Below are 144179 nucleotides of genomic sequence, written 5' to 3'. Positions count from 1 at the left end.
AGAAATATGTTTTCTCTCAATAGTGAGAACACAAATGTCTGTAGGTTGGACCAAATGTCAGTGAAACCATATTAAGTGTTTGATTGTATGAATGAATCTAGGTGAGAAGAGAAAACAGAAGACAGACAGTCAACACATACTGTCATTTTCAGCCAGAAGTTCTGAATCAAAGGTCTCTAAGCTCATGATCAATCTCAATGGCACAGTCTTCATGCCCTCGGTGCTGACACTGATCGGGATCCCTGGATTGGAGTCTGTGCAGTTCTGGATTGGAATTCCTTTCTGTGCCATGTACATCACTGCTCTATTTGGAAATTCCCTGCTCCTGGTCATCATCAGATCTGAACGCAGCCTCCATGAGCCCATGTATCTCTTCCTGGCAATGCTTGGAGCAATGGACATTGCTCTCAGTACCTGCATCCTACCCAAAATGCTTGGAATATTCTGGTTTCATCTGCCAAAAATATACTTTGATGCTTGTCTCTTTCAGATGTGGCTCATCCATACCTTCCAGTGCATCGAATCAGGAATTCTGCTGGCCATGGCCCTAGATCGCTATGTGGCCATCTGTGATCCCCTGAGACATGCAACCATCTTTACCCACCAACTTCTCACTCAGATTGGGGTTGGAGTGACGCTCAGAGCAGCCCTCTTTGCAGCTCCGTGTCTCATCCTCATCAAATGTCGGCTGAAACACTACCGGACCACTGTGGTCTCCCATTCATACTGTGAGCACATGGCCATCGTGAAGTTGGCAGCAGAAGACATTCGAATCAACAAGATCTATGGTCTCTTTGTGGCTTTCATTATACTTGGATTAGACATAGTTTTTATCACACTCTCTTATATCCGAATATTTCTTACTGTCTTCAGTCTTCCTCAGAGGGAAGCTAGGCTCAAAGCCTTCAATACCTGCATTGCCCATATTTGTGTCTTCCTCGAGTTCTATCTCCTCGGTTTCTTCTCCTTCTTTACACACAGGTTTGGATTCCATATTCCACCCTACATTCATATTCTTCTGTCCAACCTTTATCTGCTTGTCCTTCCTTTGCTCAATCCTATTGTGTATGGGGTGAAGACCAAACAGATTCGAGATCGAGTGCCCAAGATTTTTTACTCTAAAGATCCATCTTGATTTCTCATTTAACTCTTTTTAAATAATAAAATTTCACTTTGAGAAATACTAGTTTGGGGTCAGATTTTGTGCTTTCTCAAGTTCATTTGTGCTGCTGTAATACACAGTTCTAGATTTTACATTCAAGACAAGTTCTAATTCCTATTTAAATAATATCAACATTTATGCATACAGAATTGTTTAGAAAACACATTTAGTCAATAGGTGACATAAAAGGAAGAAATTATGAAGATTTGTTTGAAGTTCCATTAGTTTTAGTAAAGGGCATTTCTTTTCTTTTTGTTAGTATTTTTTATTTAGAGAGAAAGACTGGGTGCATACAAGCATTAGTGGGGGAGGGACAGAATCTCCAGCAGAATTCCTGCTGAACACAGAGATTGCCCAGGATTTAATACCCAAACCCTGAGATCATCACCTGAGCAGAAACCAAGAATCTGATGCTCAACCAACTGCACCACCCAGAAGCCTCAGTAAAGGGCATTTCTTTTTCTTTCTTTCTTTCTTTTTTAAGATTTTATTTTTTTATTTGACAGGGAGAGACACAGCAAGAGGGGAAACACAAGAAGGAGGAGTGGAAGAGGGAGAAGCAGGCTTCCTGTGAAGGAGGGAGCCCCATGCGGGGCTCGATCCCAGGACCCTGGGATCATGAGCTGAGCCAAAGGCAGACAGGGATCATGAGCTGAGCCAAAGGCAGATGCCTAAAGACTGAGCCACCCAGATGCCTCTGTAAAGGGCATTTCTTAAAAGCACAACTGTTAATATCTTAATCTCTGCTTAAAAATACCAAGTGGCATTGATGTTACTGCATAAGAAATGTCAGTGTAACGTATTATAACATTGTATATAGAACAAAATCAACTGTGTTAATGTTTATGATCACAGTCAGTATCCTCTTTGTCATTATTATCATATAATTGAAGTAGAAATGGAAATTCAGATTAAAGACAGTGAGGTAAATATGAAATTAGCATTTAAAAAACAGTCTTCTGCTAAGATCTGAAATATAAGTAAAAGAATTTTTAAATAAAAGTAAGCAAGTTCTAGACTCTTATCTGTAAAGAACAAACTGATCATCATCCAAAGGGAAGCTTATGGTGGGGGATGGGTGAAATAGTTGATGGGGACTAATGAGGGCACTTGTGATGAGAACGGAGTGTTATACATAAGTGTTGAATTGCTAAACTCAAAACTGAAACAAATATTACACTGTATGTTAACTAACTGGAATTTAAATTAAAAAAAAAATTAAGATATTTATTTATTTATTTATTTGACAGACAGTGATCACAAGTGGGCAGAGAGGCAGTCAGAGAAGCAGGCTCCCACTGAAAAAGGAGTCTGATGCGGGGCTCAATTCCAGAACCCTGAGATCATGACCTGAGATGAAGGCCAAGGCTTTAACCCACTGAGACACACAGGCGCTTCTAAATAAAAATTTTTAAAATCAAGTTCCATTACTATAGCTGAAGGAAAAATACTTTCTTCTATAAGAATATGTGTGTGTGTGTGTGTGTGTGTGTGTGTGTGTCTGTAGTTATAAATACCTAATGTAATATTTTCTCTTGAAGGCCTCTTCTCATTTTTTATTTTAGGACATCATTCTTTTATGGTGGTGCTTCCACTTCAGCTTATTTTTCTCACATTGTGATATTTCCTCTACAGAGAATGCCTTCTGATTTTTATGACGATGGTCAAATCATATTTATCCTTCAAGACTAAACTCAGGTTTTCTTGACATCTCTTTTAGAAGGCCTTCATTAAAGTTTCCTTTTGGGGTCAAAGTAATCTGCACAGTTTTCAAGTTGTATTATATTATTATGTATCTTTAGAATTAGGGCTTTATGACAGACAGATATATAGTAATTTAATATTTTATCACTCAGTGTCTCCTAATATTTTAGCATACAGGTGACAATAAATATGACTTGGACTTCCTTTTTACTGGTCTCAGTGACTTGGTGTGTTACTCCACGAGACAATAAATTTATATTAAAAGGTAATCTCAGTGTGGAAGTAAGTGCAAAGAAAAAAAAAAAAACCCTTCCACTTATGGAAATATTTAATAAAGAACAGAGAACTCCCTAGTATAGATACCTAGCTCACAACTATAAGTAGGGATCAGAAAAGGTACTTTGGTTAATATCTCCTATTCCTAATATGGTACTGACAGAGATATATTTAGAATAAGATTTTGTTGAATAAATGCATTGATAAAAATCTGTTCATTAATCCTTATACCAACCCTATAAAGTCTTGTATGTACATTAAAGACATGGAATCTGGAGACTTAGATTAATGGGAAGTCTGTTCCTTACCTTGGGGTATAAATTACAAATCTCAAAATGGAATAAAGTAGAATGATACTTGCAGTTGGGGGTTGGAGTTAAAATTGTCAGTGAACACTTCAGGTTTTCATTATATGTTTGTTACTGGACCCCCAAGACCAGTGTGTTGCTGGATCCCCAAGACCTGAGCCTCAATGTCATAAAAATGAATGCTAAAAAGAAGAGAGAGAGAAAAATGAAACCAAAATAAATCAGGTGGAACTGGTTAGAGATAATTTGCACACAAGGGTACTAACAAGAAAGAAATGTTGCTCTTGAAGACGTAGCTCGCACAGCTTATAAAGGCACTCCTCCAAGGTTTGAAGGTCTAGGAATGGGGGAGTACCCATCAGTCCCACAATCATCAGCTTATGGATTTACTATAATGATCCCCATGCAATCACAGGATGCCCTTCTTCACAGTGGACCTTTTTTAGGGTGCCTAAAAGCAAAAATACTTGCACATGCAGGCTTGAAATTGTTACTTCTGTGTAAACCATTTCTCTTGTTTTTGTTCAGATGATTTTATGCCTCAATGGCTGTTATGTCTGGTTTCTCTCTCCCATAAGTAAGTATCTGTGTCTAAGCATATGGAAACTTTTAACACTTCCCTTGAACCAGGGGCTTTATAGGAATTAGGTCACTCATGTTTGCCCTATATTGTCTCATGTTGATAGATAAATAAGTATAGATGTAATGTATGTGATGTGTGTGAAATATATGGGTAAGTGTGGATGTGTGTCATGTGGGTATGGATGTGGGTGTATATCCCCTCATTCCTTTAAGAGGTACTTTTCTTTTTCAAAGATTTATGTACTTATTTGGGGTGGAAAGGCAGAGGGGAGAGGGGGAAAGAGAATCCCAAGCAGAGTCCCCCCTGAGCATGGAGCCAGAAACAGGGCTAGATCTCAGGACCCTGAGATCATGACCTGAGCTGAAATAAAGAACTGTTCCCCTAACCAACTGAGCCACCCAAGCGCCCCCTCTGAGAGGTACTTTGAGTAGTGATTTGCCTATACCAATGAGCCTAAACGGTGCTTTCACTGTCTCTCTGTCAAGCAAATCCTAATCATCACAGGGTAGGAAAGACTTTGGGTCAATAAAAACTTAATTCTAAGTTAGAGAGGAGAAGGGAGTTGGGGGAAATTGGAAGGGGAGATGAACCATGAGAGACTATGGGCTTTGAAAAACAATCTGAGGGTTTTGAAGGGATGGAAGGTGGGAGGTTGGGGTACCAGGTGGTGGGTATTATAGAGGGCACGGATTGCATGGAACACTGGGTGTGGTGAAAAAATAATGAATACTGTTATGCTGAAAATAAAAAATAAATTTAAAAAAAATTCTACAAAATTACAGGGCTTTCAAATCCCATGCTGTAGAAAAAATAATAAATAAATAAATAAATAAATAAATAAATAAAAATGAGGCTGTAAAGCCCCAGCCTCATGCACAGTGTGCCCTCTGATCCTGCCATACACCACCAAGATTTGCTGCAAGGTCTTCAAGGCCCTAGTCCTCCGAACTCCACAGTGTTTTTGCTGATAATACAAATTCTAGGACAATAATATTGCCAGTCCTGAAAATGTGCCTACTGCCTCAACTGGGTTTTCATATGTATCTTAAGGAACTTGAAGATGATATCATTCTGAAAAGTTTGGATTAAATGAATTTTCATTTAGTGCTCTCAGTTTTACTCATCCATCTTTAAATATTGTCTCATCTAAGGGTTAGTACAGAGTTATCATTTATTTTTCACTTATATAAAATCTGCTTAAATAGAATGATCAACCCAAAACATGACCCAATTTTCCATTTTCCCAAATCTCCAGCATGGTACCTCTATAACATTCTGAGAGAGTATGGATTATATAGTTAAATAATATGCAAACTGTTCAAATATGTAAAAATAATAGAACTATATAAAATTAAACTTAATTAATTAATTAATTAAATTGGAGGTGGAAGACCTCCAATATAACACAACATTAATTCGGTTTTTACTTTGCAGTTCCTGTTTTCTGTGTAAAAAAACAAGGTTATATTAATCACTCAATAATGTGGATATTATAGGTAAAATACTCTTAGACACATTTATTGAGGCAGTATAAAGATTGTGAATCAGTGTACTTATTTTGCCTCTGTGATCCAGCTTATCATAAAAAACTAAGTAGTTGGCTCTCTATTTGGTGATTTGGCTGGCTAGCATCAATTGGTTAAAACTGACCACTGAGATGATTTCTAGAAGAGATCAATCTGGTCTCTATGATTCAGCTTATTATGAAAGACTAGGTAGTTGACTCTGTATTTGGTGAGTTGGCTAGCATCTATTGGTTAAAACTGACCACTGAGGTGATTTCTAGAAGAGATTAATCAAAGTGAAAAAAATCTGTAAGATTTTATCTTAGTGATGTAGACTTAAAAGTGTTTAGATTAGCTGTAGCTAGGGACACCTCTTAATTTCCACTTCTTCCTTTCAGCTTCATGAAATTAAATTATGAGTCCCTGGGGCACCTGGGTGGCTCAGTGGGTTAAAGCCTCTGCCTTCGGCTCACTTCATGATCCTAGGGTCCTGGGATCGAGCCCCTCATCGGGCTTTCTGCTGGGCAGCGAGTCTGCCTCCCTCTCTCTCTGTGCCTGACTCTCTGCCTACTTGTGATTTCTGTCTGTCAAATCAATAAATAAAATCTTTTTAAAAAAATTAGGAGTCCCTGGGTATATTTGAAATGGAACGTTGGAATTAATGCTACTTCTTTCCAATGTTCATGTACTCAATTTTAGAAGCCATTGAATGATGAAAAAATATTTAATAGTGTATGAAAGCATCTCTCGACACTTTTATTATTAACTACATTCCTCAAGAGAATTACATCACAGTCTTGCCTACATCTGGTATTATATTTGCCCTGTATTAGTCTCTTTGGGAACAGGTTTTTTTTTTTTTTTTTTTTAATAACTGCATGCTTGACTACATTAGCATGTCTGTGTATGCACATAAAATATTGGAGAGCTGGGCTTAAGGGTATCCTCTCTTCTAGGTGCTTCTGAGATCTACACAGAGAAATGTTAGAAAGTATCTAAGAGGACTGTGGGAAAGTGCACCTTGTAATTATGCACAGCGACTGCCTTGTATGAAATCCCAAAAGGAGAACAATTGTCAGAATTTCACGAAGGACATGAGGCGTATAAACAAATGGTACTGAGTTCATCTTGGTCTAGTTAGTGGTTTTGACCATTATTTTCCCCCTCTTATCCATGGTAAATATCTTCATATCTTTAAACAAAACAAATATTTATCTTGATTTATGTATTTGAAGATAATGCTGAAATAAAAACAGAAGATGTTTATATTCCTTCTAGGTAAGATCCTTAGCATTTTTCTTAGACTGATTCTTCACTTTTCCTCTTTTCTCTTCTCCATGCAGAGATACATCTGAAAATAGGGCCAGTGGATTTTCATCTGCATTAAGTCTTATGTGTTTTTTAAAATATTAAACAGGTATTAATAAATAGTATTAAATGAAGTACTAATTAATTTCTACCATAATATATTTAATAAATACCATATGTCAAGGATATAAAAGAAGAATTTTGAATCTTGCTTCTATCATCATGCAATCCTTCACAGATATCTTGAAGATATTTACCATGGATAAGAGGGGGAAAATAATGTTTGAGTTGACAGCTTAATAATGAATAAGTATTTTGGAGATCGGAAAGACAAGGAGGGGCAGGAGGAGAGCTAGAGGAAAGGATACAAACAAAAGAAAATATAAGAAAAATAGTTGCAGACTTCTGAATTAGTTTACAGAATTCTAGCATGTGTTTCAATATGACTGATAAGTTTTCAAGGGTGATTCAGTGAAAGTTAGCAATAATATGAATAGCATATATAAAAATTGTATCTCCTATTCCAAAACATTTAATTACCGAATGTACAATTTGAAATAATTTGAAAGAATAGCTGGTTATTTAATTTTCTTCTAGAGAAATTTAGGATTTTTTCCCCCTATACAGCTACACACAATAAGGACCTTCTTTATGGAGTCCTGAACTTATTAAAGTGTATTGGCTGGGTGACTGACAAGTCAGGATTAAATACAGATACTTAACTCTAAAACCTAAATCAGATTTTTCACTAATTCTCCCTGCTTCCTGAGAGAGAGGACCTTTACCAAGCCGGGACTGTTTAACAAGCAGTTTTAACAAGTGTGTCTTGTTTTCAGGTTAGATTTATGGAGAGGGGATATTTATGTATTTTTAACTAGTGTTTATTAAAACTATGGACTTGGCAATATTTCTGGACAGGACAAATAAATAGAATGAGGAGAAAGAGAGCCATGGAAAGGAATACAGTTAATAATGGAAGTCTTGGCATTAACAATATAAAGGGAGTCAAACAAAGCAACAAAGGGAGGGTATTTTGAGACAGGAGAAAACAGGATAAAGTGTAACAACAGAAGTGAAATATACATTTTTTTTTTTTTTTAAGAAGAGAGAATCTTTTTTTTTTTTTTTTAAGATTTTATTTATTTTATTTGTAAGAGAGAGAGAGAGTGAGAGCGAGCACAGGCAGACAGAGTGGAAGGCAGAGTCAGAGGGAGAAGCAGGCTCCCCGCAGAGCAAGGAGCCCGATGTGGGACTCGATCCCAGGATGCCGGGATCATGACCTGAGCCGAAGGCAGCTGCTTAACCAACTGAGCCACCCAGGCGTCCCTGAAATATACATTTAAAAGAGAAAATATATTGACTACAAAGAGTCTTCTAAAAAGTCTATCATGTCTAATTAGAGTGTCATTTAAACTTTTTCCAGAAAAATAAACTTCAGAGTTATGGATGTAAAGGTTTATGAGAGTGGTTTGAAAAATTACTGAATTTGACTTTTAAAATAAGGCAAGTCATAGTGATTCATGTCAGGATCATAGTGACAATTAAGATAGAGATTGTTAGTAGAAAAACATGACACCTATTATAAAAATATGTGCTTGAAATTGTAACGTAAAAAAGCCCACCAGAAACAAATGTTATCAGAAAAGAAATAACAATAAATGAATGTAAGATAAAAATACAAGGTTTTAGGAGAAAGCTAATGAAAAAACAAAAAGCTAATTTTTGAAAGAGAACATCATTAGGAAAAGCAGCTGGCAGAAAAGAGATTTCCTTGCTGTGGGAGTAGGGGATGGCAGAGAGAAGGAAGTGAGAATTTGTAATATTGTACCCAACACCTTAGGATCAAGAGAGGCGTTATTATAGAGATGAAGAAAGGTGAAATTAATGAATAGAAATGGCCAGAAATTAGTCAGGAAATTAAGAGCTGCAAAATTTTAATGGGAATCCTTCTAGAATGGTGATCTTTCTCTAATATCATTAAGCTTTTCTTTTGGAAAAACAGGATGTATAGATTATAACATGAGATATTCAAGCACAGAGGGGTAGATAATTAAAAAAGCAAGGATATGGTATCAGGTGGCCTCCTGAAGTCAAAGTCCCCACTGTAGGGCTTATTTGCCCAAGACCAAGAAGAGCTCCTAAAGAGTGAGGATTTCATTATTAATGTTGCTTTTATTATTATTATTTTAACTTCTGCCTGTCTGACTGACTAAACTAAAAGTTTTTTGGTAAGGAAACAAGAAAGAGGTGATACATAGCACATCAGTTAAGTTCCACAGTCCTATTAATTTAGAAGTTCAAAGTATAATGGAAGACATTAGGAGAAGAAAAGGCAAAGTGAATTGGGATAAATCAGAAGGGGAGACAAACCATGAAAAACTGTGGACTCTGAGAAACAAACTGAGGGTTTTGGAGGGGAGGGGAGTTGGGGGGATGGGTGAGTCTGGTGATGGGTATTAAGGAGGGTACGTATTGCATGGAGCACTGGCTGTGATGCATAAATAATGAATCTTGGAACACTGAAAAAAAATAAAATTAAATTTTAAAAAAGCTCAAACTATAGTCAATGAGATATCCTTTAACTAATTATGCAAATAAGCCACTAAAATTTACACACACTAGAATAAGCATTTCTTTTTTTTCTATACTGAGCGTTTGTATGAATATGTAAGTATGTGTTTGTATCTGTATGAATGCATGACAGAGAGAGAGACAGAGACAGAGAAACTGGGAGACAAAACAGAAGACAAAACCAATATCCAAGTAAGTTATTGAAGGGGCCTATTTCTGGGTTCCTGGTCCCATTTAAATATCTCAGAAAAAAATGAGTATGCCCGACAAAATGCCAGTGAAATCATATTCAGCCTCTGTTTGTATGAATCTAGGTGAGAAGAGAAAACAGAAGACAGACGCTAAACATATACTGCCACTTTGAACCAGAAGCTCTGAACCAGGGTTCTCTAAGCCAGCATGATCAATCTCAATGGCACAGTCTTCATGCCCTCGGTGCTGACACTGATCGGGATCCCTGGATTGGAGTCTGTGCAGTTCTGGATTGGAATTCCTTTCTGTGCCATGTACATCACTGCTCTATTTGGAAATTCCCTGCTCCTGGTCATCATCAGATCTGAACGCAGCCTCCATGAGCCCATGTATCTCTTCCTGGCAATGCTTGGAGCAACGGACATTGCTCTCAGTACCTGCATCCTACCCAAAATGCTTGGAATATTCTGGTTTCATCTGCCAAAAATATACTTTGATGCTTGTCTCTTTCAGATGTGGCTCATCCATACCTTCCAGTGCATCGAATCAGGAATTCTGCTGGCCATGGCCCTAGATCGCTATGTGGCCATCTGTGATCCCCTGAGACATGCAACCATCTTTACCCACCAACTTCTCACTCAGATTGGGGTTGGAGTGACGCTCAGAGCAGCCCTCTTTGCAGCTCCGTGTCTCATCCTCATCAAATGTCGGCTGAAACACTACCGGACCACTGTGGTCTCCCATTCATACTGTGAGCACATGGCCATCGTGAAGTTGGCAGCAGAAGACATTCGAATTAACAAGATCTATGGTCTCTTTGTGGCTTTCATTATACTTGGATTAGACATAGTTTTTATCACACTCTCTTATATCCAAATATTTCTTACTGTCTTCAGTCTTCCTCAAAGGGAAGCTAGGCTCAAAGCCTTCAATACCTGCATTGCCCATATTTGTGTCTTCCTCGAGTTCTATCTCCTCGGTTTCTTCTCCTTCTTTACACACAGGTTTGGATTCCATATTCCACCCTACATTCATATTCTTCTGTCCAACCTTTATCTGCTTGTCCCTCCTTTGCTCAATCCTATTGTGTATGGGGTGAAGACCAAACAGATTCGAGATCGGATGTCCAAGATTTTCTACTCTAAGGATCCATCTTGATTTTTCACTATGTCATTTTATATCAAATAACAGCAACAACCATAAAATAGTGAAAAAAAATGTTCTTGGTGGAAGTTTAGGCCTTCTCAAGTTCATTGTGTAAAAGAATATGTAGTTATAGTTTTGCATTCAAGACAGTAAAGCTCTGACTCTTATTTTTAAATTTTCACTTGTTTTGGAACAAAGTTAGTTGAAACAGGCAGAGCTCATCATATCTAGTTCACACATGACATAGATGACAAAAATCATGAATAAATTTTTGAAGCTCAATCAGCTCTTTGTCACTAAGACAAATATTTCTTAAATCAAATTAAATGTTAATATTTTGGCCTCTGTTTAAAAACATCAAGTGACATTTTTTTCTTACTATGCAAGAAATTCAATATAATTCTAGTGTATATGAAACTAATTCTGTCATTTATCTACTACCATTTATGATCACACTTCATCATCCCAAAATTCTTTACTAAGTGATCATGAATTAAGCATTAAGTGGAGATTGAGATTTTTAATTTGTGCATCAAAATGTAATCATAGTTTCTTCTTTCCCCACAAAATATTTCACACAGACTATTATAGGGGTATATATATTAGATTTCTTAATGTAAATTAAATTCTAATAGAGAAATTTGAATGGAGGATAAATGAAATAAATATGGAATAATTAGCAGTGAGCATACTCACTTATTTTGTTGTAAGACCGTACAAAGAAGTAAAATAATATTTTAAATAGCAAGTTTTATAACTTTATAGATACATCAAATAAAAAATTTAAATGTAAAAGTCAGGTTCAGGCTAATAACAACTACTATGTAGGGAGATTCAAAACTATGGCTTAATGATAAAACAATATGGAACATGGGTTTGGACCTTCTCTCTTTCTATCTACTACCTCCTGGTTAGTGTATTTTAGTATCGTGTTTTTTTATGTAAACCTGACATTCACATTTTGTGTGGTTGATGAAGTATAGTGTCAGATTCTATGAGGGCAAAAAGTAACAGTTTCATTATATTTATGTGTTTGGACTTTGGAGTAAATTTTTCACATGGAGAACTAGTCATCTGCTGCACACCAAATTGTGTGGGATTTTTACCATTAACATTACACTTCTCTTTAATTGCCAGATGATCAGTAATCTGTATAGTGCCAAAGTCAGAATTTTTCCAATTGGACATTTATTTTCTTCCTTTTTTTTTTTTAAGATTTTATTTATTTATTTGACAGACAGAGATCACAAGTAGGCAGAGAAGCAGGCAGAGAGAGAGAGAGAGGAGGAAGCAGGCTCCCTGCTGAGCAGAGAGCCTGATGCGGGGCTTGATCCCAGGACCCTGTGATCATGACCTGAGCTGAAGGCAGAGGCTTTAACCCACTGAGCCACCCAGGGGCCCCTATTTTCTTCCTTTTAAGACAATATTCTCTTCAAGAGATACATCCATTTCTGTTACTTTTACCCTTCACACTCATTGTGGTATATCCTCTCCCTGGAGCCTCTGTCTCTGATTCCTATATTAGCAGAATCTTCCCTCTGTAGGATTTAGTCCAACATTTTTGATATCTTTCTCAGGATGACTTAATTGAGATTTCCTTTTGGGTTCAGTGTTATTCTTTGTAATCCATAGCAGTCTGTGCAGTTCAAACCATACTATATAAAAATGTATCTATCGTTTTGGGTATTACACTGGATGTCTAATAACAATATTGATCATGTAGCATCAATTAACCTTTTGTCATATATGTGACACTTAATTAATACTCAATGACTTGGACAGACTTTCATTGATTTCATTGACTTAGTGTGGTATTCACTGCCATAAGGAATTTTGAAGGATTGTTTAGGAGGAGAAACACAATCATAAAATCTCCTTATGTTACTGTTTAATTTACAGGATGAATCTCCCTAGTTCAGATATCTACTTGGCAGCTATTAATACAATCTAGAAAAAACTGGTGTAATTTATCTTCATATCTCCAATGCCTACTATGGTGCTGACATGATACATACAAAATAAAATTTTACTGAATAAATGTAATAATAAAATTCCATTCAAAATCTAGTTGCATTCTTATATGAATCCCATAAACTGTTTAATCCATGTTAGAGATGATGGGCATGAAAGCTGAGATTCATAGGAGGCCCGTCCCTCACCTTGGGTGGAAATTACAATATCAAAAAAGAAAAAGGGGCACTTGGGTGGCTCAGTCAGTTATGTGTCTCATTCGATCTCAGCTCAGGTCTTGACCTCAGGGTCATGAGTTCAAGCCTGCATGGGGTCCACACTGGACATGGAGCCTACTTAAAAGGAAAAAAAAAAAACAACTATAAAAAATGGTAGAATTAAATCTATCGTTTGGAATTTCTATTGAAAACCTCAGTGAACCTCGGGGTCCCTGGGTGGCTCAGTTACTTAAGCATCTACCTTCTGCTCAGGTTATGATCTCGGGGTCTTGGGATCGAGCCCTACATTGTGCTCCTTGCTCAGTGGGGAGTCTGCTTCTCCCTCTCCCTCTGCCCTTCATCCCCAGCTCATGCTCTCTCTTGCTCTTTCTCAAATGGATAATAAAAATAAAAAGTAAAGGAAACATGAGTGAATCTCAAGGGAAGTCAGTATGGGTTGATATATATAGAAAAATAAATGTAGATACAATTTTTGTAATGTGGATGTGGCTGTTTATATGTGCATTAATGTTCTGGTGCATGTGGTTGTATGCTCTAGCACTTTGTCTTTTGAGATGGCCTTTGAGCAGTGATTCATCAAAATCAGTGAGCCTAAAAGATACCTTCATCACAAGGAAGAACACTCAATCTGTTTGTCGAATTCCATTCTAGTGATCTTGAGTCCAGAATATGAACTAATTTTATTTTTTTTAGATTTAAAGCCTTAATGTAATAAACCTTCATTGTGTCTATTACATTTCTGCTCCAACTAAATGTAAATGCTTTAAAAGTAGAAAAATATTTGATTTGTCTATGGTTCATCAATGTTGTAGAACTTGACGTTGTAGGTTTCATACAAACACCCTACCTCTCTGATCATGAGTTCTGTTGATGTTGCACATCACTAGAGTTTGCTCCAAAATCTTAACTCTCATCTCCCAAACCTCACGGTGTATTCAAACAATATAACAAATCCTCTAGGACTATTCTTTTTATTCCTGACAACTGCACCCCATTCTTCAGCTAAATTTTATATCTTTCTCTGAGAACTTTAGGAAGACACCCACCTGCAAATTCTAGATTACATTTAGAATCTTTTTATTAATGCACTGTTATTTATGTCATTTAAATATATTTACAAAGTTTTTACTTTTTATATTTTTTAGTATTATGTTCAGTTAGCCAACATGCAGTACAGCATTAATTTTTGACGTAGTGTTCAATAATTCATTAGTTGCATATAACACCCAGTAAGTATTCATCACAACACATGCCCTCTTTAATACCCATCACTCAGTTACTCCATCCCCTTAGCCCTCTCCCTTCTGTGATCCACAGTTTGTTTACAAGTCCTGAGTCTCTCATGGTTTGTCTCCATCTCTGATTTCTTCCCATCCAGATTTCCATCTCTTCCCCTATGGTCCTCCATGCTATTCCTTATGTTCTACATATGAATAAAACCATATGATAATTGTCTTTCTCTGTTAATTGTATTTCTCTCTTATTTCACTTAGCATAATCCCCTTCAATTCCATCCACGTCAAAGCAAATGATAGGTATTCATCCCTTCTGAAGGCTAAGTAATATCCCATTGCATATATGAACCACATATTCTTTATCCGTTCATCTGGTGAAGGACATCTCAGCTCCTTCCACAAAGTTTTCTTTTTATATTATTTTTCACTTACAGAAAATTATGTCTGAATGCAATGATTAACCAAACACATTGCCTAAACTTTTATTTCCTCAAATGTCTGGCGTTATACTCTGAGTAGGTTATTGATTATAGGTTCAATGGGTCTTTACTAAGTAGTACATTGGTGGATTTACAATGATATTGATTACCTGCAGGATACATAATTTTAATAGAGAAATTTAATAAACTGAAGTTTTCATATTTTACTAATTAATAGTTTAGTATGATGGCAAAGGAAAGAAATAAATATATTAAGGGGTATTCTGCTACAGTGTTAAGTCTAAGGTGAAGTATAGTTGTTATATAATATAGAAATGTCATTCTAGTTAAATAAACCATCCCAAATAAAAATATGGCAGTATTTAACAGCATATTTACTTTGGGGGGAAAGCTAGTACAAAGGATACCCTTTTAACCAACATACATTTAACGGATAAAGTAGATTCCTAGATGTCCATGTTATACTAATGACATATATCTTATAGTCTGTTTTTTACAATACCAAAACATTTTATTTTTTTCAGCTGAATTCTATGCTCATCAAGAGTTATAGAATACATACTTTTGACAATTTATGAGTTAATTTTTGTTTTTGTAACATCATTTAGGCAAATAGAATGTAGAGTGTTGAAATAATGTAAAAATAAAAGGGACTGCATTATAAGTATCAATTTTAGATCCATGAAAACATGATATTCAATATTTTAAAAGCCTTAAGTACAGCATAATGTTAGTTTTAATATTTTCAATTGAATGTACTTACAATATATTAATGTAAGTGATTAGGGAGAATTTAATACTCTCCAAAAGTATTCTCCTTAACTACATCTTTAATTTCTTATTGCACCATAAGGAAGGTAAGATAAAGGTTTTTGGAAAGTGCTTTTCTTGGTATGGTTAATGAGAGAAAAACATACCTAGAAATATAAAAGAATTTTAGGAATAGGTTTTGACTGGTCTTATATTTAAAAATGGCAAATCATTATAATTTTGTCTGAAATTAAAATAAATTTTAAGAGTTCATATATGACTTTTTGATGATTCATGGATTTTATAAATCCAGAGATTTATAAAAGCTTATCATAATCTAGAAATTGCTGGAACCTTTGTGGAAATGTTAAATTAGAGTATTAAATACACATCCAAAGATGAGGAGTGTCCACTGATTAAAGATGTTGAGTTCCATACACATAAAAGCTATCATTTATTTAGTGCTTTATGTTCCACATATAATCCCATATGTCCTTTCATATACACTTGGCATCGTTTTAATAATTCCCAAAATTATCATTTCCATAAAGGAGAGAAATGTCACCAGAGATTTAAGTAATGTGTTAAATGTCATGCAAAATGAGGAAAGACTTAAACAAGTTTGACTGATTAAAAGTTTGTAATTTTTGTTTTATCAAATATTCTCTTTAATAAATAAAATGGGTATGTTTATATCATTAAAGGAGCAATTCCAGTCTTAGACTATTCTTGTATTCATCCTCCAATCACCTCACTCCATTCAGATAATTAAACGTAAGTGTGTGGTCCACACATTTGGAGCACTGTCTTCAGTTTACATTAATAATTATAGACACTAGGAAAAAGTAAACTAAATGTAAATGTAAACTAAATGAAATATATAGATAGATACACATACATACGCCATATTTTGTATATATGTATACATGACATAATTCATAAAGCATATACATATAAGTCATACATATAAAATCTATTTAATCAAACTTATGCAGAAATGTTCCAGACCCTCTCATGAAGACTTCGACCACACTTCCTGAACCAAAGGTCTTCTTTTGGTTCTGTGTATATGAAATTCTCTGGTGAGTACATATAGCTGTGGAAAGTTAAGGCAAGGCAGACTAAGGGCTTCAAGATTATGGAGGCCTATGCTATCACTTTATAAATATCAGAAGTAACACTCAACGAAATCACAAAAAAAATGGTCACGAGTAATAGGAAGTATAGGTATCTTAAGTCTGTACTGGAAATGGCTGTGAAAATTTTCAATACCATGTCCTCTCTCACACTGGGAAGGCTGAAAGAGAATTGCAAGTTCATTATGTGTTCAGTAAGATTATTTCTAGTGAGAAAGAGTTATAACAGCAGAGTACCTAACTTTATGGCTTGGTTGATTTTATAATAACAACCATGACAACAACAATAATAATTATACATTTATAAAGAAACCTTCTTCAGAAACCACAAAGTACTCTCTTTAAGTCAATAACTCTTTTCTTGTTTAAAACAGCAAATCTATATCAACCACATTTTAATACTGGAGGATATTCTAGGTAAAATAGTAAACACATGGGGTGTCTGGGTGGCTTAGTCACTTAAGTGGCCTAATCTAGATTTAGGTTCAGGTAAGATCTTAGTTGTGATTCGAGGCCCATGTTGCGCTCCACACTCAGCGCAGAGTCTCCTTAAAATTCTCTCTCTCTCTCTTTTCCTCTAACCCAGTACCCACTTGTGCATGGTCTCTCTCTCTCTCTCAAATATTAAATAAATAAATGGCTTTAAAACATAAAATAGTAAGTACATGTATTGGAGAGAGTGTAAGAATCAGGAACCAGTTTAATTCATTTTTTGTCTAAATAGTTTTCTGATAAAATAATACTAAGATTTTTGTTGTTGTTGTTTTGTTTTGGTTTTGTTTTTGTTTTTTTTTAACAGTAAGAAGCTTCTATAAGCCAACTCAAGTGAAAGTCTGAGTTGCTGATTCTAGATATTCAGAGTTGCCTACTGGTCACGACCACGGTGGTTTCTCAAATAAAAGGACAATTACATGTAAAAAAAAAATCAAAGTGTTCAAATGGATAGTTCAACATGATCAGCTATTATTGGAAAAACTATTTCTACTTGTCTTTAGACAAGTAGAATATTAATAAGTAGAATATTAATAACTTTTTAAAAATGTATAAGGTATATCAAAATGCAAAAAGTACAACTTGGAGAGTACAACTTTATGAATGGATATGAATGAATGACTATACCAGAAATGTCCTGGAATTGTCTCTGACTTATTCCCATCATTGGTATATTCAATTTTAGAATCCATTTAAAGCCTTTATGTCATTGATGGATTTCTTGCCCTGTTTGTTATTAACCTCAAGGACTACCAAAGACTGAGATTTCTTCTGTAAAAATATTGTGGGATAAGAACAGAAATCACTAAGATTCATGGACTAGAGGCAAAGGAGTTTGGGATTTTTTTTTCAAAGATTTTATTTTATTTATTTGACAGAGATTCCAAACAGGCAGAGAGACAGGCAGAGGGGGGAAGTAGGCTCCCAGCTGAGTAGAGAGCCCAACGTGGGGCCCAATCCCAGGACCCCAGGACCATGACCCAAGCCGGAGGCAGATGCCCCAACCCACTGAGCCACCCACGCACCCCTGGGATATTTTTTTAATATCCCATCTTTATACTAATATGTGTGTGCATGTGTGTGTGTGTGTGTGTATAAAATCTCCATAGTTGTGTGTGTGTGTATGTGTATAAAATCTCCATAGTTGACCACAGGGAATATAGCTAATCACTTCCTCACATTCCTCAGGAGAATTGCATCATAGTATAATATTATATTTCACTGGAAGTGATCTTTTAAATAACTGCTCTATTTATAACTATGCCTTATAACTAGGTGAGTGCACATAAGAAGGCTGAAGAATTAAACTCGTGAGTAAATGTTCTCATAGGTGCCTCTGAGATCTAAATAGACAAATATTTAGAAAGGACCCAAAGGGAGCATGGGGGAATTACACCTTGTTATTGTGCATAAGAAGACACTCTGAATGGAAATTGTTGAAGGAAAATAAGTAATTCAGTTGTCAGATTTGACCCAAGATATAGAGTGTCAGAACATTTTTCACCTTTCTTTTCTTCACTTATCCAAAGTGAATATTTCTAGATCTTTCATTAAGGAGGTATGCATCCTGCCTCAGGTATTTAGGTAAAGATAATGCAGAAGTACAAAGAAAGCTTACATATCAAGAAACTAAAATTCCTAATATTTTCCCTAAACTGTTTCTTTGTGTTTTCTAATCTTTCTCCATGCAGATATACTCCTGGAAATAGAACACATAGATTTGCACCCACATTAAATGTGATGTGTTCTTTGATATTAAGTCGATCCAGGGAAAGTAAACTGCTAAATTAATTTATTCTTCCAAGGGTATGCTCAGTAACTAGTAAGTAATTGTCTTGCATCCAGGATGTAAAGGAAGAATTTGGAATTCTGCTTAAAAATAGGAGATACACGGAGGACATTGGGAGAAGGAGAGGAGAAGGGAGTTGGGGAAATCAGAGGGCGAAATGAACCATGAGAGACTGTGGACTCTGAGAAACAAAGTGAGGGTTTGGAAGGGGAGGAGAGTGGGGGGATGGGTGAGCCTGGTGGTGGGTATGAAGGGGGTATGTATTGCATGGAGCACTGGGTGTGGTGCATGAACAATGAATCTTGGAAGGCTGAAAAAATAAAATAAAGTTTTTTAAAAATTAAATAAATAAAAAATAAACAGGAGATGGAACTAGGGGAGCTGATTCTTGAGCTCAGACTTGAATAATAAACAATTATTTGCTAGGTAACAAACATATTGGGTACAGGAGAAAATCTAAGGGAAAATAGATTATAATGAAAGAAAAGTATAATAAAATTGTAGAACCTAAAGTGGTTTTTTATAGATCTAATATACATTTTCTTATGACAATAAATTTGCAGTTGGATTAAGTTAAAGGTAGCGAAAACACTTCAATAGTATGTACTAAAGTTCATCTCTTATATGTTAAGAATTTAGTCACAAAATGTATGACCGAGTTTGAAAGAATGGTAAGTTAGCTATTTTTTTTGGCAGGGGGAGAAAATGAAATATTTTTATTGCATATACAATTACAGACAATAATATCTCCTTATAGGTGTCTTTTTCTTTTAAGATTTTATTTATTTATTTGAGAGAGAGAGAGAGAGAGACAGAGAGAGCACAAGCAGGGGGAAAGGCAAGGGGAGAGGGAGAAGCGGACTGAGCTGGGAACCCCATATAGGACTCGACCCCAGAACCCGGAGATCATGACCTGAGCCAAAGGCAGGCACTTAATTATCTGAGCCACCCAGATGCCCCTTGAGATTTGTATAATAAAAATCTCTCGTGTCTTGCGCGAATGAGATATATGGTTTTCATGGTTGGTGAAGCTAGATTAAATCAGAATACAAGAATATCAGGCAAAAAGTAAGTGTTTTTCTCCTTATTTATAAATGAAGTAGAGGGACTTTCCCATCCAGCCACAGCCAGTCACCAACGAGGTTAACCACTATGTGGCGTTAGAAGTACGAAGAGTAATCTGCTGCTCCTGACTGTACTGGAGAGATCAAAATGAAAATGAGAGGAAGAAAGAGACAAAGTCAGACAGACAAAGTCTTAGAGAAAACAAGAGACTTAGAGAAAGATCACCAAAGGTAAAAGAAAGAAAGAGAGAGAAAGAGAGAGAGAGAGAGGGAGAGAGAGAGAGACAGAAAGAAAGAAAGAAAGAAAGAAAGAAAATAAATGACACCTAACATGTTTTCTAATCTCAACAATTTTATGAGTCACTTTTCATCTTCACCTGTTGGCAAAGTGAGTGACAAATTGGAGTTAAAGGTAGGAATCACCTTTCCAAACATTTTAAGGTCAGTATTTCCTAGTTTATGGGTCAACAGGAATCAGGGGTATTGGGGGGAAGGTCCTGTCAACAACAATGAGAAAGGTGAATTTAATTCAAAGACGCTTTCAATTTGTTTTATTTATTTTCCACCATGGTTGAACTATTTAAAAGGCAGTTCGATATTTGCCTTCTGTGTTCAAAATTAGATTTATGGAAAAGCAATATGTAATTCTTCTATTTTCAGTGATCCATATAGCTGTGGGACTGGGTAATATTGCCAGGAGAGGACACGTAGTATAAGGAGAACCATGAAGATGAACATAGTTGTCAGTGGAATTTCTGGTATCAACAGTATAGTCAGACAAAGGAACATAGGAAGGGTATTTTTGAAATGGAAGAAAAGAAATTAAGATAAACAATATAGAAACAAAATATGTATTTTAAGGAGAAAATAATGTCAAGCACTGCACAAGTATCAATTCAGAGTCTTTACCAAGTTTATTATGTTTGGTTAATAGAGGATCATTTTTATTTTTTTTTCCAGAAAAGTGAAGTTAGAGTTGTACATGTAAGCGTTATTACAGTGGTTTGAAATGCACTTTGATTGATTAGAAAACCAGAAGTCATAGTGACTAATGTGACGGTTAGGAATATAAACAAAATGAGAGAGGGAATATTAGCAGGAGGAGGTCCCCGCTTCTGGTATAACAAAATGTATTGATACTTGAATAGTTTGTCAGTAGGCAAAGAACAAGAATATTGCAAATGCTTACAATACAAGATTTTAGGAGAAAAGTAATAAGCAACAACAAAAAATCAAAATGTATCTGGGGAAATTTGACCAGAAGAAAAAGAGAAGTTCTCTTCCTGCTGGGATAAGAAATGGGAGAAAAAGGAAGGTGAGAATTGTATATGTATATTATAAATACATTTAATGGCAGAGAGAAAAAGAGAGAGAGGTGGAAATTGAATAGAAAGGTTTAATTTAGACGTAGAAATCAGTCAGGGAATTCAGAGCTGCATAAATGTTGTGACAACTCTTTTTAAGATTTTCTCTAGTATTATTGAGTTTCTCTGTTAAAATAACAGAAGAGACTGATCAAAATTTGAGATTTTCAGACACAGACTGATGGGTAATTAAATGAGCAAAGATATTTCATTACATGATCAAGGTGTAGCTAATATGTCATACGATAAATAAAAAGCAAGAGAAGAATTTGAGTTAGGAAGAGGGGATAGTGGCCCTGAATTAGAGAGAAAAATAAACAACATGGATCACAATATACTGAAAATAAAAAAGAGGTATTTATTAGAATACAAAGTTTTGATGAGTAACTTGTACATGAATAGTGTCTGTTGTACACATTTTCAGGATGATTCCAAGTTTATGTTATGGTTCTTTGAAGTTCTATGAATATGAAACATGACTAAAAGCTTTTACTCATGGAGATTTAAAAATAAAAGAGCAAAACAAAATAAAATACCTTATTTTCTTCATTCACAATTATTAAAACATAATAAGTATTCAGTGTTTCTGCCAGGACAGAAAAATAAAATCCAGGTACAGGAACACTTGTCTCATTTAATCTGTTATTTTTATAATCTAAATATAAGAATTCTGTGCCTTTTAGTGATTTACTTTTTTAAAATTTGGAACATTTAGATGAATGTTATTTTGAAGCCAATAATTTCATGCAACAAGTTGCATTCAATACATTGCCAAGAGAAAAGAATTCGGAAAGAAATTGTTGGCTGATACATCAGCACAGATATAAAGGAAAGAAAATGTGTAAAGAATGAGGTGGATAGAGAGAAAACAAATTTGTATTGATCAACAAATTTTTCTGAGGGAATACAGAATGGATTGAGGCATTGAAGGGTGGAAGACTTACATGGATTTTTTTTTTTAATTTTATTTGTTTATTTGACAGACAGAGATCACAAGCAGGCAAAGAAGCAGGCAGAGAGAGAAAGGGAGGGAAGCAGGCTCCCTACTGAGCAGAGAGCCCGATGTGGGGCTCAATCCCCAGACTCTGGGATCATGACCTGAGCCGAAGGCAGAGGCTTTAGTCCACTGAGCAACCCAGGTGCCCCACATGGATAGTATTATATAAAGCAGGCTCTGCATGATCAAAGATATAATGATAGTAAACTAAGAATACTGGCTTCACACTAAGGACTTTCATGAGAGTATGGGGAATTAATGGGAATTAAGGATAGAGAGATACTTATGGAGGTTGGCATGTTCCTTAGTCAGCCACGATGAGTGGTGAATTAAGCAACAAATCAAACAAACAAACAAACAAAAAGCAAACAAGAAGCCCAACAAACAAAATCTTCGGATTTATAGCTCTTAAAATCCCTTCAAGAACTAGGGGAATTAGACTGCACTTTTTTTTTTTTTAATCTTATCTATAGTCAGAACTTCATGATGTCTCTGAAATGAAACTTATGCAACATACTTATAAAACCTACCAAAGAATCATCATCCAACACAAGTGAGAAGAACATTGTCATCCAACACAAGTGAGAAGTAGAAGTCCACATTGGGTGGAATTAGCATTCTAATGTCTGTTTCTAAAGCATTCATTTTATAGATCTAAGTCTTTAAATTATTTTGTAAAAATTTAAACTGACTTCATAGATGTTTTCCTGCTGATGAATTAATAGCACAAAAGGTAGCAGAGAGGCAAAAACCAAAGGTTCTAATAATGAATCATATAAGAAATGCGAGGTGTTTGAGTCCTTTTTTGGGGGGGCGTATAATTAAAAAAAATTTTTTTTGTATTAACATATAATGTATTATTTGTTTCAGGGGTACAGGTCTGTGATTCATCAGTTTTACACAATTCACAGAGTTCACCATAGCACACACCCTCTCCATCGTCTACCACCCAACCACTCCATCTCTCCCACGCCACTCCACTCCAGCAACCCTGAGTTTGCTTTTTAATTTGATAATTTTTTTATTGTTGGGTTTTAAGAGTCCTTTGTATATTTTGAAGTAAAAAGTAATTTTATCAAATATATGCTTTGCAAATATTTTCTACCTGTCTGTGCTTTGTCTTTTCATTCTCTTAACAATGTCTTTCACAGAACTGATGCTTTCCAATTTTAATTAGGTCAACTTATCAGTTTCTTTATTCATGGATCAAACTTTTAATGTTAATAAAAAGATTACTGTCAGAGACAAGGTCTCCCAGATTTTACTCCATTCTCCCTTTTAGAATTTGTAGAGTTTCAAAATTTCAATCTAGAAATACTGTGATCCATTCTGAGTTAATTTCTGTGAAAGGTGTAAGGTCTGTTTTCTATTTCCATTTATATTTGCATGTGGATGTGCAGTTGTTCTGGCACCATTAGTTGAAAAGACCCTTCTTTCTCCATTAAATTGCCTTTGTTCCTGTGTTAACTACTTACATATGTGTATCTAGTTGTGGGCTTTCAGTTCTGTTCCACTGAAAGATTTGTTTATTCTGCATTACAACACTGTTTTGATCACTGCCATGCTAAATTCTAGAGTAAATAGTGTCATTGTTCCAACTTTGTTCATCTTCAGTGTGTGTTGCTATTCTGGGTATTTTGCCTTTGCATATTAACTGAAGAACAGTTTGTACATATATACAAGTTTTGAATGGAATGTTGATTGGGATTACATTGTATATATGCATCAAGTGGACAATAAATTACATTTTAATAATACTAAGTTTTGGGGAGGAGTCAAGATGGCGGAGAAGTAGCAAGCTGAGACTGCTTCAGCTAGCCGGAGATCAGCTAGATAGCTTATCTAAAGATTGCAAACACCTGAAAATCCATCGGCAGATCGAAGAGAAGAAGAACAGCAATTCTGGAAACAGAAAATCAACCACTTTCTGAAAGGTAGGACCGGCGGAGAAGTGAATCCAAAGCGACGGGAAGATAGACCCCGGGGGGAGGGGCCGGCTCCCGGCAAGCGGCGGAGCAACCGCGCACAAAATCAGGACTTTTAAAAGTCTGTTCCGCTGAGGGACATCGCTCCAGAGGCTAAACCGGGGCGAAGCCCACGCGGGGTCAGCGTGGCCTCAGGTCCCGCAGGGTCACAGAAGGATCGGGGGTGTCTGAGTGTCGCAGAGCTTGCGGGTATTGGAACGGGAAAGCTGGCTACAGAGACAGAGCCGACAGTAAGCTCGCAGCTCCCTGTTACCTTGAACCGGTCGCAGGCTCGGTGAGCTCGGAGCGCGGCCGGAGGTCAGGCCGACGGGAGTAACTGGGCGCTGTTCTCTGAGCGCGCACTGAGGAGTGCGGCCCTGGGCTCTCGGCTCCTCCGGGCCGGAGACCAGGAGGCCGCCATTTGTATTCCCGTCCTCTGGAACTCTACGGAAAGCGCTCAGGGAACAAAAGCTCCTGAAAGCAAACCCGAGCGGATTACTCACCCCGGCCCCGGGTAAGGGCGGTGTAATTCCGCCTGGGGCAAAGACACATGAGAATCACTACAACAGGCCCCTCCCCCAGAAGATCAACAAGAAATCCAGCCGAGACCAACTTCACCTACCAAGGAGTGCGGTTTCAATACCAAGGAGAGCAGCAGAATTCCAGAGGAGGAGAAAGCCAAGCACGGAACTCATGGCTTTTTTCCTGTGATTTTTTTTAGTCTTGCAGTTAATTTAATCTTTTCTTTTTCATTTTTTTTTTCTTTTTTTTTTTTTTTCTTTTTTTTCTTTTTTCTTTTTTTCTCGCCTTCGGGTAAAATTTTTTTATTTTTTTAACTGTTACCTTTTTCTTTTTTAACGATTTTTTACTAGTTTATCTAATATATATATAAATTTTTTTTTTTTTACATTTTTCTTAGGTGTTTTCTTTTTTTAAAATTCTTTTCTTTTCTTTTTTTTTTTTTCTTTTTCTTTTTTCTCTCTTCCTTTTTGAACCTCTTTTTATCCCCTTTCTCCCCACTCACGATTTTGGATCTCTTCTAATTTGGTTAAAGCATATTTTCCTGGGGTTGTTGCCACCCTTTTAGTATTTTACTTGCCCCTTCATTTACTCTTATCTGGACAAAATGACAAGACGTAAAAATTCAACACAAAAAAAAGAACAAGAGGCAGTACCGAAGGCTAGGGACCTAATCAATACAGACATCGGTAATATGTCAGATCTAGAGTTCAGAATGACAATACTCAAGGTTCTAGCCGGGCTCGAAAAAGGCATGGAAGATATTAGAGAAACCCTCTCGAGAGATATAAAAGCCCTTTCTGGAGAAATAAAAGAACTAAAATCTAACCAAGGTGAAATCAAAAAAGCTATTAATGAGGTGCAATCAAAAATGGAGGCTCTAACTGCTAGGATAAATGAGGCAGAAGAAAGAATTAGTGATATAGAAGACCAAATGACAGAGAATAAAGAAGCTGAGCAAAAGAGGGACAAACAGCTACTGGACCACGAGGGGAGAATTCGAGAGATAAGTGACACCATAAGACGAAACAACATTAGAATAATTGGGATTCCAGAAGAAGAAGAAAGTGAGAGGGGAGCAGAAGGTATCCTGGAGAGAATTATTGGGGAGAATTTCCCCAATATGGCAAAGGGAACGAGCATCAAAATTCAGGAGGTTCAGAGAATGCCCCTCAAAATCAATAAGAATAGGCCCACACCCCCCCCGTCACCTAATAGTAAAATTTACAAGTCTCAATGACAAAGAGAAAATCCTGAAAGCAGCCCGGGAAAAGAAGTCTGTAACATACAATGGTAAAAATATTAGATTGGCAGCTGACTTATCCACAGAGACCTGGCAGGCCAGAAAGAGCTGGCATGATATTTTCAGAGCACTAAACGAGAAAAACATGCAGCCAAGAATACTATATCCAGCTAGGCTATCATTGAAAATAGAAGGAGAGATTAAAAGCTTCCAGGACAAACAACAACTGAAAGAATTAGCAAATACCAAACCAGCTCTACAGGAAATCTTGAAAGGGGTCCTCTAAGCAAAGAGAGAGCCTACAAGTGGTAGATCAGAAAGGAACAGAGACCATATACAGTAACAGTCACCTTACAGGCAATACAATGGCACTAAATTCATATCTCTCAATAGTTACCCTGAATGTGAATGGGCTAAATGCCCCTGTCAAAAGACACAGGGTATCAGAATGGATAAAAAAACAAAACCCATCTATATGTTGCCTCCAAGAAACACATTTTAAGCCCGAAGACACCTCCCGATTTAAAGTGAGGGGGTGGAAAAGAATTTACCATGCTAATGGACATCAGAAAAAAGCAGGAGTGGCAATCCTTATATCAGATCAATTAGATTTTAAGCCAAAGACTATAATAAGAGATGAGGAAGGACACTATATCATACTCAAAGGGTCTGTCCAACAAGAAGATTTAACAATTTTAAATATCTATGCCCCCAATGTGGGAGCAGCCAACTATATAAACCAATTAATAACAAAATCAAAGAAACACATCAACAATAATACAATGATAGTAGGGGACTTTAACACTCCCCTCACTGAAATGGACAGGTCATCCAAGCAAAAGATCAGCAAGGATATAAAGGCCTTAAATGACACACTGGACCAGATGGACATCACAGATATATTCAGAATATTCCATCCCAAAGCAACAGAATACACATTCTTCTCTAGTGCACATGGAACATTCTCCAGAATAGATCACATCCTCGGTCCTAAATCAGGACTCAACCGGTATCAAAAGATTGGGATCATTCCCTGCATATTTTCAGACCACAATGCTCTAAAGCTAGAACTCAACCACAAAAGGAAGTTTGGAAAGAACCCAAATACATGGAGACTAAACAGTATCCTTCTAAAGAATGAATGGGTCAACCGGGAAATTAAAGAAGAATTGAAAAAAATCATGGAAACAAATGATAATGAAAACACAACGGTTCAAAATCTGTGGGACACAACAAAGGCAGTCCTGAGAGGAAAATATATAGCGGTACAAGCCTTTCTCAAGAAACAAGAAAGGTCTCAGGTACACAACCTAACCCTACACCTAAAGGAGCTGGAGAAAGAACAAGAAAGAAACCCTAAGCCCAGCAGGAGAAGAGAAATCATAAAGATCAGAGCAGAAATCAATGAAATAGAAACCAAAAAAACAATAGAACAAATCAACGAAACTAGGAGCTGGTTCTTTGAAAGAATTAATAAAATTGATAAACCCCTGGCCCGACTTATCAAAAAGAAAAGAGAAAGGACCCAAATAAATAAAATCATGAATGAAAGAGGAGAGATCACAACTAACACCAAAGAAATACAAACTATTATAAGAACATACTATGAGCAACTCTACGGCAATAAATTTGACAATCTGGAAGAAATGGATGCATTCCTAGAAACATATAAACTACCACAACTGAACCAGGAAGAAATAGAAAGCCTGAACAGACCCATAACCAGTAAGGAGATTGAAACAGTCATTAAAAATCTCCAAACAAACAAAAGCCCAGGGCCAGACGGCTTCCCGGGGGAATTCTACCAAACATTTAAAGAAGAACTAATTCCTATTCTCCTGAAACTGTTCCAAAAAATAGAAATGGAAGGAAAACTTCCAAACTCATTTTATGAGGCCAGCATCACCTTGATCCCAAAACCAGACAAGGATCCCACCAAAAAAGAGAGCTATAGACCGATATCCTTGATGAACACAGATGCGAAAATACTCAACAAAATACTAGCCAATAGGATTCAACAGTACATTAAAAAGATTATTCACCACGACCAAGTGGGATTTATTCCAGGGCTGCAAGGTTGGTTCAACATCCGCAAATCAGTCAATGTGATACAACACATCAATAAAAGTAAGAACAAGAACCATATGATACTCTCAATAGATGCTGAAAAAGCATTTGACAAAGTACAACATCCCTTCCTGATCAAAACTCTTCAAAGTGTAGGGATAGAGGGCACATACCTCAATATCATCAAAGCCATCTATGAAAAACCCACCGCAAATATCATTCTCAATGGAGAAAAACTGAAAGCTTTTCCGCTAAGGTCAGGAACACGGCAGGGATGTCCATTATCACCACTGCTATTCAACATCGTACTAGAGGTCCTAGCCTCAGCAATCAGACAACAAAAGGAAATTAAAGGCATCCAAATCGGCAAAGAAGAAGTCAAATTATCACTCTTCGCAGATGATATGATACTATATGTGGAAAACCCAAAAGACTGCACTCCAAAACTGCTAGAACTTATACAGGAATTCAGTAAAGTGTCAGGATATAAAATCAATGCACAGAAATCAGTTGCATTTCTCTACACCAACAGCAAGACAGAAGAAAGAGATATTAAGGAGTCAATCCCATTTACAATTGCATCCAAAACCATAAGATACCTAGGAATAAACCTAACCAAAGAGACACAGAATCTATACTCAGAAAACTATAAAGTACTCATGAAAGAAATTGAGGAAGACACAAAGAAATGGAAAAATGTTCCATGCTCCTGGATTGGAAGAATAAATATTGTGAAAATGTCTATGCTACCTAAAGCAATCTACACATTTAATGCAATTCCTATCAAAGTACCATCCATCTTTTTCAAAGAAATGGAACAAATAATTCTAAAATTTATATGGAACCAGAAAAGACCTCGAATAGCCAAAGGGATATTGAAAAAGAAAGCCAACGTTGGTGGCATCACAATTCCGGACTTCAAGCTCTATTACAAAGCTGTCATCATCAAGACAGCATGGTACTGGCACAAAAACAGACACATAGATCAATGGAACAGAATAGAGAGCCCAGAAATAGACCCTCAAATCTATGGTCAACTAATCTTCGACAAAGCAGGAAAGAATGTCCAATGGAAAAAAGACAGCCTTTTCAATAAATGGTGCTGGGAAAATTGGACAGCCACATGCAGAAAAATGAAATTGGACCATTTCCTTACACCACACACAAAAATAGACTCAAAATGGATGAAGGACCTCAATGTACGAAAGGAATCCATCAAAATCCTTGAGGAGAACACGGGCAGCAACCTCTTCGACCTCTGCCGCAGCAACATCTTCCTAGGAACAACGCAAAAGGCAAGGGAAGCAAGGGAAAAAATGAACTACTGGGATTTCATCAAGATCAAAAGCTTTTGCACAGCAAAGGAAACAGTTAACAAAATCAAAAGACAACTGACAGAATGGGAGAAGATATTTGCAAACGACATATCAGATAAAGGACTAGTGTCCAGAATCTATAAAGAACTTAGCAAACTCAACACCCAAAGAACAAATAATCCAATCAAGAAATGGGCAGAAGACATGAACAGACATTTCTGCAAAGAAGACATCCAGATGGCGAACAGACACATGAAAAAGTGCTCCATATCACTCGGCATCAGGGAAATACAAATCAAAACCACAATGAGATATCACCTCACACCAGTCAGAATGGCTAAAATGAACAAGTCAGGAAATGACAGATGCTGGCGAGGATGCGGAGAAAGGGGAACCCTCCTACACTGTTGGTGGGAATGCAAGCTGGTGCAGCCACTCTGGAAAACAGCATGGAGGTTCCTCAAAATGTTGAAAATAGAACTGCCCTATGACCCAGCAATTGCACTATTGGGTATTTACCCTAAAGATACAAATGTAGTGATCCAAAGGGACACATGCACCCGAATGTTTATAGCAGCAATGTCCACAATAGCCAAACTATGGAAAGAACCTAGATGTCCATCAACAGATGAATGGATCAAGAAGATGTGGTATATATACACAATGGAATACTATGCAGCCATCAAAAGAAATGAAATCTTGCCATTTGCAACAACATGGATGGAACTAGAGCGTATCATGCTTAGCGAAATAAGTCAAGCAGAGAAAGACAACTATCATATGATCTCCCTGATATGAGGAAGTGGTGATGCAACATGGAGGCTTAAGTGGGTAGAAGAATAAATGAAACAAGATGGGATTGGGAGGGAGACAAACCATAAGTGACTCTTAATCTCACAAAACAAACTGAGGGTTGCCGGGGGGAGGGGGTTTGGGAGAAGGGGGTGGGATTATGGACATTGGGGAGGGTATGTGATTTGGTGAGTGCTGTGAAGTGTGTAAACCTGGTGATTCACAGACCTGTACCCCTGGGGATAAAAATATATGTTTATAAAAAATAAAAAATATAAAAAAAAAAAAAAATAATAATACTAAGTTTTCCTTTTAAGCACAGAGACACTTAACTTTTTATTATAGCAATGCATCTTCACAAACAGATTATTGTCTTTAAAGTCAAGATCACAACTTTGTAACTTCCTATTTTCCCATAGTATAGAATACTTCTTGGAATGGAGAATGTTCCTTTTTTTTTCCTCTTTGTATTGACAGCAGACTAAATGCCTATGAATTCCTCTTGGGTAAAAACAGAATTGATATATATAATATCTTAAATTTCTGAACATATTATTAATCCAAACTAATATTTTGTAACTGATAAATGTGCACAAATGCACATACAATATCAGGTGTGACTGAGTCTGCTTTGCATACTGAATTGTCCTGTGTATTTGTTTGCCTTCATAGAGAGAGCCAGAGAAAGAGACAAAGAATTTTGGGAGCCTGTATATGCATTCTAGACTTACATCATCAATGAATACATATGATTGACAAAATGCCTTTTAAAAACACATTCAATTTCTGTTTCTAGAAATTTCAATAACTCTAGATGAGAACAAATAAAGAAGAGAGAAACCAATATAAAACTTGAAGCACTAATCAGGCAGCTCTAAGCCAAAATGTTCAATCTCAATGGCACAGTCTTCATGCCCTCCGTGCTGACACTGATCGGGATCCCTGGATTGGAGTCTGTGCAGTTCTGGATTGGAATTCCTTTCTGTGCCATGTACATCACTGCTCTATTTGGAAATATCCTGCTCCTGGTCATCATCAGATCTGAACGCAGCCTCCACGAGCCCATGTATCTCTTCCTGGCAATGCTTGGAGCAACGGACATTGCTCTCAGTACCTGCATCCTACCCAAAATGCTTGGAATATTCTGGTTTCATCTGCCAAAAATATACTTTGATGCTTGTCTCTTTCAGATGTGGCTCATCCATACCTTCCAGTGCATCGAATCAGGAATTCTGCTGGCCATGGCCCTAGATCGCTATGTGGCCATCTGTGATCCCCTGAGACATGCAACCATCTTTACCCACCAACTTCTCACTCAGATTGGGGTTGGAGTGACGCTCAGAGCAGCCCTCCTTGTAGCTCCATGTCTCATCCTCATCAAATGTCGGCTGAAACACTACCGGACCACTGTGGTCTCCCATTCATACTGTGAGCACATGGCCATCGTGAAGTTGGCAGCAGAAGACATTCGAATCAACAAGATCTATGGTCTCTTTGTGGCTTTCACTATACTTGGATTTGACATAGTCTTCATCACAGTCTCTTACATCCAAATATTTCTTACTGTCTTCAGTCTTCCTCAAAGGGAAGCTAGGCTCAAAGCCTTCAATACCTGCATTGCCCATATTTGTGTCTTCCTCGAGTTCTATCTCCTCGGTTTCTTCTCCTTCTTTACACACAGGTTTGGATTCCATATTCCACCCTACATTCATATTCTTCTGTCCAACCTTTATCTGCTTGTCCCTCCTTTGCTCAATCCTATTGTGTATGGGGTGAAGACCAAACAGATTCGAGATCGAGTGTCCAAGATTTTCTACTCTAAAGATCCATCTTGATTTCTCATTTAACTCCTTTTAAATAATAAAATTTCACTTTGAAAAATACTAGTTTGGGGTCAGATTTTGTGCTTTCTCAAGGTCATTTGTGCTGCTGAAATATACAGTTCTAGATTTTACTTTGGAGACAAGATCTGTCTCCTATGTAAACAATTTTAGCTTTTATGAATATATTATCAACTCATCAGTAGATGGTATAAAAGTCAGAAAACATGAAGACTTTTTCTGACTTAGTCAATGAAAATTTTTAATTTTTCAGTGAGGACGTTTCTTAAAGACACAAATAAATTTAAGTGGTTAATCTCAATTAAAAATATTAAGTTCATGGGGTTCTTCAAAAACAATAAATTCATTCTAAAGTTGATAATTCTGATGACCATGTACTAATTTGTCTTCTAATTTTGATTTCAGTAGTCTTTCTCCTCAACTTTATCATCTTCATCATTTTAATTATCATCACCATTCAAGTCTTAATTATTTTCTGACTTACATTAATCTGAGCATTAAGAAGTTTTGGATGCTTAATTTTTATTGAAATGAAAATTAATACATTTTTAAAATCTAAAAGATTTGGATTTGTAGAAACTTGAATATGTAGTTACTAAGAGTTCCCATAGACCCCCTACCTAGTATTCCTTATTGTCATCTTTCATTAATATATGTTACAGTTAGTGTATCAATATTGATAAACTGATTTACTAAATTCCATATTTTATTCATATTTCTTAATTTTTACCTAACTTCCTTTTTTTCCTTCCAAGATCCCATCCTGGATGCCACATTGCATTTGATTGTCAGGTCTCTATACGATGCTCTTGGCTATACCTTTCTGAGACTTTACTTGTTTCTAATGACTTTCAAAACATTGAAGAGTACTGTCCAGGTATTTCATAGGAATCTTTTCCATTGGAATTTATCTGATGTCATTGTATTGATTAGATTGGAATTATGTGCTTTGGGGAGGAAAATCATAGCTGTTAAAGTCCCATGTTGATGACATACCAAAGGTACAAATTATCAACATAATTTATCCATTGTGTATATTGACCTTAATTGTCAGGTTTCTCCATTTTAATTCCGTTTTCCATTCCATTTAATTTCATTTTCATGCTGAACTTTTGGAACTTTTGTACTTTTTGCTTAACCAATGAAGCCATCCAGCTCCCCATCATCTACACATTATTAACTATATTATACTTAATTTTTTTGTTTATATTATCTGGGGTGGCTGGTGGATTTTATTTTCTGTTTCTTAATTAATTTTTTATCATTTAATTTCTCATGTATCTTTGGCCTATATTTGACACTTAAACACTTGCTGACATTAACTGTTCTGTGTCACTTGACATGTTTTTCACTGAGATAAGAAATTTTTTTAGAAAAAAATAATTTTTTTAAAGATAGTTTGTGTGAGGTAATAAGTGCAAAATGCCCACTTTGGGGTATGTTGATTGAATAAGTAGGACCTTCTAGGAGATATACCCATTTGGGAACTCTATTTAAACATTTGAAAAGATACCTTTATTAGTTGATCTTAATATTTTCAATGGCTATCATGGCAGTGAGCATTGGTGTGTATGGAAGATTGTGTTGAATATTGTGATAATTATGTTTCATCCATTGTTTCATTGAATTCTGACTTTAGCACTATAAAGTATAAAAATTATTTCCCGTGTTTCCCAATGATGAAGTTAGGATTTATAATGTTAAAAATGACACTCACCCAGCTATTAGTGATGGGTGAGAAGCAGTATTTAAATGACCTTTCCCCCAAAAACCCAGTCTAAAATATCTGATCAACCCACTCAATATAGACTCATTGAAGAAATGGAAGAACTATATGATAATTATAAGGAAACACGATTATTTTCAACATAAAACAAAGATGTTGATAAGATACATGCACAGTCATTAACAAATAAGAATGTGGCTGTAGATGAATCACCTAAAAATGTAAAGTTTTTGAGGAATTAATTTGAGAGCATAGAATGTTCATGTAATGTCCACAAAATAAATACTAGTCCTGATCAAAAACTAACAGTTTCCAATTCAATGAACCTTTCATTCCATGGTGATGTAAAGTAAAGCAATATTTTGAACAGAGCATTTTATAGATAGGCCCGATGTAATTTCTTCTGTGTTCCCTGCATAATAAAATTAACATTAGATAAAGAAGTGAATCATTTTCAACTTTAGCACTAAATGAATGTGACCGAAACAAACTGATATTCACTAAAGCAAAAGAAGGAAGGAAGGAAGGAAGGAAGGAAGGAAGGAAGGAAGGAAGGAAGGAAAAAGAGGGGGGAATAGCATGTGGATAAAGTAGTATTTTCAGAGATTTTCTTAGCATTTTACTTAAGTCTGGAAAGCATGGTTATAATGTTACCAGGCTATACTGATTGGACATTCCTCTGATAAAATAGAAGCAATTCTTGCTTGGGGTCTTGTCAAAATATTATAGTAGATTTATCATTTATAAGGAGTTTTAAGGAAACTGAAAAAATCTACCACAATATCTAAAAGAAAGGAAGATATGAGGGATAAAAAAAAAAGTATTTAGAGGAATAAGCTCCCATAATCATAAAGCAAGTAATTGTAAGCACATTGGTGGATAATATTGCACTATAAGGAGCATATCTTTTGAAAGCCATAGTCCCTGGGTTCAATTCTGCATTGCTTTGTGCTAGGCGCATTACCTTTATGCCATTTACTTAACCTTTCTGTGCCTCAGTTTCCTACTTGGTACAGTGAGAAAAATAATACCATCTATATCACAGTATAGTTTTGTGGACGAAAGGAGTAAATATATATAAAGAGATTAGTAAACAGCCAAGCCCACAGTGATCATTATTTGGGTGTTAAGCAATTATTATAACTATTACAATAAGAAAAATGAAACTTGAAAATAATGACTTTTACTCAGGAATTTTTAATCAGTGTAGGTAACAATTGAATTGGGAAAAAATCATGTTTGTAAATTACATTGTCCAATGTACTGAGAATTTTAAAATTATTACAATAATTATCTTAGTTATTTCACATTTGTGAATATTATAAAATATTATCCACAAATATAGAATACAAAGTAATGTCAATAATAAATAAATAACAATTATTGCAAATATTTATTGAAAGCTTCCCATGAAGCTTATTTCAAGAGAAAGAAAAGGAAATATTAAAAGATGAAAATAGAGAGAAAAATGTACAGCATCACATATCCCTGCTGAGAGGTATAAATGAATTGAGAAATATCAAGTTGAGACAAAGCTGCAACTATTGTAAATGTACCGTAATTGTATTAAACAGATTCTGCCAATATGGGTTTTTATTTACATATTTTAGTTTTCAGAAATCTTCTTGTTTGGAAAGAAGAGACTAACCACTCGGTCACGAATCTGCTTGGTCTTGACACCATACACCAGAGGATTGACTGTGGGAGGCACCAAAAGATACAAACTTGCAAAAATTATATGAATGCTTGGAGGTACCTTCTTGCCAATGCGGTGAGTTAGGAAACTAAACAGCGCAGGTGTGTAGGACACAAGTATAGTGCAGACATGTGCAGCACAGGTGCCCAGTGCCTTCGAGCGGGCGTTCTGGGAAGACAGCCGGAAGACTGCCTGGAGGATTTTGATATAGGATGTGGCTATGAGCCCGAGGTCCAACACCATCACTGAAAGGGCCACAGAGATTCCATATGCTCTGTTAATGAGGGTGTTGGCACTGGCCAACTTCACCACAGCCATGTGCTCACAGTAGGCATGGTTGATGACATATTTAGTGTAATATGGTAGCCTTTTAATAAGAAGAGGACAGGGCAAAACCATAAAGGCAGCTCGGGTCATACCAGCAAGACCCATTTTAATGACCATTGGTGGTGTCAGGATGGTTGTATAACGCAGTGGGATACAAATAGCTACATAGCGGTCAAAGGCCATGGCAACCAAGAGGGCTGACTCCATTATGCAGAATGTGTGGATAAAATACATTTGAGCTAGGCAGATACTAAAATCAAACCTGTGAGCATCCAACCAGAAGATATCAAGCATCTTGGGGGTTGTGGAAGAGGCAAGAGCCATGTCATTCACTGCCAGCATGCAAAGGAAGAAATACATAGGCTGGTGGAGGCTTGGTTCTAGTTTGATGGTGATGATGATTACGCTGTTCCCCAGCAGGGCCAGGGCAAACAGGAGGAAGACAGGGATGCCAATCCAGCGATGAAAAGCTTGCAAACCAGGAATACCAACCAGGAAAAAAGATGAGATGTAGTGATGTGTAGCATTGTCTGCCATGTTAAAACTGGAAAGTTTGCAAACTTGGATATAAAGTAACCAGGCTAATCCCCTCTGGGCAGAAAACAGGATGGCAGAGTAATACTGCTAGCACCTGAAACGTTAAAGCTTGAAATCATCAGTAAACCACTTCATTCTGAATCTCAAATCTTCATCTGCAAATGAGAAAATTGTGTTCATATTTCAGAAAATTTTTCCTGAATTTTGGAATTTTATTTAATTCTACTCTATTTTTTAATTTCCTACTAGAGGATCAGTTAGTAATAAAATGACCTCATGGTTTGTCAAAGTCAGTGTTGGATTCTGTGATACAAACATTAAAAAAAAAAAGTCAAGTCTTGTCAAGGACGTTGAGTTCAAGTATAGATACACATGAATAAACATACATACACACAATAATTAACAAATATTTCAAAGTGCAATCATTATTTTAATAATACAGTTATTCATAAAGAACATAACTAATCAGGAATTCAGAATAAGATCTTATCCCCTAGGGAAGAACAAGGCTTATAAAAATTAAATACAATAAGTGCCTTATTATCAAAGACAAATTTATTCCTATTTTAGAAGAATTGCTCGAGATGATCTGAAAGTGGAAGAAAGAACAGACGATCTGAAGGTGGACAGCATAGCATAATCATATAAACAGGGAAAAGGAGGAAAATTTTAATTTCTTTATGCTGGTAAATGATTTAAAGTTGCTACAAATAAGCATATTAGTGGTTAATAAGCTCAGTATATATTCTGCAAAGCCATCACTCTCAGCTATAAACCTAGCCCTACCCCTGGCTTGCACCCAGACCTGCCTAATGACATTGAAGAGCAAATCAGGTAGAATTCAGCCTGACTCAGCTGCAAAAATATTTTCGTATGACTTTTGTTCTGACCATATCCTTTAGTTTTGATAACTCATCTCGGTTTTTCTTCCTACCATCCAGTTTCTACCTAATATTTTAATTCTGGAACATGCACTCTACTCTTCTTAATCTGCTTCTTAAATTTATCTCAATTTCTGTTCACTAACTCCACTGATGTGAGAGCTCATGATCTAATGAGAAATACTCTGAATGGCAAAGCTTCCTTTTATAGAGGTCTAAATACTACTTGTGTAGGGAAAAAAACTTTCTGGTTATGGAATCTGCATTCCAGTATTAAGCATACTACACTGGGACTATATGAATATCTGAGGTATTTTGTAAGGAATTGAAAAATGTCAAATGAGTTGTAAAATGTTTCAGAAAAAAGCCAGAGCTTGGGGCGCCTGGGTGGCTCAGTGGGTTAAAGCCTCTGCCTTCGGCTCAGGTCATGGTCCCAGGGTTCTGGGATGGAGCCCAGCATCCGTGTCTCTGCTCAGCAGGGAGCCTGCTTCCCCTGCTCTCTCTGCCTGCCTCTCTGCCTCCTTGTGATCTCTGTCTGTCGAATAAATAAAATCTTTAAAAAAAAAAAAAAAAAGCCAGAGCTTAAACCTAGAGTTGTAGAAATTACTAGATATGGATGAAGCCTGTAAGTCCAGGCAGAGAACTTCAGACAAAATATACAGGATATAAAAAATTCAAAGTATGAAAGTCTTTTAAGTGTGTATTAAACTTTTGCTCTTGGAGATCCTCACATAATTGTTTTCCACTTGGAAACTTGTTCTGCCAAGTTTCATTCTTGTATCTTCTTCTGAGAGTCCCAAACATGCAAGAGACTAGTTTGCCTAGAAATATAGGCATATACATTTTAACTAGGAAACATTACTTATGACTGCAAACAAGAGTAATTACTTTTGGTAATGCTCTTGGTATATGCAAATACTTTAAAATCATCTTTTAGTTTTCAGTAAATTAATTCATAAAACAACAACATATTTAATCTATACCAAGAGAAAATAAGAGCAGTGACTTCCCATTAAACAAAAGTTTTCTGTGAGACCTCTAGGGTAGGGCACATAAGAAATTACAGAGGATGCCCCCCACATGGCAGTCTGCCTGTTGCCATTTCCACTTCTACCTAGAAGGTCTTCTCTGTCTTCTCTCAGGCTTAGTTTGAAAGAGATATTGAAAAAATCCATTTGTTTCTATCAGACTATTCTTTATATTATGTTCAGCAGACAGTCTGGGAGGACATTCAGAGTATCTATTAGCACAACCGTCCCTGGTGTTTCTGAATCATGTTAAGTACCATATGCCTTCTGACTCCCTGGGCTTTGCCATTTTGCCTGTTTCTGGGTCAAGCCATTTTGCCTGTTTCTGAATCTGCCACATGAGAGTAGAGGACTCTATACCTTGGCAAATACCATGGCACATACCACGGCATTTTTTATACAGTGCTTCTGCATGCATTATCTACTTCATATTAATGTATTATAATAATAACACAAATATACCCCACACTAAAATCAGTAAGTTCTCCCATCCTTCCCCCATGTGATTGTATCTTACATGCTGGCCACAATGGCCACCCAGAAATTAAATTAGGAAATCACAGAATTTTCCTTACCTCCTCAATCTGTTTATATCTAATACTTCAGTCAACAACCATGAAGTCCTTGTTTCTGTTAGAGCTCTTACTGTACGCTTTGTAAGCAATTATTCATGTCAACCATGTTCATCAGTGTGAACTCCCAAAGGAAGTTTCTGAATCTTAACTTTCAGTAGATTCTGAGAGAAAGATGGGATGTCTCTGTACTTCCTCTTCAGTTTCTTAAGAACTTCACAGATTTTTATCTTGCTTCCAAGGCTACTGATCTCCCAGAGAAAGGTTACAGAACCAGAAACTTCCCAATAGCAGAAATTTCCAAGGTTCTTCCATAAACAGGGTCTCAGAGTGTGTGTGCGTGTGTGTGTGCGTGTGCGTGTGTGTGTGTGTGTGTGTTTAAGTTTTTGTTTGGTTCCTCTTCTACTACCACATCATATTACTCAATATCCATCATGTCTCATAAAAGTGGATCATCCTTTATGTTTACAGATCATGCCTTCCCATTTTACTTTCACCTGCTTTATCTTAAATTCCATCTCACAAACCACAATATATTGCAGATGATAATAAAAGCAACTATTATTCTCTGATAATCTTCAAATGTTCATTTTCCATTGGAGCATCTAGGTCAATATGCTATGTGGGGCTGGTTAAAAAGTATGTCTGTGGTTGCCATTGGAGTCTGTGAGGACTGTAGTTGATTCATAGCTGCTGTTGATTTATAATGGGCTATCTAGATGCTCAGAAGGCCCCTCTATATGGAAGACGGATAGGTCCTTTAGGAGAGAAGAGGACAAAGGAAAAAAGTACTGGGCCAGGACTGAGCACAAAGCAGTAACAATGTCTCTCTAGAACAGCTATGTAAACTCCCCCGGAGCTTGTATGTGGGTAGTACTCTCCTGTTTCGCCTTTGGAGGATACAGTCTTTAGAGACTCTCTCACAATGCCCAGTTGAATGAGATGGCTGAGATGTCCATCAAATATGCAATTCACAGAAGTAATCTGAGAGAAGGGTTAGAGAAAATCAATTTAGTGTGGGCAAACTATTTGAAAATTAAGAGAAGCAAATTGTTAACCTTAATTCCAGTATGATTATCATTGAATTTGCACCTATGTCTTAGGAAAAGATCAATAGTCTGAAAGTATAAAGGTAGCTCAGGGCATTGCATGATCTCTGATGTGTTTTCCTTTTCCTTTGTACGATTTTACTGACACAATTCTCATACATTGGTCACCTTGCATTTCTCCTCTTCTATTAACCCATGCTCACATGCATGTATTGCCTTGTGTATTCAGTCCTTCAGAGATGATGAGTCAGGATTGCTCTCTGCTGTGACTAAGCTTGTCTATCATCCCTCCAGCTGTGCAATAAATGATCATACTTATTTCCTTATGTTTCTGGTAATTTCAAGCTTTCCATGTTCTTCTGATCTGATATACAGGCATAAAGAGGGTTTCAGGGTCCTTTTTTTTTTTTTAAAGATTTTATTTATTTCCTGGTTTTGATGTATATTTGTCTGCATTAATATATCAATTCTACTTTTTTTTATGAAGATCCCTGTCGTGTTTTATTTTTCCTATTTTTTTTTTACTTTTAACCTACTTACAACTACCTACAAATTTTTAATTAAACTAATTATCATAAGGAAGAGTTCACTTTTTTCTTTCACCATACAATATGATAGGATTTTACATATGTATAGAGACATTTAACCTCCATTGTAATCATGATGTTAGAAAACATCCAACTATATTACATTGTATGGATTTAGTACAATGTGTTTATCCATTCACTCATTGAAGAACATTTGCGTTATTTCCATTACTAGGCAATTATTCATACAGCTACTATATTCATCTAGGTGTAGCTTTTGAATGAGCATAACATTTAAATTTTTCTAGTGTTACCCATTACTGAAAAAGGAATTGATAAATCAAGCAAGCATAAAATCGGGCAGGACCTTGGGATACAGTCTGTTAAGTGTCTGCCTTTGGCTCAGGTCATGATACCAGGGTACTCAGATCTAGTCCCTCATCAGCCTCCCAGCTCAGCAGGAAGCATGCTTCTCCCTCTGCCTGCTGCTCCTCCCCTGCTGCTTGGGCTCTCTCTCTCTCTCTCTCTCTCTCTATCTGAAAATAAATAAATAAAATCTTTTTGAAAAATCAAGTAGGACCAGAATATAAATACAAATCAATATGATCTATTAAACAAGATCAAATTATGGAACATAAGGCAAACTTTAATTTAAAATAACAGAAATCATACAAAGTGTGTTCTCGGACAATAATGGAATTAAACTTGATACCAGTAATAGAATGATACCTAGCAAATCCCCAAAGTATTTGGAAATTAAGCAATATACCTCTAAATAACATACATCGAGGATGAGTTCTCAAGAGAAATTTATATGATATGCCCATGCCTTCTGCTGTCCATAGCTTCTGATGAGAGCTACAAATTTTATTGGGAATCCTATGAATGCAATGAGTCATTCTCCCCCTTTCAGCCTCAAGATTCTTTTTATCTTCGATTGAGTTTTGTCAATTTAACTATGATGTGTCTTTTTTTTTTAAGATTTTATTTATTTATTTGACAGAGAGAGATCACAAGTAGGCAGAGAGGCAGGCAGAGAGAGAGAGAGAGGAGGAATCAGGCTCCCTGCTAAGCAGAGAGCCTGATGCAGGGCTCGATCCCAGGACCCCAAGATCATGACCTGAGCCAAAGGCAGTGGCTTAACCCACTGAGCCACCCAGGCACCCATGATGTGTCTATATATTAATATTTTTGAGTTTATCTCACTTCTTGGTGTTTTGTTTTGTTTTGTTTTTTAATACTTAGTAGCATTTGTCAAGGTCTTGGATATAGAGATTAATGCTTTTCATTAAATTTGGGATATTTTCTGCTATTATTTTTTCAAGACCCCCCCCCCACTCCCAATTTTCTTTCTCTCCTCTTCTCTTACAACTCCCATCAGTATATGTCAGTATACTTTTGGGTATCCTATAGGTCCTTAAGGCTTTGTTAATTGTCTTCATTCTTTTCTATTTCTGTTCCTCAAAGAGGATCATCTCAATTGGCCTCTCTTCATGTGATTAATTCTCTCTTCTGCCACCTCAGTTCTGCTGCTTATGTAGTCATTTTCAACTTTCAGTTATTGTTCTTTGCAACTGCAGGAATTAAATACTCGAATTCAGTAATTGTCAGCTTTGAATTCTGGTTAGGACCCTGGACAGAATGGAGGGATAGACTGCAAAATATGAAAATTTGTTTCAAATACCCTATCCTTGTCATTGATCTAGGCTTGTCGTATTCTCTGTTCAGACTTAAAATTTTGTTTTCAGGCTTTTAATACTTTTCTTCATTTTTATTTTACCTGTTTTAAAGTATTCCTCATCTTACATACACATAGACTTATGTGTATTAGTGGTTTCCCATATTTAATAATTGACAACGATATCTGGAAAATAATCTCTCATCATCAGCAGTTTAAAATGAACACTTAAACGGTTTACAATGTATACTAAGTTTTAAAAACTAGCCTGAGTACATTTTATGATGATTCATTTAATCTTTTATTACTCATCTGAATTAAATTCTCATAATGTCTTATTTTATAAATGAGACAGTTGAAGCTTGTACCAGCCAAAGAACATACCCAAAGACGCACAATGAAAAAGCAGTGGTGCCAGATTTTAAACCCAAACATCCAGATGAAAGACCATACTCTTAACCACAACAGAATGTTGTTCAATCAGGTGAGGTTATCCCACCCAGGAATAATTGCAAATGTCCTGTGTGATGAAAGAGGCCAAAAGCCCTGTTAATTTTTACTTTTTAAGCCCACTGAGTTAGTGTTAAATTGAATACATGTATGGACAAATTGGGGATTAATAAGAATCACAGTGTTTTGTCCAATTATTAGTTTGTTAAAAGAAATTTATCTTGGTTATGATTATGACAAGTCATCATGTAATTATTCCAGAATATGTTGTGAGCCATAAAAGGTCATTATTTCCCTTATCAGAAGTCTAGGTTGCAGGCAGCTTGCTGCTGTTATGGCTCATATATACATACTTTAGGTAATGAATCCTAGAATTAAAGTTTGTTTAAAGACATATTAGTTAATAAAAACAAAACTTCTGGTTATCATCAATTGGTAAATGTATTTTTGGGAATCAAAGTGACCAGACTGAGAAAGACAAATACCGTATGATTTCACTCACATGTAAATCTAAAAAACAAAACAAATGAATGAACAAAAGACAGAATCAGACCTATAAATAGAGAACAAATCCGTGGTTGCCAGTGGAAAGGAGGATGAGACAATGGGCAAAAGGGGTGAAGGACAGTGGGAGATACAGGCTTCCAGGTGTGGAATGAACGCAGCATGGGAATAGAAGCTTCTGCCCAGGAAATACGGTCAAGGATGATGTAATAGCATTGTATGGTGACAGATGGTATCTGTGCAGCAGATGCTACACTTGAGAGCAAACCATAATGTAGAGGGATGTTGGATATTTATGTCGCTCACCTGAAACTAATGTAACTAGTATGTTGACTATGCTGAAAGAAAGAGACTAATTCCCACCCCCCTGACCAAATTAACTGAGAGTTTTATATTTTGACAATACTTGTTTGGTTATTTCACATTTGGAGATGTGATATAAATAACTTTGAAATAATTCCATATTAAAATATATTGGGGTGCCTGGGTAGCACAGTCAATTAAGTGTCCAACTCTTGGTTGCAGCTCAGGTCATGATCTCAGGGTCATGAGATCAGGGTCCCTCTCAGGCTCCACATTCACACAAAGTCTGCTTGAGATTCTCTTCCCCCTCCCTCTGCCCTCCAGTTTGTAGGCACTCTCTCAAAAATAAATAAATAAATATTTTTAAAAATGAGATAAAATACATAGAAAATAATAAAATTGTTGAAAATATTAAATGTTTTCCATATGACATATTATGATTTGATTTGAGTTTATTTCAGTCAACTGAAAACAGAAGTTTATATAATCCAACTTTTTATGTAACTGGACAGCATCAACTCTTCCTGCTGCAAGGCATAAGGAGAACCCAGAAAGAACAGATGGAGACTACTTTCTGTTACTCATCAGGGTAGCCATAACTTTCAATAATCATGTTTTACTAATTTGGACTGAAATTTACGTATTTTAGTTTTCAGAAATCTTCTTGTTTGGAAGAAGAGATTAACCACTCGGTCACGAATTTGCTTGGTCTTGACACCATACACCAGAGGATTGACTGTGGGAGGCACCAAAAGATACAAACTTGCAAAAATTATATGAATGCTTGGAGGTACCTTCTTGCCAATGCGGTGAGTTAGGAAACTAAACAGCGCAGGTGTGTAGGACACAAGTATAGTGCAGACATGTGCAGCACAGGTGCCCAGTGCCTTCGAGCGGGCGTTCTGGGAAGACAGCCGGAAGACTGCCTGGAGGATTTTGATATAGGATGTGGCTATGAGCCCGAGGTCCAACACCATCACTGAAAGGGCCACAGAGATTCCATATGCTCTGTTAATGAGGGTGTTGGCACTGGCCAACTTCACCACAGCCATGTGCTCACAGTAGGCATGGTTGATGACATATTTAGTGTAATATGGTAGCCTTTTAATAAGAAGAGGACAGGGCAAAACCATAAAGGCAGCTCGGGTCATACCAGCAAGACCCATTTTAATGACCATTGGTGGTGTCAGGATGGTTGTATAACGCAGTGGGATACAAATAGCTACATAGCGGTCAAAGGCCATGGCAACCAAGAGGGCTGACTCCATTATGCAGAATGTGTGGATAAAATACATTTGAGCTAGGCAGATACTAAAATCAAACCTGTGAGCATCCAACCAGAAGATATCAAGCATCTTGGGGGTTGTGGAAGAGGCAAGAGCCATGTCATTCACTGCCAGCATGCAAAGGAAGAAATACATAGGCTGGTGGAGGCTTGGTTCTAGTTTGATGGTGATGATGATTACGCTGTTCCCCAGCAGGGCCAGGGCAAACAGGAGGAAGACAGGGATGCCAATCCAGCGATGAAAAGCTTGCAAACCAGGAATACCAACCAGGAAAAAAGATGAGATGTAGTGATGTGTAGCATTGTCTGCCATGTTAAAACTGGAAAGTTTGCAAACTTGGATGCAAAGTAGACAGGCTAGTTCCCTATGGGCAAAAATCAGGTTGACAGAAAGATTGATTCACTATATGGAGACTCCAGGCACACTAAGATAGCCTATCTAAAGGGCTGACTCTTCCCTGAAACTTCTGGAAGCTGCTGGGTCAATCACTTCACTATTATGAACCTCAGGATCTTCATTTAAAAATAAAAAGTTTGAATCAAGTTCTTTTTAAATTTTCCCTTCTCTGTTCAATCTTATTCTTGTCTACACTTTCATTTTTATTATCTACCAATTATACAGGTCATGATAAAATTTCTGCTTCTTTGTGCCTAGGAGTTTTCTGAATTGTGTGACATCAACTTTGCTTTAAAAAAGGTAAAAGCCACTCCTTTCAAAAAATTCTTGATCAAGTATGCAAATACATGCAGGCATACACAAACACACAGGTGCCATGCATGCATATATATAATAATTCGTAGGTTATGTAAAAGGCAATTATAATCTTAACAACATGGTAGTCTACAAATAGTCAGGAATGCAGAATAAGAGAATAAGAAATCCAAGCAGCTTAAATATAGCCAAAATTCTTGTGAACATTACAAATAATAAACACATGGAAAATGCTTTCTTATCTCAGAAAAGATCTTAAAGATAATCAGAAGGATAGGTTGTTAGAAGCATGTATCAAAAGTGAGGAATATCAACTGAAAACAGTAGAAAAACATGAATCTGCCATAGAGTTTTAAATTAACATTCTCCAGAAAACAGGTTTTTTTTTTTTTCCAATGGCTATATCTCCACAACTTTTTATTTAATTCAAAAGCAAGTACCTATATGAGTACATTTTTCAGTCCATCCAATTTTAATAAGTGTATACTATGTTTCAAGTAATAAGGAAAAACTGTTTTTTTTGGGGGGGAGCGCCATCCAAGGAAAGTTAACTTTATTCAACATCTCATCAAGTTACCATACACCACTTTTTAAAAGATTTTATTTATTTATTTGAGAGAGAAAGCACAAGAAGGGGAGGTCAGAGAGAGGAGCAGACTCCCTTCTGCACAGGGAGCCCAATGCAGGACTCAATCCCAGGACTCCAGGATCATGACCTGAGCTGAAGGCAGTTCATTAACAAACTGAGTCACCCACACATCCACCATACACAATTTTAAAAAAGATTTACATGAAAGTTAATTTAACGTTTTAAATGATAGGGGAAAGATGTAAAGTAAAGAAGTTACTTGCCCTCAGATTTTCTTTCTTTCTTTTTTTTTTTTTTTTTTGGAAAATTTTATTTCTTCATCCTTTCAGATAATTGAAACAATGTTATCAACACACATTTTCCGCTAATGGGAATAATGCAAGTTCATTTGGTATTCTGCCTCCTCTGACTCCTGGCCTTGATCCTAGCTTTGCAACCACCATTGCCTAATGGTAAGGAAGAACAAAACAACTTCCATCCAGTCTCCCAGGTCTGAGTGCCACAAGCATCTTCTCATGATCTTTCACTGATCTGGTCCTTTTGGTCTAGTAGTGGCCCTCAAACCTTCTTCTGAGGATCAAACTTCCTCCTAATATCATAATTCTGGAATGCACACTCCAGTCTTCATAACATGCCTTTTTAAAATTTGTAATTGTCCCCAATATCTGCTCCTAAACTCAACTGATATGAAAGTTCAATAAATATTAATAAATATTCCTACTGACAATACCTCTTTGTTTGAATGTCCATATAATATCTGTGAGGGAAGAACTTTCTGTTTGTAATATGCATATTGTCCTTTTAAGCATATGCTACTCTGGACCTATGTGAATAAATATCTGAGATATTTCCTTATAAGAAAGTGAGAATTCAAATTTGAGTTAATCATTATAAATATTTCAGGAGAATTCAGAATTTAAACATTATCCCAAATACAAAGGGCCAGAGTTAGGTTAGGGATTGCCACATTGGATGTGAGCCCCATAACCTCAGGTAGAATGGTATATAGATATAGATACAGATATAGATATGGATCATACTTGATGAAAGATATCAAACAAGCAGCAATTTTAGCAAACCCCAAAGTGGGGAAAATATGAAGAAAGCCACACTTAGGCATATCATAATCAAAGTACTGAAAATCAATGATAAATGTGATTGGAACATTCATTTTAAGGAACAGCAATAAAAATGATGGCTATTTTCTCATCAGAATCAATAAACTTCAGAAGATAACAAAACCATATATTTGAAGAAAAAAATTGACAATCTGAGATTCTACATGCAGAGAAAATATCTTTCAAAAACGGGAGCATAAGAACTTGGGGCAAGAAACTTCTAGTATTGAACATGTAAACTATAAAAGATTTTTAAGGGGCGCCTGGGTGGCTCAGTGGTTTAGGCCGCTGCCTTCGGCTCAGGTCATGATCTCAGGGTGCTGGGATCGAGTCCCACATCGGGCTCTCTGCTCAGCAGGGAGCCTGCTTCCCTCTGTCTCTCTGTCTGCCTCTCCATCTACTTGTGATTTCTCTCTGTCAAATAAATAAATAAATAAAATCTTTAAAAAAAAAAAAAAGATTTTTAAGTTTAATATAAAGAGTACTTGATACCTTTACAGGTTTTTTCCATGTTTCATGATTTTTTCTCATTTTGGGATAACCAAAAATTCAAGAGGATATTGTCAGAGAACTAGGTATGCCGCAAGTAAATAATACACCTAGAAACATAAACATGATTTCTAGGTAGAAAAAAATTACATAGAACAAAATGTAAGTGTAAGGGCCTGGTTGGCCAGAAGGAGCCATTTCATTGTGAGCTTGGGTTGACCCTGCCCTTCCTTGAGGAACTTGTCTGCAGGCCCCTGATATGGGGGGCAGGCCAGCTGGATGGAGACATCCAATCAGTGGGGTGCGCATATATTTGCTATGGTGAATTGAAATTCAATTGGCCACCCGTATTGCTGACCGAGCCTGACTGTGCAGTTCTCCCTGTGTGTTGCAATCTCATCGGCCACCTGTATGTGAGCCGGACTCAACCACCTCTATAAAGGTTAGTCTATGAGGCAGGGGAGGAGTAGTGATAGTGTCGGGGACGTGGGGAGCGTCAGGGTCATCAGGAGCAGAGCAGCATCGTGGGAGCATCCGGAGCTGCATCTTCAGGAGCGTGGGGATCGTGGGGAGCATCGTGGTCATGGGGAGCGTCATGGGCCTCACTGTGGAGCAGCCTTGCCAGGGAGCAGCACGGCTGGGAGCGTTGTCGTTGGGCAGTGGCCTTGTGGGGTAGCAGCACAGAGGAGAGCGTCGTTGTAGGGTAAGGGGAGTCATCGGGGTCGGTGTCCTGGTCATCGTCGCCTCTTTGTAAGAGACAGCCCCGACTGGTCGGTTTGATTTTTGATGCTTGGCATGAAATAAAGCTTTGCTTGACTTTCGCTTTGTGTCAGTCTCATTCCTTTGATCACGGACCCAAACCAGTAAGCTTAATTGCTTTGTGATACATAATACTAACAAAAGTAGGTCTATAGACATCAGTAAATGTACTTTATAAGATATTACTAAAAGGCGCCTGGGTGGTTCAATCAGTTAAATGTCTGCCTTTGGCTTGGGTTATGATCCCAGGGTCCTGAGATTGAGCCTCAAGTAGGGTTCCTTGCTCACCAGGGAGCCTGCTTCTCCCTTTTCCTCTGCCCCTGCCCCCACCCCCCGCTCTGCACTCTCTCTCTCTCTCTCTCTCTGTCAAGTAAGTACGTAAAATCTTTAAAAAAAAAAAAAAAAAAGAGGAAATACTAAGAGAAAGATTTTAAGTAGCTTCAGTTTATAGAGGGACCAGGCTCTCTTAAGGGCATTAGAATGTGTAACAAAAGGAGCTATAAGTGAAACAACGCAAAGAGCAGAGCAGCCTATTTTGAATGAAGTCAATAAGGTCATTCATTACCTTATATTTAGCAGACAGATTGCCCTGGAAGTCAGAAAGCCTGCTCACACCCTCTGGCTTCCTGATAGTTCTGTTTTTCCATCTGTTTCTGAAACATACAGATACAATGTTCCTTCTGCCACCTGGACTTTAACAATTTTACCTGCATCTGGGTTAGTTAGCAGAATCCCTTGCTGGCAATCTGCCACTCGAGAGAGCATTGTTCAAGGAGAGAATGCAATGTTTTCTATGTGATCTGTTTTATTATATATAACATGTTTATACCATGTCTTAAATAATATCACTTCAAGATATCCCACGCAATATTTGCTATTTGCCTCAAAGCTCCCCTACCATCTGCCTGTATCTCATTTGCTGGCAATAGCAGTCAGTCACACAGACATTTAAACTAAAAATCTCAGAGTTATCCTTGACCCTTATGTTCTATGTTGGCAAATGGGGAAGGTGGTGGTTCCACCACTCCCTAAATATCCCATCATCAACAAAGACATTCCTCCTCCAGTTTAATCAAAGATTACATTCTCTTAATTTTCATCAATACTGTGCTTCCTTTCAAAAAGCAGTACAGTGTAGAAGTATAACATTATGTCCAGAGGACAGCTATGTGCTGAATTCTAAATGGGTACACAGGGAATTATTTTAAGACATGGAAAACAGCATTTTATGACTATGTTTTTGAGTGACAGACATAAGTCCAAACCATCCTTATTTCTGTTCATAAAGGAATGTGGTAATACATAATATGTTATTCTATATTTGGCTTTCTATTTTTCCAGAAGCTATTATTACTCCAAATTTTTCTACCATTCAAGGAAGAAGTCAAGTATATTAAAATAGTAGAAAGCAACAATATATGTGTGCCAAATATATATATTTTCAGCCCCTTAAACTTTCTGGGATTGGGCGGAGGGCTTGAGGGAAAGACTTCTGTGTATTTTGAAAGATAAAGCCAATTTATTTTTCCCAAAAAGAAAAAAAGACATAGAAAAGACAGAAAACTTAACTCATATCTGCAGCTGCAGCTTCATCCCATAAAATTTACCCCATTTTCCATCTTAAAAAAAAAAAAAAAAAAAAAAGACGGGCAAAGAAGCAAGGAAAAAGGAAAAGCGCTTTCTTACATAGATGCTTCTCTTAAATTGTCATAATCTGGAGTTCAGGAGCCTCTCCCCTTGGGCTGGTAATTTTCATTTCACTGCACTTTCATACCTCCCACTTCAAACACTCTTCATCCGCAGCTTTGACATCTACAAATAACTAGTAGATCTCACACATATTCATTGAAAACTTTGCCATATGGCTTGTACTTTACATTTCCACCTGCATTGCTATTATATTAATAGATGACTTTGAAATATTTATATTTAGATCCTTTCTAACCCACTGGCCTCTAAAGATGAATTCACTACATTATACATGACCCCGCACACATCTATCATCATCTATAACTGTTGCTTCTTTGAAAACCTAAATTCCAAAAAATGCATCACGGGAATAGCATTTCACATTCTTTTCCCATACTCTAACACCTAGCATTATTAATCCCTTCTCTCTAGATGAACAGATTTTGTGGAACATCACTTCAAACTTTTACTAATTAGCATATCTAAGTATCTTATTCCACTGTTTTTGTAGGGACCAAGGATAGGCTGCCCCATTTTAACATGAAGGTTACTCTGAGCTGAAGGCTATCAAGACCCTACTGGCTTGGGGTGCCTGCGTGGCTCAGTGTGTTAAAGCCTCTGCCTTCAGCTCAGGTCATGATCCCAGGGTCTTGGGATCAAGCTCTGCATCGGGCTTTCTGCTCAGCAGGGAGCCTGCTTCCCTCTCTCTCTCTGCCTGCTTGTGATCTCTGTCTGTCAAATGAATAAATAAAATATTTTTTAAAAAAGAAAAAATAAAAAACCCTACTGGCTCAAGAGAAACTTTTGTCCCTCTCTTAAGTACATTGAATAATCCAAATTGGGAGTCTTTCCCAGAATAATTAGCAGAGATAATCTCAGTGACCCATCTATACGGTTGGGCAAACATCTGCTCTTCTTTCCACCCTCTGAACTGCATTTTTTCCCTCTGCAGTCCACCTTCTCTTTTAGTTCAGGATGCCATATAGACCTCATTTTATGTCACTAGATCTGGAACTCCCATGTCTGTGCAGATTCTCTATATGCACACTATAACATTTTTTTTTTCTTGTTATTCTGTCTCAGGTCAATTTTATACTTGGTCCAGCTAGAAGGACTTTTGAAAGGAGACAGGAAACCTTCCTCTAGGACACTTTCTTTTTCTTCTATTTTTCAGCTCTTCCACATTCCTATGTGTTGAGCACTCCTGGGGGAAATCATAGCTACAGGGATTAGCCTTACTTCAACCCTTTCTGTTTTTCAAACTCTAAGATTCTGGTAATAAAAATATATTTCATTTTATTGTGCAGTTTTTAACCTCTACGAATATTTCTTTCCTTCTCTAGTACCAAGTCACATTACTCAAATATCATGTCTCTTATAAACATGCATTGTCATTTCTCTACCTAGAGATAATCTTTTCTAACTTGACTGCCATCTGATTGATCTATAATAATACCTCATATAATAACATGAATTGTTTTTTTCTGCAAATCTTCAGATGATGGTTTTCCATTGCAGTTTCCAGATAAAGTCACTTATTCAGGAATCCTTAAAATGTATGACACAGTGACTCCGGGGACATTGTGGCCTCTGTGGACCGAGATGGTAGCCATGCCTGCCTTGTAATGTAATATTATGATGTTCAAGGGTCTCATCAGGTTTAGGAAAGCCCAGAAGTCCTTTGATTATATCCACAAGAGATATGGAGATGGAAGGTAAACAAGAAAGGCCAGAATTACGCAGAGACATAACACTGGGGCATCCATAGAACACCGTCACTCCCCAGAGTTTGTGGATAAAGCTCATCTGTTTCTATTTGGGGAAATAGTTTTTAGAGACAGACCTATAGTACTCAATGTCACTGGACTGTTAATCTTCCCACAGAGAATGTTGTAAGAAGATAAATGAGAAAGACTTTAGTGTAGACAGTCTGGTGATTCCTATTGAGCTCAAGAAATCATAAGGCCTGAATAAATAGTAATTCATGCTATTTCCAGATCCCCATTTTATTATTCTTTTCCCTTGTGCCATTTTACTGTGACCCAATGTGCATACGTGGTTACTTTGTATTTCTTCTCACCAGGCTCATGGGGGTTCATATGTACTCACAGATTCATGTGTATTCTCTATCCTCCTGTCAGTAATTCATACGTTATATTTCTTACTTCTCTGGATTTTAAATCTTTGATATTTTCTAAAATGTTAAATAAGTGATGCTGCAAGTTTTCATATATTTCAGACACTGCATTTCTTTTATTGCTAATGTGTCTGAGTGTCCTAACATATGCTGGAGAGACACTTGTGCCTTTTCACTCACATAAAGTAGTTGATTTAACTGATTGATTATTTTTATTTAGTATGGTTTTATTCATACAGTACAGAGGTTCTTCATAAAGTTAAAAACTTGAATTTGGGTTTTTCTTGTTGACTTGAAGGTGCTTCTTGCATATTCCAACCTAAAACTAATGCTAAATTCTGCCAATGGCTTCTGCCTTGGTCTTACCTGTTAATATTCTCCATGAAGAAAAAAAAAAATCCTCCATATTGATGTAAAGTCATCCAAATTTTGCCCATTTTTGTAATTGTTGCTTTTAACATTTTTAATATTTTTTAACATTTTAAACATTTTTCCCACCTTTTCCCTTGGATTTTAATCCCACAGATCTATTTTCTGGACTCATTTCCTGCCTAAGCTCTGAAAATCTAGAATAATGACCCTGTACGTATGTGTTGGCCACTCACCTTCCTTCCTTTCCCCCTTGGTTTCTGAGTGATGTCTAACTCTTGGCTTTTTCCAGCCTGGTCCATCTCAACCTCTAAACACTAGTTTTATAATTTTCCTTAAAAATGAACACAGTTCATTCTTTCTTTCCCTTTCTTCTTATTTCTCTTTTCTATTAGAGAGCCAGTGCCATTAACTTCAAAATGACCTTGAAATTGCATAGAAGTAATCTTCTTTCATATTTTCCACAACATTCGTTTCCATATCATCTTGTCCATCTTGGAATAGTATGAATGTTCCCTGAAATGAAAAATTATGGGTCTTGGGCCATGTTAGTAAATTTTAGTGCAAGAAAATAATCAACAAAACTAAAAGACAACGTATGGAATGGAAAAAGATCTTTGTAAATGGCGTATCTGATAAAGGGTTAATATCCAAAATATATAAATAACATATCACACACAACACCCTAAAAACAAATAATCCGGTTAAAAAATGAGCAGAAGACATGAATAGGCATTTTTCCAAAGAAAACATACAGATGGTTAACAGATGCATGGGGAGATGCTCATCACTCATCATCAGGGAAATACAAATCAAAACCATGATGAGATACCTCACACCAGTTGGAAAGTGTAGAAGTAACAACACAGGAAACACAAGAATGTCAAGAAAAGGGAACACTCTTATACTACTGGTGAGAATGCAATCTGGTACAGCCACTCTGAAAGACAGTATGGAGGTTCGTCATGAAGTTAAAAATAGAGCTACCCTACAACCTAGCAATTGCACTACTAGATATTTACCCAAAGGATACAAAAATACGATTTAAGGGGGCACATGCATCCTGGTGTTTATAGCAGCATCATCAACAATAGCCATACTATGGAAAGAGCCCAAATGCCCATCAACTGATGAATGGGTAAAGAAGAATAATTTACAGAGAGAGAGAGAGAGAAATATTACTCAGACATCAAAAAGAATGAAATTTTGCCATTTTTGCAATGACTTAGATGTAACTAGAGTGTATTATGCTAAGTAAAACAAGTTAGTCAAAGAAAGATAAATACTATATGATTTCACTCATATATAGAATTTAAGAAACAAAAGAAGTGGACATGAAGGAAGGGGGCAAAAGAGAGGTAGGCAAAGCATAAGAGACTCTTAACTATAGAGAACAAACTGAAGATTGATGGAGGGGTGGGGGGGGATTGGGTAACAGGGTGATGGGTATTAAAAAGGACATTTATTGTCATGAGCACTGTAAGTAATGAGTACTAAATTCTACTCTTGAAACCAATATTATACTACATATTAATTAACTAGAATTTAAATAAGAACTTGAAGGAAAAAAAAAGAAAACATGCCATATGTACTTAGTTGCATAAAGTAGTAATTTCTAGCTTATTTAAGGAAAAGGACGTGTTTTGGACAAGCTTTTTATCTACTTGTATAAGGATAATTTTGCTTTTAGCAATTGTATATTGAAAAAAATGCATGATGAAAAGTATAGTTGTCACAAAGTAATATTGAATTAATTGCACATTATTAATCATAGAATTTATATACTCTGAAAAACACATATACACATGTAAAATTTTATTTGAGTAATCTATAAAAGATGCTTGGTAAATGCTTGAAACTTATATACTGTTTACAGTGAGTCCATGGCTCTCCAGGAATCAGAACCCCACAGGTTGGGAACCACTGACATAATGGATTTTTTTTTTTTATCTTCTTGATCTCTGCTTTCATCATCCTCCAAATATTCCTTTTCTACTTCTATTTGATTATTAATAAATCTGTTTTGGCAATATAATAGATAGATAAAGAATTTTTATTATGAAATAAAAGTGATAGCCTAATTTTATGCCCATAGCACTAACATTATTTTGAATAAATAATAAGTGGTTTTAGGAAATTAGGATGTTCTGTGACAATTATGACTCTAACTGAAAAAAGTTGGTCTTGATCATAATACTAAATCTGAGTTTGGTTTCACATAAGTTACTATGTAATTCTACGAGGTTATGTTGTCAGCCTCAAGGAGTTAGAATTTTTCCTTATACTAATTTAGACCACAACCACCTTGCTCCAAAGAGTTCCCATGGAGACATAACTTTAGCTAATGAAAACAGGGATTAAAGTTTGCCTCAAAAGGCCTGTGAGCTAATCTAAATACTCTGTGGCGTTTGCCATGACAGAAAATCTTGTCTCTATTTTTAAAGCTATTCCTTTCACCAGTGTTCATTTGCCAAGGTTATGGTGTTAGATACTTTAGAGCTCAGAGAGAAAAGTTTGGTCATCTCTCCACAAATTATTTCCTAAACTTAAAGTTAAGCTCACTTTCTTGAGTTATCCTATGGAAAATGTTTCATCTTAAATTCATTCAGCCAAGATTTAGTGATGTTTAAAAGTGTTTCTGTAATGTCCCTAAAGACTTATTCTGATTTTTTTTTCTGTTCTTCCATTTTGTCATCATGGAAATATTGAAGGACTCCAAGAAAAAAAAAAAAAAAAAAGTGAGCTTTCGAGTTTATTTAATTCAAATATTTAGTTAAACTTTTGGGAAATATTTAATATGCAACTTTTAAGATAAAGAGTACATCATGATGATTTATAACATTAATAAATATTAGCTAATGACTTCCAAAGGTATGTAAATTACAGGACAGTAAACATTTTAACAACTCCCCATCTAACCTAAATAAGAGATTTCACTGTTCATATGTGTAATATTTATCCCCAAAAATCTTTTGCTAACTTACATTCATATTAAAGCATATGCAAGTCTCTGTATCTTAACAACCTCAGTAGCACTGGATTCTGGTAACCATGTTTTATGTTTCCAGTTGTATACCAAATACAAAGTTGTATTTGACCTACTATTCTAAATTTTGTGATTATTTAATTTTAAATGAAATTGAACATATTTTAATATTTATTGACTATTTTAATTTCTTTTTTAAAATTTTATTTATTTATCTGATAGAGAAAGACACGGCAAGAGAGGGAACACAAGCAGGGGAAGTGTGAGAGCGAGAAGCAGACTCCCCACCAAGCAGGGAGCCTAATGCAGGGCTTAATCCCAGCACCCCAGGATCATGACCTGAATCTAAGGCAGATGCTTAACAACTAAGCAACCCAGACATACTGACGATTTAAATTCTGTATTGTTTTTATTGCTTTATATTGTTTTTTTTTTATCATATTGATTTGCAATGTATTTTGCTTGAGTAAACTAATTTTGTCATGTGTTGAATTACAAATGCTTAAGAGTTGGATATTTCTTACTGTTTTTATGTATCTCTATATGTGTATGTGTGTTTGTATCAAATTACTGATTTTCATTTTATGAACTCATTTTCTGTCCATATCTGGAACCAATAGCTTATTTAAAAATGTTTTTTAAAAGAACAGTTTTTCCTTAAGTTTACATTTTTAGTTTTATATGTATGATATTGGTATAAATATAAATAATTTTGGAATATTGTAACAACTGTGTTTGTGTTAAGAAATTAGGTATAGGGCAGGGGAATGAGGTCAATAGGTGATGGACATAGTGTGGTGAGCACCTAGTTTGTATGTGGGTAGTGAATCACTAAATCCTACACCTGAAATTCAAGTTGCACTATATGTTAGCTAACTGAAATTTAAATAAAAACTTGAAATAAAAAGAAATTAGGCATATATTTATCTCTAAAATTGCTAAATGATTATTAAATAATCTCTATTTTCTGAAAGAATTTAAATGGCCCTAAAATTCATTAAATGTATTCATTTTTTCTATATATCTACTGTTAGTTCTGTACTTAAGATTCTATTATACTCAGATGTGTGGGTGTGGGTGTTCCTTTTTCTTATATCTTATTGTACAAAATATTGTTGGTTTATATGTATTTTATTAATTTTAGAAACTACTCCCAAGCTTTCCTTGAAATGTATTTTTTTAAAGATTTATTTATTTATTTATTTATTTATTTTAGAGCATCTCTCTCTAAAGCTGGCAAAGGGGCAGAGGAAGAGAAAGAGAAAGAGAAAGAGAAAGAGAAAGAATCTTCAAGCAGACTCTCCGCTTAGAGGGGAGTCTAACGTAGGCCTCAATCCAGGACCCTGAGATCATGACCTGGGCTAAAATGATGAGTTGGAGATTTAACCAACTGAGCCACTCAAACACCCTTGGAAATGTAGTTTTTAAATTCTTTTATTTCTCTTTTAATCTTCTCTAAGAAAGTATAAAAAATTTGTGAAGTTAAATATATTGTTGTTTAGTCAGTGAAACTATGGAAATGTTTTAGGAGAACAGATACAGTTATGTACAGTAGGAACATATTTCTATTTCAGGTGTATGCCCTTACAACCACTACCTGAGTTTTAATGATTTTTTTTTTCCTTTGTTTTTTTAGGGAGAGAGTGAGTGAGAACAGTGAGAAGGGACACCCACTTGCGCCCTGGGTGGGGGAGGGACAGAGAGCAGAAGAGAGAATCTCGAGCAGGGAGCCTGACCCTAAAACCCAAAGATCATGACCTGAGTGGAAAGAGAGGCAAACACTCAACTGCCTGAGACACGGAGACACCCAGACACCCCTAACGCTTATAATTTTAACAAATTGTTAGAAAAGAAATTACTGAATATAACATTTAGAGTCAGTTTGAAGTCACTATGAACATTATTTTCTTCCATCTCATATGAACATTTTAATTAATTTTTAAATTCATCTCATTGACTAATTAAGAAATAACATTAAATTATTAACATATAATGAAAGTTCTTGACTTTTTCCATACTTTAAAGAAAATTAGGACAAAACCCTATGAAAAATCTTTTTTTTACATAATCATTGCTGTTTTAAACTCCATCTCTTTGATTATAAGTTGAATGGGAAAAAATTACTTCTTAAATAGATTCAGACTGGTGATTCTTTTCAGTTCACAAAGAGGCACGAATAATCCATTATATGTTTTAAACCAGATTTGTTTACAATGTAGCCTCATTTACATTATGGAAATTACTTACAAGCTTTTAATCATTTAACAATTTTTCCTTATTTTTGAGTTGTTGTGAAATCTACATTTGATACACATTTAGATGTATTTTATAGATGTATTTTAATGGGAAGTAGGAAAAAGGGCAAATGTAATATTGTAAACCCAATGCCATATTACCTTTGAAGATTGCAAGTTATTTTTATTTTCAATCCACTGCACCATTCATGATTTGTTCAAATCTTGAGTTCCCAAAATATAAAGACTCCAAAGGAATCTTATAAGGAGATGAACTACTTACCAAGTTTGCTCTCAGAAGCTTATGGACAGAGTTCCACAAAGTAGTAAAGATCAGCTCTATCTAGCCCATATGCAGGAGTATTTTTCCTAATTTGGTGAATAGGATGAGAATGATGAAGAAAAGTTGTTGCTACAGATTAAAAAAGATAACAGTATCCTCTCTCTTAAAGATCCTCAAGAATGACAATTTTACATAGCTACCAGTATAGACTAGGTTACTTTCCCAAGTGGCTAGTTATCTGACCTCACATTAATTATTAAGTAAACATGGTTTGCCATCAGTAGGAAAGCCCCTACAAAAAAAGAAAAGTTTTTGCCTTGCTGATATTTATCAAATCTAGAAAAGATAAAAGAAATTCCTATAAAGCAGATCAGTGAAACATTTATTCTACACAGTAAAGGATATGAATTTCTGTAAGACTCAAATAAGATTGTCAGGTTGGTAGTTATTTAGAGATATGTTAAAAAAAAAAGTGATAGAAATTCTTCTGAGAAGCAGGAAACAGAGTTGTCTGTTGACAAATTAATGTGAAGACAAGGATGATGATGCCTTGGAATGACTCTACATCAAACTACAAACCAGTCTGAAAACATCACTTAACGTTGGAAACCAACTGTAATGTCTACATTGATCAAGGCAACCATAGAAAGTGGTGATAAAATTGTACCTCCGGGGATGAATGTACACTGTGTGTTTGGATGGCTTTTTTGTAGGTATTCTTTTCAAGTTAAACTTTTCTGGACAATTGTGAATATTACTTTTTATAGGCAGAAATGATAATGAAATGTGACAAATGACTCTACTATCAGAGCTTCAAACTTGGGTTTGATTACTATTGATTACCATTTTTTTAAAAGATTTTATTTATTTATTTGACAGATAGAGATCACAAGCAGGCAGAGAGGCAGGCAGAGAGATACAGGAAGGGAAGCATGCTCCCTGCTGAGCAGGGAGCTGGATGGGGAGCTTGATCCCAGGACCCAGGGACCATGACCTGAGCCAAAGGCAGAGGCTTTAACCCACTGAGCCACCCAAGTGCCCCTTGATTACCATTTTTGATACTTACAAATCCTTCAAGTCATGGCATATCCTATAAGTCTCAGTTTTCAATTGCCTTATTTTTAACTTTATTAATAAAATATATTCCTCCCCTCTCCCCGCCTGAAATTTTCTACATGTAAACCACTTGCGTCTCTGTAATCTAAAGTGCTTCACTCCCTCTTCATGGAGAACCACTTCTGAATTCTGCCATGGATCTGTTGGGTCTTCACACTGTAGATGATAGGGTTCATCAGCGGTGGGAAGATGATGTAGGTGTTGCCCATGAGGACATGGACCGCAGGAGACAGGTGTTTACCAAAACGGTGCACCATAGTCAGACCAATGATTGGGATATAGAAAACTAGAACTGCACAGATGTGGGAGACACAGGTCTGTAAGGACTTGAATCGCTCCTCCCGGGATGCAATAGTCAATACTGAGTGCAGGATCAAGATGTAGGAGACCAGAATGAGCACTGCATCCAAAAACAGTGTGCAGATCACCAGAGCCAAGGCATAGAAGCTGTTGAAGCGGATATCCGAGCAGGCGAGCCGAAGTAGGTCCTGGTGCAGGCAGAGAGAGTGGGAGAGGATGTGGGAATGGCAATAGTGAAAAACTTGAGGCGGATTATGAGAGCAAGGATGAATGCAAAACTCCTAACCCAAATTCCCAGCCCAATTATTATTATTATTATTATTATTATTATTTTTGACAGAGAGAGAGAGGTCACAAGTAGGCAGAGAGGCAGGCAGAGAGAGGAGGAAGCAGGCTCCCGGCTGAGCAGAGAGCCCGATGCGGGGCTTGATCCCAGGACCCCAGGATCATGACCTGAGCCGAAGGCAGAGGCCTTAACCCAATGAGCCACCCAGGTGTCCCCCGAGCCCAATCTTAATGATTCCGGCACTGGTTAGTATGGACGTATACCTCAGAGGATTATAGACTGCTGTAAAGCGATCAAAAGCCATGGCCAGAAGAACTCCAGACTCTGAGAGACAGATGGATGAAATAAGTTTGGGCAATGCAGGCATCCAGGCTGACTTCCTGACTGAGTTCCCACAAGATCCCTAGCACTGTCCGTACTGTGGACAGCCCCATGCACAGGTCAGTGAAGGCCAGCATGACCAGGAAGTAGAACATGGGCTGATGCAGGCTCGGCTCTGTCTGAATCACATGCAGCACCACGCAGTTCCCTGAGAGTACCATAGCATAGATACAGGAGGAAAGGATGGAGAGCCAAGGGTATTCATTCCCGTTCCGGGCCAGGGAAGCCTGTTAGGAGAAATGTTGAGGAATTGGTGCTGTAAGGTGGAAAAGCAAGCATGGATGATGTGAGGTATTTTCTCTATGAGTCAATGTTGGTGTCCATTTGCTAGGTAACTTTCATACAACTTGTATTCTCATATAGGATCAATCCGAGCAAAAGTGGTGTATGTATGTATTACAGAATTCTTTAAATTAAAAAGTCACATTTATTGTTGTTCACATCTGTTATCCAAGTACCCCTCGACATTTAGGAATCTTGTTTTATTTCTACCTAGAAAAATACGGAGCGTAGATGAAGGAAAAAGTGATCCTAAATAGATTTTGTCTTTTCTCAAGCAACTAGCAATTATGATAAATTTTGACTTTCCAGATGTCTACTAATCTTTCAGAGTATTTGTAAAAAGTTATTCTTCATCTTTTGAATGCTGTTCAGTCTGTCTCTTCATACAACCAGTGATTCCAGCTTTCTCTTCTATCTGCCAATTACTGCTCAAGTCTCAACTCAATTGCAAAAACTCCAAGATACATTTGTTTCTCTGCTCTGAAGAAAGTAGATTGTATCTTTGTAAGTGCTTATACCAAGAGAGAGCTGGAGGGCCGTAGTATATAACATCAGGAAAGATATGGATATAAATGGACCGCATGTCCCTAGAGATATTCTGTTCACATTTCAAAGGGAATGTTCAAAATAGTCATCATCTGCCTGCAATCTGGAATTAGCCATGGGGAATGCACTTGTTTTATTTAACAGACACATACTCCATTTAAAGTTCAAACACTGTTTTAAAACTATTAAAAACTATTACAGAAACTAATATAACACTGTACGTTAGTTATACTTCAGTTGTGAAGTAGATAATACCACACAAACCCTACGTAGTGGGCACTATTGTGAGCCCTCGTTATAGATGACTACATTGAGTTCAAGAGAGATTAAGCAGCTTGCTAAAGTCACACTGTAGTGAAGATTTGAAATCCTTGCCGGCTGACTCCAAGGCACATGCTTTGAACTACTCATCTCTCTGTCTTCAATTTCATTGGGATCACTTCAATGCCTGTTGCTTTCATAAAGCATGAGGTTTAAAGGTTTCAGGAGTTCTCTCTAATCTTTAAATTTACACTAAGAGTATCTCATTTATCAGTTCTATTTGCTTTCTGCAAGATCATCAGTGAGTTTAAGATCCTCTATCATACTGCCTTCCTTCACAAACCAGGCTTTCAACTCTCACCAGCTACCACAAGGTAGATACTCTGTTTCTTCTGTTGCTCTGGAGACTTTCCAGTCTTTGTGAGCAACTGATTCTCAGCAATCACTAATTTTCTCAATAGAGCTTCTCTCCAGCTCCTGTCGGCTTTACTGAGGTAGAGTGGACTCATAGCATTGTGTAAATTTGAGGTGCACAACATGTTGTCTTGATATTTTACATATTTCAAAATGATTACCGCCATAACATTAGCTAACGCACAGTTAAATTTATTTTTAAGTATTTTATTGTTTCTATGCTAATGTAAATGGATTGATGTCCTTATTTCTTTTTCAGATGTTTTGCTATGTCCTGTAACTTAACTGAATTTATTGATTAATTCTAGCTGTTTTTTTTCTGTTTGTTTGCTTCTTTTGTTTCTGTGTCATCATCAGGATATTCTCTATATAACATAATATCTGCCAACAAAGACAATTTTACTTCATCATTTCTTATTGGGATGCCTTTTCTGCCTTTTCTTGTCTGATTGCTCTGTCTAGGATTTCCAATTATGTAGAATAGAAGTAGGGAGAATGGGCACAATTGTCTTATTTCTGATCTTAGAAGAAAATCTCAAACTTTTTGCTGTTGAATATAATATTGGCCATGGGTTTGTCGTATATGGCCTTTATTATGTTGAGGTATGTTTCTTTTATACTCAATATATGGAGAGTTCTTATCATGAAAGGATGATATATTTTGTCAAATGCTTTTTCTGCCTCTACTGAGATGATTATATGATTTTGTCCTTTATTATATTAATGTGTTGTATCACAGTTATTAATTTGCATATGTTGACTTATTCTTTCATCCCAGGGATAAATGCCACTGAATCTTGATGTATGCTTTTTTAATATACTCTTCCTGCTTTGTGTGTTCAGAGTGCTAATATTTTATCAAGAATTTTTTCAAATGTATTCATCAGAACTATTGGTCTATAGTTTCTTTTCTTGTAGTGTATTAATCTAGGTTTGGTATTAGGATTATGTTGGCCTTGTAAAATGAGTCTGGAGGTGTTCCTTCCTCTTCAAGCTTTTGAAAGAGTTTGAGAGGGTTGGCATTAATTCTTTTTTAAATATTTAGTAGAGTTCACCATCACATCTGATCCTGGGCTTTTCTGTGTGCAATGATGGATTACTGATTCAACCTCTTTATTCATCATTGGTCTGTTCAAATTTTCTATTTCTTCATGATTCAGTCTTTGTAAGTTTTATGTTTTAGGGAATTTATCCTTTTCTTCTACGTTATCCAGCTTGTTGGTGTATAATGTCTGTAGAAGTCTCTCATTATTTTTTGTGTTTCTCTGGTATCAGTGGTAATGTCTCATCTATTTATGATTTTATTCACTTGAGTCTCCTCTTATGTTCTTCATAGTCTAGCTAAAAGTTTGTAAATTTTGTTTATCTTTTACAAAAATTGCTTAGTTTAATTGCTCATTTCTACATATTTTTCATCTCCATTTCATTTCTTTCTGCTATGATTTTTGCTCATTCTTCCTTCTTTCTTTCTTCCTTCCTGTCAGCTTGGGCTTAGTTTGTTCAGTTTCTAGTTTCTTTTTTTTTTCCAATGGTATTAAATTTTATTTGAGAAACATGATTTCTTTTTTTTTTAATATTTTATTTTTTTATAAACATGTATTTTTATCCCCAGGGATACAGGTCTGTGAATCGCCAGGTTTACACACTTCACAGCACTCAGCAAAGCACATACCCTCCCCAATGTCCATAAACCCACCCCCCCTATTCCCAACTCCCATTCCCCCAGCAACCCTCAGTTTGTTTTGTAAGATTAAGAGTCACTTATGGTTTGTCTCCCTCCCAATCCCATCTTGTTTCATTGATTCTTCTCCTACCCACTTAAGCCCCCATGTTGCATCACCACTTCCTCATATCAGGGAGATCATATGATAGTTGTCTTTCTCTGCTTGACTTATTTCGCTAAGCATGATACGTTCTAGTTCCATCCATGTTGTCGCAAATGGCAAGATTTCATTTCTTTTGATGGCTGCATAGTATTCCATTGTGTATATATACCACATCTTCTTGATCCATTCATCTGTTGATGGACATCTAGGTTCTTTCCATAGTTTGGCTATTGTGGACATTGCTGCTATAGACATTCAGGTGCACGTGCCCCTTTGGAATACTACGTTTGTATCTTTAGGGTAAATACCCAGTAGTGCAATTGCTGGGCCATAGGGCAGTTCTATTTTCAACATTTTGAAGAACCTCCATGCTGTTTTCCAGAGTGGCCGCACCAGCTTGCATTCCCACCAACAGTGTAGGAGGGTTCCCCTTTCTCCGCATCCTCGCCAGCATCTGTCATTTCCTGACTTGTTGATTTTAGCCATTCTGACTGGTGTGAGGTGATATCTCATTGTGGTTTTGACTTGTATTTCCCTGATGCCGAGTGATATGGAGCACTTTTTCATGTGTCTAGCCTCAGCAATCAGACAACAAAAGGAAATTAAAGGCATCCAAATCGGCAAAGAAGAAGTCAAATTATCACTCTTCGCAGATGATATGATACTATATGTGGAAAACCCAAAAGAATCCACTCCAAAATTGCTAGAACTTATACAGGAATTCAGTAAAGTGTCAGGATATAAAATCAATACACAGAAATCAGTTGCATTTCTCTACACCAACAACAAGACAGAAGAAAGAGAAATTAAGGAGTCCATCCCATTTACAATTACACCCCAAACCATAAGATACCTAGGAATAAACCTAACCAAAGAGGCACAGAATCTATACTCAGAAAACTATAAAGTATTCATGAAAGAAATTGAGGAAGACACAATGAAATGGAAAAATGTTCCATGCTCCTGGATTGGAAGAATAAATATTGTGAAAATGTCTATGCTACTTAAAGCAATCTACACATTTAATGCAATTCCTATCAAAGTACCATCCATCTTTTTCAAAGAAATGGAACAGATAATTCTAAAATTTATATGGAACCAGAAAAGACCTCGAATAGCCAAAGGGATATTGAGAAAGAAAGCCAAAGTTGGTGGCATCACAATTCCGGACTTCAAGCTCTATTACAAAGCTGTCATCATCAAGACAGCATGGTACTGGCACAAAAACAGACACATAGATCAATGGAACAGAATAGAGAGCCCAGAAATAGACCCTCAACTCTATGGTCAACTAATCTTTGACAAAGCAGGAAAGAATGTCCAATGGAAAAAAGACAGCCTCTTCAATAAATGGTGCTGGGAAAATTGGACAGCCACATGCAGAAAAATGAAATTGGACCATTTCCTTACACCACACACGAAAATAGACTCAAAATGGATGAAGGACCTCAATGTGCGAAAGGAATCCATCAAAATCCTTGAGGAGAACACGGCAGCAACCTCTTCCACCTCAGCCGCAGCAACATCTTCCTAGGAACATCGCCAAAGGCAAGGGAAGCAAGGGCAAAAATGAACTATTGGGATTTCATCAAGATCAAAAGCTTTTGCACAGCAAAGGAAACAGTTAACAAAATCGAAAGACAACTGACAGAATGGGAGAAGATATTTGCAAACGACATATCAGATATTTGGACTAGTGTCCAAAATCTATAAAGAACTTAGCAAACTCAACACCCAAAGAACAAATAATCCAATCAAGAAATGGGCAGAGGACATGAACAGACATTTCTGCAAAGAAGACATCCAGATGGCCAACAGACACATGTTTCTAGTTTCTTGAGGCAAAAAGTGAAATTGTTTATTAGAAATACTAGTTTCTTAATGCTGGTGTTTATGGCTATAGAATTCCGTCTTAGAACTGATTTTTTTAATTGCATAGGTTTTAATTATAGCATGTTTTACTACCAAATATGAAGTCTATTTGAGTCTTATTCCAAAACTTTTAAATATGTAGGGAAGAAACCCTCTCTATTCAGTGTTTAAACTGTACTTTGCTTTGCCCCTGTGGGTCTCTTTTTTCTCACAGGTTATATATTATTTCAAAATTGCCAGAAAACAGAAGAAATGAAGATGAAAGAAGGATGAAAAAAGTTAAGAATGATTTCTGGGTATATTGTTAACAAAACCTTTGTCATTTTTTCCTGAGAAAAAGATAACTTTTCTTCCCTTAATTTTTCTGAATTGTATCTGTTCAGTATTTTGGTTCTACATGGGAGCTCAGTTCTAATATCTTCAACATCTTTCCTATATTTCTGAAATGAGTGTGGGGACATGAGTCTTGTGTAGTTAATATGAATCACAGTTTCTGCATTGCTAATATTGTTAGTATAAGCAAACAATGTGATTTGTGGCATATATTCTTGTGGATTTCATTTACCTTTTAAATCTTGGCTTCTGGAAATTAAAAAAGGTTTTACTTAAATGTGTATCCAGTATTTCTAAGTGTTTATCCCAGAGGGAAGTTCAAATATTTATTCCGCAACATTAAAGGAAATCAAAGTCTCTCCACAGTTTCTGTAGTGTAGTGTTCCTAAACTAGAGATTTTTTTTTTTCTGTTTTAAAAATTAACATATAATGTATTATTTACCCCAGGGGTACAGATCTGTGCATAGTCAGACTTACACACTTCACAGCACTCACCATAGCACATACCCTCCCCAATGTCCATAACCCCACCACCCTCTCCCAAGTCCCCTCCCTCCAGCAACCCTCATTTTGTTTTGTGAGATTAAGAGTCTCTTATGGTTTGTTTCCTTCCCAATCCCATCTTGTTTCATTTTTTCCTTCACTACTGCTCAAACTCCCCACTTTGCCTCTCAAATTATTCATATCAGGGAGATCATTGATAACTGTCTTTCTCTGATTGACTTATTTTGCTCAGCATAATACCCTCTAGCTCCACCCACATTGTTACAAATGGCAAGATTTCATTTCTTTTGATGGCTGCATAGTATTTCATTGTGTATATATACCACATTTTCTGTATCCATTCATCTGTTGATGGACATCTAGGTTCTTTCCAAAGTTTGGCAGTTGTGGACATTGCTGCTATAAACATTCGGGTGCACATGCCCCTTCAGACCATTACATTTGCTTCTAGTCCTTTTGGCTAAGATCAAGTGTAGTATCAAAACCAGAGTTTTTTAATACATTGAAAATGATCAGGTTGGATGAATTAAACATTTTCAACAATAAATATTTTAAAATTGTTTTCTAAGGTAGAAAGATTATGCAGTTAGGTCCAAAGACTCACATTTAAGTAATTGGAACATTATTAAATGCCATAGCTATGTGATCTTCAGGAAGTTTCCAGTATATATCTCTAACCACGTGTCATTATGTAGTTTTAGATTCTAAGTAAAACTGAGTGGTAAAACCCATGTTAAGTTTTATTTAGCCTACTATATCTAAAATATTATGTCAATATGTAGTCAATATAAACATTTTTGAAGAGACATTTTAAACCATTCTTTCCCAACTAAGTCTTTCATCTGGTCTGTAATTTGTACTTACTTAACATCTCAATTTGGCTTGCCACATTCCAAGTACAAAATAGGCCCTGGTGGCTCATGGATAACATATTAAAGAATGCCACTCTAACCTCAGTTTCTTCATCTCTGAAATGGAAACAATTACAATTTACTTGTATTAAGTGTTTGCTTTATGTCTTTCGTGATTCTAAATGTTTTACAATTTCATCTAACTTAATTGTCAGGACAATCCTATGAAGTAATGTCATCATCCCCACTTTAGATGAAGCTAAGTATCCTGCCCAGGGACAGAGTACTCACAGGTGTTGGAGAAGGGCTTCCAAACCAGAAAGCCTGGTTTATAAGCACATTTTTTATCTACTGACATTAAAATAAAAGATATGTGTGTTCAGTAATTCTAGAAATTTAAATAGATAACAGACATACTCTAATTCTGAGAATTAAATAATGCTAAAATTCCTACTGCAATTTAAATGCTAAAAAAAAGTGCTTGGTGTAATTGCTATTATCAAAGTAGAGACTCAGATTTCAAGCAGCTTATAATAATTATCAACCTTAAACAAAACTATTGACTTTGAAGAATGTTTTATTTGCTAGCACATGAAGTCTTTGAATAGTGAAGTCATGTTATCAAAAAAAGAAGGAAAAGTTGTAACTGTTGTAACTGTTAATAACAATAGGCTGTTTTCTATAGAATATATCTGCTGCCCTTCAAAAAACATGTAAGGACTCATTAGGGAGGGAGCAAGCTACCAAGACATTTCTTGATCTCTCTGTCTGACATTTACTCCAAATCTCCCTGGACAGGAGAATTGTAATTGCAAACATGCACTCGTGAGACTATTCAGAATTTGGTGGAGTGGAGAGTCTGCCCTGCAAACACTGCCTCGGGGTTTGCCTTCATTACCCCAAAGGAACACAGCCCTGTAATTCACTCACTCTCAGCCCCTCCTGGGGTTCAGGCTTTACTCTAGTGATTCCCAGACCTGCATAAATTTTGCTTCTCCTAGAATGGCCCTGCCACTGGGACAAAAGGAGGAAGAACAAGATCCATTTTCAAGATTGGCGCGACCATCTCTACTGTGAGTGACAGTTGTTCTTTTTTAAGGCAGCAAAAACAACATTTCAGAATGGACAACATGACTGAGAAATGAATTCTCCAAGTGACTGAGTGTTTTATGTAACAGGCAGAGGTTAATCTTATAGCCCGTGGCAGTGATTTGCAATTTAATTCACCAGGTTTTATTTTTTTTTTATTTATTTTTTTTTAATTCACCAGGTTTCAAATGCAAAAACTCAAATGTGTTTTCTTTTTCTACTTGGTGTACTTAAACTTCATTATTATACCTTCACATGCCAGAAATCATTTTTTTCTCTGTTATTTTTAGTATATAGCATTGAAATAGAAGGTGACAGTGAGATTGTGTATATGGACATGGATTCCTCTGATAGGGTAATGATCTAATAACAAGGAGGTTTCACATGTAGGCATAATGTAGTTTGTTTCAGAGTAAATGCAGTTTCGGTAAAAAAGCATTGGTCTTATATAAAATGAGTTGTAGTGCCAAATCCAGTCATTCTTTCTATGGCTTTTCCCTCTAAGTTTATATTAAGGGATGGAAAGTTTATATTAAGGATTCTTAATAAGCTATTCCCTTAAATATATATGTGTATACACATACACACAAAGACACACAAACACACACTTTTTTTTTTTTTTTCTGAGAGGTTTCTGTTTTTATAGATTAATGTCTGTTCAAGCTGGTTCCAAAGTCAGTAACTCCACCTTTCTCCTTGCGGGTTTTCCTGGCCTGGAACGGGAATACCCTTGGCTCTCCATCCCTTTCTCCTGTATCTATGCTATGGTACTCTCAGGGAACTGCCTGGTGCTGCACGTGATTCGGACAGAGCCAAGCCTGCATCAGCCCATGTTCTACTTCCTGGCCATGCTGGCCCTCACTGACCTATGCATGGGGCTGTCCACAGTACACACAGTCCTGGGCATCCTGTGGGGGCTCAACCAGGAGATTGGTCTGGATGCGTGCATTGCTCAAGCTTTCTTTGTTCATGGTCTATCATGCATGGAGTCTGGCGTCCTACTGGCCATGGCCTTTGATCGCTTCACTGCAATCTCCAAACCTCTGAGATATACATCCATTCTCACCAATACAAGAATCATCAGCATTGGTGTGGCCATTTTAGGGAGGATTTTCCTCACTGCTCCCATTGTCCGCCTAAAGTTCTTTGATTACTGCCGCCCCCACATCCTCTCCCACTCTTTCTGCCTGCACCAGGACCTACTTCGGCTCGCCTGCTCTGACATCCGCTTCAACAGCTTCTATGCCTTGGCTCTGGTGATCTGCACACTGTTTTTGGATGCAGTGCTCATTCTGGTCTCCTACATCTTGATCCTGCACTCAGTATTGACTATTGCATCCCGGGAGGAGCGATTCAAGTCCTTGCAGACCTGTGTCTCCCACATCTGTGCAGTTCTAGTTTTCTATATCCCAATCATTGGTCTGACTATGGTGCACCGTTTTGGAAAGCACCTCTCTCCTGTGGTCCACGTCCTCATGGGCAACATCTATATCCTTTTCCCACCCTTGATGAACCCCATCATCTACAGTGTCAAAACCCAACAAATACGTATTAGGATCCAGAGATGGTTCACTAAACCAAACTGAGTACTGGAGGTTAATGTGTTCTAAGGAAAGGAAGGGAGTGTTTGCAATAGGAATGACGTATTATAACATGTGGCAGAAATAATACATTTATATGGAATATTTAACAGATTAAAAGCATACTTTAGAAAATAGTCATTTTCTAACTTAGTTTTCACAAAGCTAGAGAAATATGCAGAGGATATGTTACTGATCTCATTCCCAAATTTTAAAATTCAGTATGATGTTAATTACTACAGTGAGTTATATTCCGTAGTGTGTCAATGAGCACTTGCCTGGGTAATTCCCAAGTTTACAGTACCATTCATGCTTCTTGACTTCTAATTCAGAGTGTGATTTTATTTTCTCATGTAACTGGTATATTTGTACATTTACTATGTATGAAATGAATAGCCTTTACATATTATTTTCAGTTATTGCAAGTTTTGTCTGTTAAGGTTGTTGAGAGGAAAATTTTACTCTATCCTTCAAGGTTCTCTTAAACTGGTCTAAAAATTAAATTGGCATGAGACAGATTAACAGGAAAAAAACAATATTTAACCCCATGCACGTAGAGGCCCAGTAGTAAATTTCATACCCTAAGAAATGACCAACGCATGAAGTGGGGGTTTTTTCTTTGTTTTGTTTTGGGTTTTTTTGTGTGTTAAGATGTTATTTATTTGAGAGAGAGAAAGAGAGCAGGAGGAGAAGGAGAGAGAATCTGAAGCAGACTCCATGCTGAGCACAGAACCCCAGCAGGGATCCCATGACTGAGAGATCATGACCTGAGCTGATACCAACAGTGGAACACTTAAGCGACTGAGCCACTGAGGCTCCCCAGCATGAAGTGTTTGTTCATTTTAGACAAAGAATAATTTATCTTTGAGGAATGGATGGGACAAAGAAAATTTATGCTCAGGAGCTTCAACTAGTAAGGAATTGTAATTTGGACTAGAATCTGGGCTGAGATAATGTGTTAGTAGTAGTTACAAGCGTTATTTATTTATTTATTCACTTATTTGACAGACAGAGATCACAAGCAGGTAGACAGGAGGGCAGACAGAGAGGAGAAAGCAGGCTTCTGACGGAGCAGAGAGCCCAATGCCAGGCTCCATCCCAGGACCCTGAGATCATGACATGAGTTGAAAGCAGAGACTTTAACCCACTGAGCCACCCAGGAGCCCCTGTATTTATTTTATCTTTCTATTTTTTTACAAGGTTTATTCATATAGGCTGCTTTGGCCTTATATGCCCTACATTCCCTACCTCGGATGATAAGGATCTCTCATTACCTCTTGGTGCAGACAGGGTACCTTTCCCCAGGGAGATGGACCTCCAGCTTTCTGGAGACAAAGAAGAGTCAGTATTCTTGTACTGGCTGTTTCTTAAATTACTTCAATTCATAATAATCCTTATTGTCATATGTTGGGGCTGCCTTCCTAGGGCCACCACAAAGTCACTCACACCTCACCTCTTCTGCCTGTAATTAAGCCAATGTGCCAAGAAAGCCCATTCTGACTCCCTAATAGAATACTGGATGGGTAGGGTAGATTATAGTTGAGTACAAAAGACTTGGTGAACACTGACAGAATTGACTATCACATCTCTACATATGCTACCATGTGCCCTGAATCTGTATAGTTTACAGTGCTCATGAGAGCTCTCAGTTGATTTCAGTCTTAGTGTCAGCATATGTGAAATTTTAAAGACCGTTTCAGTAACCTCTTTATTTTTAAGGGAGGTTGCTAAGGCCCAGAGATAGAAGTAAAACATCGGTAGCTAGGTTGGGGATAGAATTGTGGTTTTGAGAATCCTTTCAATGTATATTTCACTCCTAAGTCTCATCCTCTTCATAGATAAAAATAGGAAATTCAATTTAATCATAAAAAGCAAATGTAGTTTTTTGGGTACTTGCTTTTGAAAAATATTGACCTCCCAAAATAAAAAATAAAACACATAGTAGCAATCTCAAGATGTTTTTATTTCTTTAAATTTCGTCTCCTAATGACAGCTGTGTACTAGCCATGACTGGGCAGCAGAGGTACCAGCAGAGACAAAGTACAGTTAAGCCGTGGAGATGGGAGGAAGCAAATTGTTGCACATGTACCTTCAGGTAATGACGTTCCACCATCAATATCTGAACAAACAGGGAAAACTTCAATTTTGGAAATTATTGTTTGGCTTGTTAAATTTATTTTTTTAAATATTTTATTAGAAAATTAGTGTGACTCTTTTTAGCTTTTATTTATTTATTTGAGTAAGCAAGAGAGAATGTGAGAGTATGAGTTTACAGATTTGTACTTTATTTTAAATAAATTGTTACTAAATTGAAAGTAGCTATTAAGGCATTATATATGTGTATATGGATATATATCTACATATGCATATTTGTGTGCATATGTATATATGTGTGTGTGTGTATATATATATATATGTGTTTGTATATATATATATACACACATGTAGTCGATCCTTATTGCTTATAGATTCTGTGTTTGTGAATTCGCCTACTGGTTAAAATGTATTTGAAACCTCATAAGCAATGATTCGGTGCTGTCACCATCAGTGGACATTTAAGTTTTTGCAGAGCACCAAAAACTTTCAGTTTCCTAGCACACCTGTTCCCAGCTGTGGTTGGACAAGGCAAAGCTCTGCCTTCTGGTTTATATCTAATAGGAGTAAATGAGTATCCCTTTCTGTGTCTATTTAACATTCTGTTCCTGTCATTTGTTGGTGGTGGTGGTGACGGGAACCATTGAAGATGGCCCCACGCATGTTGTGGAAGTGCTGTCCAGGCTCATATACACAGGCTGTAGTCCATCTCACAGAGGAAATAAGCGTGTCAGATAAGCTGCCTTTAGATCATAGCTTTGTTGTCCGTGAGTTCAATATTAATGCACCAAAAATGCTGTACATTCAGAAAAAGCATGAGGAGGTTTACGCATCTGTGTATGAGGCTGTGCCTCAAGTGCTAAGGTAGCATCGAGAGTATGTGATGAAACTATGGCAAAGCGGGGAAAGTGGCTAAATTTGTGAATCCATGAGGTAATGACAGATTAAATAAAATGTAGTGGATGGCACCATTGTAGGGTGAAATCCAAAGGAATCTATAGACACACGACCCAGGGCCAGGAAAATGGGAAATGCTGCTCAGCTACTGTCTTACTACAATGAAATGGTGCATGAAATTCATTATTTCTAGGAAATACATATTGAAATGTACCCTTACACAGAAGCATACAGAGAATATGTAAAACTGGTTATAGAAAATGTGATCAGAGGCTCAAAAGCAAAAGCAACGATATGCTGTGTTTCAGAGTTCATTAATGCTGTGTTTTCAGCAACTTAACAGAATAAAACTGCAGCAAATAACACAATAGTCTGTATATGGGGAGGCTGGGTGGCTCAGATGGGTAAGCATCTGCCTTAGGCCCAGGTCATGATCTCAGGGTCCTGGGGTGGAGCCCTGCATTGGGCTCCCTGCTCAGCGGGAAGCCTGTTTGCTCCTTTCTCTGCCTGCCTCTGCCTACTTGTGATCTCTCTCACTGCCAAATAAAATCTTTTAAAAAATAGGTGTGGTATTTATACTTGTACTGTAATTCTATTTTTATTAATGCATAGAACAAAATTACTTAGAGCTATGAAAAGACGTAATTGGCCATAAACATTTATTACATCATGAATGTGTTTCCAAAACTCTTTATTGAGAGAAAAAGTTAACTGAATTATGGTACTTCTATAATATTCATTGTCATGGGCATATTGAAAGTGAAAAATCCCAAAAGCGGTACGTTACAAACTTGCCTATATTATTACAATAGTAGCTAAAAACTGTGTAGAACAACATTTGTGAGATGATCTAGTAGTACTTAAAATAATTCTACATGTACTCAAGTATAAAAAAACCTGAATATCAGAGCACCTGGGTGGGTCATTGTGTTAAGCCTCTGCTTTCAGCTCAGGTCATGATCTCAGGGTCCTGGGATTCAGCCTGGCATCAGGCTCATTGCTCAGAAGGAACCTGCTTCCCCCTCTCTCTCTGCCTACTGCTCTGCCTACTTGTGATTTCTCTCTCTGTCAAATAAATAAATAAAATCTTTAAAAAAAATATCCCAAATATCATACTCATTAGGGAGAAGTATTTTATATTTAAACAGAAGGATTTTTCACAGGATATGGTATTATTTTAACTGACCCATGGAGTTTTCACATACATAGACATCATAAACTATTTCACATATATTTCAGACTATACATAAATATTGTGATTGGCACAGTTTTCTAAGCATACCCAAAACGGTATTAAAAAGGGAAAAATGAGGAAAATTCAAATGCTTTGTGTATAAAATCCAATTTATAATTAGCCCAAAAGGAGCAAGAAGGAGAAACTAGAGGCAAAAGCTTACCCGATGAACAAGAAAAGAAGAAATTAAAGTGCCCTCAGAGTCCTAAGAATCTGAATTCCTACCTAAGATTCCAGAGAGGAGTATTACGGATGTTGGAGAAAACTGACTTTCTGAAGCTCTCTTTGACAAGAAGTTGAGCTTAATATAGAGCATGAACTCAGCCATTAATACCTAGCTTGCAAAAATGTTACACAGAGGCTGTTATGGGAGGCAGGGAAGGTTTCACAGAAGGGAATAGGCCTTGGGAATTCTGAGGTCTGCACGACCACTTTGCCATTGGAATGCCCAGGGAAGCTGCCTTCCTGGAAGCTTGCTTAGCCCAAACAGAGGCCCTGTGATCTAAGAGAGGTAGGCATTGTCCCTTAGGCCATGTTTAGCAGGACTCCTAGAACAAGCAGATTAGCAAATCTTTCCCCAAAACAGATCCTCCTAGTTCCAGTAAGACCCCTGGTCAAACATCACTGCCTGAGAAACAGTGATAAGCATTTGTGAGTATCCTGAAGGACCTACAAAAGTTCCAGAGCAAAGAAAAGCCAAGGGTTGTGTCCCTGAGCATTGGTCCCCACACCCCTTGCCTTCTCCTCTCTTTCACAGAAAAGTCTGGAGTCATCCTTCATCTGCCAGTACAGGGGTTGCTGGCCATTCCTGACACCAAGAGCCATCTGCTATTTCTGACCCCAAAGGAAGATTTCTCCCAGCAGAAAGCTCATTTTGAGAGTCAGAAAACAAAGATTTGGGACCTCTAGTAGAGCATAAAAGACCAAAGTGGACAACAAAAACATCTCATTCCAGTTGAGAAAGGAGGAACAGAGACCTGACACTGACCACGTGTGTTAGTTTCCAGAGGAAACATTTGCTAACCTCTGAAACTGCATGGAATGGGAAGTCAAAGAGTATGCAGAGAGGATTTGAAAAATAAAGAAGGAGTTTGGGGCAGTCCTTTTTTTTTTTTTTTTTTTTTTTTATTTCCCTTGGCAAACAGAGAGTATAGCCCACACTGTGGATTATACCCTTTCTCACAGCTGAAAGCCTGAGCAGGTTAAGCCTTAGATGCAAAAGGGCCACTAGCCAATAAAGTGGTAGAATAAGCTTCAACTCAGTCATATTTTGATCAGATCAAGGTAGAAGTCCTATATGGAGTTCATCACAGATCAATGGCTGAATTATTACTGGAGGACAATATAACTTCATCTGGTCTTCATCATTTTCATATACAAAGTCTAACACCCAATAAGAAATTAGTAGGTACAGCAAGAGACAGAAACATGAGTTCAGAAACAAGGGGGAAAACAGAAGAAACAGAGTCATCCACGCGTGTATTTATTGTAAACAGCAGTCAGGGATTTTAAAGTGACAATGCTTAATGGGTTCAAGGAAATAAAAGGATGGATTACAGAGGAATTTATTAATTTTTTAAAATAAAGAGCTGGGGAATTTTGCCAGGAAGATAGAATATACTAAAACTTAAAATAAAGAGAGACAGATAGAATAAACCAGATGGACGTAAAAAGAAAAAAAAAAAAAAAAAGAATAAACCAGATTGATGTTAGAAAATTCTGAAGCACAAGAGCTAAACCTAATAATTCAGGAATGCAGAATTACGGAGGAGAAGCCAGGATTACTGAGCTAAAATAAAGGCTAGTAGAAAATAACAAACCCGAGCTTTTCCAAGAACAGAGAAGGAGAAGGGTTTCACAGTGATATAAAGGTCAATCAACAAGGAAGATCCCTCAACTTTAGATCTCCATGCACTCAATAAAGGAAGTGTTTCACTACCCAGAGCTGAAAAATACAAAATTCAAGGAAATCAGCAGCTCAAACAGGAGACAAAGAGTAATCCACTTTCATAATGGAACATTTGCACACACACTTGTATTAAAGCTGAAAATACAAGCGAAGAAATCGAATGATAGAAATATAAAGTCACCTAAAACTAACAAACTTGACTATGCACACACAGCTATGTGAATATGGATAGAGATAGAGGTATAATAACACTTCAGTCAACAAGTACAAGTGAATGAAAAAGACCACAGACTGGGTCATACATAAAGCATTAATTTTTTTTTTAATTAACTTTAGTGTGGTATGAATAAACTCGAAAATAGTGGTTCAGCATTTCAGCTCAAGCACAGTAGGAGTGATGCGTATTTTCACAATGAAAATGATAATGGTGATTGTTGGGTCAGCAGCCCTGAGATTGCAGGAGGAACAATAAGATGACTGCCAGGCTGTCATTTTCCCCCTACCCAGGACTTCCCCACCAGAAGGACTAGTCGCCTTTAGCAAACCGAAACCTATGCAATAAATAGAATGCAGCCACTTTGAGACTTCCTAACCCCCAACCTCTAACCTTACCAAATATGGTTATGAGGCCCTGCTCTGCCTTGGCCCAATAAAAGCTCATCAACCCCTTCCCACACACAACTTCCCTGACTCTCCTCTCCTGAGTTGTGGAACCTCACCTGAGAGCGCCTTTAATAAACCTTGCCTTGCCCCTATCTCGCCTGGTGTTGTGTGTATCTCGCCTGTAAAACCTTACATTAATGACAATAATGGCTATGATAACCATTCCTGAGTTTTCACCAGTTATCACACCCCATGGTAAGGGCCTTACATAAGTGCTTTCATTTTGTTACACCATGACCACTCCATTTCTAGTTCCCAATGAAACTCCTGTCATTCTTCCTTGTTGATAGCTTAGTAGCTGAATATACAACTATGAGTTGTATTCCAACACATGTAGTTCATAAATGGCAAAATAATGTTTTGAACCAAGCTCATTTCACTCCAGAACTCATGCACGTAACAACTTCCACAATGGTTTTCTCCCTTATCAAACTGAAATCTGCTTTTTGTATCAAATATTCTTGACAAATATTGGAGTAGTTGCCCTCACTTTTGTTGGTCTTGCAAAATACAGCTTTTCTATGAAATATTATCACTGGTATATAATCATTGTAAAGCATACCAAAATGTACTTGCTTTCTATGAAAAAGAAAAATGTACTTTGGAAAACCAACATAGTGAGAATCTTAGCCATCATAATTTCTGACCAGGTTTCTTGGATGAAAGGGTTATTGTTGGTTGAATTAGGAAAATGATTGAACAAAAGTTAAGGATAATGCTGTGCATTTATTTATTTATTTTAAAGATTTTATTTATTTATTTGACAGAGAGAGAGATCACAAGTAGGCAGAGAGAGAAAAGGAAGCAGGCTCCCTGCTGGCAGAGAGCCCAATGCAGGGCTTGGTCCCAGAACCCTGAGATCATGACATGATCTGAAGGCAGAGGCTCAAAGGGTTGAGCCTCCCAGGGGCCCCAAGAATAATGCTGTTTGAATGCAAAAATTCTCACCAAAATACTAGCCAATAGGATCCAGCATATTAAAAGGATTATTCACCACGACAAAGTGGGATTTATTCCAGGGCTATCAGGTTGGTTCAACATCTGCAAATCAATCAATGTGATACATTATATTATTAATAGAAAGAACAAGAACCACATGATACTCTCAACAGATGCTGAAAAAGCATTTGACAAAGTACAGCATCCCTTCCTGGTCAAAACTCTGCGAAGTGTAGGGTTAAGGGTCCATACTTCAATATCATCAAAGGCATCTATGAAAAGCCCACCGCAAATATCATTCTCAATGGAGAAAAACTGAAAGCTTTTTCACTAACGTCAGGAACACAAAAGGGATGTCCTTTATCACCACTGCTATTCAATATAGTACTACAAGATTTAGCCTCAGCAATCAGACAACAAAAAGAAAGTAAAAGCATCCAAATTGGCAAAGAAGAAGTCAAACTATCACTCTTCACAGATGATATGATACTATATGTGGAAAACCCAAAAGACTCCACTCCAAATCTGCTAGAACTTGTACAGGAATTCAGTAAAGTGCCAGGATATAAAATCAATGCACAGATATCAGTTGCATTTCTTTACACTAACAACAAGACAAAAGAAAGAGAAATTAAGGAGTCAATTCCATTTACAATTGCACCCAAAACCATAAAATTCCTAGGAATAAACCTAACCCAAGAGGCAAAGAATCTATACTCAGAAAACTATTAAAGTACTCATGAAAGAAATTGAGGAAAACACAAAGAAATCGAAAAATGTTCCAAGTTCCTGGACTGGAAGAACAAATATTGTGAACATGTTTATGCTACCTAAAGCAATCTACACATGTAATGCAATTCCTATCAAAGTCCCATCCATTTTTTCAAAGAAATGGAACAAATAATCCTACAATTTATATGGAACCAGAAAGACCTCAAATAGCCAGAGGAATATTGAAAAAGAAAGCCAAAGTTGGTGGCATCACAATTCCAGACTTCAAGTTCTATTACAAAGCTGTCATCATCAAGACAGTATGGTACTGGCACAAAAACAGATACATAAATCAATGGAACAGAATAGAGAGCCCAGAAATAGACCCTCAACTCTATGGTCAACTAATCTTCAACAAAGCAGGAAGGAATGTCCATTGGACAAAAGACAGCCTCTTCAACAAATGGTGCTGGGGAAATTGGACAGCCACATGCAGAAAAATGAAACTGGACCATTTTCTTACACCACACATGGAAATAGACTCCAAATGGATGAAGGACCTCAATGTGAGAAAGGAATCCATCGAAATTCTTGAGGAGAACACAGGCAGCAATCTCTTCGACCTCATTCACACCAACTTCTTCCTGGGAACATCTCCAAAGGCAAGGGAAGCAAGGGCAAAAATGAAGTATTGGGATTTCATCAAAATCAAAATCTTTTACACAGCTAAGGAAACAGTTAACAAAATCGAAAGACAACTGACAGAATGGGAGAAGATATTTGCAAATGACATATCAGATAAAGGGCTAGTATCCAAAATCTATAAAGAACTTATCTAAACACCCAAAGAACAAATAATCTAATCAAGAAATGGGCAGAGGACATGAACAGACATTTCTGCAAAGAAGACATCCAGATGGCCAACAGACACAGGAAAAAGTGTTCCACATCACTCGGCATCAGGGAAATACAAATCAAAACCACAATGAGATCCCACCTCACACCAGTCAGAATGGCTAAAATCAACAAGTCAGGAAATGACAGATGCTGGTGAGATGCAGAGAAAGGGGAACCCTCCTACACTATTGGTGGGAATGCAAGCTGGAAAACAGCATGGAGGTTCCTCAAAAAGTTGAAAATAGAGCTACCCTAGGACCCTGAAATTGCACTACTGGGTATTTACCCTAAAGATACAAACGTAGTGATCTGAAGGGGCACATGCACCCGAGTGTTTATAGCAGAAATGTCCACAATAGCCAAACTATGGAAAGAACCTAATGTCCGTCAACAGATGAATGGATAAAGAAGAAGTGGTATATATATATATATATATATATATATATATATATATATATATATATATATACAATGGAATATTATGCAGCCATCAAAAGGAATGAAATCTTGCCATTTGCAACAATGTGGATAGAACTAGAGGGTATTATGCTTAGCGAAATAAATCAATCAGAGAAAGACAACTATCACATGATCTCCCTGATATGAGGAAGTGGAGATGTAACACGGGGGGTTAGGGGGTAGGAAAAGAATAAATGAAACAAGATGGGATCTGGAGGGAGACAAAACATAAGTAACTCTTAATCTCACAAAACAAACTGAGGGTTGCCAGTGGGGAATGGGGCAGGGAGAAGGTGGTGGGGTTATGGACATTGGGGAGGGTATGTGCTATGGTGAGTGCTGTGAAGTGTGTAAACCTGGTGATTCACAGACCTGTGCCCTTGGGGCTAATAATACATTACATGTTAAAAAAAAAAATGCTGTTTAAAATAACTCTAGAACTTACCTTCACATTCCTTAAAAAACAGCAATAAAAACAACAACAACAAACAAATACCAGAGCTTTTCTCAAATTGCTCTTTATATAAATGAAAAAATTAAATGAACCCTGGAGAAGAATAAAAAGATTAGTGTGGCCTTAGTGCCAGATTGGTGGAGCAAATATATTTTTAGGTTAAGAGAAGGAGCAATTTGATTAAACATAAATTGCTTAATAGAGAGGATTTGAGAAAAAGGAGATATTTATAGATCTTTATATCAGACATAGTTCCAACTATATTTAACAAAGATATATTCATGGGATGATTTTTTTTTTAATTTTTCAATTTATTTATTTTCAGAAAAACAGTATTCATTATTTTTTCACCACACCCAGTGCTCCATGCAATCCGTGCCCTCTATAATACCCACCACCTGGTACCCCAACCTCCCACCCCCCCGCCACTTCAAATGCCTCAGCTTGTTTTTCAGAGTCCATAGTCTCTCATGATTCACCTCCCCTTCCAATTTACCCCAACTCCCTTCTCCTCTCTAACACCCCTTGTCCTCCATGATATTTGTTATGCTCAAGGGATGAATTTTTAAGGGAAAAGTAAACAGTAGGAAGATTTTAAAAAAGCTGGAGAAAAAATGTAGTTGGACTTGTATATTATATACAGGAGGTTAATCATAGTGCTCTAAGTATAAAACAATCAGTGTTAAATATTACGTTCTACTACAATCTGCAAAAGGACCTTGAATTTGTCTGTTCTGCTCCAAACAGCATCAGGTGCTAAGGAAGTCATGTATTCTGGCTTTTCTTATAGCCTGCATTTAGTATTTCAGTGTCTTATCTGTTCTTCTATTTCCTCAATTTCTAATAACTGCCTTCTGATATAAGCTCAATATCGTGTGGGATTATTTAAAATAATTATTCATTCATTCATTCAATCATTCATTCTTCATTCATAATGCATGACAATATTCCAAACTGTTAGCTGGATTTTCACAACACATAGGACCAAAAGATTAGCCATGAAATCTGTAAGAGGAAGTATTTCCAACAAATATCAGCCCTGGCTTTTAGAATGAAACATTTTTACTACCTTATCCCAGATGTGTTTTGTTTTCACCCCATACACAAGTGGTTTGAGGAAAGGTGGAACCAGTAGGTAAAGGTTGGATAAGGTAATATTTTTATGTGATGGAATATATGATTCAGACCTGTGGGTGAAAAAGGTAAAAAAAATAAAATAAAATAAAATAAATTAAAAAGCCAGGAGATAGAACTGGAAGAAGACACATATGTGGGGAACACAGGTACTCAATGCCTTCAGATGTGCCTCTTTCTGCGGCAGGTGGAAGACAGTGATAAATATTTGTACATAGGAGAGGCTGATCAAAATGTAGTCCAGGCCACCAACAATAAAGGCTCCAAGGAGACCATAGACTTTGTTGATGGAAACATCTTCTGTGGCAAGCTTCACCAGGGCCATGTGTTTACAGTAAGTGTAGGATATTAACTTGGTTCTGAAAATTTCAGATGACGCTATGAGCAATAGGCATGGGATGACCAGAATGGCAGGCCACAGTGTCACTTCAACTGCAATGTGCATGACTAGTTGTCAGGTGAATATGGTAGCATGTCTCAGAGGATAATATTTTATCAAGAATTTTTTTCATCTATATTCATCAGGATTATTGGTCTGTAGTTTCTTTTCTTATAGTGTCTTTTTTTTTTTAAAAGATTTTTATTTATTTATTTGACAGACAGAGATCATAAGTAGGCAGAGAGGCAGGCAGAGAGAGAGAGAGAGGAGGAAGCAGGCTCCCCGCCAAGCAGAGAGCCCGATGCGGGGCTTGATCCCAGGACCCTGGGATCATGACCTGAGCTGAAGGCAGAGGCTTTAACCCATGAGCCACCCAGGCGCCCTCTTATAGTGTCTTAATCTAGGCTTGATATTAGGGTTATGTTGGCCTTGTAAAATGAGTCTGGAGGTGTTCCTTCCTCTTCAAGCTTTTGAAAGAGTTTGAGAGGGTTGGCATTAATTCTTTTTTAAATATTTAGTAGAGTTCACCATCACATCTGATCCTGGGCTTTTCTGTGTGCAATGATGGATTACTGATTCAACCTCCTTACTCATCATTGGTCTGTTCAAATTTTCTATTTCCTCCTGATTCAATCTTTGTAAGTTTTATGTTTTAGGGAATCTATCCTTTTCTTCTAGGTTATCCAGCTTGTTGGTCTATAATAATCTGTAGAAAACTCTCATGATTTTTTTGTTTCTGTGGTATCAGTAGTAATGTCTCATCTCTCATCTCTGATTTCATTCACGTGAGACTCCTCTCATGTTCTTCATAGTCTAGCTAAAAGTTTGTAAATTCTGTTTATCTTTTACAAAAACAGCTTAGTTTCATTGGTCATTTCTGCATTCTTCACCTCCATTTCAGTTATTTCTGTTATGATCTTTGCTCTTTCTTTTTTTTTTTTTTTCTTTCTTTTTCCCTTTGTCACTCGGGCTTACTTTGTTCTGTTTCTAGTCTCTTGAGGTGATAAGTGAAATTGTTTATTAGAAATATTAGTTTCTTAATGTTGACGTTTATGGCTATAGAATTCCCTCTTAGAACTGATTTTGATTAATTGCATAGGTTTTAACTATAACATGTTTTACTTACTACCAAATATGAAGTCTATTTGAGTCTTATTCCAAAACTTTTAAATATGTAAGGAAGAAACCCTCTCTATTCAGTGTTTAAACTGTACTTTGCTTTGCCCCTGTGGGTCTCTTTTTTCTCACAGGTTATATATTATTTCAAAATTGCCAGAAAACAGAAGAAATGAAGATGAAAGAAGGATGAAAAAAGTTAAGAATGATTTCTGGGTATATTGTTAACAAAACCTTTGTCATTTTTTTCCTGAGAAAAAGATAACTTTTCTTCCCTTAATTTTTCTGAATTGTATTTGGACAGTATTTTGGTTCTACATGGGAGCTCAGTTCTAATATCTTCAACATCTTTCCTATATTTCTGAAATGAGTGTGGGGACATGAGTCTTGTGTAGTTAATATGAATCACAGTTTCTGCATTGCTAATATTGTTAGTATAAGCAAACAATGTGATTTGTGGCACATATTCCTGTGGATTTCATTTACCTTTTAAATCTTGGTTTCTGGAAATTAAAAAAAGGTTTTACTTAAATGAATCCAGTATGTTTAAGTATTTATACCAGAGGGAAGTTCAAATATTTATTCCACAACATTAAAGGAAATCAAAGTCTCTCCATAATGAGTTTCTGTAGTATAGTGTTCTTAGAGTTTTTTTTAACCCATTGAAAATGATCAGGATGGGGCACCTGGGTGGCTCAGTGGGGTAAAGCCTCTGCCTTATGCTCAGGTCGTGATCCCAGGGTCCTGGGATCCAGCCCCACATTGGGCTCTCTGCTCAGCAGGGGCCCTGCCTCTCTTCTCTCTGTGCCTGCCTCTCTGCCTACTTGAGATTTCTGTCTGTCAAATTAATAAATAAACTTAAAAAAAGAAAAAGAAAAAAAATGATCATGTTGGATGACTTGAACGTTTTCAACAATGACTATTTTGAAGTTGTTTTCTAAGGCAGAAAGATTATGCAGTTAGGTCCAAAGACTCACATTTAAGTAATTAGAACAATATTAAATGCCATAGCTATGAGATCTTCAGAAAGTTTCCAGTACATATCTCTAACCACGTGTCATACCATAGCAGTCCAAGATGAGCCACTTATGTAGTTTTAAATATTCTAAGTAAAACTGAGTGGGTAAAACCCAAGTTAAGTTTTATTCAGCCTACTATATCTAATTATTATGTCAATATGTAGTCAATATAAATATTTTTGAAGAGACATTTTAAACCATTCTTTCCCAACTAAGTCTTTCATCTAGTCTGTAATTTGTACTTACATAACATCTCAATTTGGCTTGCCACATTCCAAGTACAAAATAGGCTCTGGTGACTCATGGATAACATATTAAAGAATGTCATTCTTTTTTTTTTTAATTTATTATATTTTTTATTTTAATTTTTTAAAAATTTTATTTTATTTTTTCAGTGTTTCAAGATTCATTGTTTATGCACCACACCCAGTTCTCTATGCAACACATGCCTTCCTTAACACCCACCACCAGGCTCTGACATCCCGTCCCCATCAGTTTGTTTCTCAGAGTCCACAGTCTCTCATGGTTTGTCTCCCCCTCAAATTTTCCCCAACTTACTTCTTCTCTCCTTCATCTAATGTCCTCCATATTATTCCTTATGCTCCACAAGTAAGTGAAACCATATGATAATTGACTCTCTCTGCTTTACTTATTTCACTCAGTGTAATCTCCTCCAGGCACGTCCATGTTGATACAAAAGTTGGGTGTGCATTTTTTCTGATGGAGGCATAATACTCCATTGTACATATGGACTGTATCTTCTTTATCCATATTTAGGTTTTTATTTAATTCCAGTTAGTTAACAGATAGTGTAATATTAGGTTCAGTTTCACCACACAACAATTCGATACATCTATAAAATACCTGGTGCTCTCTAAAAGTGCCCTCCACAATCTCCATCACCTATTTTCCCCCCATTCTCCACCATCTCTCCTCTGGTAATGAGGAGTATATATATCTCTCTCTCTTTCTTTTTTAATTTTAATTTTTTCAGCATAAAAGTATTCCTTGTTTTTGCACCACACCCAGTGCTCCATGCAATCCGTGCCCTCTCTAATACCCACCACCTGGTTCCCCCAACCTCCCACCCCTTGCCCCTTCAAAACCCTCAGATTGTTTTTCAGAGTCCATAGTCTTTCATGATTCATCTCCCCTTCCAATTTCCCCCAACTGCCTTCTCCTCTCTAACTTCCCTTGTCCTCCATGTTATTTCTTATGCTCCACAAATAAGTGAAACTATATGATAATTGACTCTCTCTGCTTGACTTATTTCACTCAGTATAATCTCTTCCAGTCCCATCCATGTTGCTACAAAAGTTGGATATTCATCCTTTCTGATGGAGGCATAATACTCCATAGTGTACATGGACCACATTTGCCTTATCCATTCGTCCATTGAAGGGCATCTTGGTTCTTTCCACAGTTTGGCGACCGTGGCCATTGCTACTATAAACATTGGGGTATGGATTGTAATTGCAAACTGGCACTTGTGAGAATATTCAGAATTTAGTGGAGTGGAGAGTCTGCCCTGCAAACACTGCCTCGGGGTTTGCCTACATTCCCCCAAAGGAACACAACCCTGTAATCACTCACTCTCAGCCCCTCCTGGGGTTCAGGCTTTACTCTAGTGATTCCCAGACCTGCATAAAATTTGCTTCTCCTAGAATGTCTGTGCCATCAGGACAAAAGGAGGAAGAATAAGGTCCATTTTCAAAATTGGTGAGACCATCTCTACTGTGAGTGACGGTTTTTCTTTATTAAAGCAATGAAAACGACATGTGAGAATGGTAAACATGACTGAGAAATGAATTCTCCAAGTGACTGTCTTATGTAACAAGCAGAGGTTAATCTTACAGCCCATGGCAGTGATTTGCAATTTATTTAATTCACCATATTTGAAATGCAAAAACTCAAATGTGTTTTCATTTTCTACTTGGTATACTTAAACTTCATTATTATACCTTCACAAGCCAGAAATCATTTTTTTCTCTGTTATTGGTAGTATAAAACCTTGAAGTAGAAAGTGACAGTGAGGTTGTGCATATGGACATGGCTTCCTCTGATGGGGCCAATGACCTAATGACAAGGAGGTTTCACATGTAGGCATAACGTAGTTTGTTTCAGATCAAATGCAGTTTTGGTAAATATACAAGAATTAGTCTTATATATAATGAGTTGTTGTGCCAAATCCAGTCATTTCTTCTATGGCTTTTATCTCAACGTTTCTATTAAGGGGTGGAAAACACTTAGGATTCTTAATAGGCTGTTAAATAAATATATAAAAATATATACTATATATATTTATATATGTGTGTGTGTGTGTGCGTGTGTATATATATATAAATATATATATATATATATTTATTTTTTCTGAGAGGTTTCTGTTTTTATAGATTAATGTCTGTTCAAGCTGGTTCCAAAGTCAGTAACTCCACCTTTCTCCTTACGGGATTCCCTGGCCTGGAATGGGAATACCCTTGGCTCTCCATCCCTTTCTCCTGTATCTATACTATGGTACTCTCAGGGAACTGCCTGGTGCTGCACGTGATTCGGACAGAGCCAAGCCTGCATCAGCCCATGTTCTACTTCCTGGCCATGCTGGCCCTCACTGACCTATGCATGGGGCTGTCCACAGTACACACAGTCCTGGGCATCCTGTGGGGGCTCAGCCAGGAAATTTCTCTGGATGCATGCATTGCTCAAGCCTTCTTTGTTCATGGTCTATCATGCATGGAGTCTGGAGTCCTACTGGCTATGGCCTTTGATCGCTTCACTGCAATCTCCAAACCTCTGAGATATACATCCATTCTCACCAATACAAGAATCATCAGCATTGGTGTGGCCATTTTAGGGAGGAGTTTCCTGTTCATCACTGCTCCCATTGTCCGCCTAAAGTTCTTTGATTACTGCCGCCCCCACATCCTCTCCCACTCTTTCTGCCTGCACCAGGACCTACTTCGGCTTGCCTGCTCTGACATCCGCTTCAACAGCTTCTATGCCTTGGCTCTGGTGATCTGCACACTGTTTTTGGATGCAGTGCTCATTCTGGTCTCCTACATCTTGATCCTGCACTCAGTATTGATTATTGCATCCCGGGAGGAGCGATTCAAGTCCTTGCAGACCTGTGTCTCCCACATCTGTGCAGTTCTAGTTTTCTATATCCCAATCATTGGTCTGACTATGGTGCACCGTTTTGGAAAGCACCTCTCTCCTGTGGTCCACGTCCTCATGGGCAACATCTATATCCTTTTCCCACCCTTGATGAACCCCATCATCTACAGTGTCAAAACCCAACAAATACGTATTAGGATCCAGAGATGGTTCACTAAACCAAACTGAGTACTGGAGGTTAATGTGTTCTAAGGAAAGGAAGGGAGTGTTTGCAATAGGAATGACGTATTATAACATGTGGCAGAAATAATACATTTATATGGAATATTTAACAGATTAAAAGCATACTTTAGAAAATAGTCATTTTCTAACTTAGTTTTCACAAAGCTAGAGAAATATGCAGAGGATATGTTACTGATCTCATTCCCAAATTTTAAAATTCAGTATGATGTTAATTACTACAGTGAGTTATATTCCGTAGTGTGTCAATGAGCACTTGCCTGGGTAATTCCCAAGTTTACAGTACCATTCATGCTTCTTGACTTCTAATTCAGAGTATGATTTTATTTTCTCATGTAACTGGTATATTTGTACATTTACTATGTATGAAATGAATAGCCTTTATATATTATCAGTTATTGCAAGTTTTGTCTGTTAAGGTTGTTGAGAGGAAAATTTTACTCTATCCTTCAAGGTTCTCTTAAACTGGTCTAAAAATTAAATTGGCATGAGACAGATTAACAGGAAAAAAACAATATTTAGCCCCATGCACATAGAGGCCCAGTAGTAAACTTCATACCCTAAGAAATGACCAATGCATGAAATGGGTTTTTTTTTCTTTGTTTTGCTTTGCTTTTTGCATCAAGATGTTATTTATTTGAGAGAGAGAAAGAGAGCAGGAGGAGAAGGAGAGAGAATCTGAAGCAGACTCCATGCTGAGCACAGAACCCCAGCAGGGATCCCATGACTGAGAGATCATGACCTGAGCTGATACCAATAATGGAACACTTAACTGACTGAGCCACCCAGGCTCCCCAGTGTGAAGTGTATGTTCATTTTAGACAAAGTATAATTTATCTGTGAGGAATGGATGGGACAAAGAAAACTTATGCTCAGGTGATTCAACTAGTAAGGAATTGTATTTGGACTAGAATCTGGACTGGGGTAATATGATAGTAGTAGTTACAAGCTGTATTTATTTTTATCTTTCTATTTTTTCACAAGGTTTATTTATATAGGCTCTTTGGCCCTACATTCCCTACCTCGGATGATAAGGATGTCTCTTTATCTCTTGATGCAGACAGGGTACCTTTCCCAAGGGAGATGGATCTCCTGCTTTCTGGAGACAAAGAAGAGTCAGTATTCTTGTACTGGCTGTTTCTTAAATTACTTCAATTCATAATAATCCTTATTGTCATATGTTGGGGCTGCCTTCCTAGGGCCACCACAAAGTCACTCACACCTCACCTCTTCTGCCTGTAATTAAGCCAATGTGTCAGGAAAGCCCATTCTGACTCCCTAATAGAATACTGGATGGGTAGGGTAGATTATAGTTGAGTGCAAAAGACTTGGTGAACACTGACAGAATTGACTATCACATCTCTACATATGCTACCATGTGCCCTGAATCTGTATAGTTTACAGTGCTCATGAGAGCTCTCAGTTGATTTCAGTCTTAGTGTCAGCATATGTGAAATTTTAAAGACCATTTCAGTAACCTCTTTATTTTTAAGGGAGGTTGCTAAGGCCCAGAGATAGAAGTAAAACATCGGTAGCTAGGTTGGGGATAGAATTGTGGTTTTGAGAATCCTTTCAATGTATATTTCACTCCTAAGTCTCATCCTCTTCATAGATAAAAATAGGAAATTCAATTTAATCATAAAAAGCAAATGTAGTTTTTTGGGTACTTGCTTTTGAAAAATATTGACCTCCCAAAATAAAAAATAAAACACATAGTAGCAATCTCAAGATGTTTTTATTTCTTTAAATTTTGTCTCCTAATGACAGCTGTGTACTAGCCATGACTGGGCAGCAGAGGTACCAGCAGAGACAAAGTACAGTTAAGCCGTGGAGATGGGAGGAAGCAAATTGTTGCACATGTACCTTCAGGTAATGACGTTCCACCATCAATATCTGAACAAACAGGGAAAACTTCAATTTTGGAAATTATTGTTTGGCTTGTTAAATTTATTTTTTTAAATATTTTATTAGAAAATTAGTGTGACTCTTTTTAGCTTTTATTTATTTATTTGAGTAAGCAAGAGAGAATGTGAGAGTATGAGTTTACAGATTTGTACTTTATTTTAAATAAATTGTTACTAAATTGAAAGTAGCTATTAAGGCATTATATATGTGTATATGGATATATATCTACATATGCATATTTGTGTGCATATGTATATATGTGTGTGTGTGTATATATATATATATGTGTTTGTATATATATATACACACATGTAGTCGATCCTTATTGCTTATAGATTCTGTGTTTGTGAATTCGCCTACTGGTTAAAATGTATTTGAAACCTCATAAGCAATGATTCGGTGCTGTCACCATCAGTGGACATTTAAGTTTTTGCAGAGCACCAAAAACTTTCAGTTTCCTAGCACACCTGTTCCCAGCTGTGGTTGGACAAGGCAAAGCTCTGCCTTCTGGTTTATATCTAATAGGAGTAAATGAGTATCCCTTTCTGTGTCTATTTAACATTCTGTTCCTGTCATTTGTTGGTGGTGGTGGTGACGGGAACCATTGAAGATGGCCCCACGCATGTTGTGGAAGTGCTGTCCAGGCTCATATACACAGGCTGTAGTCCATCTCACAGAGGAAATAAGCGTGTCAGATAAGCTGCCTTTAGATCATAGCTTTGTTGTCCGTGAGTTCAATATTAATGCACCAAAAATGCTGTACATTCAGAAAAAGCATGAGGAGGTTTACGCATCTGTGTATGAGGCTGTGCCTCAAGTGCTAAGGTAGCATCGAGAGTATGTGATGAAACTATGGCAAAGCGGGGAAAGTGGCTAAATTTGTGAATCCATGAGGTAATGACAGATTAAATAAAATGTAGTGGATGGCACCATTGTAGGGTGAAATCCAAAGGAATCTATAGACACACGACCCAGGGCCAGGAAAATGGGAAATGCTGCTCAGCTACTGTCTTACTACAATGAAATGGTGCATGAAATTCATTATTTCTAGGAAATACATATTGAAATGTACCCTTACACAGAAGCATACAGAGAATATGTAAAACTGGTTATAGAAAATGTGATCAGAGGCTCAAAAGCAAAAGCAACGATATGCTGTGTTTCAGAGTTCATTAATGCTGTGTTTTCAGCAACTTAACAGAATAAAACTGCAGCAAATAACACAATAGTCTGTATATGGGGAGGCTGGGTGGCTCAGATGGGTAAGCATCTGCCTTAGGCCCAGGTCATGATCTCAGGGTCCTGGGGTGGAGCCCTGCATTGGGCTCCCTGCTCAGCGGGAAGCCTGTTTGCTCCTTTCTCTGCCTGCCTCTGCCTACTTGTGATCTCTCTCACTGCCAAATAAAATCTTTTAAAAAATAGGTGTGGTATTTATACTTGTACTGTAATTCTATTTTTATTAATGCATAGAACAAAATTACTTAGAGCTATGAAAAGACGTAATTGGCCATAAACATTTATTACATCATGAATGTGTTTCCAAAACTCTTTATTGAGAGAAAAAGTTAACTGAATTATGGTACTTCTATAATATTCATTGTCATGGGCATATTGAAAGTGAAAAATCCCCAAAGCGGTATGTTACAAACTTGCCTATATTATTACAATAGTAGCTAAAAACTGTGCAGAACAACATTTGTGAGATGATCTAGTAGTACTTAAAATAATTCTACATGTATTCAAGTATAAAAAAACCTGGATATCAGAGCACCTGGGTGGGTCATTGGGTTAAGCCTCTGCTTTCAGCTCAGGTCATGATCTCAGGGTCCTGGGATTCAGCCTGGCATCAGGCTCATTGCTCAGACGGAAACTGCTTCCCCCTCTCTCTCTGCCTACTGCTCTGCCTACTTGTGATTTCTCTCTCTGTCAAATAAATAAATAAAATCTTTTTAAAAAAGCCCAAATATCATACTCATTAGGGAGAAGTATTTTATATTTAAACAGAAGGATTTTTCGCAGGATATGGTATTATTTTAACTGACCCATGGAGTTTTCACATACATAGACATCACAGATTATTTCACATATATTTCAGACCATACATAAATTTTGTGATTGGCATAGTTTTCTAAGCATATTCAAAACTGTATTAAAAAGGGAAAAATGAGGAAAATTCAAATGCTTTGTATATAAAATCCAAATTATAATTCAGCCCAAAAGGATCAAGAAGGAGAAACTAGAGGCAAAAGCTTACCCGATGAACAAGTAAAGAAGAAATTAAAGTACCCTCAGAGTCCTTAGAATCTGAATTCCTACCTAAGATTCCAGAGAAGAGTATTTCTGATGTTGGAGAAAACTGACTTTCTTTTTTTTTTTCCCAGAGTTCTAATTTTTTTTCATTTTTTTATTTTCAGCATAACAGTATCATTATTTTTTCACCACACCCAGTGCTCCATGCAATCCGTGTCCTCTATAATACCCACTACCTGGTACCTTGACCTCCCCCCCCCGCCACTTCAAACCCCTCAGATTGTTTTTCAGAGTCCATAGTCTCTCATGATTCACCTCCCCTTCCAATTTATCCCAACCCCCTTCTCTCTAACTCCCCATGTCCTCCATGCTTTTTGTTATGCTCCACAAATAAGTGAAACCATATGATAATTGACTCTCTCTGCTTGACTTATTTCACTCAGCATAATCTCTTCCAGTCCCGTCCATGTTGCTACAAAAGTTGGGTATTCGTCCTTTCTGATGGAGGCATAATACTCCATAGTGTAACTGGACCACATCTTCCTTATCCATTCATCCTTTGAAGGGCATCTTGGTTCTTTCCATAGTTTGGCGACCGTGGCCATTGCTGCTATAAATATTGGGGTACAAATGGCCCTTCTTTTCACTACATCTGTATCTTTGGGGTAAATACACAGGTGTGCAATGGCAGGGTAATAGGGAGGTTCTATTTTTAATTTCTTGAGGAATCTCCACACTGTTCTCCAAAGAGGCCGCACCAACTTGCATTCCCACCAACAGTGTTAGAGGGTTCCCCTTTCTCCACATCCTCTCCAACACATGTTGTTTCCTGTCTTGCTAATTTTGGCCATTCTAACTGGTGTAAGGTGGTATCTCAATGTAGTTTTAATTTGAATCTCCCTGAGGGCTAGTGATGATGAACATTTTTTCATGTGTCTGAAAATGAAAGCCTAAATCTCAACACACACAAACAGACAATCATATCAAAAAATGGGCAGAAGATATGGACAGACACTTCTCCAATAAACACATACAAATGGCTATCAGACACATGAAAACTGACTTTCTGAAGCTCTATTTGCCAAGAAGTTGGGCTTAAAATAGAGCATGAATTCAGCCATTAATACCTAGCTTGCAAAAATGTTACACAGAGGCTGTTATGGGAGGCCCGGAAGGATTCACAGAAGGGAATAGGCCTTGGGAATGCTGAGGTCTGCATGACCACTTTGCCATTGAAATTCCCAGGGAAGCTGCCTTTCTGGAAGCTTGCTTAGCCCAAACAGAGGCCCTGTGATCTAAGAGAGGTAGGCATTGTCCCTTAGGCTATGTTTAGCAGGACTCCTAGAACAAGCAGATTAGCAAATCTTTCCCCAAAACAGATCCTCCTAGTTCCAGTAAGACCCCTGGTCAAACATCACTGCCTGAGAAACAGTGATAAGCATTTGTGAGTATCCTGAAGGACCTACAAAAGTTCCAGAGCAAAGAAAAGCCAAGGGTTGTGTCCCTGAGCATTGGTCCCCACACCCCTTGCCTTCTCCTCTCTTTCACAGAAAAGTCTGGAGTCATCCTTCATCTGCCAGTACAGGGGTTGCTGGCCATTCCTGACACCAAGAGCCATCTGCTATTTCTGACCCCAAAGGAAGATTTCTCCCAGCAGAAAGCTCATTTTGAGAGTCAGAAAACAAAGATTTGGGACCTCTAGTAGAGCATAAAAGACCAAAGTGGACAACAAAAACATCTCATTCCAGTTGAGAAAGGAGGAACAGAGACCTGACACTGACCACGTGTGTTAGTTTCCAGAGGAAACATTTGCTAACCTCTGAAACTGCATGGAATGGGAAGTCAAAGAGTATGCAGAGAGGATTTGAAAAATAAAGAAGGAGTTTGGGGCAGTCCTTTTTTTTTTTTTTTTTTTATTTCCCTTGGCAAACAGAGAGTATAGCCCACACTGTGGATTATACCCTTTCTCACAGCTGAAAGCCTGAGCAGGTTAAGCCTTAGATGCAAAAGGGCCACTAGCCAATAAAGTGGTAGAATAAGCTTCAACTCAGTCATATTTTGATCAGATCAAGGTAGAAGTCCTATATGGAGTTCATCACAGATCAATGGCTGAATTATTACTGGAGGACAATATAACTTCATCTGGTCTTCATCATTTTCATATACAAAGTCTAACACCCAATAAGAAATTAGTAGGTACAGCAAGAGACAGAAACATGAGTTCAGAAACAAGGGGGAAAACAGAAGAAACAGAGTCATCCACGCATGTATTTATTGTAAACAGCAGTCAGGGATTTTAAAGTGACAATGCTTAATGGGTTCAAGGAAATAAAAGGATGGATTACAGAGGAATTTATTAATTTTTTAAAATAAAGAGTTGGGGAATTTTGCCAGGAAGATAGAATATACTAAAACTTAAAATAAAGAGAGACAGATAAAATGAACCAGATGGACGTTAGAAAATTCTGAAGCACAAGAGCTAAACCTAATAATTCAGGAATGCAGAATTACAGAGGAGAAGCCAGGATTACTGAGCTAAAATAAAGGCTAGTAGAAAATAACAAACCCGAGCTTTTCTGAGAACATGAAGGAGAAGGGTTTCACAGTGATATAAAGGTCAATCAACAAGGAAGATCCCTCAACTTTAGATCTTCATGCACTCAATAAAGGAAGTGTCTCACTACCTAGAACTGAAAAATACAAAATTCAAGGAAATCAGCAGCTCAAACAGGAGACAAAGAGTAATCCACTTTCATAATGGAACATTTGCACACACACTTGTATTAAAGCTGAAAATACAAGCGAAGATATCGAATGATAGAAATATAAAGTCACCTAAAACTAACAAACTTGACTATGCACACACAGCTATGTGAATATGGATAGAGATAGAGGTATAATAACACTTCAGTCAACAAGTACAAGTGAATGAAAAGGACCACAGACTGGGTCATACATAAAGCGTTTTTTTTTTTTTTTTTTAATTAACTTTGGTGTGGTATGAATAAATTGAAAAGTGTTGGTCCAGCATTTCAGCTCAAGCACAGTAGGAGTGATGTGGATTTTCATTAATATAAAAATGATGGTGATGACCATGATGACTGTGATAATCCCTCCTGAGTCCTCACCAGTTACCACACCCCATGGGAAGGGCCTTACATAGATGCTTTCATTTTGTTACACCATGACTACCCAGTCTCTTGTTACCAATGAAACTCCTGTTATTTTTCCTTGTTGATAGTTTAGTTGCTGAATATATGACAATCAGTTGTATTCCAACACATGTAGTTCATAAGTGGCAAAATAATATTTTGAACCAAGTCATTTTGACCTCAGAACTCATGCATGTAACCCACTTCCACAATAGTTTTCTCCCTTACCAAACTGAAATCTGCTTTTTGTATCAAATATTCTTGATACATATTTTACTCTTTGTCCTTACTTTTGTTGGTCTTGCAAAATACTGCTTCTCTATGAAATATTATCATTGGTATATAATCCCCTTAATGCATAACAAAATGTACTTTGCTTTGTATGAAAAAAAAGCATACTTTGGAAAACCAATATAATGAGAATCTTAGCCACCAGAATTTCTGACCAGGTTTCTTTTCTTTTCTTTTTTTTTTTTTTAATTTTTTATTTTTTATAAACATATATTTTTATCCCCAGGGGCATAGGTCTGTGAATCACCAGGTTTACACACTTCACAGCACTCACCAAAGCACATACCCTCCCCAATGTCCATAATCCCACCCCCTTCTCCCAAACGCCCTCCCCCCAGCAACCCTCAGTTTGTTTTGTGAGATTAAGAGTCACTTATGGTTTGCCCAGGTTTCTTAGATGAAAGGGTTATTGTTGGTTGAATCGGGAAAAATTTGAACAAAAGTTAAGAATAATGATGTTTATAAGAAGTCTAAAACTTACCCTCACATCCCCCCCACAACAAAAGATCAAATACCAGAGCGTTTTTCAAATTGCTTTTTATACAAATAAAAAATTAAATGAACACTGAAGAGGAATAAAAAGATTAGCATGGCATTATATGCCTTAGTCCTAGATTTGAGGAGCAAATATATTATAAGTTAAGAGAAGAAGCAAATTGATTTAACATGAATTATTTAGTAGAGATAGGATTTGAGAACAAAGAGATATGTATAGATCATTATATCAAACATAGTTCCAACTATATTTAACAAGGATATATTCAAGGGATGAATTTTTAAGGGAAAAGTAAACAGTAGGAAGATTTTAGAATAGTTGGAGAAAAAAATGTATTTGGACTTGTATATTATATAAAGGAGGTTGATATAGTGCTCTGATAAAACAATCAGTGTTAAAAGTATTACGTTCCACTACAATCTGCAAAAGGACCTCGATTTGTCTTTTCTGCCCCAAACAGGATCAGGTGCTAAGGAAGTCATGTATTCTGGCTTTTCTTATAGCCAGCATTTAGTATTTCAGTGTCCTATCTGTTCTTCTATATCCTCAATTTCTAATAACTGCCTTCTAACATAAACCCAATATCCTGTGGGATTATTTAATACAACCATTCATTCATTCATTCATGAAGTATGACAATACTCCAAACTATTAACTGGATTTTCACATCACATAGAACAATAGATGAGCCATGAAATCTGTAAGAGGAAGTATGTCCATCAAATATCAAGCCTGGTCTTTAGAACAGAACATTTTTACTACCTTATCTCGGATGTGTTTGGTCTTCACCCCATAGACAAGGGGGTTGAGGAAAGGTGGAACCAGTAGGTAAAGGTTGGATAAGGTGATGTGTATATATGATGGAATATATGATCCAGACCTGTGGGTGAAAAAGGAAAAAAAAGCCAGGAGATAGAACTGGAAGAAGACACATATGTGGGGAACACAGGTATTAAATGCCTTCAGATGTGCCTCTTTCTGGGGCAGGTGGAAGACAGTGATAAATATTTGTACATAGGAGAGGCTGATCAAAATGAAGTCCAGGCCACCAACAATAAAGGCTCCAAGGAGACCATAGAATTTGTTGATGGAAACATCTTCAGTGGCAAGCTTCAAAAGGGCCATGTGTTCACAGTAAGTGTGGGATATTAACTTGGTTCTGTAAAATTTCAGACGACACTTTATGAGCAATAAGCATGGGATGACCAGAATGGCAGGCCGCAGTGTCACTCCAACTGCAATGTGCGTGACTAGTTGTCGGGTGAATATGGTAGCATGTCTCAGAGGATAACAGATTGCTACATAGCGGTCCAGAGCCATAGCCAGCAGGACCCCTGATTCAATACCCTGAAACGTGTGGACGATCCACATCTGAAAGAGGCAAACATCAAAATAGATCTCTGGCAAGTGGAACCAAAAAATTCCAAGCATCTTAGGGACAATGATGGTGCTAAGTGCAATGTCTGTAGCTCCCAACATGGCCAGAAAGATATACATAGGCTCATGGAGGCTGGGTTCAGTTTTGATGATGATCAAAAGCAGAGAATTTCCCGCCAAAGCAATGATGTACATAGCACAGAATGGAATGCCTATCCAACACTGTATAGTCTCCAGACCAGGGATCCCAATGAAGGTCAACACAGAGGGCATGAACACGGTGGCATTTGTAATAGGCATGGCAGTTCAGGGCCTTTTAGAGCAAAGGGATATAGATTGCCAAACTGTGATTCTATGTATTCTAATATATCCTATTCTCATCCAGTCATACAATCACTGATTTACAAAAGTAGAAGAACCGACTTTATCAGCTTAGTTTTCATTAATTAGAAAATCAATGGCAAGGTCCACAGTATACAATTTAGTAAAAAAATCCGCCCCAGTTCAGTGATATTCACCACAAGACAACTGGGTATTTGGACACCATGCTTACGATAAGGATATCATGATCAGGCTGCTGAGTGGTGGTATCCTTTCTCCCCCAATTCATCTTCTCTTCCTTCCAACCTGGTCATGGGAATTAGAGAGAATAATTTTGGAATGATATTGGAGACAGAGAAATATGAAAATTCACTCTACTTTTTGTTTGTTTCATTTCTATCTCTTTTCTATCTCTTTTTATTTTCCAGTCATGTCAGAAAAACTAGTTATTTCTGTAGAACATACCAACACTTCCTTGACAAAGAATCAATTGAAGTTCCTTCTCTAGGGTTGAGAACCCATTAATGGGGTCCTAATGATTCTCCTTACCTTGAACTTCCTGATCACCCAGAGGTTTCCAAATATGCTATAGCTGCGGCACTCTGACTCATGCAATGGCAGGGGCATAATTTTGAATGGCAATTGCGATTCAGGACACAAGTGTTGAATAGGAATACTTCTGTTAGATAAGCACCCACAGCTCCTCAATGCTCTTTTTTGCACATATCATACAGGAAGGCCAGTTTGAAAATATTAAATAAAATCGAAAGGGTTAAAGAGTACCTGGTATAAAAGAGAAACTGTGGGTATCTCAACCGGAACGGACATGAGGAAGAGGCTGAGGTGATGTGGGGGGAGGTCATGGAATGAGATTGGGAGCCCAGGGTTGGCAGAGATGATCCTGTGTAGACATTGGGGCTGCATAGCGCTGAAGGAACTAGAAAGTTCTAATTTTTATCTTCCACAGAAGCCAACACAAGAAAAATGTGAGGGAGTAGGGCTCTTTGAGAATTATCCAGGTAATTCCATGGAGGATAGTTGCCAAACACATAGGTACAATCAGGTGGTAGTGCCAGGGAGTCAGCAGAGACAGGAAAAGAAGCCTCCAAGACATAATTCTCATTGCAATACGCAGGCTGCTGCTGAGTACACTTCACACTCCCCAACAACTGCACACCAGCAACTAACCCTAGTTCCGTTAAGGCGCTGACAAGATTATGCATGGGTAAATTTTATTTAAAGTGAGCATGGAGATATTGCTTAAGTGAGTAGCTGTCTGACTCTAAGTGAAGCTGATCCATATGTCTTCAAAGTGTTTTCTTAAGCATTTTGAAACATTTGCCCATAGACCAAGTCACACCCTCCAAATATTAATCTGAGGTTTCTCCCTGGACCTCAACAACCCTAGTTTCTACTCAGAAATTTTAAATTTGGCACACTGTGGAAATTATTCTCCCGCATCATCCACCCACAGCAGCATTCCTGGCAGCCCACTGCATGTGTGCTTAGGCTTTTGCAAGCCTGCCCTGCCTGTCTGATATGCAACCCTCACTCTCAGAAAGACCTCCTCCTGGGGAAGAAACACATTCCCTGCAGGCACTGTCCCCTTTTTGAGTTATACATCTTCAGTTATAATAGCACAAGATTCAAGTTACCCATGATCCGCTCTCCTTCAAGGAAAACAGCTGCACTTCTGCCCACCTTCTCTGGTGGCATACTGTTAACTTCCTTAACCTCCCAATGTTCTAAAGCAGATCCTCCAGTCCATCATGACTGCTGTTGAATTGTAGCTCCTAAAACTTCAAAGTCAGACACTATCAAAAAATTATTTGTACTCTTACTTTCTATGATTTGTAAGTTTGCTTCTGGAATCTACATTCACTGACTCTACTTGTGTTCATCCCTCAACACAAAGAATTTCATGCCCAGTTACCCAGCTACTCACTTACTTAGTATCCGGAAGCAGTGGTGGGAAGTGAATGGAGCAGGAGAAGGTTGCTCTTTGCTGGTCCCAGCGCTGGAATATCTGTGCGTTTTGACATAATTTTCCCTGATGACCAAACTTGATAAGCTTTTGCAAATCTTGAGACATTTCTTACTCCCTGTGGCAAAGAAGGATGGTCAGAGCCAGAGGAACAGCCACCATTTCTCAGGAGGAGCATCTTACTCAATTCCCAGGAGACCTGAAATGTATCCTGTGCATCCAGGAGCTGACAGTGTTGAAGTAGGTTCTCTTGGTTAAACAGCACAGTGTGTTCACACTTCTACGGATTGGGATTCCTCATTCTCACTTATATAATGGAGAAATGGAACACAAAAAATGGGGAATACATAGCGTGGGACTCCATGTCTTGCCTGAGCAAAGTTGCCAACTTTATCTATGTATTTTAAGGAGAGGAAATTGGAAATAAAACAAATGGGAGCCTCTTCTCACTTATCTCACTTACATACTCTTGGCCATCCCATGGAGATTCAAAGGGATGCAGTACCGTGATCCCAGGGAGGAGGATGTTTGCAGGTTGTGGGGAAGAAGTTTGGAAGTGGGAGGGAGCCTATTGCATAGTCAGCCCTCTTGTTCATCTGTCTGATTACCAGGCTATGCTATTTGTTTGTCTGCCTTTAACTTAAGGCCATCACTTCCTGCTCTTAAGAGAGCATGCTTTTTGGAGTAAGTCCCTCATTCCTTGCATCATAGACAGCGCATATGCCACAGAGACATGTACCTCCACCCATTAGCTGGTCCATGTGGTTGCCTATATATTACCCTGGACTCTGCATTTAATTAGCTGCAACACTCAGTTAAAGAGGACCTGAGAGGTCGGAGTGAAGCAGCTCTTCAGTGACTGTACATTCAGCATGACTTTGCAAACAGCTCTTCTTTATACCTTGAAAAGTTGCTATGTTCCCGAATCTGCAGCATGGAACAACTCTGACCTGAAAAGGAGACAAAACGGGCATGCTAAATACCAAACGGATCCATGTGTGGATTAAAATCTCTTGGCCCAGGCCCTTGTGTTTCACATGGAAGTTCTCTCAGTATACCAGCTGTGGTTTGTTCATCAAGGAGAACAGAAGGATGATATTGTTGTCTGACAAACCATCTCTAGGGATAGCAGAAGTAGTTTTGATATAACTAGAGTACAGCATTCTCAAGTCCTGGTCAAACGCCAATGCTAATGGCAACAGTTAATGTGTTAGGGGGTGTGCACATTCCACTGGTGACCTGAGAGATACTCAATGCCACAGGCAAAATATACATTCCACAATGCTGTGAGGTCATTTCAACAGCTCGTGGTGGGAAAGAGCCAACTTTTGGACGGAAATAGCTCTGCTCCTTCCTAATCAGGGCTGAAACTTGCGCTGTGTGTGCTTCTGGTATTTATTGTAACTCTCCATAGCTTCATGTCCATCACTGGTAAAATGAGAATAAAGCAACAGACACCCTTTTTCCTTTTTTAAAATATTTTTTTATTTATTTTACACAGAGAGAGAATAGCAAAAGCATGAGGATGGCAGGCAGGGGAGAAGCAGGCTCCCTGTTGAGCAAGGTGTCTGATGTAGGTTGTATCCCAGGACCCTGGGATCATGACCTGAACCAAAAGCTTTACTGATTCAGCCACTCAGGCACCCCACAACAGATGCTCTTAATTGATTTCCAAAGTGACCTCCGGAGCTTGCTGCCACTCTCCCTTGCCAGACACACACCTACTGATGCTCTAGGGAGTTGAGCAGGGCTTCCCTCAGCCTTTCTCTCCTTTCCTCATCTGCTGGATTTTGAACTGATCAACAGCCAGCTGACTTCCTCTAAATTCAGTATATGCATGTTATCTTTGTTTTTATAATTATATGTGTCAATTCAATATTTGGTAAATAACAGAAAAGAAAGTCAATCTGTTTAACTTACCATGTAATCAAAATAATAAATTCTTGTGATCATTTCAATAACTAGAGAGAAACATAGGAAAATATTCAATATGCATTTATTTAAAAGTCATCAGAAAAGTAGGAGTAGTGGAGAACTTGTTAAACTGAAGAAATGTATCCATGAGAAACCCAGCTAATATATTCAAAAGTGTAAAACCAAAAAGTCTTCATTAGATTGAGAGAAAGGCCTGGATGCCCACTGTCATACCTTCATTCAACATTTGTACACAGGTCCAAATCATAGCAATGCTACCATCGTATTCTATTAGGTTTGATTTTTTTCTCAGAAATATCACACAGTTATCTCCATTCTTTATATTTTTGGCTATAGTCTCTAAAAATTCATATGTTTGCCATTTTCTTCCCTTGGAGGGATAATGTCATCAAGTACTCAGGATGCACAATGGTAGCCACAACTTCCTGAAATATTGAATCCCCTAATACGGAATTCAAATGAATTAATTAAATGTTTATTATCTTTTTAAACATCTTTTTTCCTTGTCTAATATCCACAAATGTGTTTTCTTCCTTCTATCATGGTATTCGCTGTTTCTTACTTTATATACTTCATGTTCACGTGAATTTTACTAAGCACCAAAATGTTACGACTCAGATTTATTTGTTTTATTCAACAAGACTTTATTTCCCAAAAAATATCCTCCACCTCTGCCATTTGAACACTATCATCCCCTCCATTTTCTATAGTGGTGGTTTTCTTCTTCTTTTTTTTTTTTTTTCCTTCCTCTGACTATGTCTCAATTCAACATTAGAGATCCCTGTGTTTCTCTCTGTGTGTTCATTTCTTTTCAGTAAGCGTCTTATTGGTTCACTTGATGCTTGAATGAATAAGATTAAACCAGATAGCTATTTTTGAAGCATCCTGACAGAGGTTGAAGGGACGTGGGCAGAGGATTAGCAATGAGTGAAGATCTGAAATCACTGTTTTAAGAGTCAGTCTCTCCTCTTCTAGTTTTGTGTTTCACTCATACTTTATTTCAGGATCCATAATGATCATTCATGACATCATCTTTGTTCATCTTATTAATATGGGAATAAACTCCTTTCTATGCAGATATTCTCTATACTGATGTTGCATAGTACCTCAAGCCTTCAGACTGGTTCCTTTGGAATACCCCTGACCAATTACAAGAAAATGTCTGAGGTGTTCATTATCCAAAGTCATTTTTACAGAGGTTCTAAGAAGTCTCTGGCATTGGTTGCCCTATGTATTGTGGAACTGAGTATAAATAAGATATGGGTTTTATATTCAAGATACTTGCATAGACAGTTACTAGGGGAATTAGATTTCCAAATGTTCATTTCTGGAACTTCAACCTTCACATTCGAGTGAAACTCTAATTAGATAAAATCATTTATAAGTGTGTCTATAGAAGTATTATTTCTGTATAAGTACTGATCACATTTTCATTCCTGAAAAAAAAGCATTTCAACAAGTGAAAGAAGAGACTACAAAAGATTTACACTGCATGAGTCAAATTTGTAAAATTCTTGAGAATACAAACTACTCCCTAGTGACAGATAGTAGATCAATGGTTTTTGGAACCAGCCAGGGATATAAGAAGGTTCAGTAGGAGTCAAAAAGGAGCATTGGAAACTTTTAGGAGTAGTGTTTCAGTTCATTATCTTAACTGTTGTGATGGATCCATAGGTGTGTAGATGCCAAAATTAATCAAATTTTATACTTTATGTATGTGCTAGTTTATTATATGTGAATCATATTTCAATAAACTGTTAAAAAAAAAAGAAGATTTTCATGGATTGTTTCCTTCTCTGATTTCTTCCTGTTCACTTTTCATTCCCTTCCTCTGTGGTCCTCTGCATGATTCCTTATGTTCCACATATCCATGAAATCTTATGATAACTACCTTTTTCTGAGTGACTTATTCTACTTAGTATAATCCCCTCCAGTTCCATACATGTTGATGCAAATGGTGAGTATTTATCCTTTCTGATGGTTGAATAATATTCCATTGTATATATGATCCACCTCTTCCTCATCCATTCATCTGTTGAAGGACATCTTGGTTCCTTCCACAGTCTGGTTATTGTGGACATTGCTGCTATGAACACTGGGTACAATTGCCCCTTATTTTCACACATCTGTATCTTTGGGGTAAATACCTGTTAGTGCAATTCCTGGGTCTTAGGGTAGTTCTATTTTTAACATCTTGAGGAAACTCCATAGTGTTCTCCAGTGTCGGTACCAGCTTTCATTCCTCCAATAGTGTAAAAATGTTCCCCTTTTTCCACATCCTTGCCAGCCCTTGTTGTTTCCTGTCTTGTTAATTTTAGCCATACTAACTAGTATAAGGTGATATCTCATTGTGGTTGTGATTTGCATTTCCCTAATGGCTAATGATGTTGAACATTTTTTCATGTGTCTGTTAGCCATTTTTTTGTCTTCTTCAGAGAAGTGTCTGTTCATGTCTTCTGCCCATTCATTGAATGGATTATTTGAAGGGAGGTCAATGGAGAGATGGTGTAACAAGGTGATGGATATTAAGGAGGGCATGTGTGGTTGTAAACACTGGGTGTTATATACAACTAATTAGTTGTTGAACACTTAATCATAAACTAATAATGTATTATGCGTTGGCTAATTGAACATAGTAAAATAAATAAATATCTTTAAAATTAAAGAAAGGTAGAAAACAAAAACAAAAGAAAGCCTATTAGTGAATATGCTTTTCCAGAAATCTTTTTAGTATATTTTTTCCTATGCATCATCATCACCGTTTATACTTTATGTCCATATCTACTTGGTGTTGCCCATATCACTATGTTTTACATTATTTTCGTATTTACCAATATTTTAGACCATATAGAGAAACATGTAAATGATCCTAAATGTGTCCAAATATAGATACAAAAGCAAATACTAGAAAATGAATTATAGGGTGCCTGGGTGATTCAGTTGTTAAATGTCTGCCTTTGGCTCAGGTTATGATCCCAAGGTCCTGGGATCGAGCCCTGCAACTGGCTTCCTATTTGCCCTCTCCCACTACCCCTGCTTGTGTTCCCTCTCTCATTGTGTCTCTTTTTGCCAAATAAATACAATCTTTAAAAAAAAGAAATAAGAAAAGAAAAGAGAAAATGAGATATAGCTAGAAACATAGCTATGGCCTCGGTTACCAATTTGAGAATATTGATATATGATATGGTCCTTGGAAGAAACTGGAATTGTCCTATTTTCTGTAATTTTGTTTCTGTGTAGGTCAAAGTGTTGCCAGAGAAAAACCCCTATATTTAAACTAATAGGAAAAATACACAAGAAAAAGAAAATTTTGAATTCAGGCCACAAGAAAATTTATTTCTTATATGAAGAGCAAACCATCATTCTTGACTATTTCAAAGTTGTTGAACACCTCATTCAATTATAAGCTACTAATAATAAATACTTTCTGAACTTAATGTTTGTGGAAGATATTAATTTTTCACCATATGATGTTCCTGCTTGACTCAGCCTAAAATGTCTGTGGAAGGAGCCAATAATGATCAAGATGGTTTTTTGGAGAAAAATATTTTCAGGACATGGTCACGAATTTGTTTGGTCTTCACACCATAGACTATAGGGTTGAGGAAAGGAGGGACTAACAGGTACAGGTTTGATAAGAGGATATGAACATATGGTGGTATGTGAGCACCAAACCTATGTGTGAAGAAGGAGAAGAAGGCAAGGAGGTAGAACTGTAAGAAGACACAGATGTGTGCGATGCAGGTATTAAAGGCCTTGAATCGTGCCTCTTTCTGGGGCAACTGAAACACAGTGATAAAGATTTGAATGTAAGACAAGGTGATGAAGATTATGTCAAACCCTAAGATACAGAAGGCAACAAAAAGACCATATATCTTGTTGATGCAGACATCTTCAATGGCCAGCTTCACGATGGCCATGTGCTCACAATAAGTGTGGGAGATCACTGTGGTTCGGTAGAGTTTAAGACGACATTTGATGAGCACAATAGATGGTGCTACAAGAATACCAGCCCTTAGTGTCACCGCAACTGCAATGTGAATCAAGAGTTGTTGGGAGAAGATGGTGGTATGTCTCAGGGGGTCACAGATGGCCACATATCGATCTAGGGCCATTGCCAGTAGAATGCCTGATTCAACTGCCTGGAATGAGTGAATAAACCACATTTGTAAAAGGCAGGCTTCAAAGGAAATCTCTGGCAAGTGGAACCAGAAGATGCCTAACATTTTGGGAAGAATGCAGGTGCTAAGTGCAATGTCCGTGGCCCCCAGCATGGCCAAAAATATGTACATGGGCTTATGGAGGCTGTGCTCATATTTGATTATCCCTAAAATTAGGGAATTCCCAATCACAGCGATGAAATACATGACACAGAACGGAATCCCAATCCAATGCTGCACTGACTCCAGCCCAGGAATGCCAGTGAGTGTCAGGACAGGGGGCATGAAGACAGAACCATTGGGTATGAGCATGATGATTTGGTCTGTAGAATCAAGTAGTGGTGTTGCTGTTTCATCTTCTATTCCTCATCAAGACTATGAGAATAAAAAAATAAGAAGAAAATACTTTATTTTAACAAAATATACCTTAGTCAGATAATGCATATTTCATCCTCTCGATCCTATATATATGTGAAAGATAAGTGACATGAAAACTTCTAAGCCCAGGGTGCATGGCCTTTTGATTTGATACATTTGCATATTGCACTTTGAGTTCCATTGTAGTGTTAGCCAGCACTCTATCACATTGCTTTGTTATGTTTTCTTTCTCATGGTTGGAAAAATGAAGATCTAGTCTCTTGGTAAGTTTGATGATTTTAATACATGATTTTTGTTTATCATCACTATCCTGTGCTGTAGATCTTCAGAACTTATTTATCTACTAATAAAATAACCCCTCTCTTTTCTTGTCCTTCAGCCCTGTTACACATAATTTTTATTTTTAATTTTTCCTTATTCAGCTTTTTGAACATTCCACATATATGATAGCATATGTGTTGGAATTTATCTGTCTGACTCTTCTCACAGATCATAATGTACTCTGAGTTCACCATTTGGTCACAAATGGCTGAAAACTAGTGAAATATCACCTCAGTTCCATTACAATGGCTGTCATCATTCAGAGATAACAAATGTTGCAGAGAAAATGGAGAAGAGGGAACCATTTTACCTAGTTAGTGGGAATGTTTGTTTGCCAACCACTAAGGACAGCAATGTGGAAGTGCATCAAAAACTTAAAAACAATCTACATGTAACCCAGCAATTCCACCTCTATATATATATATACACACACACACACACACACACACACACACAAAGGACTGGAAAAGAGGAATAGTGACGAGAAATATTCAGTCTTTTGTTCACTGCAGCGTTATGCACAATAGCCAAGATGTGGAAAAAACCTCAGTGCCCATCAACAAGTGAATGCATAAAGACGTGCAATGGAATATCATCCATCTTATTGTATCTTTTCAATGAATCCTTTCAATTTTTCTCTTTTCAGAATGTCCTTGTAAGAACAACCATCAGGTCAATATTTCAACATGCTTTTATCACTTTCTATGACAAAAGTTAAATGGATAGGGTGGTTTTTTCTATTCCATGACTAATAGAACAAAAAGAGTTTTTTTGTATTTTGTTTTCCACTCATCATATGTGCTTTTTTTTTTTTTTTTTGTAACCTGCTAATTGGACCTGGAAAAATTTATTTAATGCAAAGTACAGTCATTTCAAGAACTAGACTCCTACTAGGCTGTCAGCAATCATGGTGCTGCTGACTGATTCCGCTGACCATAATCAGAAGACAAGTTTGACCAGAGTATTTTTCAGTTTTGCAGCTCATCAGCCTGTCTTCTCAGCATAGCGTCTTCCCAGTTTGATCCCTCTCTCCTCCATTCAGAGTGTTTTCAACCTAATTTGTCAAAGTTTCTATGTTTTTCCAAAACCTAATCATGCATGGTGCAACTTTTCCTGCTTCTTCTCCGTGAAAAGAAATCAATTACTTTTAATTCATGGCTGTCTTCTGTGGCAGTTTCTATCAGAGCTTGTTCCTACTGTGTCATGCTTTTTGCACATCTCTTGTATGTATTTGAAATGCCAATCTGTGCTCTCTGCTCTTCTCTCTGCCCATCAGTAATCATTTTTCAATCCCTAAGGCTGAATATACATTTATTCTTAAGTATTTGTAAAACAGTGACACTCTGTGAAATTTAATGTTTTCTTTACTTATACTTTTATGTTTTTTAGTCTCTGTCCTTTGCTGCTGAATCTAACACATTAAATTATAATCATCAGGGTCTCTCATGAATGTATTTGTCTTATCATTTTCAACGCCCTTGAGAATTTTCTTGTCTGGTGATTCCTTATAACTGGCATTTATATTTTCTTCAAGAAAGTGTTTTTTACTCAGAATATGTAATGAACTAATTCCCAACTTATATTCATTTTCTTTTAGCAATTTCTAAGCTCCTTTAAAAATTATTTCAGCAAGTATAAAACAGATAAAGAAAGGACAAGGGTCTAAAATGAGAGATAGGCTATTTAGAAAAAATCAGATAATCACACCTTGTCCACATTCCTTCAAGTTCTGTCTGATAACTTTAGATTGTTCTTGAGACTTGTGAAGTTCTATAAAACACATCTCGGTCAATTGCAGAAGCATTTATTACTCTGTTTTCTCCTAACTTAATTCAACTATGAGTCAGGCTTTCCTATCCAAGACAATTTGTTTTGGAAACATTTCTTTTTGCAAATATATGAGTCAATCTAGATTTTCCTCAAATCAGAAGGTTATATTATTAACCAAAAATAGAGATTATGTGCTAATGATTTGTTATTATCTACCTGTTTCAAGCACTTCAAAAAACAATTGGGCAACATGTTGAAGTTATTTATCCTGTATTTGGAAGAATCTTCATTATCCTGACTGCTTGGAATTCAAAACTAGTATTTACCATTTATTGAATACATATTGTATTATTTGTGTTCCTAAGACTTTTAAGCATTTTAAATTACACTGTCTGCCTTATCTTATGGTATTTATATCATTAATCCATTACATTAATGAAAAACTAAGACTTGCTGTTGTTCTAAGTGGATCTACTTGGATCCAAATTACATGGCATACTGAAAAAGAAGAAAAAGCAAGTAAGATTTGTCTTCTGAGATTTTATCATTCAATTCAGTAAGAATATGAGCTATCTTTCAGTGTGTGAATAGATCAGGCTGGATTGTAAAAGAGTTTTTAATCAGTTTGTGCCTTTCCATATTCTGAGGGAAGAAATTTCTATAGTACTTTCTTATTTGACCAAATAGATAAAATCCATAAATACACACATGCTTACTATATTCTGTACATATGAAATGGGTCCAAGTTTACACATCAGGTCATTCACATACTGGCTAACATTGTGATTTGGCTCAAAAGTGTGTGCTACTCTCTTTATCAAGTGTTGACATTTGGGAGATTTAACATGGCTATGTGGGTCATACCTGACCTGAAGAATACTGAGAGAAGAATGTGCAAAATTCAGCTTGGCAGAAGTTTATATGGCGGTCAACCAAAGAAGGGTAAAAAGGAAAGGAGCCAGTAAACACACTATCAGATAAGTAATATGGGAAACCTTCCTTCAAAGTATATTCATCATGTGAAGAAAGTAGTTTCCTTCCTTCAGGATAATTTTACTTTTCCAGCTTCATGAGGCCTCATGGCTATTCTTCTAGAGCAGGTTTTCTCACTCTCTACAAAACTGGCATTTTGACCCTGTCCTTCACCTGACTACCTCAGATACTTGATGAGCATGTTACCAGATATGATTTCCCCTGAATGACTTGAGGCGTCATTGCTACTGGAACTCTTCCAGTCTAAACATGTATAATTTCCTGACCTAAAACAAATAAGCTTCCCGTGCTTTGATCAGCCCTAATTTTCCTCAAGGCTTCTCCTTCCTGTGAGGCTCACTTTAAAATATCTCACCCAGTGTGTGATTAATTGACTCAGAAATATTCTGAACAGCAACATGGACAAAATCTTCTTCCCATTTAAACAAGCAGCTACTCTAAGACCCCATTGCTCTTTTATCATCCTGCCAATTTCTTGAAGCATAAAGGTGTTGTGTTCTCCTTGAAAACAATCCTCCATGTTCCCCACACTTAGTGCAGGTCTAAGGCCAAAGGACTCACCTGGAATCATTTGTGGTAACATATGTAGAAGCCACAGAGTGAAAATTTTTTTGGTATTTCCGATAGTGAGGATGGCTGTTTTGTAGTACCGTTGTCGCCTGGGGATTTTTTGTACCAGTCACTGGTGAGCTTTAAATTAGCCCGGGACACCGTGAAAAAGCACACACATATGGTTCAAAACCTAGGAGACTATGTCTCATAGCACATCTGCATCTAATAAAAAATCTCAAATCCTGGTGTCCTTGGGGATTGGAAGCCAAATAGACTGTCCTTCCAGAAACTTCTAAGAGAAGACAGTGCCCCAAGATAACACAGTCAATGACACTTTTATACAAATAATGAACCAAGGAAGGCCAGTGAAAACATCTCAAGTTCTTCATACTAATCACTGTAGACATGCTGACAGAGAACTAAATGGAATCTTTCTATGTGATACACAAATAGTCTCAGTCATGTTCAGAATTCAGATGATGTAATGATGTGCATTTTGTGTGTGTGTGTGTGTGTAAAAATATTTTATTAGTACATTAAAATGACATTGGAAGTAGTACAACTTGATGGTATTATTAATCATAATAGTTCTAATATACTTAGTATATCTTCCCAAGTGGCTAAAATAAAGACAATGAACAAGAAATATTATAACATATATAAATATATAAGTTTAATTTCAAATAAAGTTTACACTTGACTAGTGAATATTGATTCTTTTCTTTCCTGATTTTCAGGGGAAGTGATACAACAATTAGCCAAAGTCCTCTGCTTGGAATTAGATATCTTTATACGTTTATCTATTTTATGAGCAGGACCCTGGAAGTATCTAGAAGAAATCTAAGAAAGTAATTTACCAGAGATCTACATTGTTAGAATAAATAATTATGATTGTAGAGATGTAAATGGACTATGGAAAATTGAGAACCATTTTCTAAAAGGATTGATAGGATATATGTACTATTTTGTGAAGATTAATCAATCAGAACCACTTCCCAGTCATTATTGAAAACCCTCATATTTACATCCCAAAAAGTTATTATTAACATTTCAAAAGACAATTTATTTTATGGGCATTTCATTATATATTTTGTGTTCTTATTTTTTTTCAAAATTTTAGTGCCAGTCAGAATATCTATTTCTGGTTTCCAATTATGAAGGATTATTCATGCCTGACATTTACTTAGGTGAAAAAAAAGGGTTTGAACTTAAAGAGAGATTTTAATCTTTTTATCAAGCCGAAGAATGGAAAAGATTCAGAATCTTTGTGTGGTGAATGAAAGAGTCTAACAAGTCTGCATTCCGTGCATCTATCTGAAAGACTTGATGGCCTTTGTTACAGTCACACAGTATTTGTCTTGTGTCTTGGGTTAGGTCCTAGGGAGTAGACCTGTTCTTTTTGCATTGAAAGGATCTCTCAGGGCACCTGGGTGGCTCAGTGGGTTGAGCCTCTGCCTTCAGCTCAGGTCATGGTCCCAGGGTCCTGGGATGGAGCCCTGCATTGGGCTCTCTGTTCAGCAGAGAGCCTGCTTCCTCCCCTCCCTCTTCCTGTTTCTCTGCCTACTTGTGATCTCTGACTGTCAAATAAATGAATAAAATCTTAAAAAAAAAAAAAAAAAGAAAGAAAAAGAAAGGATCTCTGACTCCCATCTTGTCATAAACTGCCATAAAATTACATTCATCCTAGAAAAAACAGTGGTGTAGGATGGCTGTGCGGTGTGCCAGGGGAGCACCCAGGGGCTTAGGAGGACTGGTTGTGGCTATCTCCTCCTAGTTGTGCACTCAGTGATGTCATGTTGACAGACTGTATACAGCCATACCCGGATCCGTTACCCCAGTAAAAGGAGCAAATTGCATACATCAGAGTTTCAACTCTCCATCAGGGTAACAGTGATGGGCTTAATATAAATAAAATATTTTCAGAGAAAACAAGAAGAATACTCTTCAATTAGAATATGAAGGAAGCTGAGGTGAGGTCAGCACATTCTGAACTACAGTAAAGAGTAGTAAATAGTAAGAGAGTAGTAAACTACTCTTTGTCTAGAGAATACAATATTATTTTTAACATATTGAATGAGTCACAGATACTTTTGGGAAATGCCCAAAGTGTTTGAACCATAAACAATCATAAAGCTATGGAAAGTTAGAGAGGCAATTACTCTTAGATATGGTTTAGTTAAAACCCATTAGAGCTACAGAGAAATAAGATGTTTTGGAAATAATGGGACTCCTTATCTGGTAATAGATACATTTATTTAAAGATTCTGAGGATTTTACTAAATAGAAATAATCGCCTGTGAGAAATAAAATAGGGACTACAGAGTACACATTTCAGAGGTGGCTCCTTATTCCACAAGTGCTCTATAGATAACCAGAAACAGAAGTTTAATTTTTAAATGTAACAGTGTTAGAAATGGAATTGAATAAGTTTTACTGCAATGGTTGATAAAGTTTATCAAGTGAAAAGTTGTAAATTTGTAGGAGTTATGAGGAATCCAAAATAGAAGGGCATAGATACGTAGAAAATAGATGGGGGAAAGGATAGAGTCCTCATCCAGAGGCGAATGAAGAAAGTAGAAATGCAAGACAGGGCAAACCTTGGGATACCAGAAACGATTCAGGAGAGGGCTATAGAGCAATTGAGAGTGGTTTTTTAAAGATTTTATTTCTTTATTTGTCAGTGAGAGGAGGATAAAAAGAGAGCAAAAACAGGAGAAGTGGCAGGCAGAGGGAGAAGGAGGTTCCTCACTGAGCAAGGATCCCCAGGCGGAACTCGATTCCAGGACCCTGGGATCACAACCTATGCCAAAGGCAGACACTTAACTGACTTCTCCACCCAGGCTCCCTGAGAATTTTAATGACCTCTTTATTTACTAATGACTGAATTTCTAAAAATGTGAGGTCTTAGTCATTACAGAACGTCATTCTTTGATCAAAATCATAGCTTTTAAAAATTACATATCTTGAATCAGGAAATTATCAAGATGTAAAAGAGAGAAATTAGTAGGCAATTAAAATAAAGTGTTCAGTTATTTCATGCTTTCCTAGCCTCTTCAACACTATTGATTTAGTATCAACACTAGTTGAATCTTGCTTTAGCAGGCTCAAGATCATCTAATCATATACCGAATGTCACCAAATATGCCAGTAATGTAGCTAGAGCTGTGGTTTTTGTGGCTGAATCTCCAATGAAGGAACCCAGTTAACAAGGGCCATTCTATGAAGAGAGTATGTGTCAGCAGATGTATATTTAGAAGATACCAGTTAGTCAACCAAATCCTTGATTTTCAAAGCTTTGCTCCTCAGTGTTCAATTGTACAGCTTTATAAATCATGGATTGTCTCATTAACTCTTTCTACATTAATCAGAACTAGAATAGGAATCCTTTAGTAACAATCCCATTGTCTGACTTATTCAAGAGAAAGGAGCTGCCCTAGGAGCATTACCTGACAGGTACCAATGGTAGGAAGGCAAGTAAGAGAGGATGTGTGTGAGTGCAGGGCAGGTGGATGGAGTGGTTATCCTTGGAAAAGCTGGTAGAGAAACAGTATGGGGTAAACTGGGGATAGTGAGACTTCCTCACCGTTTGTTGTTGGGAACCAGTTCTGCTCTTACCAGACACCTGAAAAACCATCATCTGTCTTCATGACACTATCCCTCATAGCTTTCATCTCATCCACCTTTCCCATTCCTGAGATTCTAGTCTTATTCCCTTATATCTTGTGCTGGGCAGCACCTCTTCTTCTGCCTGCACCGTCAGTAACAGCCCTCATCAACAGCATGAACTCTGATCCATTTGCTGCTGGAACCATAACCAATATACTAACATCTCTGTGATAGCCTTTCCTGCTTTTCTTCTGTCCTTGCAAAACAAACCTGACCCTATCCCGTAAGTCCATCCGAGATCATGTTGGTGGATTCATCCTCCAACAAAACTCACAGCAAGATCTGTATCACGCTGAGGCAGCAGCATAAATTTATTGAGCTTGAAATGTAGAAGAAAGCTGCTAACTACGTGACTCTTAATCTCACAAAACAAACTGAGGGTTGCTGGAGGGAGGGAGGTTGGGAGAAGGGGGTGGGATTATGGACATTGGGGAGGGTATGTGCTTTGATGAGTGCTGTGAAGTGTGTAAACCTGGTGATTCACAGACCTGTACCCCTGGGGATAAAAATATATGTTTATAAAAAAATAAAAAATTAAAAAAAAATATTCCCCAGTGAATGTGGAGACAGAGGAGGTCTAAACATGGACTGAGAGATTTCACTGCCACTAGCCCAAGCCCCCAGGGATCTGGGAGCTCAGGATCATGCCCTCTACAGTTCATATGCATCTAATGTCTCAGAAATCATTATGGAAACTGACAACTAGCTCTCTTCTTTTCTCTTCTCCTACAAAGTAAAGGCAGACAAATTCATATACATAAATTATATTTTGATGTGTTCAGTTCGTTTTCTGCTGTGCTCACTTGGAGATCATGTAAAGTAAAGCACATGTAACATAGACATGATCCAATGCCATGAGATCTATGTAATAAACATCCTTGCTATGCTTCTTTCACGGAGCCTCAAAGTTGATAGAATTGCCTGGTATCTGGCACATTTCAAGTTAAAGGAATTAGTTTTCAGTTAAAGGAAGTTGAAGGAATTTTCAAGTTAAAGGAAGTTTCAAGTTAAAGGAATTGGTTAAAAAGGAGGTTCGAATTGAATTGTCTAATTTGAATCCAGATTCTGCCACTGTTTAAATCTGTATTGGGGGCTTTATACTTGGCTTCTCCATGTTTTCCTTTCCATATCTCTATCTTCATATATTTGCTCTGTGGATAAGAGATTTTAATCTATAAATTTACTTAGTATGGTACACTATTAGAACTTTTGTGGAATAAATACGTGACCTTAATTATTGATGTTTTTAACTTAAAATCAGGATATTGAGCTATTGCTATCAAAAAATATGATATTATTGAATTTTTTGATTTAGGTAATAAAGTATGTTAATGATGTCATTAAGTTATTTGAACTTGGAACACCTCTTTGTCTGTTTGTTCTTGCAACTGGAAAATAGGAATATAATGCTATTTTGAGAATTACTCTTATTTATTTTGCAAGTTTGGTTAAAAGAAGTAATGTGTGTTTATGCTTTCATTCTTGCATTCAATATACATTTATCATTAAAATGCGTTGTGTGTTATCCAGGTCATGAGCAGAAATATTTCACATGATCAGTGTGGAAGAAGCAGTTGCATAAAGAAGAAATGGAGGGGGAGGGTAATGAGATACCAGCTGTGAAAGCTTTACATGGGGGATAGAAAACAAAAGAAACAAATGATCAATGTTACTTGTTGAAAGAACATTCCATAATAAATTTTAAAAGCTGAATAGCAGTTCAGCTAGCAAAAGTGCATACATGTTAGCATACATAATAGTAGAAACAGTTTATAGATGGAATAAGCAGCTTATTCTCTATTTTTTAAAAAGGCAAGAAATTTAAAGCCACTTGAAAACAATTTTTACATAATATATGAGATGACAAAGAAGGGTTTCACAGTGATGAAAAGGTCAATCAGTGAGGAAGATCCCTCAACTTCAGATCTTCACATGCCCAATAAAAGGAGTGTCTAACTACCCATAGCTTAAAAATACACAAACAAAGGAAATCAGCAGCAGGAACAGGAGACATAAGAAGTAATCCACATTCCTAATGGAACACTTGCACACACATTTGTATTAAAGACTGAAAGTACAAGCAAAGATATCAAAGCATAGAAATATAAAATGACCTAAAACTAACAAACTTGACTATGCACACACAGTTGTGGATAGAGATAGAGATAGAGATAGAATAACACTTCAATCAACAAGTACAGGTGAATGAAAAGGACCACAGTCTGGGTCATACATAAAGTTTTAATTTGTGTTTTTAAAATTAACACCTGGTGGTGGATATTAGGAAGGGCATGTATTGTGTGGAGCACTGGGGGTGGTGCATAAACAATGAATTATGGAACACTGAAAAGAAATTTAAAAAAAAATAAAAAATTTTAAAAAATAAATAAAATAAAGTCAACACTGGGGTGCCTTGGTGGCACAGTTGATTAAGCGCCTGCCTTAGGCTGAGGTCATTATCCCAGAGGCCTGGGATCTAGTCCTGTACTGGGCTCCTTCTGGTCTGTGGGGAATCTGTTTCTTCCTCTCCCTCTCTCTGATGCCCCACCTGATTGTTCTGCCTCTCTCTCTCTCTCTCTCTCTGTGACAAATAGATTTTTTAAAAAATCTTTAAAAATAAAAAAAGTAAAATTAACTTTAGTGTGGTATGAATAAACTGGAAAGTAGTGGTGCAGCATTTCAGCTCAAGCACAATAGGAGCAATATGGGTTTTCACAATGAAAATGATGATGGTGACAGCCGTGATGACCATGATAAGCCCTCCCCGGTCCTCACCAGTTACCACACCCCATGGGAAGGACCTCACATAAATGTTTTCATTTTGTTACACCGCAACCACCCCGTCTCTATGTCTTTCACCCAATGAAACTCCTTTTATACTTCCTTGTTGATAGTTTAGTTGCTGAATTGATGACAATAAGTCGTATTCTAACACATGTAGTTCATAAGTGGCAAAATAATGATTTGAACCAAGCTCATTTTGATCCAGAACTCATGCATGTAACCAACTTTCACAATGGTTTTCTCCCTACAAAACTGAAATCTGTTTTTGGCATCAAATATTCTTAACAAATATTGGACTATTTGCCCTCACTTATTATGAGCTTGCAAAATGCAGCTTCTTTATGAAAAGTAAACATTAATGTATAATCGTCTTAATGAATAACAAAATGTACTTTGCTTTGTATGAAAAAGAAAAACATACCTTGAAAAAGTAAGGTAGTGCGATTCCTAGACTCCAGAATTTGTCTAGATTTCTTAGATGAAAGCGTTATTTTTGGTTGAATCAGGAAAATGATTGAGCAAAGGTTTAGAATAATATTGTCTACAATTAGTCTAAAAATTACTTACATATCCCTAAAAAAAAAATCAGAACTTTTCTCAACTTGATCTTTATACAAATGAAGAAATTAAATGACCACTTAAGAACAACAAAAAATAAGCACAATATTATATGACTTAATTCCAGATTTGATGGAACAAACATATTTTAGGTCAATTGATTTGACCTAAATCAATTTGATTAAACATGAATTACTTAGTAAGCATAGGCTTTGAGACAATGAAATATTTATAAGAAATTTATTTCAAAGTTCAGATTATATTTAACAAAGCGATAGTCCAGAGATAATTTTTAAGTTACAGAGTAAACACTAAAGAAGATTTAAAAAAAAAATAAAAAGAGTTAAAAAAAAAAGATTTTAGAATAGTTGGAGAAAGAATGTAGTGGAACTTGCATATTATATAAAGGAGGTTGATTTTAGTGCTCTAAGTATAAAAGAATCAGTGTAGGTATTATGTTCCTCTACAATCTGAAAAAGGATCTCAAATTTTTCTATTCAGCCCTGGACAGTATCAGGTGGCTAAGGAAGTCATGTGTTCTGACTTTTCTTATAGACAAGAATTTAATATTCCAGTATCTTCTCTGCTCTTCTAATTTCCCTCTGTTTCTTCTGACTGCTTTTTAACTTAAAGTCAGTATCCTTTGGGATTATTTAATATAATAATTTGTGTATTTATTAATTTATTCATGAAGTCTGATGATACTCCAAAGTATTCACTGGACTTTCACATCACATAGGACCAATAGATGAGCCATGAAATCCATAACGGGGGGTATTCCTATCAAATATCAGCCCTGATCTTTAGAATGGAACATTTTTACTATCTTATCTAGGATGTGTTTGGTCTTTACCCCATAGACAAGGGGGTTGAAGAAAGGTGGAACCAGTAGGTAAAGGTTGGATAAGGTGATGTGTATATATGATGGAATATATGATCCAGACCTGTGGGTGAAAAAGGAAAAAAAAGCCAGGAGATAGAACTGGAAGAAGACACATATGTGGGGAACACAGGTATTAAATGCTTTCAGACGTGCCTCTTTCTGGGGCAGGTGGAAGACAGTGATAAATATTTGTACATAGGAGAGGTTGATCAAAATGAAGTCCAGGCCACCAACAATAAAGGCTCCAAGGAGACCATAGAATTTGTTGATGGAAACATCTTCAGTGGCAAGCTTCACAAGGGCCATGTGTTCACAGTAAGTGTGGGATATTAACTTGGTTCTGTAAAATTTCAGACGACACTTTATGAGCAATAAGCATGGGATGACCAGAATGGCAGGCCGCAGTGTCACTCCAACTGCAATGTGCGTGACTAGTTGTCGGGTGAATATGGTAGCATGTCTCAGAGGATAACAGATTGCTACATAGCGGTCCAGAGCCATAGCCAGCAGGACCCCTGATTCAATACCCTGAAATGTGTGGATGAGCCACATCTGAAAGAGGCAAACATCAAAATAGATCTCTGGCAAGTGGAACCAAAAAATTCCAAGCATCTTAGGGACAATGATGGTGCTAAGTGCAATGTCTGTAGCTCCCAACATGGCCAGAAAGATATACATAGGCTCATGGAGGCTGGGTTCAGTTTTGATGATGATCAAAAGCAGAGAATTTCCCGCCAAAGCAATGATGTACATAGCACAGAATGGAATGCCTATCCAACACTGTATAGTCTCCAGACCAGGGATCCCAATGAAGGTCAACACAGAGGGCATGAACACGGTGGCATTTGTAATAGGCATGGCAGTTCAGGGCCTTTTAGAGCAAAGGGGTATAGATTGCCAAACTGTGATTCTATGTATTCTATTATATCTTATTCTTATCCAGTCATACAATTACTGAGTAACAAAAGTAGGAGAACCAACTTCATCGGCTTATTTTTCATTTTTTAAATGAATCTGGAAATGTCAAAGGAAAGATCAAAGTATGCACGTGGGTCAAATCATCCACCCACACTAAAAGTTATCCACTGCATGACAATTGAGTATTCGGACACCATGACTATGATGAGGCTAGCATGATCAGACTGCTGAGTGGTGGTGTCCTTCCTCCCCCAATCCATCTTCTCTTCCTTCTAACCTGGTCGTGGAAATCAGAGAGAAACGAATAATTGGAATGATACTGTAGACAGAGAAATATCAAAGCACGAAACAAGAAAATCCACTGTACTCTGAGCCTGACTTTTCTCTAGTTTTCTCTCTCCTTTTTATTCTCCTTTCACTTCAGATTAGCAAAGCTGGTTATTTCTGTAGAACATACCGACACATCTTTAACAAAGAATCAATTGAAGTTCCCTTTATAGGGTTGAGACGACATTAATGCGGTCCTAATGATTCTCCTCACCTTGAACTTCCTGATCACCAAGAGCTTTCCAAATATGCTATAGCTGCGGAAATCTGACTCCATGTAATGGCAGGGGCATAATTCTGAATGGCAATTCTGATCCAAGACACAAGTGTTGAATAGGAATGCTTCTGTTAGATAACCATGGACAGCATCTCGTGCTCTTTTTTGCACATATCATACAGGAAGGCCAGTTTGACAATATTAAATAAAATCAAAAGGGTTAAAGAGTACCTGGTATAAAAGAGAATCCGTGGGTATCTCAACGGGAACGGACATAGAGAAGAGGCTAAGGTGATGTGTGGGGAGGTCATGGAATGAGATTGGGAGCCCAGGATTGGCAGAGATGATCCTTGTGTAGACACTGGGGCTGCATAGCGCTGAAGGAACTAGAAAGTTCTAATTTTTATCTTCCACAAAAGCTGACACAAGAAAAATGTGAGGGAGTGGGGCTCTTTGAGAATTATCTAGGTGATTCCATGGAGGATAGTTGCCAAACACATAGGCACAGTCAGGTGGAAGTGCCTGGGGAGTCAGCACAGACAGGAAAAGAAATCTCCAAGACAGACTTCTCATTGCAATATGTAGGCTGCTGCCGAGTACACTTCACACTCCCCAACAACTGCACACCAGCAACTAACCCTAGTTCCATTAAGGCGCTGACAAGATTATGCATGGGTAATTTTTTATTTAAAGTGAGCAGCTGTCTGACTCTAAGTGAAGCTGATCCATATGTCTTCAAAGTGTTGTTTTCTTAAGCATTTTGAAACATTTGCCCATAGATCAAGTCACACCCTCCAAATATTAATCTGAGGTTTCTCCCTGGACCCCAACAACCCTAGTTTCTACTCAGAAATTTTAAATTTGGCACACTGTGGAAATTATTCTACCACATCATCCACCCACAGCAGCATTCCTGGCAGCCCACTGCATGTGTGCTGAGGCCTATGCAAGCTTGCCCTGCCTGTCTGATATGCAACCCTCACTCTCAGAAAGACCTCCTCCTGGGGAAGAAACACATTCCCTGCAGGTACTGTCCCCTTTTTGAGTTATACATCTTCAGTTATAATAGCACAAGATTCAAGTTACCCATGATATGCTCTCCTTCAAGGAAAACAGCTGCACTTCTGCCCACCTTCTCTGGTGGCATGCTGTTAACTTCCTTAACCTCCCAATGTTCTAAAGCAGATCCTCCAGTCCATCATGACTGCTGTTGAATTGTAGCTCCTAAAACTTCAAAGTCAGACTCTATCAAAAAATTATTTGTACTCTTTCTTTCTATGATTTGTAAGCGTGCTTCTGGAATCTACATTCACTGACTCTACTTGTGTTCATCCCTCAACACAAAGAATTTCATGCCCAGTTACCCAGCTACTCACTTACTTAGTAGTATCTGGAAGCAGTGGTGGGAAGTGAATGGAGCAGGAGAAGGTTGCTCTTTGCTGGTCCCAGTGCTGGAATATCTGTGTGTTTTGACATAATTTTCCCTGATGACCAAACTTGATAAGCTTTTGCAAATCTTGAGATATTTTTTACTCCCTGTGGCAAAGAAAGATGGTTAGAGCCAGAGGAACAGCCACCATTTCTCAGGAGGAGCATCTTACTCAATTCCCAGGAGACCTGAAATGTATCCTGTGCTTCCAGGAGCTAACAGTGTTGAAGTAGGTTCTCTTGGTCAAACAGCACAGTGTGTTCACACTTCCACAGATTGGGATTTCTCGTTCTCACTTATATAATGGAGAAATGGAACACAAAAAATGGGGAATGCATAGCATGGGACTCCATGTCTTGCCTGAGCAAAGTGGCCAACTTTATCTATGTGTTTTAAGGAGAGGAAATTGGAAATAAAACAAATGGGAGCTTCTTCTCACTTATCTCACTTACATACTCTTGGCCATCCCATGGAGATTCAAAGGGTTTCCAGATGCAGTACCGTGATCCCAGGGAGGAGGATGTTTGCAGGTTGTGGGGAAGAAGTTTGGAAGTGGGAGGGAGCCTATTGCATAGTCAGCCCTCTTGTTCATCTGTCTGATTACCAGGCTATGCTATTTGTTTGTCTGCCTTTAACTTAAGGCCATCTCTTCCTGCTCTTAAGAAAGCATGCCTTTTGGAGTAAGTTCCTCATTCCTTGCATCATAGACAGCGCATATGCCACAGAGACATGTACCTCCACCCATTAGCTGGTCCATGTGGTTGCCTATATTACCCTGGACTCTGCATCCAATTAGCTGCAACACTCAGTTAAAGGGGACCTCAGAGGTCGGAGTGAAGCAGCTCTTCAGTGACTGTACATTCAGCATGACTTTGCAGACAGCTATTCTATATACCTTGAAAAGTTGCTACGTTCCTAAATCTCCAGCATGGAACAACTCTGACCAGGAAAGGAGACAAAACGGGCATGCTAAATACCAAACGGATCCATGTGTGGATTAAAATCTCTTGGCCCAGGCCCTTGTGTTTCACATGGAAGTTCTCTCAGTAGATCAGCTGTGGTTTGTTCATCAAGGAGAACAGGAAGGATGATATTGTGCTCTAACAAACCACCTGTAGGGATAGCAAAAGTAGATTTGATATAACTAAAGTATTCTCAAGCCCTGGTCAAATGCCAATGCTAATGGCACCAGTTAATGTGTTAGCGGGTGTGCACATTCCACTGGTGACCTGTGAGAAACAGAATGCCACGGGCAAAATATATATTCCACAATGCTGTTAGGTCATTTCAACAGCTCATGGTGGGAAAGAGCCAACTTTTGAAAGGAAATAGCTCTGCTCCTTCCTAGTCAGGACTGAAACTTGGGCTGTTTGTGCTTCTGGATATTTATTGTAATTCACCAGAGCCTCATGTCCATCACTGGTAAAATGAGAATAATTCAACAGACACTCTTTTCCATTTTTTAAAAAAGATTTTATTAATTAATTTATTTATTTAACACACACACACAGTGAGAGAGAGAGAGAGAGAGAGAGAGAGAGCACAGCAAAAGCAGGAGGAATGGCAGGCAGTGGAGAACAGGCTCTCTGTTGTTGGATCCCAGGATCCTGGGATCATGACCTGAATCAAAGGCTTTACCTACTCAACCACTCAGATTGCCCACAACAGATGTTCTTATTTGACTTCTGAAGTGCCCTCTGGAGCTCGCTGCCACTCTCTGTAGCCAGACCACACCAAGGGAGTTGAGTTGGGCTTCCCTCAGCCTTTCCTCATCTGCTGGATTTTGAATGGTCAATAGTCAGCTGTCTTCCTCTAAATTTAGTATATGCATGCTATTTTTGTTTTTATAATCATATGTGTCAATTAAATATTTGGAAATAACAGAAAAGAAAGTCAATCAGTGTTACTTATCATGTAATCAAAATAAAAATATTATGTGATCATTTCAATAACTACAGAAAAAATATGAAAATATTCGATATGCATTTATTTAAAAGCCATCAGAAAAATAGGAGTAATGGAGAACTTGTTAAACTGACCTAATGTATCCCTGAGAAACCTAGCTAATATACTTAAAATTATTAAGCCAAAGTCTCCATTAGATTGAGAGAAAGGCCTGGATGCCCACTGTCATACATTCATTCAACATCTGTACACAGGTCCAAATCATAGCAATGCTACCATCATATTCTATTAGTTTTTATTTCTTTTTCAGAAATATCACACAGTTATCTCCTTTCTTTATATTTTGGCTATAGTCTAAAAATTCATATGTTTGCCATTTTCTTCCCTTGGAGGGATAATGTCATCAAGTACTCAGGATGCACAATGGTAGCCACAACTTCCTGAAATATTGAATCCCCTAATACGGAATTCAAATGAATTAATTAAATGTTTATTATCTTTTTAAACATCTTTTTTCCTTGTCTAATATCCACAAATGTGTTTTCTTCCTTCTATCATGGTATTTGCCGTTTCTTACTTTATATACTTCATGTTCATGTGAATTTTACTAAGCACCAAAATGTTACGACTCAGATTTATTTGTTTTATTCAACAAGACTTTATTTCCCAAAAAATATCCTCCACCTCTGCCATTTGAACACTATCATCCCCTCCATTTTCTATATCGGTATGTTTTCTTGTTTTTTTTCTTTCCTCTGAGTATGTCTAAATCCAACATTGGAGATCCCTGTGTTTCTCTCTGTGTGTTCATTTCTTTTCAGTAAGCATCTTATTGGTTCACTTGATGCTTGAATGAATAAAATTAAACCAGATAGCTATTGTTGAAGCATCCTGACAGAGGTTGAAGGGATATGGGCAGAGGATTAGCAAAGAGTGAAGATCTGAAATCACTGTTTTAAGAGTCAGTCTCTCCTCTTCTAGTTTTGTGTTTCACTCATACTTTATTTCAGGATCCATAATGATCATTCATGACATCATCTTTGTTCATCTTATTAATATGGGAATAAACTCCTTTCTATGCAGATATTCTCTATACTGATGTTGCACAGAACCTCAAGCCTTCAGACTGGTTCCTTTGGAATACCCCTGATCAATAGCAAGAAAATGTCTGAGGTGTTCATTATCCAAAGTCATTTTTACGGAGGTTCTAAGAAGTCTCAGGCATTGATTGCCCCATGTACTGTGGAATCAAGTATAAATAAGATATGGGTTTTATACTTAAGATACTTGCATAGACAATTACTAGTTGAATTAGATTTCTATGTGTTCATTTCTGGAACTTCAACTTACACATTTGGGTGAAACTCTAATTAGATAAAACCATTTACATGTGTGTCCATAGAAGGATTGTTTCTGTGTAAGTACTGATCACATTTTCATTCCTGAAAAAAAGCATGTCAGTGAATGAAAGAAGAGACCACAAAAGATTTACACTGCATGAGTCAAATTTGTAAAATTCTTGAGAATACAGACTACTCCCTAGTGACAGAAAGTAGATTGAAGGTTTTTGGGGCCTGCCAGGGGTATAACGAGGTTCAGTAGGAATTGGTCAAAAAGGAGCATTGAAAACTTTTAGGAGTAGTGTTTCAGTTCATTATCTTAACTGTTGTGATGGATCCATAGGTGTGTAGATGCCAAAATTTATCAAATCTTATCCTTCATGTATGTGCAAATTTATTAAATGTGAACTATTTCAATAAACTCCAAAAAGCACATGAAGGCATATTAGTGAATAGGCTTAACTTTTCTATAAATCTTTTAAGTATATTTTTTCTACACATATTCATCACTGTTTATAGTCTATATCCATATCTACTTGATCTTGTTCATATCATTATCATTGCTTTTACATCATTTTTATATTTAACAGTATTTCAGATAGTATAGACAAACAGAGGTAAGTGATTCCAAATGTATCAAAATAAAGATAAAGAGTAAATATTAGAAACTGAGATAGCCAAAACTATACCTGTGGGTTAGATTACCATTTTGAGAATATTGATGTATGACATGGTCATTGGAAGAAACTGGAATTATCCTAGTTTCTATAATTTGGTTTCTATGTAGGTCTAATTGTAGCCAGACAGGAACCCCCTACATTTAAATAAATAGGACAAATACACACAGGAATAACAGAAAATTTTGAATTAAGACTATAAGTTCTTCCTTATATGAAAAGTAAACCATTGTTCTGTGGTATATAACAGTTGTTGAATGTCCCATTCATTTATGAGCATCTAAAATAAAACAATTGTGGACATGGGTATTTCTGGAAGATATTACCTTTTCACCACATTGATGTTCCTACATTAAATGAAATTAAAATATCTGTAGAATGAGCCAGTAATGATCAAGATAGTTTTTTAGAGAAAAATATTTTCAGGATATGGTCACGAATTTCTTTGGTCTTCACGCCATAGACTATAGGGTTGAGGAAAGGAGGGACTAACAGGTACAGGTTTGATAAGAGGATATGAACATACGGTGGTATGTGTGCACCAAACCTATGTGTGAAAAAGGAGAAGAAGGCAAGGAGGTAGAACTGTAAGAAGACACAGATGTGCGCAATGCAGGTATTAAAGGCCTTGAATCGTGCCTCCTTCTGGGGCAAATGAAACACAGTGATAAAGATTTGAATGTAAGACAAGGTGATGAAGATTATGTCAAACCCTAAGATACAGAAGGCAACAAAAAGACCATATATCTTGTTGATGCGGACATCTTCAATGGCCAGCTTCACGATGGCCATGTGCTCACAATAAGTGTGGGAGATCACTGTGGTTCGATAGAGTTTAAGACGACATTTGATGAGCACCAGGCATGGTGCTCCAAGAATAGCACCCCTGAGTGTCACTGCAACTGCAATGTGAATCAAGAGTTGTTGGGAGAAGATGGTGGTGTGTCTCAGGGGGTCACAGATGGCCACATATCGATCTAGGGCCATTGCCAGTAGAATGCCTGATTCAACTGCCTGGAATGAGTGAATAAACCACATTTGTAAAAGGCAGGCTTCAAAGGAAATCTCTGGCAAGTGGAACCAGAAGATGCCTAACATTTTGGGAAGAATGCAGGTGCTAAGTGCAATGTCCGTGGCCCCCAGCATGGCCAAAAATATGTACATGGGCTTATGGAGGCTGTGCTCATATTTGATTATCCCTAAAATTAGGGAATTCCCAATCACAGCGATGAAATACATGACACAGAACGGAATCCCAATCCAATGCTGCACTGACTCCAGCCCAGGAATGCCAGTGAGTGTCAGGACAGGGGGCATGAAGACGGAACCATTGGGTATGAGCATGATGATTTGGTCTGTAGAATCAAGTAGTGGTGTTGCTGTTTCATCTTCTATTCCTCATCAAGACTATGAGAATAAAAAAAAATAAGAAGAAAATACTTTATTTTAACAAAGTATACCTTAGTCAGATAATGCATATTTCATCCTCTCGATCCTATATATATGTGAAAGATAAGTGACATGAAATCTTCTAAGCCCAGGGTGCATGGCCTTTTGATTTGATACATTTGCATATTGCACTTTGAGTTCCATTTAGTGTTAGCCAGCACTCTATCACATTGCTTTGTTATGTTTTCTTTCTCATGGTTGGAAAAATGAAGATCTAGTCTCTTGGTAAGTTTGATGATTTTAATACATGATTTTTGTTTGTCATCACTATCCTGTGCTGTAGATCTTCAGAACTTATTTATCTACTAATAAAATAACCCCTCTCTTTTCTTGTCCTTCAGCCCCTGTTACACATAATTTTTATTTTTAATTTTTCCTTATTCAGCTTTTTGAACATTCCACATATAGTGATAGCATATGTGTTGGAATTTCTCTGTCTGACTCTTCTCACAGATCAGAATGTACTTAGAGTTCACCATTTGGTCACAAAGGGCAGGATTTTTTTCTTCCTCCTGCATGAAGAAACTAATCATCACAGAAATGCAAATAAAAACCAGTGAAATATCATCTCAGTTCCATTACAATGGCTGTCATCATTCAGAGATAACAAATGTTGCAGAGGAAGTGGAGAAGAGGGACCCATTGTACCTAGTTAGTGGGAATGTTTGTTTGCCAACCACTAAGGACAGCAATGTGGAAGTGCATCAAAAACTTAAAAACAATCTACATGTAATCCAGTAATTCCACCTCTGATATATATATATATCAGAGTATATATCAGTGTGTGTATACACACACACACACACACACACACACACAGGACTGGAAAAGAGGAATATTGAATCTCTTGTTCACTGCAGCATTATACACAATAGCCAAGATATAGAAAAAACCTCAGTGCCCATCAACAAGTGAATGCATAAAGAATACGTGCAATGGAATATCATCCATCTTATTGTATCTTTTCAATGAATCCTTTCAAATTTTCTCTTTTCGGAAAGTCATTGTAAGAACAACCATCAGGTCGGTGTTTCAACATGCTTTTATCACTTTCAATGACAAAAGTTAAATGGATAGGGCGGTTTTTTTTCTATTCCATGACTAATAGAATAAAAAGAGTTTCCTTGTATCTTGTGCTTTCCGCTCATCATATGTGCTTTTTTTTGTGACGTGCTAATTGGACCTGGAAAAATTTATTTAATGCAGAGTCCAGGCACTTTGAGAACTAGACTCCCACTAGGCTGTCAGCAACCATGGTGCTGCTGACTGATTCCGCTGACCATAATCAGAAGACAAGTTTGACCACAGTATTTTTCAGTTTTGCAGCTCATCAGCCTGTCTTCTCAGCATAGCATCTTCCCAGTCTGTTCCCTCTTTCCTCCATTCAGAGTGTTTTCAACCTAATTTGTCAAAGTTTCTATGTTTTTCCAAAACCTAATCATGCATGGTGCAACTTTTCCTGCTTCTTCTCCGTGAAAAGAAATCAATTACTTTTAATTCATGGCTGTCTTCTGTGGCAGTTTCTATCAGAGCTTGTTCCTACTGTGTCATGCTTTTTGCACATCTCTTGTATGTATTTGAAATGCCAGTCTGTGCTCTCTGCTCTTCTCTCTGCCCATCAGTAATCATTTTTCAATCCCTAAGGCTGAATATACATTTATTCTTAAGTATTTGTAAAAACAATGACACCCTGTGAAATTTAATATTTTCTTTATTTATACTCTAATGCATCTTCTGCCCACTGAAAATACAATGAAATCTCTTCACATTGTTTTTTTTTTTAAAGATTTTATTTATTTATTTGACAGACAGAGATCACAAGTAGGCAGAGAGGCAGGCAGAGAGAGGGGAGGAAGCAGGATCCCCGCGGAGCAGAAAGCCTGATGCCCTGGCTGGATCCCATGACCCTGGGACCATGACTTGAGCTGAAGGCAAAGGCTTTAACCCACTGAGCCACACAGGCGCCCCTTCACATTGTTTTTCAAATGGTTATATCCATCCTATTCTTAATCTCTGTCCTTTGCTGCTCAATCTAACACATTAAACTATAATCATCAGGGTCTCCTTATGAGTGCATATCATTGCCTTATCATTTTCAAAGCCCCTAAGAATTTTCTTGCCTGCTGATTCCTTACAACTGTCATTTATATTTTCTCCCAGAAAGTGTTTTCTCCTCAGAATATGCAATAAACTAATTCACAAGTTATATTCATTTTCTTTTAACAATTTCCAAGTTCATTTAAAAAATTATTTCAGCCAGTATAAAACAGATAAAGATATGATGATGGTTTAAAATGACAGGCAATTTTTTACAAAAACAGACAATTACATCTTGTCCATATTCCTTCAAGTTCTTCTGATAACTTTAGATTGTCCTTGAGACTTGCGAAGCTCTCTAAAACACATCTCAGTCAATTGCAGGAGCATTTATTACTCTGTTGTCTTAATTCTTAACTTAATTCAACTGTGAGTCAGGCTTTCCTAATTCTCCTTGTTTTGGAAACCTTCCTTTTTGCAAATATATGAGTCAACCTAGACTTTCCTCAAATCAGAAGGTTATATTATTAACCACAAAGAGAGGATTATGTGCTAGTGATTTTTTTGTATGTAACTGTTTCAAGCACTTGAAGAAACAATGGGGCAACCTGTTAAAGTTATTTATCCTGTATTTAGAAGAATTTTCACTATCCTGAGTGCTTGGAATTCAAAACTAACGGTTACCATTTGTTAAATATATGCTACATCATTTGAGCTCCTAAGACTTTAAAAATTACATTGTCTTCCTTACCTATGGTATTGACATCATTAATCCATTATATTAATGAAAAACTAAGACTTGCTGTTGTTATAAATGGATCCACTTGGATTCAAATTCCATGGGATACTGATCCACAAAGAACAAACAAGAATTTGTCTTTTGAGATTTTATCACCCAATTCAGTACAAATTATGAGCTGTCTCTCAGTGTGCAAATAAGTCAGGGTGGATTATACAAAAATATACAATAGTTTTTAATTAGTTTATGTCTTTTCAGATTCTGAGGGAAGAAACTTCCATAGTACCTTCTTATTTCACAGATAAAATGCATACATACAAACATGTTTACTATATTCTGCATATACAAAATAGGTCCAGTTTACATATCAGATCACTCATATACTAGCTAACACTGTGATTTGGCTCAAAAGTGTGTGCTACTCTCTTTTTCAGGTGTTGGCATTTGGGAGATTTAACATGATTACATGGGTCATACCTGACCTGAAGAATACTTAGAGAAGAATGTGCAAAATTCAGCTTGGCAGAAGTTTATATGGCGGTCAACCAAAGGAGGGTAAAAAGGAAAGGAGCCAGTAAACACTCTATCAGATAAGTAACATGGGAAACCTTCCTTCAAAGTATATTCATCATGTGAAGAAAGTAGTTTCCTTCCTTCAGGATAATTTTACTTTTCCAGCTTCATGAGGCCTCATGGCTATTATTCTAGAGCAGGTTTTCTCACTCTCTACACAACTGGCATTTTTGATCAGATAGATTTTATATTCTGTGTAGCTCTCTACATTGTTTTAGGCAGAGCAGCATCGCTGACTCCTACCCCTTAGATAGGTGCAAATTATTCTCTCTCATCAGGAAAATCAAAAAATGTCTCATATGTTACCAAATTTCACCTTCCTGCGTGGGGAGGGGCACACCATACCTGGTTACTAACCATTGATCTAGAGTTTTACACAGGAGAAAAATATTCCTGAATTAAAAAAGGAGATCTTGTAGCTTTAATAAAAGTGGGCAGATTAAATCTGTTTATCAAAGAGAATCATTATTCAGGAGATAGTAGCCAGATAAAGGAGGTGCAAGAGCACTTCAGGAGGAAATACTCTGGATAAAAATCAAAGAAGCATGAAATGTACAGTTGGATTGGAAATCAGTAAGTAATTTCACATATGAATTGTGTCATAAGCAGAGATGATGCTTGTTGGGGCTTAGGAAAAGGGGAGAATAACAAATAAGAATACAATTGAAAGAAAATAATTTCAAAACCTTAGGTGGAAAAACAGGGCTTTTTTTTGCCTTTAAAAATCCACTCCATCTGATCCAGAAGGATGAGATCTGGCATATGGAGAATATGTTAGAAGAATAGTTGTGCTAGGATGGGATAGGATGAAGTGATCTTGCCACATCAGAAGAGTAACACAGGAAGAATATTTGTGCTACTTGATGACTTGATGGAGAGAAGTCATGGGAGGAGAGGGAGGAGAGACTAAGACGTTCATGGTTTGAGAGCAACGAGTAATGGCACTGGATGACAAGGACTAGCTGGAAACAACCGTTGTGTATACACATATACATGTTCGAAGGAGGCAGGAGACAAATCTTAAACCCTGAAATCCAGGGAACAGGAAGAACAGTCAGGGGACTCATTTGCAGCAGGAATCCTGAACCATTAGTTCTACTTAAACTAATTCTGACTCAGGCTGATTCCCAGAACATAAAGAAGGAAGGGATTAGGTCTAAATTCACTCTCCCAACACTCTATGGAAACCTTTCCCTCTACAAGATCTCTGACATTCACTGTTTGATCTCTGCCTCAACACCCCAGGGAGAGATCCTCTGTTTCTGAGCGAGCTTGTCCATTGCAGGACCGCTCCAACTGTCAGACAGGTCTTCTTCCTGGTGAGCCTCAAACTGTCTCCTCTTCATTTCTCATAGAAGTCCTCAATCCACCTTCTGAAGAACACATCAGCCAAGAGACATGGATCTGAAGTCAGTCAGGACAGTTTGCATCCTTGGGATATCCCTTAGCTATGCATGCTCTTCAGCCAGTTCTAAAACTTTACATTGTCTCAATTCCTTATTACAGTTAACTGGTAGAAACACACTACCTGGTAACTGTGAGGATGAAATGATGTAATGCATTTTAAAATATTAGGAAGAAACATAAAATGTATTACTCTGCCTGAATGCCAGTAATTCATTCCTAGAAGTTACCCTGTCCTTCTCCTGACTACCTCAGATACTTGATGAGCATGTTGCCAGATGTGATTTCCCCTGAATGACTTGAGGTGTCATTGCTACTGGAACTCTTCCAGTCTAAACATGTATAATTTCCTGACCTAAAACAAATAAGCTTTCCGTGCACTGATCAGCCCCAATCCTCCTCAAACCTCCTCCTACCTATGAGGCTCACTTTAAAATAAGTCAAGCGGAGAAAGACAACTATCATATGATCTCCCTGATATGAGGAAGTGGTGATGCAACATGGGGGCTTAAGTGGGTACGAGAAGAATAAATGAAAGAAGATGGGATTGGGAGGGAGACAAACCATAAGTGACTCTTAATCTCACAAAACAAACTGAGGGTTGTTGGGGGGAGGGGGTTTGGGAGAAGGGGGTAGTATTATGGACATTGGGGAGGGAATGTGTTTTGGTGAGTGCTGTGAAGTGTGTAAACCTGGTGATTCACAGACCTGTACCCCTGGGGATAAAAATATATGTTTATAAAAAATAAAAAATTATATTAAAAATAAAATAAAATATCTCACCCAGTGTGTGATTAATTGACTCAGAAATATTCTGAACAGCAGCATGGACAAAATCTTCCCATTTAAACAAGCAGCTACTCTAAGACCCCATTGCCCTTTTATCATCCTGCCAATTTCTTGGAGCATAAAAGTGTTGTGTTCTCCTTGAAAACAATCCACCATGTTCCCCACACCCAGTGCACGTCTAAGGCCCAAGGACTCACCTGGAATCATCTGCGTTAACATATGTAGAAGCCACAGAGTGAAAATTTTTTGGTATTTCCGATAGTGAGGATGGCTGTTTTGTACTACCCTTGCTGCCTGTGTTTTTTGCACCAGTCCCTGGTGAGCTTTAAATTAGCCTGGCATCGGGGCACCTGGGTGGCTCAGTGGGTTAAGCCTCTCCCTTGGCTCAGGTCGTAATCTCAGGGTCCTGGGATTGAGCCATGCATCGGGCTCTCTGCTCAGGGGGGAGACTGCCTCCCCTGCCTTGGGACAACGGTGAAAAGCAGGCACAATATGTTTCAAAACCTAGGAGACTATGTCTCATAGCACATCTGCATCTAATAAAAACTCTCACATCCTGGTGTCCTTGGGTACTGGAAGCCAAATTGACTGTCCTTCCAGAAAATTCTCAGAGAAGACAGTGCCCCAAGACAACACAAATAGTCAATGACACTTTTTTTTTTTAAGATTTTATTTATTTATTTGACAGAGATGGCAATCAGACAGAGAGGCAGGCAGAGAGAGAGGAAGGGAATCAGGCCCCCTGCTAAGCAGAGAGTCCGATACTGCGCTTCATCCTAGGACCCTGAGATCATGACCTGAGCTGAAGGCAGAGGCTTTAACCTGCTGAGCCACCCAGGCGCCCCAGTCGATGACAGTTTTATACAAATATGAACCAGTGAAGGCCTATGAAAACATCTCAAGGTCTTCATACTAATCAGTGGAGACATGCTGACAGAGAACTAAATGGAATATTTCTATATGATACACAAAGAGTCCCAGTCATGTTCAGAATTCAGATGATGTAATGATGTGCATTTTTCAAAATTTTAGTGCCAGTCAGAATATCTATTTCTGGTTTCCAACTATGAAAGATTATTCATGCCTGACATTTACTTAGGTGAAAAAAAAAAGGGTTTGAACTATAGAGAAATTTTAATCTTTTTCTCAAGCTGAAGAATGGAAATGATTCAGAATCTTTGTGCGGTAAGAGGAAGAGTCTATCAAGACTGTATTCCGTACATCTGTCTGAAAGTCTAGATGGTCTTAGTTACAGTCACACAGTATTTGACTTGTGTCATTGGGTCAGGTCCTAGGGAGTAGACCTGTTCCTTTGGCAATGAAAGGATTTCTGACTCCCATCTTGTCATAAACTGCCATAAAATTACATTCATCCTAGAAAAACCAGTGGTGTAGTATGGCTGTGCGGTGTGCCAGGGGAGCACCCAGGGGCTTAGGAGGACTGGTTGTGGCTATCTCCTCCTAGTTGCGCACTCAGTGATGTCATGTTGGCAGACTGTATACAGCCATACCCGGAGCCGTTACCCCAGTAAAAGGAGCAAATTACATACATCAGAGTTTCAACTCTCCATCAGGGTAACAGTGATGGGCTTAATATAAATAAAATATTTTCAGAGAAAACAAGAATACTCTTCAATTAGAATATGAAGGAAGCTGAGGTGAGGTCAGCACATTCTGAACTACAGTAAAGAGTAGTAAATAGTAAGAGAGTAGTAAAATACTCTTTGTCTAGAGAATATAATATTATTTTTAACATATTGAATGAGTCACCGGATACTTTAGGGAAATCCCCAAAGTGTTCGAACATCCCAGAATCATAAAGCTATGGAGAGTTAGAGAGGCAATTACTCTTAGATATGGTTTAGTTAAAATCCATTAGAGCTACAGAGAAATAAGATGTTTTGGAAACAATGGGACTCCTTATTTGGTAATAGATACATTTCTTTAAAGCTTCTGAGGATTTTACTAATTAGAAATAATCACCTGTGAGAAATAAAATAGGGACTATAGAGCACACATTTTCAGAAGTGGCTCCTTATTCCACAAATGTTCCATAGATAATCAGAAACCGAAGTTTAATTTTTAAATAGAACTGTGTTAGAAGTGGAATTGAATAGGTTTTACTGCAATGGTTGATAAAGTTTATCAAGCAAGAGATATAAGTTCATAGGAATCATGAGGAATACAAAATAGAAGGACCTAGGCATGCCTATATTATTTGTCGAAATGTCTGAATTCAAATGGGAGTCGGAGTCCTTATCATGCAGAGAGGAGATGGACCAGGGAAAAACTTATGTGGGCAAAGTCCGGACTGCCAGATTCAAAAGCAGACTTGGTATATTCATCCAGTTACATTTCATTCAGACATAAAAATAAATGAGCTCTAAATAATGATACAATGATTGTATTGTATAGAAATATGTACTTTTCACATTTATAATGAATATACTATATGGTTGAATTACTATGTTGTACACCTAAAACTAATGTGATATTGTACCAACTATACTCAAAAGTAAAGTAAAATAAAATAAAAAGTTCTGTTTATACTGCAATATAGGTGAAACTTGAAAGCTTTATGCTTTGTGCAAGAAGTCAGGCATAAAAAGCCATGCATTGTATTATTTACTCCTTGAAATGTCCAGGTCAGTTAAATCCATAGAGATAAAATCACACATGTGGGTTCCATAAACTGAGAATAGGATGAGTGGAAAATAGCTGGTATTGGGAATGGGGTATCTTTTGGGGGGTCATGAAATTGTTCAGGAATTAGAGAGTAGAGTCAGTCACACAACTTTTTAACTTTACTAAAAACCATTATCTTTCTACCCTTTAAAGTGTGAATTTTATTTTAACCCATGGCTAATTTTATACTAAGAAGATGAAAGGTGGAGAGAGGTCATGTATTGCAAGTTACTCTATCCAAATTAGTCATTTGGAAAAAAGGTCTGCAAAAACCCAGAAGGTGAAGTCATGTCAGTTCCTCTACTAACCTACAAGTCTTTACATATTAGCAAACATTCTTCACTTGCATGACTGATTAACTAACTTTTCTTTGTATATCTATATATCATGCATCCTTTCTTTGGAAGAACAGACAACTCTTGGGATGCCTGGGTGGCTCAGTCAGTTAAGTATCTGCGTTCAGCTCAAGTCATGATCCCAGGGTCCTGAGATCAAGTCCCACATGGGGCTCCTTGATCAGCGAGAATCCTGCTTCTCCCTCTGCCTGCTGCTGTCACTGCTTGTGTGCACTCTCTCTCTCTTTCTGGTAAATAAATAAATAAATATTTTAAAAATAGAAAAAGAACAGAGAACTCTTGCATGTCACAACACAGACCCCCTTGCACTAAGAAGCAGGATCCTCACTTGCACCACCTCTGAGCACTGGGATAACTTCTGTAGCTGGCACCATGGCTTCTGCACATAATCAAGAAATGTTATAGGTCTCGGTACTCCCTTTATTGATTAGTGCCCTATATCCATTAAAAAAAATCTCTGGGCCAGGCAGAAACCACAGAATGGCCGTTGGACCAGATCTGCCTTCTCCCCAGGTAGCCAGCCTCCTGAATAATGCCCATATTGCTTTCCAATCAACACTTTTCTCTTGAGTTTTGGCCTTTCCAGGCACAGGGAGCCAAACTTGGGTTTCCTTATCAATGGGCCAGTGCATTTTTGCACCATCACCTGAAAGCCAACATCAAGAGTGAGAGGAATGAGCTCCTACACCCCATGGTTCAAAACTCACTAAAATTCAAACCTTTCTTTGTCTGCTCTCGTCCTAGGAAAAACCCATGGCTTATTGGAAGCTCTCTCATGAAGTACGGAGAAATAAAACCCTTGGAAATGTTAACTCAATATTTATTTATCAGATTTTAAACACACAAATTAAAAATGCACTCAAATCAGAAAGTGCTTAAAGGAAACAATAAAGTACTTCATAGAAAGGATTTACAAGTAGAAGAAAAACAGCATAATCTGCACTTTTTAAAATGCTAATTGTGCCCTGGGGCAAATGATACATTATATATTAATTTAAAAAAGCATTTAAAGATGCTAATTATAAAGACAATCATAATTCACCAGATTGTCAACACTTAAAAATCTCAAACATAACCAGTGTTTTTGAGAATTCAGACATACAAATGCCAATAGTCAGTGTTATAATTGATCTCTTTGAAGGATCACTTGAAGTTTCTAGAGATCATTAAAATGACCCTATACAAAATATATTTTTCTTTTCCACATAAATTCCTGTTCAAGAACATATTCTATAATTATCCTAGTCAATGTGTGGGAGGATAGAGAGTCCTGGTTATCCTCTTGACCTTGCAATGACCCATTTGTTTTCCTTTATTTCCTTTTTAGGTCTCAGATTGGAGATGGTCCTGGTACATCAAAGGTCATAATAATGGAACAATCTGGACTCTAGCATAGATACTTTACCATAATGACAATTGGGGATGGTGCAAACAGCTTCTGGTTTCACATTATGTCTCCCAGTAAGCTTTATATTCCCACTATTTCTACGATGACTGTCAGGAGTAGTCATTGTAAGATATATTTCAAACTTCTCCCAAAAAACTCGCTATTATAGTAGACTACCCTATGCTGACCTGCTGTTTGTTTTTGGATAGCCCACTAGCTGAGTACAGTTTTTACAGATGAACTGCTGCAATCAATGTGGTGAAGGGAATATTTGACTTTCAGCCCCACTTAAGCAGAATGCTATCTCCCAGAAAGAAAGAAATTCTGTTCTTCTACTTTAGACTGAATTATAGAAAAACTACACAATTATGATTATTATTGCTCATATTAGAATTTGAATATCATTAAAACATTTTGTGCAAATATATTTTTTATCTTGCTATCTAAATACATATGTATAGTTTTGAATTTCCCCTTTGCCCACAAAGCCTAAGCTATGTACCAGTCTCTTTCTTTAGGATTTTGCTGAACCCTGACTTAAAAATTAAGAAATTACTTCTGATGCTATCTTAGTTTTATTCCTAAGGAAATTATGTTATTTAAGAACAACAACCCTGGGACGCCTGTGTGGCTCAGTCATTTGAGTGTATGCCTTCTGCTTGGGTCATGGTCTTGCAGTCCTGGGATGGAGTCCTGCATCAGGCTCCCTACTTGGCAGGGAGCCTGTTTCTCCCTTTCCCTCTGCCTGCTGCTCCCTCTGCTTGTGCTCTCTTTCTGTCAAATTAGTAAATATTTTAAAAAAATAAATTATAATCCCTATAGGCAATCCATTATAGTCATATCATATATTAAACGTATAATAAATATTGACATTGAACATATTTTCAAAAGATGCCCCAAGACATCCCATAGATTTACAAATGTCATTCTCAGCAGTCATTGATAATGTGATGAGCCTGAATGCATTAAACAAGACAGAGTATCAGTCATTTATACAACATGCAGTCTATTTTATAGATGCATTGATTTTAATGTCATAAATCAAATTATGGACATCTGCACACTTATGTATATTTTCTATCATCATTCAGCAAATGATCTATCAGTTGAATTTTTCAGAAACAGTCCACTTAGCCATAAGATCTGAAGTTGTTAATCTTAGTTAAAACACTCCATCTCTTCATTAATTTAACGGCATTTCTTGATTAAAAAACACAATGTCTTATATCCACTGAGAAGATATGTTATCACATGCCGGATAGGTACACACACAGAGACATTTACATGCACACAAAAAACATTTTTTTACCTCATGGAGAAAACCTCTAACGATATGTAATAACTTTCAGAATAAAGTTCAACATCTTTGCAGAGTGTCCAGGGGCATTATTATTATTATTATTATTATTATTATTATTTTAACTTAGAGTATAGCTGACACATGTTACATCACTTCCAGGAGTACAGAATAGTGAATCAACATGTCTAAACACTATGGTATGTTCACAGCAAGTGTAGCTACCATCTGTCACCACACAAAGCTAATAGAATACCCTTGACTCTATTCCCTATGCTGTACTTTTTATCCCTGTGACTTATTCATTCCATAAGTAGGAGTTGTATCTCCTGCTCTCTTTTTTCAATTTGCCCTCCATGGCCATATTTGATAACATAGCATCTGTCCCTTTCAAAATTGTTTCTTACATTGGAAAAAAAAATCTGTGCTGTTGATTAAGCACATTCTCTAATTCATGTCACCTCTATTGCCTACCTGGCATGTGGTGCCCTTCCTTACTGGGCCAATCAGTCATTATTCCTCAGGAGCCAGGCTTCCTAATTAAAAAGCAAAGAACATGATTTTAACTCTCCTGCCTGCTGTTTTCAGTTGAATTTCAATGTTTCCTTACCTTACACTCAGTGCATACTTCTATGTTCTTGTTCCTTTCCCTCTCTCTTTGTTTCTCTCTTCTTTCCTCCCAGAAATACAAGAAAACAAATCCATGAAACTTAAGCATTGTGTCAAATTTACCACCCTGCTACTATCCCCTTGTCCGATAGTTAATATATTGTGCTTTAATAACACTTGATGAAGTAATAAAGAAATGACTAGTAGAGGGAACAGAGAAGATATAGATATGTAGAATGGATCACATGATTTCTCATGAATTTTTCATCTCAAAATTCCTGAATGACTCTGGAGATACATTGAAATTTTTATATTATCATCTCTTATCCATAAAGGTTTTGTTTTGTTTATATGTTTGTTTGCTTTGATGCAATGTGTTTAAAATACATTTCCTCAAAAAAATTTTAGATAACTAAAAATTTCAAGACACACCAACTGAGTATCACTGAGTATCAGGACACTCTAGAACAATGGGTTTGAGAGCATTTAATTTAAAGGATAGATGTATATTTGTGAAAATTTTCAGAGAAGAATCCATTAAAATAAAAAAAAAGCTGGACAAGGGACTGAAAAAGAGAAGGGAAAAGGAAATATCATACCTTCACTATTTTGTCTTTGTGTTTCTTCTCATTACCCAGTTGCATGCAAAACCCCAATGACTGATAGTGGTCATGGAGTATGATGACATTAAAATCATAAAATGCACACAAATTGCACAAAATGAATATACAACTCTGAAGCAGCTCAAATAATGTGAATTGCTAAGCATTTTATGTTGTTTTGAGAGACTGTTACTATTGCATGAAAGGGAAGGCCGCAGGTGTTAATCACAGTGGATTTTATGAACATAGCATCTTTACCACGTGAATGCGGATCTGCTTGGTCTTGGCACCATATACAAGAGGATTGAGAAAAGGGGGGACCAGCAAGTAGAGGCTAGAAAAGAGGATATGGATATAAGGAGGAACATGAGCACCAAACCTATGTGTGAAGAAGGAGAAGAAGGCAAGAAGGTAGAACTGGAGGAAGACACAGATATGGGCGATGCAGGTATTGAATGCTTTCCACCGAGCCTCCTTCTGGGGCAAACGAAAAACTGTGAAAAAGATCTGTATGTAGGACAAAGTGATGAATATCATGTCAAATCCTGCAACAGCAAATGCCACAAACAAGCCATAGATTTTGTTGACCCGCACATTTTCTGCAGCCAGCTTCACAATGGCCATATGCTCACAGTAGGAGTGGGAGATGATGGTTGTGTGGTAAAATTGAAACCGGCACTTTATCAGTACTAGGCATGGGGCTACTAGAATGGCAGCCCTGAGTGCTATCCCAGCCCCTATTTGGTAGACCAGCTGGTGGGTGAAGATGGTGCTATATCTTAGTGGATAATATATGGCCAGATAACGATCCAGAGCCATGGCCAGGAGGATGCCTGACTCTATGCCCTGAAATGTATGAATGAGCCACATTTGAAGCAAGCAAAAGTCAAAATAAATCTCTGGTACATGAAACCAGAATATGCCAAGCATCTTGGGCATAATGGTGTTTGCAAGTGCAATATCTGTGACTCCTAGCATGCCTACTAAAATGTACATGGGTTCATGGAGACTGCGATGTGACCTGATAATGATCAGAAGCAGGGAATTTCCAAACATAGCAATGAGATACATGGCACAGAATGGAATCCCGATCCAGCACTGCACAGACTCTAGGCCTGGAATCCCTATTAGTGTCAATACAGAAGGCATGAAGACTGTAATGTTGGAGATTGACATAATGTCTTTGGGTCTCCAGAAACTAAAGAGTAAACTGTCTCAGTCAGTGGTACTCATCTCTTCTAATTCCTTTTTTATCCAGTCATCATAGTGAATCTCTCTGATTTTGGCTTAATGCTAAGTAAGAATTATCCAACTCATTTATACTACTGAAGGTGAAACAAAACAAAACAAAAACATCAGATCCATGGATACCCATCACTGGTTCAGGAGGGAATTTCACAAGTACTAGTCCACTAAAAGAGGTCATGTGACTACATTATATGCATTAGAACCACCAGATCATCTGAGTAGGGAATCAACTGATGATCTCTCTGTTACATCTTCTGGACCTGTGGACAAAATAATTATACTTGTTTATTTTGCTTGGAAAAATCATTTGAATTTGACCTTGATGAATCTCTCCATTTCCCATATTCCAGTTACCCAGTGGTACTATTATTTTATCCTTTCTAGGTCTAGAACTGTCAATTTGACCCAGCAAAGCTGACTCTGACCCACATTTAGTATAAAAGCTTGCTATTACTGAGCAGAGAGTAACAGCTGACATCCAAGTGTGTAATATATGTAGACATCTGCATCTATCTATATTGTCTGTATCTGTGTAAGACTAGATGCCCTTTCAAAGGAGTATGAAGGAAGAGTATTGGAAAATATTATGTAAATCAATGTACTTTGGCTATTCTGGATCAAAATCCATTCTATTTATCTTTCTTATAAAATTGCATCTTATTTTGCCTATATTTCTAACAACTGAAATCCTGAAAATTAGTTACATGCTTAAATTTACTGACATTCTGTACTACACATTAATGAACACCTAGAAGTGAAGAATCTCTAGGAGGCAGGAGGACTCATTATTGCTGACTACAGGAAGTAGAAAATGGGTAAATGGGTAACATAGAAGAATAGAGACCAGTTTCCTGGGTCCCATAGTTCAGAGCTTTCATTAGCATAATTGGCCAATTTAGGTTCATTAATTCTTAATGAAATACAGATCATTGAAAACAATGAGTCATTGCATGAGCTCAGGAGTAAGAGATGCATACAAAATAAATGGGGGAAAGGATAGAGCCCTCAGAGTTAAAAGAAGAAAGCAGAAATGCAAGACAGAAGGCAAACCTTGGGGATACCAGAAATGATTCAGGAGAGTGCCATAGAACAATGAAGGAAGTTTTAATGACCTCTTTATTTACTAATGACTGAATTTATGAAAATGTGGAGTCTTAGCCCTTACATAAAGTCTTTCTTTGGTCAGAAACATTACCTTTTAGGAGTGAGGAAAGATTGTGGGTGAATGGGGGACCTCATTTCAACTTGTCCCCTGAATTTAGCTGGATATCTACCAAACCATTCTGAACACCCATGAAATCAGCCTGAGATATAAGAATATATATCTGGATCTCTACAAGCAGAAAAGTGACTGCTTTCTTCAAGGTAGGACATATGGAATCATGAATCTTTGGGGAGATATAAAGAGGGAGCCTCCATAAGCTGGATCCTGGAACATGACGTAACACTGGAGCACAAAATTGGAACCCTTAGAAATCTGCTCTAGGGAGCAACATCCCTCTATACAAGGGGCTCTAGAAATGAAAAAGCAGAATTTCAGATAGAGCATTTTGGTCTCAGGATACAAGAACCCTCAGAGCCAAAGGGGTTTCCTAGACTGGCAGAGTGCCAGGGCAGTGGAACCAGGAAACAGTTTATGGTTCAGTGATCCTAGGAAGGGACTTTCAGCTCAGATCACCCTAAACCACAAGCCCAGCTGGTTGAGAATAGCTCTTCTATTGGGCAGCCTGAAAAAAATCAGAAACCTGTGCCTGCAACTGGGCAAAAACTCAGAGAGCAGTAGTGGTGGGGAAAGGGCCTTAGAGCAGTGCCCAGACAAGATCCAGGAGCTTCAGGGGCATGCACATGAGAGTGTGGCAACTTCAGACTTTAGAAGCATAAAGGGCAGTGACACTCCCAGGCCCCTGGGACTATCGCTGAGAGAGCTGATGTGGTTGCACACTGAGGGAGGTGGTGGTTTTTGGCGGCACATATAGAAAGAGAGCAGACTGCAATTTCTCTGCTCTGGGCCAGAGGTTTGGCTGTGGCCATTTTTGGTCTGTCTCTCAGAGGTGGGGCAGAAAGCCACCAGGGAACAAAAGCACGGAAGACCAGTTTTCACTGGGTCCAAGCAGGGTTACCCAGGAAGCAGCATGGCAGGCCCCTCCCCTAGAAGACAGGTTGGCAGAACAAGTGGACAACAAAACTATGGACCCCATAAAATGGTAAAATCCCAATGCCAGTAGAGAATAGTATATTGAGCTTGAGGCATTGCCTCATGGCTTTTTTATTTTTCAGATAAAACTCTCCTTTTCTTTTTTTCATTTTTCTTATACTTCTTTCATGTTTTTTTCTTTGTATCTTTTTCTCATTTCAAATAAATGTTTATTATATCAACTTTTACTTCATAGTAACTTTTTAACTTGTATTTTTCAAACCTATATTTTTTAGATATATGCTTTATTGTAGTCATTTTTTTACTATTCAATTTTACCTTTATATATGTACACATTTTACCTTCTTATAGTTTTGGGAAGTATTGTCCTCTAACACACAGACCAAAATACAACCAGAAATACCTGAAACACCCTGAGAGATTTGTCTGCACTGGGAAATTATAGACCTCTTTCCCTTCACCCTCTACTTTATAAATCTTTAAAATTTATAAATTTTATTCTCGTGTTTCATTTTGGCTTTTTTTTTTTTTTTTTTTTAATGGTGGTGTCTTCTGACCACTCCGGATTTTGCTAGAGTGCGTGTGCATGATGCTTGGGTCATAGTTGATATTTTGGACTCTGCTCATTCATTCAACCATCCCTTGACAGAATGATTAGAAGGAGGAACCCCCAACAACAAAAAAGAAACAGAGACAATGCCATCTGCCACAAAACTAATGGGTATGGATATAAGCAAAAAATCAGAGATAGAATTCAAGGTAGCAATCATGAAGTCAAAAGCTATGCTTGAAAAAAGTTGTTAGTGACAATACAGAATCTCTAAAAGCAGAAATGAGATCTAATCAGGCCGAACAAAAAAATACTGTGAATGAGATGCAATCTAAATCGGATGCTTTAACAGCCACGGTAAATGAAGCAGAAGAGAAAAGTAATGATCTAGAAGATAAGCTGATGGAAAAAAGGAAGTGGACTGAGATAGGCTGCTAGTAGCACACGAGAAAAGAACTGAAGAGATTAAGGATGCCATGGAATGTTTCAATGTCAGAATTATTAGGATTCCCAAGGGGGTGGAGAGAGAGAAAGAGACAGAGGGTTAGAAGGTATATTTGAGCAAATCATAGCTGATAAATTCCCTAATCTGGGGAAGGAAACAAGCTTTATAGTACAACAGGCAGAAAGAACCCCTCTCAAGAAGCAATAAAAATAGATCAACAGTCTGGCATATAATAGTGAAGCTTGCGAATTTTACACCCAAGGAAACAACTGTGAGAAAAGCAGGGAGGTGAGGTTCCTTACATATGGAGGAAGGAATATCAGAATAACATCAGACCAGTCTACAGAAACCCAGCAAGCCTGAAAGGGCTCACAAGACATATTCAGAGTACTAAATGAAAAGAACATGCACACAAGAATACTTTATCCAGGGAGGAGTCAAGATGGCGGAGAAGTAGCAGGCTGAGACTACTTCAGGTAGCCAGAGATCAGCTAGATAGCTTATCTAAAGATTGCAAACACCCACAAATCCAAAGGGAGATTGAAGAGAAGAACAGCAATTCTAGAAACAGAAAATCAACCACTTTCTGAAAGGTAGGACTGGCGGAGAAGTGAATCCAAAATGATGGGAAGATAGACTGTGGGGGGAGGGGCCGGCTCCCGGCAAGCGGCAGAGCAATGGAGCACAAAATCAGGACTTTTAAAAGTCTGTTCCGCTGAGGGACATCACTCCAGAGGCTAAACCGGGGTGAAGCCCACATGGGATCAGTGTGGCCTCAGGTCCTGCAGGATCACAGAAGGATTGGGGGTGTCTGAGTGTTGCAGAGCTTACAGGTATTAGAACGGGGAAGCTGGCTAAGAAGACAGAGCCGAGGAGTGAGCTAACAGCTCGGGGTTACCTTGAACTGGTCGCAGGATTGGTGAGCTCAGAGCATGGCCAGAGGACAGGGTGATGGGAGTAATTCGACGCTGTTCTCTGAGGGCCCACTGAGGAGTGGGGACCCAGGCTCTCGGCTCCTCCAGGCCAGAAACCAGGAGGCCGCAATCTTCATTCCCGTTCTCCAGAACTCTATGGAAAGCATTCAGGGAACAAAAGCTCCCCAAAGCAAACCTGAGCGAATTACTCAGACCAGCCCCTGATAAAGGGGATGCAATTCTACCCGTGGCAAAGACACTTGAGAATCACTACAACAGGCCCCTCCCACAGAAGATCAATAAGCAATCCAGCCAGGACCAAGTTCACCTACCAAGGAGTATAGTTTCAATACCAAGGAGAGCAGCGGAATTCCAAAGGAGGAGAAAGCAAACCACGGAACTCATGGCTTTCTCCCCATGATTCCTTAGCCTTGCAGTTAATTTAATATTTTTTCTTTTTCAATTTTTTCTCTTCTTCTGCTAATTTTTTTTAACTTTTACCCTTTTCTTTTTTAACCTTTATTCACTAGTTTATCTAATATATATATATATATATATATATATATATATATATTTGTTCTCTTTTTTATATTTTTTTCTTTATTCATTTTCTTTTTTTAATTGTTTCTTGTTTGGTTTTTTTTTTTCTTTTTTTCCTTTTTTTTTCCTTTCTGAATCTCTTTTTATCCCCTTCCTCCCCACTCACAATTTGGGATCTCTTCTGATTGGGTTAAAGCACATTTTCCTGGGGTCTTTGCCACCCTTTTAGTATTTTATTTGCTCCTTAATATACTCTTATATGGACAAAATGACAAGGCAGAAAAATTCACCACACACACACACACAAAAAAAAAAAAAAAAAAAAAAAAAAAAACAAGAGGCAGTACCAAAGGCTAGGGACCTAATCAATACAGACATTGGTAATATGTCAGATCTAATGACGATTCTCAAGGTTCTAGCTGGGTTCAAAAAAGGCATGGAAGATATTAGAGAAACCCTCTTGGGAGATATAAAAGCCCTTTCTGGAGAAATAAAAGAACTAAAATCTAAGAAGTTGAAATTAAAAAAGCTATTAATGAGGTACAATAAAAAATGGAGGGTCTCACTGCTAGGGTAAATGAGGCAGAAGAAAGAATTAGTGATATAAAAGACCAAATGACAGAGAATAAAGAAGCTGAGCAAAAGAGGAACAAACAGCTACTGGACCACGAGGGGAGAATTGGAGAGATAAGTGATACCATAAGACGAAACAACATTAGAATAATTGGGATTCCAGAAGAAGAAGAAAGAGAGAGGGGAGCAGAAGGTATATTGAAGAGAATTATTGGAGAGAATTTCCCCAATATAGCAAAGGAAACAAGCATCAAAATCCAGGAGGTGCAGAGAACCCTCCTCAAAATCAATAAGAATAGGTCCACACCCCGTCACCTAATAGTAAAATTTACAAGTCTTAGTGACAAAGAGAAAGTCCTGAAAGCAGCCTGGGAAAAGAAGTCTGTAAGATACAATGGTAAAAATATTAGATTGGCAGCAGACTTATCCACAGAGACCTGGCAGGCCAGAAAGAGCTGG

At 37.4% G+C, this 144179-nt stretch overlaps 12 protein-coding genes and 2 pseudogenes across 12 annotated transcripts; 5 read left to right on the top strand and 9 right to left on the bottom strand.

Moving 5' to 3' along the window:
- The first annotated feature begins 184 nt into the window (after positions 1-184).
- LOC123389596 (olfactory receptor 52A5-like) lies at positions 185-1135 on the top strand. The gene has a single exon (XM_045071517.1). It carries the CDS (start codon positions 185-187, stop codon positions 1133-1135), a length of 951 nt encoding a protein of 316 aa, XP_044927452.1.
- An 8681-nt stretch (positions 1136-9816) lies between these two features.
- Positions 9817-10767, top strand: LOC101680643 (olfactory receptor 52A5-like). The gene has a single exon (XM_004768269.2). It carries the CDS (start codon positions 9817-9819, stop codon positions 10765-10767), a length of 951 nt encoding a protein of 316 aa, XP_004768326.2.
- A 20229-nt stretch (positions 10768-30996) lies between these two features.
- Positions 30997-31947, top strand: LOC123389595 (olfactory receptor 52A5-like). The gene has a single exon (XM_045071513.1). It carries the CDS (start codon positions 30997-30999, stop codon positions 31945-31947), a length of 951 nt encoding a protein of 316 aa, XP_044927448.1.
- Positions 31948-35285: 3338 nt separating this feature from the next.
- Positions 35286-36239, bottom strand: LOC101680928 (putative olfactory receptor 52P1). The gene has a single exon (XM_004768270.2). It carries the CDS (start codon positions 36237-36239, stop codon positions 35286-35288), a length of 954 nt encoding a protein of 317 aa, XP_004768327.2.
- A 7594-nt stretch (positions 36240-43833) lies between these two features.
- On the bottom strand, positions 43834-44829 carry LOC101681216 (putative olfactory receptor 52P1). Its single transcript, XM_004768271.2, has one exon. It carries the CDS (start codon positions 44827-44829, stop codon positions 43834-43836), a length of 996 nt encoding a protein of 331 aa, XP_004768328.2.
- Positions 44830-59092: 14263 nt separating this feature from the next.
- On the bottom strand, positions 59093-68282 carry LOC123389569 (annotated as a pseudogene).
- Positions 68283-68593: 311 nt separating this feature from the next.
- LOC123389597 (olfactory receptor 51V1-like) lies at positions 68594-69529 on the top strand. Its single transcript, XM_045071527.1, has one exon. It carries the CDS (start codon positions 68594-68596, stop codon positions 69527-69529), a length of 936 nt encoding a protein of 311 aa, XP_044927462.1.
- Positions 69530-80813: 11284 nt separating this feature from the next.
- LOC106007355 lies at positions 80814-81401 on the bottom strand (annotated as a pseudogene).
- A 4424-nt stretch (positions 81402-85825) lies between these two features.
- Positions 85826-86767, top strand: LOC123389591 (olfactory receptor 51V1-like). The gene has a single exon (XM_045071505.1). The coding sequence runs from the start codon at positions 85826-85828 to the stop codon at positions 86765-86767; it is 942 nt and encodes a 313-aa protein (XP_044927440.1).
- Positions 86768-95599: 8832 nt separating this feature from the next.
- On the bottom strand, positions 95600-96550 carry LOC101672549 (olfactory receptor 52A5-like). The gene has a single exon (XM_045071507.1). It carries the CDS (start codon positions 96548-96550, stop codon positions 95600-95602), a length of 951 nt encoding a protein of 316 aa, XP_044927442.1.
- A 7461-nt stretch (positions 96551-104011) lies between these two features.
- LOC123389589 (olfactory receptor 52A5-like) lies at positions 104012-104962 on the bottom strand. The gene has a single exon (XM_045071500.1). It carries the CDS (start codon positions 104960-104962, stop codon positions 104012-104014), a length of 951 nt encoding a protein of 316 aa, XP_044927435.1.
- An 11500-nt stretch (positions 104963-116462) lies between these two features.
- On the bottom strand, positions 116463-117413 carry LOC101672722 (olfactory receptor 52A5-like). Its single transcript, XM_004779067.2, has one exon. The coding sequence runs from the start codon at positions 117411-117413 to the stop codon at positions 116463-116465; it is 951 nt and encodes a 316-aa protein (XP_004779124.2).
- A 6348-nt stretch (positions 117414-123761) lies between these two features.
- Positions 123762-124712, bottom strand: LOC101684812 (olfactory receptor 52A5-like). Its single transcript, XM_004779031.2, has one exon. The coding sequence runs from the start codon at positions 124710-124712 to the stop codon at positions 123762-123764; it is 951 nt and encodes a 316-aa protein (XP_004779088.1).
- A 12820-nt stretch (positions 124713-137532) lies between these two features.
- LOC101685428 (olfactory receptor 52A1-like) lies at positions 137533-138471 on the bottom strand. Its single transcript, XM_004782528.2, has one exon. It carries the CDS (start codon positions 138469-138471, stop codon positions 137533-137535), a length of 939 nt encoding a protein of 312 aa, XP_004782585.2.
- Between the last annotated feature and the right edge of the window lie 5708 nt (positions 138472-144179).

This window comes from Mustela putorius, unplaced genomic scaffold (assembly GCF_011764305.1).
Source record: "Mustela putorius furo isolate JIRA1106 unplaced genomic scaffold, ASM1176430v1.1 tig00003987_pilon_pilon_pilon, whole genome shotgun sequence".
Classification (NCBI taxonomy): domain Eukaryota; kingdom Metazoa; phylum Chordata; class Mammalia; order Carnivora; family Mustelidae; genus Mustela; species Mustela putorius.
Note: the sequence above shows the minus strand (reverse complement) of the source record. Positions and strands in the feature narration are given on the sequence as shown.

Bases quoted from the DNA above. Each gene is read 5' to 3' on its own strand.
- LOC123389596 (XM_045071517.1), top strand. From the start codon at position 185: ATGATCAATCTCAATGGCACAGTCTTCATGCCCTCGGTGCTGACACTG.
- LOC101680643 (XM_004768269.2), top strand. From the start codon at position 9,817: ATGATCAATCTCAATGGCACAGTCTTCATGCCCTCGGTGCTGACACTG.
- LOC123389595 (XM_045071513.1), top strand. From the start codon at position 30,997: ATGTTCAATCTCAATGGCACAGTCTTCATGCCCTCCGTGCTGACACTG.
- LOC101680928 (XM_004768270.2), bottom strand. From the start codon at position 36,239: ATGGCAGACAATGCTACACATCACTACATCTCATCTTTTTTCCTGGTT.
- LOC101681216 (XM_004768271.2), bottom strand. From the start codon at position 44,829: ATGGCAGACAATGCTACACATCACTACATCTCATCTTTTTTCCTGGTT.
- LOC123389597 (XM_045071527.1), top strand. From the start codon at position 68,594: ATGTCTGTTCAAGCTGGTTCCAAAGTCAGTAACTCCACCTTTCTCCTT.
- LOC123389591 (XM_045071505.1), top strand. From the start codon at position 85,826: ATGTCTGTTCAAGCTGGTTCCAAAGTCAGTAACTCCACCTTTCTCCTT.
- LOC101672549 (XM_045071507.1), bottom strand. From the start codon at position 96,550: ATGCCTATTACAAATGCCACCGTGTTCATGCCCTCTGTGTTGACCTTC.
- LOC123389589 (XM_045071500.1), bottom strand. From the start codon at position 104,962: ATGCTCATACCCAATGGTTCTGTCTTCATGCCCCCTGTCCTGACACTC.
- LOC101672722 (XM_004779067.2), bottom strand. From the start codon at position 117,413: ATGCCTATTACAAATGCCACCGTGTTCATGCCCTCTGTGTTGACCTTC.
- LOC101684812 (XM_004779031.2), bottom strand. From the start codon at position 124,712: ATGCTCATACCCAATGGTTCCGTCTTCATGCCCCCTGTCCTGACACTC.
- LOC101685428 (XM_004782528.2), bottom strand. From the start codon at position 138,471: ATGTCAATCTCCAACATTACAGTCTTCATGCCTTCTGTATTGACACTA.